At 55.0% G+C, this 128,355-nt stretch overlaps 12 protein-coding genes and 1 long non-coding RNA gene across 24 annotated transcripts; 4 read left to right on the forward strand and 9 right to left on the reverse strand.

The window, feature by feature from the left end:
• Positions 1-12,218: 12,218 nt before the first annotated feature.
• LOC141564488 (testis-expressed protein 101-like) lies at positions 12,219-14,446 on the forward strand. The gene is made up of 5 exons (XM_074307021.1): positions 12,219-12,303; positions 12,388-12,540; positions 12,838-13,011; positions 13,706-13,858; positions 13,944-14,446. Exons 1-5 carry the CDS (start codon positions 12,219-12,221, stop codon positions 14,186-14,188), a joined length of 810 nt encoding a protein of 269 aa, XP_074163122.1. The 3' UTR covers positions 14,189-14,446.
• A 6,541-nt stretch (positions 14,447-20,987) lies between these two features.
• On the forward strand, positions 20,988-28,193 carry TEX101 (testis expressed 101). 2 transcript variants are annotated; one of them, XM_074307022.1, is made up of 6 exons: positions 20,988-21,202; positions 21,458-21,577; positions 21,672-21,809; positions 25,830-26,012; positions 26,882-27,013; positions 27,159-28,193. In XM_074307022.1, exons 2-6 carry the CDS (start codon positions 21,511-21,513, stop codon positions 27,365-27,367), a joined length of 729 nt encoding a protein of 242 aa, XP_074163123.1. In that variant the 5' UTR covers positions 20,988-21,202; positions 21,458-21,510; the 3' UTR covers positions 27,368-28,193. The 2 variants fall into 2 exon arrangements, with proteins under 2 accessions (XP_074163123.1, XP_074163124.1); XM_074307023.1 differs by having other exon boundaries at positions 21,049-21,129.
• Positions 28,194-29,555: 1,362 nt separating this feature from the next.
• LOC141564491 (testis-expressed protein 101-like) lies at positions 29,556-34,685 on the reverse strand. 2 transcript variants are annotated; one of them, XM_074307025.1, is made up of 6 exons: positions 34,630-34,685; positions 33,986-34,075; positions 32,837-33,019; positions 31,574-31,756; positions 30,566-30,700; positions 29,556-29,954 (listed from the first exon to the last, which is right to left on the reverse strand). In XM_074307025.1, exons 2-6 carry the CDS (start codon positions 34,044-34,046, stop codon positions 29,752-29,754), a joined length of 765 nt encoding a protein of 254 aa, XP_074163126.1. In that variant the 5' UTR covers positions 34,047-34,075; positions 34,630-34,685; the 3' UTR covers positions 29,556-29,751. The 2 variants fall into 2 exon arrangements, with proteins under 2 accessions (XP_074163126.1, XP_074163127.1); XM_074307026.1 differs by lacking the exon at positions 34,630-34,685 and having other exon boundaries at positions 33,986-34,189.
• Positions 34,686-37,684: 2,999 nt separating this feature from the next.
• On the reverse strand, positions 37,685-42,811 carry LYPD3 (LY6/PLAUR domain containing 3). Its single transcript, XM_074307011.1, has 5 exons — positions 42,663-42,811; positions 41,860-41,991; positions 40,879-41,049; positions 38,858-39,019; positions 37,685-38,375 (listed from the first exon to the last, which is right to left on the reverse strand). Exons 1-5 carry the CDS (start codon positions 42,727-42,729, stop codon positions 37,861-37,863), a joined length of 1,047 nt encoding a protein of 348 aa, XP_074163112.1. The 5' UTR covers positions 42,730-42,811; the 3' UTR covers positions 37,685-37,860.
• Positions 42,812-44,864: 2,053 nt separating this feature from the next.
• PHLDB3 (pleckstrin homology like domain family B member 3) lies at positions 44,865-52,497 on the reverse strand. Its single transcript, XM_074307027.1, has 16 exons — positions 52,372-52,497; positions 51,291-51,525; positions 50,776-50,931; positions 50,397-50,534; positions 49,560-49,688; positions 49,289-49,447; positions 48,857-48,967; positions 48,541-48,630; positions 48,356-48,466; positions 48,090-48,189; positions 47,883-47,973; positions 47,701-47,788; positions 47,400-47,450; positions 46,930-47,149; positions 46,440-46,525; positions 44,865-45,963 (listed from the first exon to the last, which is right to left on the reverse strand). The coding sequence occupies exons 2-16, from the start codon at positions 51,483-51,485 to the stop codon at positions 45,829-45,831; spliced, it is 1,860 nt and encodes a 619-aa protein (XP_074163128.1). The 5' UTR covers positions 51,486-51,525; positions 52,372-52,497; the 3' UTR covers positions 44,865-45,828.
• Positions 52,498-53,559: 1,062 nt separating this feature from the next.
• Positions 53,560-60,201, reverse strand: ETHE1 (ETHE1 persulfide dioxygenase). Of its 3 annotated transcripts, none has more exons than XM_074307033.1 (7): positions 59,314-60,201; positions 58,104-58,248; positions 57,672-57,820; positions 55,166-55,295; positions 54,681-54,770; positions 53,864-53,980; positions 53,560-53,718 (listed from the first exon to the last, which is right to left on the reverse strand). In XM_074307033.1, exons 3-7 carry the CDS (start codon positions 57,765-57,767, stop codon positions 53,666-53,668), a joined length of 486 nt encoding a protein of 161 aa, XP_074163134.1. In that variant the 5' UTR covers positions 57,768-57,820; positions 58,104-58,248; positions 59,314-60,201; the 3' UTR covers positions 53,560-53,665. The 3 variants fall into 3 exon arrangements, with proteins under 3 accessions (XP_074163134.1, XP_074163135.1, XP_074163132.1); XM_074307034.1 differs by lacking the exon at positions 59,314-60,201 and adding an exon at positions 58,639-58,774; XM_074307031.1 differs by lacking the exon at positions 59,314-60,201 and adding an exon at positions 58,345-58,503.
• An 87-nt stretch (positions 60,202-60,288) lies between these two features.
• Positions 60,289-62,031, forward strand: ZNF575 (zinc finger protein 575). Of its 2 annotated transcripts, none has more exons than XM_074307035.1 (4): positions 60,289-60,457; positions 60,595-60,704; positions 60,976-61,073; positions 61,294-62,031. In XM_074307035.1, exons 3-4 carry the CDS (start codon positions 60,995-60,997, stop codon positions 61,980-61,982), a joined length of 768 nt encoding a protein of 255 aa, XP_074163136.1. In that variant the 5' UTR covers positions 60,289-60,457; positions 60,595-60,704; positions 60,976-60,994; the 3' UTR covers positions 61,983-62,031. The 2 variants fall into 2 exon arrangements, with proteins under 2 accessions (XP_074163136.1, XP_074163137.1); XM_074307036.1 differs by having other exon boundaries at positions 60,289-60,451.
• Positions 62,032-62,243: 212 nt separating this feature from the next.
• On the reverse strand, positions 62,244-69,112 carry XRCC1 (X-ray repair cross complementing 1). Of its 3 annotated transcripts, none has more exons than XM_074307028.1 (17): positions 68,876-69,112; positions 65,903-65,995; positions 65,594-65,704; positions 65,273-65,431; positions 65,105-65,182; positions 64,925-65,030; positions 64,593-64,720; positions 64,397-64,511; positions 64,087-64,318; positions 63,891-64,007; positions 63,741-63,804; positions 63,327-63,456; positions 63,185-63,239; positions 62,971-63,107; positions 62,734-62,824; positions 62,513-62,588; positions 62,244-62,419 (listed from the first exon to the last, which is right to left on the reverse strand). In XM_074307028.1, exons 1-17 carry the CDS (start codon positions 68,924-68,926, stop codon positions 62,306-62,308), a joined length of 1,857 nt encoding a protein of 618 aa, XP_074163129.1. In that variant the 5' UTR covers positions 68,927-69,112; the 3' UTR covers positions 62,244-62,305. The 3 variants fall into 3 exon arrangements, with proteins under 3 accessions (XP_074163129.1, XP_074163130.1, XP_074163131.1); XM_074307029.1 differs by having other exon boundaries at positions 64,925-65,027; positions 68,876-69,107; XM_074307030.1 differs by lacking the exon at positions 68,876-69,112 and adding an exon at positions 68,754-68,781.
• Positions 69,113-72,110: 2,998 nt separating this feature from the next.
• Positions 72,111-74,145, reverse strand: LOC141564498 (uncharacterized). The gene is made up of 2 exons (XR_012488635.1): positions 74,027-74,145; positions 72,111-73,768 (listed from the first exon to the last, which is right to left on the reverse strand). It is a non-coding gene; the product is annotated as an uncharacterized LOC141564498 (long non-coding RNA).
• PINLYP (phospholipase A2 inhibitor and LY6/PLAUR domain containing) lies at positions 73,250-76,463 on the forward strand. 2 transcript variants are annotated; one of them, XM_074307038.1, is made up of 6 exons: positions 73,250-73,396; positions 73,496-73,576; positions 74,393-74,509; positions 75,168-75,320; positions 75,704-75,847; positions 76,105-76,463. In XM_074307038.1, exons 2-6 carry the CDS (start codon positions 73,510-73,512, stop codon positions 76,281-76,283), a joined length of 660 nt encoding a protein of 219 aa, XP_074163139.1. In that variant the 5' UTR covers positions 73,250-73,396; positions 73,496-73,509; the 3' UTR covers positions 76,284-76,463. The 2 variants fall into 2 exon arrangements, with proteins under 2 accessions (XP_074163139.1, XP_074163140.1); XM_074307039.1 differs by lacking the exons at positions 73,250-73,396; positions 73,496-73,576 and adding an exon at positions 73,762-74,078.
• Positions 76,464-82,139: 5,676 nt separating this feature from the next.
• Positions 82,140-86,392, reverse strand: IRGQ (immunity related GTPase Q). Its single transcript, XM_074307012.1, has 3 exons — positions 85,826-86,392; positions 84,430-84,979; positions 82,140-84,154 (listed from the first exon to the last, which is right to left on the reverse strand). The coding sequence occupies exons 2-3, from the start codon at positions 84,969-84,971 to the stop codon at positions 82,936-82,938; spliced, it is 1,761 nt and encodes a 586-aa protein (XP_074163113.1). The 5' UTR covers positions 84,972-84,979; positions 85,826-86,392; the 3' UTR covers positions 82,140-82,935.
• Positions 86,393-97,893: 11,501 nt separating this feature from the next.
• Positions 97,894-99,948, reverse strand: ZNF428 (zinc finger protein 428). Of its 4 annotated transcripts, none has more exons than XM_074307016.1 (3): positions 99,753-99,948; positions 98,603-98,876; positions 97,894-98,515 (listed from the first exon to the last, which is right to left on the reverse strand). In XM_074307016.1, exons 2-3 carry the CDS (start codon positions 98,676-98,678, stop codon positions 98,016-98,018), a joined length of 576 nt encoding a protein of 191 aa, XP_074163117.1. In that variant the 5' UTR covers positions 98,679-98,876; positions 99,753-99,948; the 3' UTR covers positions 97,894-98,015. The 4 variants fall into 4 exon arrangements, with proteins under 4 accessions (XP_074163117.1, XP_074163118.1, XP_074163116.1 ...); XM_074307017.1 differs by having other exon boundaries at positions 98,603-98,898; XM_074307015.1 differs by having other exon boundaries at positions 98,603-98,757; positions 99,753-99,947.
• Positions 99,949-101,006: 1,058 nt separating this feature from the next.
• Positions 101,007-113,744, reverse strand: CADM4 (cell adhesion molecule 4). The gene is made up of 9 exons (XM_074307013.1): positions 113,663-113,744; positions 107,380-107,526; positions 106,920-107,072; positions 104,462-104,596; positions 104,120-104,284; positions 103,008-103,098; positions 102,531-102,703; positions 102,244-102,372; positions 101,007-101,938 (listed from the first exon to the last, which is right to left on the reverse strand). The coding sequence occupies exons 1-9, from the start codon at positions 113,724-113,726 to the stop codon at positions 101,829-101,831; spliced, it is 1,167 nt and encodes a 388-aa protein (XP_074163114.1). The 5' UTR covers positions 113,727-113,744; the 3' UTR covers positions 101,007-101,828.
• Between the last annotated feature and the right edge of the window lie 14,611 nt (positions 113,745-128,355).

Genomic DNA, 128,355 nt, shown 5'->3' on the forward strand with positions numbered 1-128,355 from the left:
TGTTTGCTTGCATTTTGTTTTCCTTCTCAGGTTTTTTTTTCTTCCTTCTTGATCTGATTTTTCTTGTGCAGCAAGATAACTGTATAAATATATATATATATATATATATATATATATATATATATATATATATATTGGATTTAACATATATTTTAACATATTTAACATATATTGGACCACCTGCTATCTAGAGGAGAGTATGGGGGTAGGAGGGGAAAATTTGGAAAAGTTTTGCAAGAGTTAATGTTGAAAAATTACCCATGCATATGCTTTGTAAATAAAAAGTTTTATTTAAAAAAGATATCTCAGGTCAAACAAGATTGAATCCCAGATGCCACCCAAGCAGAAAATTCCCAAAAGTGTCTATGGTGGCTTTTCCCCCTTGGGGACTTCTTATCTCAAGAGAATCTGAAATGTCTTTTCTAACTGGAATTCATGTCTTCTCTCTCAAAGCTCGAAGCCAGACAATCCAGAATTTCTCTTCTTCCAAGTTCAAGCCAACTAAGCTCCTTATGAAAGCTTAGAGCACAATCAATCTCCACCATGAGGAGAGTCTTATGAAATTGTTATATTAACAAGGAGAAAATTCACCCAGCCCCACAAGAGTTGGAGTACTGTGGCCACTCCTTTATTCTCATGGGCCCTATTTTGTGTAATAGTCCTGGGGACTATTTCCACTCTTTGAACCTCAGGCCTCCAGATTTTTTAGACTCAGGTAGTAATGTCCAAACTTGGTTTGTCCACTTCAAAGCAAATATTTAATAATATACACAAGAGCTAAAAAGGTGACCTCTTTTCCTTCCTCTGGTTGGCTGGTTCCTCTAAGAACTTCCCATTAAAAATTCCCATTCCTCTCTCAGCTGAACTTCTAATTCTCTTCCCAGACTTTCTCAACAATGGTGCCCCCATTAGAAATAATTCAGAATTTTAGCAAAGTCGCAGGATACAAAATAAATCCACATAAATCCTCAGGATTTTTATACATTACCAACACAATCCAACAGCAAGAGATACAAAGAGAAATTCCATTCAAAATAACAGTCGATAGTATAAAATATTTGGGAATATATCTACCAAAGGAGAGTCAGGAATTATATGAGCAAAATTACAAAACACTTGCCACAAAAATAAAGTCAGATTTAAATAATTGGAAAGACATTCAGTGCTCTTGGATAGGCCGAGCAAATATAATAAAGATGACAATACTCCCCAAACTAATCTATTTATTTAGTGCTATGCCAATCAGACTCCCAAGAAACTATTTTAATGACCTAGAAAAAATAACAACAAAATTCATATGGAAGAATAAAAGGTCGAGAATTGCAAGGGAACTAATGAAAAAAAAGTCAGAGGAAGGTGGTCTAAGTGTACCTGATTTAAAGCTATATTATAAAGCAACAGTCACCAAAACCATTTGGTATTGGCTAAGAAATAGACTAGTTGATCAGTGGCATAGGTTAGGTTCACAGGGCAAGATAGTGAATAAAAATAGCAATCTAATCTTTGACAAACCCAAAGATCCCAAATCTTGGGATAAGAATTCATTATTTGACAAAAACTGCTGGGAAAACTGGAAATTAGTATGGCAGAAACTAGGCATGGACCCACATTTAACACCACATACTAAGATTAGATCAAAATGGATCCAAGATTTAGACATAAAGAACGAAATCATAAATAAATTGGAGGAACATGGGATGGTTTACCTCTCAGACTTGTGGAGGAGGAAGGAGTTTGTGTCCAAGGGAGAACTAGAGACCATTATTGATCACAAAATAGAACATTTTGATTACACCAAATTAAAAAGTTTCTGCACAAACAAAACGAATGCAAACAAGATTAGAAGGGAAGTAACAAATTGGGAAAAAATTTTTACAGTTAAAGGTTCTGATAAAGGCCTCATCTCCAAAATATACAGAGAATTGACTTTAATTTATAAGAAATAAAGCCATTCTCCAATTAATAAATGGTCAAAGGATATGGACAATTTTCAGATGATGAAATTAAAACTATTTCCACTCATATGAAAGAGTGTTCCAAATCACTATTGATCAGAGAAATGCAAATTAAGACAACTCTGAGGTATCATTACACACCTGTCAGATTGGCTAAGATGACAGGAACAAATAACGATGAATGTTGGAGGGGCTGTGGGAAAACTGGGACACTGATGCATTGTTGGTGGAGTTGTGAAAGAATCCAACCATTCTGGAGAGCAATCTGGAATTATGCCCAAAAAGTTATCAAAATGTGCATACCCTTTGACCCAGCCATACTACTACTGGGCTTATACCCCAAGGAAATACTAAAGAAGGGAAAGGGACCAGTATGTGCCAAAATGTTTGTGGCAGCCCTTTTCATAGTGGCTAGAAGCTGGAAGATGAATGGATGTCCATCAGTTGGAGAATGGTTGGGTAAACTATGGTATATGAATGTTATGGAATATTATTGTTCTATAAGAAATGACCAACAGGAGAAATACAGAGAGGCTTGGAGAGACTTACGTCAATTGATGCTGAGTGAAACGAGCAGAACCAGAAGATCATTATATACTTCAACAATGATACTGTACAAGGATGTATGCTGATGGAAGTGGATTTCTTCAACATAGAGAAGAGCTAATCCAATTCCAATTGATTAATGAAGGACAGAATCAGCTACATCCAGAAAAGGAACACTGGGAAATGAATGTAAACTGTTATTTTTACCTTCTGAATCCAATTCTTCCTGTGCAACAAGAAATTCGGTTCTACACACATATATTGTATCTAAAATATACTGTAATATATTTAACATATATAAGACTGCTTGCCATCTGGGGGAGGGGGTTGGGGGAGGAAGGGAAAAAATCTGAATAGAAGTAAGTGCAAGGGATAATGTTGTAAAAAATTACCCATGCATATGTACTGTCAAAAAAATGTTATAATTATAAAATAAAATTAAAATTAAAAAACAAAACAACAACAAAAAAAAAAAACAATGGTGCCCCCATATCTTCTCCCTTAACCCCTCTCTTTCCAACCTTCTTCTGTGTTGACTTACCCTCTTATAATGTAAGTTTCTTAAGTTCAGGGACTATCTCTATGGCTCTTATCTCGATAAAAACAATGAGTCAAATTCTCTCCTCTACTTTTCTTTCTGACTCCTTCGTCTTCTCAATATTCAAGAACTTTAAAATATAGATTTGGAAGCAAAAATAATATGACTCCTAATACCTTATTTCCCTGTCAGTCACCACCCTGGAACCCATGAAAAGTGAAGGAACATTAGAAATTAAGGATGGGATGTTTCCTGGAAAGCCAAGTCAACAAGCATTTATTAAGCATCTACCATGTACTAGTCACTGTGCTAAGTGCCAAGGATATAAAAAAAAGCAAAAGACTGACCTTTTCCTCAAGGAACTTAAGAATCTAATGAGGAAAACAATATGAAAACACCATGTATACATAGGAGAAAGAGAAGGGAAGGTGCTAGCACTAAAGAGAATCAAGTTTCAAAGTTGGGTCTTCAGGGAAGCTTGGTATAAAATGTGTGGAGCTATGTTTGGGGTTACTACATCTCCACTCCAATCTGGAAGCAGCCTTGGAAGATCACAGTATCCCAAATGTTTCAAGTCAGTTGTAAAGAATTTTATTTAAATGTACATGAACTGAGTGAAGTGAGGAGAACCAGAACACTATACACAGCAACAAGAAGATTATGTTATGATCAATTCTGATGGATGGGCTCTTTTCAACAGCAAGGTGATTCAGGACAATTCCAAGAGTCTTGTGATGGAAAAAGCCATCTGCAACTGCAGAAGGGACTGTGGAGATTAAGTGTGGATCGTAACATAGTATTTTCAATTTTGTTGTTGTTGTTGTTGTTTGCTTGCTTCTTATTTTCTTTCTCATTTTTTTTTCTTTTTGATCTGATTTTTCTTGTGCATCATGATTGCGGAAATATGTATAGAAGAATTGCACATGTTTACCATATATTGGATTACTCTCTGTCTAGGGGAGGGATGAGGGAAGAGAAGGAGAAAAAAATCAGGAACACAAAGTTTTACAAGGGTAAATGTTGAAAACTATCTACCCATGTTTTGAAAATAAAAAGCTTTATTATTTAAGAAATTTTTATTTAATATATTTTGCTTGGACAATATGTATTGAGGATGAACTTTTTGCCTTCCCTGGTATGGATACTCATTTGTCTCAAAATGATTAATGTGGAGAAGATTTTGGTGAAAAATATAGGAATGGAAACTGTAAGGGTAAAAAAGCCTCTAGAAGCAAGGAATGCAGTTCAAGGCATGTGGGAGGACTTGAGGTTTGAGAGGTTCTGAGGCTCAGGCGAGTCCTACATGGAGGTGGGGCATAGCCCCAAGAGGCTGTGTCTGATTCCAGGTACCATGCCTCCCTCCTTAGTGCTCTCAAAGCCTAGCATGCCTCCCTCCTTCTTCTCGGGCCAATCCCATTATGCCAGGTTCCTAGAGGACTTCCCCCTTCCCCCATATCATCAGTGGGGTATAAATATGTGCTATCTCAGAATAAAGTTCTCTTTCACTTCACCCCTACTAATGGTGGTCTGTCTCTATGGGATCCGGGTTGGTGCCCGAAGACAGGTTAAGTGTAGCCTAGCCATGCCGTCGACGGACGGGCATTAAGAGTAGCTCTAAGGGGAGCTACCAGGTTAGAGTAGTCCTAGGAGTGTAACAGAAACAGGCAGGACACTAACTCCTAGGACTCAACCAGGTAGTTCTCATTCAAATTATTCCAACAAGCCACATTAATTCAGGTGTTCCATGTATGATGGCCACATGGTTAAAAAAAAAAAAAAAAAAAAAAAAAAGGAACCGCATTGGAATATTCTTCTCTAAAATGTAGTGTTTTCTGAGAGCAGGTTTCTTGAGGGACTTCTGGAGCAGCCTTTCTTTCAGTTCAATGTAATAATCACCTCAAACACAGCCAGGGAGTTAAAGTCCAGATCCTTTATTTTCTCTTTCCAAGTATTGTCTCTTTCCTTGGGCCTGGTTAGCTTACTTAGAGGCCTATTTCTCTCCTTGGTTCCCAGAGCTCTTGCAGCTAGTCCTTTGCCTCTGCCTCTAACTCTCTCTGAATCCAAAGCCTCCAGCCAGCACAAAGGTGGAAAATGGAATGAATCTGTCTCTGCCTCTGAGAGTGGGCTTGTGGGTCTGGTCCTGAGAGCTTTTTGCTTATATGCTGTACATCACATCACTAGGAAACCATTATTTGTTGTAGGATTAAATCAATGCTAAATTAGATTTAACCATTGTCTCCTCAATTCCACTTAGTACTTTGTTTCAAGTTCTGGCCCATAACATTTCCTTGTAGGATCAGATCAATCATACTGAACCATGCTAAATTAGATAATTATTGTCTCTATCAATTCCACTGTCTTAGTACCTTGTAAGAATCATATCATTTCCCACTTTCTTTTGATTTAGAATATAGGTGGTCATGACTTTCCTGATTTCTCAAGGAGATGAGAACCCAAAAAAAGATGTTCACACCTTCCCTGACTGTTCAGAAAAGGAGTGAAAACATCATAAAAACAAGTGATCACACCCTTCCTGACATCTCAGGAAGGGAGATGAAAACACAAAAGGAGATGGGAAATCAAATCAGATTAGCAGGTTTCTGAAGGGGCTCACTCATAAAACAGGTATACATAAATCCATTAATATGGGAGGTATTACACATATGCAATTTATGTACATAAGCACATAGTAACATAACACAGGCTAGTAGTGATGTAACAAATAACCTGAATCAACATGAGGAATTATACATGTCCATAAGTCCTAGAATAGTCCAAAAGGAATCCATTGTCCATTAGTTCATGTGCCAGGAATCCAATAATTCTTGCAAGTTTTCAAGTTCTGCAACAGTCTTTATCAACAATTTCTCATCTCAAGTAATCCAATGGTTCCTGCTGGTTTTCAAGTCCTGCAACAGTCTTTATCAACAATTTTTCATCTCAAGGAATCCAATGATTCCTGCTGGTTTTCAAGTCCTGCAACAGTCTTTATCAACAATTTTTCATCTCAAGGAATCCGATGATTCCTCCTGGTTTTCAAATCCTGCAACAGTCTTATCTTGTGTTAGAGAATCCAATGATTCCTGCTGGTTTCCAAGTCCTGCAACAGTCTTATCTTGTATTAGGGAATCCAGTGATTCCTGACGGTTTTCAAGTCCTGCAACAGTCTTTATCAACAATTTCTCATCTCAAGGAACCCAATGATTCCTCCTGGTTTTCAAATCCTGCAACAGTCTTATCTTGTGTTAGAGAATCCAATGATTCCTGCTGGTTTCCAAGTCCTGCAACAGTCTTATCTTGTATTAGGGAATCCAGTGATTCCTGACGGTTTTCAAGTCCTGCAACAGTCTTTATCAACAATTTCTCATCTCAAGGAATCCAATGATTCCTGCTGGTTTTCAAGTCTGGCAACAGTCTTATCTTGTGTTAGGAAATCCAATGATTCCTGCTGGTTTTCAAGTCCTGCAACAGTCTTATCTTGTATTAGGAAATCCAATGAATCCTGTAGATTTTCAAGTCCTGTAACAGTCTTATTTTGTGTTAGGGAATCCAATGAATCCTGCAGATTTTGTTCTTAGATCTTCTCCTTTGTTTCCAGATTTTTCTTTTTTTATGTTCTCTCCAGGTGCTTGTGCCACCCATCTGTTTCCTTTTCAAACAAGCAAACCCTTTCTCTTAATCAGTTAACCTATCTAATTCTCTTCTATTTACCACTTTCTAGATCTCTCCTCATCACTTGGAAATTGCATTGGAGCTGTTTACACTGGACACTGCCCTGTTGGTTTAAAAAGCCTGTATTCTCTCCAATTGTAATTCCTTTCTGTTATCTGATTGCTTTTCTGTTGGTTGATCATGTAATCCCTTTCTCCTATCTGATTGCATTTTTGGCTGATAGATCACATCAGAGTCCTGAACTTCTAAAGACTCTCTGGGTGTAAACTCAGCTGCCATCTTGCCCCACCTGTCTTTTGTATGATATCTTGGAGCTGGGCCCTGCCTCTCATTTCCCTGGGTCAATGTACATTCTGAAGCCCAGTGGAAGCCCTTGTGGCATTTCGGCCGTAGGGTTTTAGGTCTTCTCTCACCTTGTCTTTTCATTCTATCTCTTTGCCTGCACTGGGCTCTTAGATGTCCAACTTTTCCACATTGAAAGCATCGACGAGTTTCTCTAGAAGTCCCTTGCCAAGAAGGACTCTGTCTTCCCACGTTTATCATAGTCTGTGTATAATAAGCACTTGTGCCCACTGTGGCACAGTGTCTTATGAGCTCCTCTAAAGGAACATCTTTGTGTAGTTCCCATATGATTCTTTTGCAAATCTCATTAGCATTTTCCTTAGCCAGATGTCTGGTCATTATTTCTGTAGCTGCATTTTCTCCAATGGTTCTTGTGACAGTTGTTTGCAGATGTCCCACAAAATCAGCAAAAGGTTCATTGGGACCTTGCTCTATTTTTGTGAAGGCTTCTCATCAATCTTTTCCTGGAAGGGTACCCCAAGCTATAAAAGCAGCAGTTGCAATCTGCTCATCAATCTGTTCTGAATTCTCTCCATACTGACCTTCACCTGCTATTTGGTCATAAGTGATTTTTATATTAACTCCTGTTTGCCTATTGCTTATGGCTTGAATCCTATATAATTCATGATATTCCGAAAGCCACAAGTTTTGTCCAGATTTTAAACATGGCCTTGCTATGGATTTTCAATCACTGGGGGTTAGGATTTCATAAGCCAAATTATCTAATAACATCTTAACATAAGATGATGTAGTCCCATAAAGAGTGCGACCTTTTTTCAAATCTTTAACTTTTTCCAAATCAAAAGGAGTGTATCTTCTCATTTTTTGACCTGAAGAGTCAAGCGCTTCAATCACAGGGTATGCATTTATTTTAAAATCAAATATATCCTGTCCTTCTCTCTTGACCAATGCCTTTTGTAATCTTGTCATAGGCTGCTTAATAGGTGATTCTGTTTGTGTCACTGCCTCTCCCCCTCCTCCTTCTCCCTCAACTCATGAAGGGTTAATTGAGGGAGGGAGGTCAGGGGATTGGAAATGCTCCTGCTGTGAAGTGCCACACTCAGAATTGTACTGAACTCCATTCTTATCTGATGGTTCATTCTTTTCACCAAGTTTATTTGGCACCTGTCCCTCTTGTTCTTTCTCCTTTTCCTTATTCTATAACTTATATAATTTCCTAAAGCCAGTTGCATTAAATTATATGTATTAAGTGTGTCTTTGGAAATTGAGTCAGGTCCATTTTTATTGTAGAATTGACATAGTTGTTCTCCTACTAATTTCCACTCCTCTAGATCCAATTCTTTTTCCTTAGAGAACCAAGGAGATGTGTACTGTACAGTTTCTAAAAGTTCAGTCATCTGCTCCCAAATTATAATTAAACCTCGGCTTTTCATGACCCTGACAATGCTCTCTACACATTTTCTTTGAAGAGAAAAAAAGGTTGTTTTCCAAACATCTGTCCCATTTTAGCTGAAATACTATTTTAGCCCTTTAACAAAGTTTCCTTCTTGTACTCACCCTAATTTCTGAGTCACAGATGAAGGCGCCAAAATGTAATGTTCTTCTCTAAAATTTAGTGTTTTCTGAGAGCAGGTTTCTTGGGAGACTTCTGGAGCAGCCTTCCTTTCAGTTCAATGTAATAATCACCTCAAACACAGCCAGGGAGTTAAAGTCCAGATCCTTTATTTTCTCTTTCCAAGTATTGTCTCTTTCCTTGGGCCTGGTTAGCTTTCTTAGAGGCCTATCTCTCTCCTTGGTTCCCAGAGCTCTTGCTGCTAGTCTTTTGCCTCTGCCAGCTTCTGCCTCTAGCTCCCTCTAAATCCAAAGCCTCCATCCAGCACAAAGGTGGAAAATGGAATGTATCTGTCTCTGCCTATGAGAGTGGGCTTGTGAGTCTGGCCCTGAGAGCTTCTTGTTATATGCTATACACTGAGTACCCACCAATCATTACATCAGTAAAAAACCATTATTTATTGTAGGATTAAATCAATGCTAAATTAACCCATTGTCTCCTCACTTCCACTTAGTACCTTGTTTCAAGTTATGGTCCATAACAATATCTTCTTGTAGGATCAGATCAATCATACTAAACCATGCTAAATTAGATAATTATTGTCTCTATCAATTCCACTGTCTTAGTACCTTGTAAAAATCATAGCACAGCATGAGTGCTTATACATATTGAAGCTGTCTGCCTAGTCTTTTTTCATAACTCTTCCCAGTTATCCTCCCCGTGCTTTGATGCTGTCAGATTATAAAGATTATAAAGAAAAAAATGGGAGGAGTATGTGTTTGAGACCCCCAAACTAGACCTTGACATATAAATGAAAAAAAAAGTGAGCAATTGTTTTCTCCATCTCTGCCTACGGCTAATAGTCTCTAATACTCAGGATCTCTTTGCACTCTGGTTCCCACTCCTGCTGTTCCATTTAGGTCATCCCCACAATACTGATCTTGGTCTTGATTTCAGCATTCCCTCTTTGTGGCTTGGTCACCGAGGTAGGCCAAAGCCAGTGCTTTCCAATCCCAAAGTCTTAATTCACTTTCTGGGACTCCCCATTCTCAGTCTCACATGGAATACAAACAGTCCAACTCCCTAAGTCAGTTGCCACTTGCTCAAATGAAAGCTTGTCCACAGCTGTTTTCTGCTCTCTGAGATTTGTATGATATATGGGAGGCCTTTCTCAAGGGCAAAACAATTTTTAAAATCCTTAGGCTTAACCCACCTGTACATGGGTCTTGTGATTTCCCAGCATCTCATTCCTTTCTTTGACTTGACTTGATTACTGTCTATCTGTATTACAGCTTTCTCCTTTATAACATGATAGGAGCCCTCTCTGGGGTAAATATTGGACCCCTTGCATTGGGAGAACCCTGCAGAGACAGTTTCTATCTGAGATTCTCTTTAGTGAATACCCAAGTTTTGAAGATGTACTAGAAACAAATTAGTATTTTTCTCTTTTGTTTAAGACTGTAAGTAGTCTGTTTTTCTTACAAGTCAAACCAGTTTCTTTGTGACAACTTTTCCAGTTTCTTTGTGACAACTTTTCCTCCTTTGAATGCTTCCATCCCTATAGCTGTTGCATTTCTGTACCAGCTGAATTATGAGGCTAGGGAGGCAAGAAGCATCCCTGCTCCACTCATGCCTGGCACTATCTCTAGAGCCAGTTCAAAAATGTTCATTATTTCTCTTGTTCCCTTCAGACAATCTAGACTCTTTGCCTTGATTGTGAATCCAGACAGCTTGCTTGGAGATCCTTATGGGCTGAAAGTCCTGCTGGCCTAGAAACCCCACGAGCTCAATCCCTCATGTCCAGATGCTCTTGACCATTCCTGATGCTTCCCCTATTCTGTCCTCTTAAAATGACCTAGTTATCCAATCGTGGGATGAGTTCAGAACCCTGTTGCATTGTCCCTGAGGAGGCTGGGACCCACTGGGGAAATTTCATATGCTCTTTGGTATTAGGTGCAGCAGATTTGCCTGGATCTCCCTTTGGGTAGGGCCTATTTGCTACTAATGGGAGGGGGGACACAAACAGAAAGACAGAGACAGAGAGAACCCGACACAGAGAAACAGAGAGAGGGATGGAGACACAGACGGAGAAAGAGACAGACAGACAAGCAGAGAGACTGAGAGGGGAAAACCTCTACCCTACTCTTGCCATACTCCAAACTGAAAGAAAACTACATATCACTGGGGCCATCTCACCCTCTGGAAATGACCCATTTTTGTTTGGTGTGTGGGAGCTTCTTTACCCCTTGTTGTTGGGCGGTTTAGGGGGCTCCAAGCAACCGGGCTGTGGGAGCAAAAACCTCTGGGATAGACAAGGAGGGGGGTGATCTTAGTCTTCTCAGGGGGTACATTGGGGAGGGCCTGGCCATACAAGTCTCCTGTGCCCCTCTGAGACTCCACAGAGCCACTGGCCAGGGAGGGGCAAGGTCAAGTTGCTGGGGAAGGCGAGGCCTGAGCCCTTGGGCCCCAAGGCATTGTTTCTGTGTCTGAGTCTCTTTGTCTGTGACTGTGTCTCTCTCTGTGTCTCTGTGCCCGTTTCTGTGTCAGTCTCTCTGCTTGTCTGTCTGTCTCTTTCTCCGTCTGTGTCTCCATCCCTCTGTCTGTTTCTCTGTGTCGGGTTCTCTCTGTCTCTGTCTTTCTGTTTGTGTCTGTGTCTTCATCCCTCTCTCTGTGTCTCTGTGTCCATTTTTCTGTGTCTCTGTCTCTTTCCCTCCGGGTGTCTCTTCTCCGCCTCTGTCTTTGTTCCCCCTCCCCCCCTCTGGCTCCCCCTCCCACACCAGATTTCCCATCCCACCCGCCAAATTGCCCGTGCCCCTGTGCCCAGCTGAATCATCCATTTTTGGAAACTCCCTTGCCCTCCCAGAGCTTCTCTTTCCCCACCCCCGCACTTTTCTTTCCCATTTTGTGACCAATGGTTCTGTCCTACTCCTAGCAATCCCAAAGAAAGTGCCTTCCAAACCAGGAGAAAGGAAGGAAATAAGCATTTATGTAGCACCTGCTGTGTACCAGGCCCTGTGGTACGCATTATGCAATTATTTTCTCACTTGATCCTTACGGCACCTCAGAGACCTCTAGGTGGCGCCGTGTAGCGCATGAAGCGCATGGGTGGGAGGCCGGGAGTTGCAGACTCACTCTGGACAAGTTTCTTAATTACCTCATCTGCAGCACGGGTCTAACATCAGCGCTCGCCTCCGGGTCACTGTGAGGCTAAAATGAGGTGGCTGAGCGTGTCCCAATATGAATACCGGCTGCTTTTAATCCTCCGCACCTTAAGAAGCCATCCTGCCTCCAGACTGACTTCCCGGCCTCCCGTGCGGCCCCAGACTTGCTTCACCCACACCCACAGCCCCTCCCTTTCTCTCCTCAGCCGCCTCAGCCTCTGCTTAGCCCAGAAGCCTTAGCAAAGGGGTAAAGGACAGGAAGAATCGAACCAATGGGTGGGGAGGAGGAAAGCGGAGAGGCGGTGCTTTCACTTAGAGGTCCCGCCCCCTTTCCTTTCCTCCAATGACGCCTCGAGCTTGCTTCGCGGTGGTGACCAATAGGCGCCAAGGTGCATGCCACTTTGCACCCTCGGGTAGCTCCACCAATGGGTGAGGTCATTCTTTCCCGCTTCAGTGGAGCCGCCCAATAGAACGTCGCCCCCTCTGGCACCATGGGTCAGAGCGCTGCTGCAGAGACCATGGCGGGGAAGCTGCGTCTGGGGGCTGCGCTCTGCCACTTGTGGTTCTGCCTCAGCAGTGCGTGAGCCGGGCCCAGCCGGACGTGGGGGAGGGTGGGGGGGGGGGGCGCCTCGCAGGCTGACCGAGTCTCCCCCCCCACAGGCACAGCGGAGCTTCGCTGCCACCAGCTGCCGCTCACCCAGCTCGGCCCGGCCCCCGGCCCCAGCCCCGGCCCCGGCCCCGGCCCGGCCTCGGCTGTGCAGGAGTGCGAGAAGCTGGAAGTGTGCCAGCACACGCTGCTGCGGGTGTCCACCGGTGAGGCTGGGCCCCGCCCCCCAGGCACCCCCCCCCCCAGCCCCAGCCCCTCCCCCTCCTTCCCTGCAACTCCCCCCTCCCCCCTCCCCCACAGCCCCGCCAGCAGTCCCTAGGCCAGAATCACCAGTTCCCTCCCCTCAGACTCCTTTTCTGAGCCTCCTATCCCCCACAATCCCCCTCATCCTCTTCCTCCTCCCCAACACCCCACCCTCTCCTAGGCTCCACAGAAGCCCCTCTCCCCCCCAGCAGCCCCTCCCTTGCCCCTCCCCCAGCGCCGCCCCTCTCCCCTCCCCCCAGGCCCCGTGGTCGCCTCCTTCCGCAGTAAGGGCTGCATCCTGCCGGGGCTGCAGACCACCGGGGTGTCCCAGTACCGCCAGCCCCCCGAAGTGAGCATCACCCTCTACGTGCACATGTGCCCCACGGACCTGTGCAACGACGACAGCACCTCGGCCTCCGTCTGGAATGTGTCTGGTAACTGGTCCCCTCCCCCCAGGAGCGGGCCAGGGCGAGAGCATTTATGCAGCGCCTCCTGTGTCCCCAGCAGGAGCATTTATGCAGCGCTCCTGTGTCCCCAGCGGGAGCATTTATGCAGCGCCTCCTGTGTCCCCAGTGGGAGCATTTATGCAGCGCCTCCTGTGTCCCCAGGAGCATTTATGCAGCGCTCCTGTGTCCCCACCAGGAGCATTTATGCAGCGCTCCTGTGTCCCCAGCAGGAGCATTTATGCAGCACCTCCTGTGTCCCCAGCAGGAGCATTTATGCAGCACCTCCTGTGTCCCCAGCAGGAGCATTTATGCAGCGCTCCTGTGTCCCCAGCAGGAGCATTTATGCAGCGCCTCCTGTGTCCCTAGCCGGAGCATTTATGCAGCGCTCCTGTGTCCCCAGCGGGAGCATTTATGCTGTGCCTCCTGTGTCCCCAGCGGGAACATTTATGCAACACCTCCTGTGTCCCCAGTGGGAGAATTTATGCAGCACCTCCTGTGTCCCCAGTGGGAGATTCTGGCAGGAGCCCTGCTGTCAGAGAGGGAGGAAATGGCCCCAGGTTTGGACCGGGCCTTCCCCACCCTGGGGCCCCCTGGCCTCCGCTCCCCCTCCTCTGATCTGGGCGCTTCCAGGCTGTGAAAACTGTTCGGGGCCCTGAGAGTCCCCATCTCTGCCCCTCCCCAGCTGGCTCCAGAAACCCCAACAGCAGCACCTCTGTGCCCGGCGGCCCCCGGTGCCAGGCCTGCGCCGCCCTGGAATCCTGCCCCAAGGACTCACCCTCGGTCTCCTGCCCCCCGAGCAGCCGCTGCTACCGAGGGGTCCTCAAGCTCATGACCAGTAAGGCCTGGGCCGGGTCGGGGGACTTGGGGCCCGGCTCTGTGGGGGCCTGTCCGGCCCATCCTCACCTCTTCTTGTCCCTCAGACAACGTCTCCCTGCCCCTGGCCCTGTGGGGCTGCGGGTCCTGGTCCAACTGCAGTCTGCTGGACGGCTTCTGGACACCCGGGCCCATTGCCTTGAGTGAGGCTTGTGAGGACGAGGAGGAAAAGAGGAACTTACTGGGCCGCTGGGCCGAGAAAAATCAAGGGGTTTCACTGGACCTGGGACCACGGCAGGTGAGACTGGGGTCCCTGCTGGCCCTCGGGGGACGCCTCCTTACCCGGCTCTGAGCCCCTGGACCCTGGTCTCTGACCCTGACCCTTCACATGGAGATGAGGCCCGTCTGCACCACGCCTCCACCTCCCGCCATCCCATATTCCGAGCTGGATTCCAGCCAATGGCTGCTGCCTGTTCCTTTCCTGAGGAGCCCCCAGGCCCTGGGCTTTCCTAAGGCTCTCAGCCCTCTCACCCCTCCTGCCTCCACCCGAGGGACTCTGCTTTGGACGACAGACATTACCCGAGTCTCCACAATAAAGCTGCTTCCTCTGCCCTGGTGTGTGAGTCTTTGGGGTGCCCCCAGGCTGCAGGAGCCCTGCCACTCCGACCTTGTGCTTCCTTCCCCCAGACCCACTGGACAGGACCTGGGACCCTTCCTTTCAGCTTAGGCTTCACTTTTTCTGAGCTTCAGTGCTCCAAGGAGATGTGTGTCATGTCCCCTGTGCGCTGGTGGTCTCTGCATGTGACCTTTGTTCAGTCATTCAATTATGTCCCACTCTTCCTGAGCTCTTTTGGATTGTTGGTTTTCTTCTCCAGCTCATTTTACAGATAAGCAAACTGAGGCAAGCAGGGTTAAATGACTGGCCGAGGGTAGCATTTGAACTCAGAGCTTCCTGCCTCCAAGCCTGGCGTTCTATCCCTGCGCCACCTCCTTGCCCTCCCTTCCGTAACTTTAGATGAGCTACCTCCTGGGGCCTTAATTGTCTCATTTACAAAAAACGATCATAAAGCAAAGGATTCATATGAACCTGACACTTTATTCCTGGATCAGGATGTCTCCTGTTTTTTTGTTTTGTTTGTTTTTTATAGTCCCTCCAGCAACTCTTCTTTTTTGTTATCTGCCGGGTGTCAGTACAACTTCAGGTTTGCTGTAGTTTGCATTTAATTAGGATTTGAGCATTTTTTTTTAAATATGGTTTTGCAGAGCCTGGCATTTTTTTTCTGCTTCTCCATATTTTGTGACCATTTATCATTTGAGAAATGGCTTTTATTCTTAACAATTTTAGTCAGGTTCTTACACAACTTTCGTACAAAACTTTGGTTAGAGAAATTCCTGCAAAGATTTTGCCAGTTACGTTTTTCTTTTAGCTGTATTGATTTTGTTTATGTGAAAAAGCCTAAAACTCTAAATAACTATGTTGTAAGCCTCTTCTACACCTTGACATCCCCTGTTCCAAGGTCCCTTCCAACTCTGACATCCCCTAAGGAAGTGATGTGAACTCAAATAGAAATAGAGTCATTGATCTGTAAGAAGGATCTGTACATAAGGATCTCTATGGGCAGCATACTATCTTAGTTTTAAAATGTAATGTTACTTAATACATTCTTGTATTTTTTATTGATTTTGTTAAATATTCCCCAATGACATTATAATTTGGTTCTGGAGTGTTTGGGGCCACATGTTTGATACCCATTCTAAGGCCTCTCCAGCAAAGATGGTTTGTCTTGTAAAGGTCTTCCCACCATTGACTTCAGCCTGGACCCTGTTCTCAGTGATCCGCCCTATTCCTGTCCTTGCTTCTCCATACCAGCAGCCGTATTCTCCAGTTTGCACCGGATCCCTTCCCAATCTCTTATTCTCCAGCCTACACACAGAAATCCACAAGCTAGATCTCAAGAAGAGTGTTTTCTAGGATTTCTTAAAGAAAATAACAGGTAGAATGCTGTTCAGTGTCACTGTGCATTGTGTAGCTGGCCCTGCAGGACTGGATCCTTTTCTTCTGCCTTTCTCCTTGCAGTAAGACAAAATTGGTCCTTCCCAGGCAATGCGCCTCTCCTCCCAGAGGGACGATGTTATCCATTCTGACACAGCCCTAACCTCAATACCCTTCTTTTTCCCCTGCTTGAAGTTACACCCTATTACAATTATTGATTTTTTTATCCTGGGGCAGTATGATGACCTTCAAGTGCACATGAGGGCTCTGCCACTTTGTCAGCCTGAAAATCAGTAGAACAATCACACTAGCTAAGAGCCCCAATTGGGAAGATTCTTAGGGCTCAGGAAAAGGGTTGGCTCTCTGTAAATTTAATTTTGTGCTGATTTCCAACTAACTCATGGTCCCTTTGAGGCAGAATTTAGGATATAGAAAATATTTAGGTAAAAGGAACAAAAGAGTGTCTGATAGACATGAAGAGGGGAATTTGGAGAAAGAGCAGAGTTTTTTGGTTTTCCCCCAAAATTCCCTAAGTCCTTGAGGACAACTGTTAGCTTCCCTTCAGTTTTTCTGCCCCAGTGCCTGTAGAAGCCATCTTCTGCAGCACAACTGGCAGGGCTCCAGCTTGAAGGCCTCACTCCTTCCTCTCAGTCTTGCACATCCATTTATGAATTCTTCTAACTTGTCATACATTTGAAAAATTAGTTCAAAATCATTTCCAAAACTGAAAGAGGAAGTGATTGACCCTTTGAACTAGAAATCCCAGAATGTTGGTCAGTTTTCAATTTCCTATTGCACAAAAAGGGGTTTCACATCTTCCTACCATTATCAAGACCTATGATCCTCACCCTTCCAGCCTCATTACCACCTTCTATCAAAAGGTGTATTGAAAAGGACTAACATACCTGAGGCTGGAGGCCACTGTGGCCCTCTGTTCCCCTGGTGACCTCTCTGAGAAGTAATTTCCTCAGCACTGAAGGAGGCTTTTCTCATAGCAGCCATGAAAAAAGTGTTCAGTAAATCCTCCAGCATCCCAGCCATGATCAACAGGAAACAGTATTTGTCTAAGTCCCAAGTCTGCCATAGCCAACTGGATTTTAGGCAAGTTCCTGTCCCTGGATGAATCTCAGTTTCCTTGAATTACAAGATGAAATAGTTAATCTGAATATTCTCTGAGGGTCCTTTCAACTCTCCTAATCACAACAATAACCAAGTCTCAGATTTAGAAGGGATTCAGAGGTCTCCCAGGGCACTTTGTAAATGAACTTGGATTCTCTGAACACTCAACAGGGGCTCATTCACTCTTGGCTAGAACACTTCCAATGAAGGAGAACCCATGACTTCCCTTTTTGAATTTTGCCGGAGAAGTTTGCCTTTACATGATTCTTAGAATTTCCATCTTTGGCTCCTCTGAGACCAAATTTTAAAAGTTCCAATTTCTCTTTCCAAACAATATGTCTTCAGATGCTAGAAGAAGCCCATCATATTCCCTTCAGCCTTCTCCCAGATAAACATTCCCAAGGTGTCTGACTGTTGATTCCCAATTACTTAACCTGTTTTCTCAACCTGTCTAGTGTGGTTTGGGTGAAAAACTCTAAACTTGGGGTCAGAGAACCCAGGTTAAAGTCCTAGCTTGACAATTTCATACCTATAGCCTCCCATTTCCTCATCTGTAAGATAATATCGAGGTAGATAATTTCCAAAATCCTTTCCCATTTTAATCACCAATCAATGCCATTAGAATCTTGGGTCCTATCAAATGTGCTGGCCTGAATAGGTCCTATCAAATATGCTGGCCTGAATAGGTCCTATCAAATGTGTTGGCCTGAATATCTTAGATTGGAGCTAAATTTGGAGGTTCCCAAAGTGAAAGATCTTTTGTCTGTCTCATGACAACACATGAACCACGTGAAATTATGATGAGTCACCCATGATAGAATACAGCATCATGTAAAGGAGAAAGGGCACTATATTTGGAGTCAGAAGACCAGTGTCACTAATTAATTACCTGTGTGACCTCGATCAAGTCACCTGAATGCTTATCAGTAAAATGAAAGTTATACAAGATGGCCTCCAAAATGCCTTCCTAACTCTCCTGGTCCATGAAATATGCACAGGGAGTCTAAATAAATCAAAAGTCCCTAAGGAGCCTGCATACAAATCCCTTGAAATTTTCTCCTGATGTCTCCTTATGGGTAAAAGAAAGTGTGACCTTGTCCTTGGAGTCCAAGCTCTGGGAATGCAATAGGCATGGGCAAATCAATTCATTATAGGTTGCTGAATGTAGAGATGCTCACCCTCAAAAGTTGCTCCCCCAGGGAGTATTGCTTGGTGGCCACAGTTAATTGTGAAGAGCTTTCTACTAAACCCATGGAGGTTAACTGCCATCCTGATGAAATTATAGATTCTTTGAGGGATCAAAGAGAAGTTGTATGACATTGATGGTATGTCAAAAAGTCAATGAGTATTTGAGTGCATACCATGTGAGGAATGTGCTAAGTGCTGGGGACACAAAGAAAGACAAAAAATCAGACCCTGATCCCAAGATGCTCACCATCTAGTAGGGCAGACAGCATGCTCACAGGTATGTACAAATAAGATATAGATAGGATAGTATAGTGGCTTCTCTCTATTCACTATTTCTAATTTATCCTAATATGTAGCAGTGTGAAAGGAGAGATGTTATGAAGGTAAAATTGACAAGCTTTGGCAAGAGATTCAAAGGGGGAGTGGGTATCAAAGCAAAGAGTCAAGGATGACAACTAGGCTTCAAGATTGTCTGACTAGAAAGATAATGATAGCCTTGATGGAAAAGAGAAGTTAGAAAAATAGGGGGGGGGGGTTAGAAATAATAATGGATTCTGTTTTCCATATGTTGACATCCAGTTTGAGATGTCCAGTAGGCAGGTGGAAATGTGAAGGTTAGGAGACAAGGGCTAGATAATTATATCTGAGAGTCAACAGAGATGATTAATGAATCCATGGAAGCTAATGAGATCACCAAAGAAACAGTATGCAGTAAGAAAAGACGAGGACTCGGGACAGAGTCCTGTGGGACACTTCTCATTAGCAACTTGGATGAAGATCCAGCAAAGGAGACTAAGAACGAACTGACAGAACCAGAGATAATCTGGAGAAAAGCCAGGAGCAAGAAAGAGGGAGCAATACAGAGTGTTAATGGCTCCAGAGAAGTCAAGGGTGAAGACTTTTAAAAAACACCATTAGATTTGGCAATAAAGAGAGCATTTGCAACTTTGGAGGAGGCAGTTTTAGTTAAATCATGAGGTAAAAAGCCAGACTGTAGAATTAAGAAGAGAGTAAAAGGAAAGGTAATGGAAGTACTGAGTGTAGATGGCTTTTTCAAAATGTTTACCTACAAAAGGGAAGAGAGATGGACAGATCAAGTGAAGGTTTTTTTAAGGGTGAGGAAGACCTGGGCATGTTTGTAAGCAGTAGGAAAGTAGCTCTTAGACTGGGAAAGTTTGAAGATAAGTAATAGAGTGAAGATGAAAGTGAAAGAGATTTGCTGTTCCTTGAACATATTGTAGCAAGTGATAACCTTGGTGATGAAAAGAGCCACTTCTATAAGTGAAAGAGTAGTGAAGGAGAAGATATTGGCAGAATGTACAGCATATTCCTCCTAAGCCTTACTGACTACTGGTGATCTACCTGATCTTTCACCCAAGTTTTCAAGGCCTAGCTTGACCACCATGACTGTGGTCATTGGACAGATCACTTAATTTGGAATTAGAAAGACTTGGTGTGATAGCTAAGGAACATCTTTGTTGCAGAAGCAAGTACAACATGAATGTGGCTTTTTGCCCAACTTTTGAATACTGACTCATTGCCTTACCAAGATTTCTCTCCTCTCAGAAGCCTTTTCACTCCTGTTTGACCAGAATTGACCAGATTAATTATTGATTAATAAAAAAAATACAAATATGAAATCATAGATGATAAGCTGGAATGGACCTTAGAAGCCACCTAGATCAACACCCCCCCCACAGATAAGGAAACTGAGGCTCATGTGGGATAGGTAATTCTTCCAGAATCACAAAGTGTTAACCAAAAACAATATCACAAGTCCATGAGACATTTAATAAGTAAAAGTAGATGTGAACTTATCTTCTGACTCCAAAACTGACTCTACTGCCTTCCATGCATTCCCCACCTTCCTCGTGATTTTACTAAGCTATTTTCCCCAGTTAATTCCCAGAAATCATTAGAAATTATTACAGTAGGGTAATATTGACTCTGAAATTTACTAAAATGAGGTAATATATGTAAATTGTTGGGCAAATCTTAAAATTCAATCATAGTTCAACTCTTCTACATTAGGCATTGAATTCCCCTTGCCCTTTAAACTGATAGGTAAATAGTCACATAAAATTTCAGTATCATTTCTTCAAGTTCATCCCCAAAGTTTACAAAATAAAAGCTATTTCTTATGCCTCTTTACCCCAGCATATATCCCCCTCTCACTCTCTCACCTTCCCAAGAACTAGTCAGTTCTAGGCTAGGCTTTGCCCCTAACATGTGACCTGGGTAATGTACTTGACTCCTGTAGACTTCAAACTCAAGGTCAAGAGGGACCTTGAGCCCACATCAGAGCTGAGAAGGATATTAGAACAGGGAGTGTCCAATTGGAGGGTGGGAAGTTAGAACAGGGGGTGTCAGAACTGGGGGAGGGATTAGAACAGGAAATGTCAGGAGGAGGGGCCTTAGAACTGGGGATGTCTGAGAGGGAACTTAGAACAGGGGGTGTCAGCTGAGGGGGAAGGGGCTTAGAACAGGGGGTGTCAACTTAGTGGGGGAGGGGATTTAGAACAGGAAAGGTCTGGGAGGGACCTTAGAATAGGGAAGGTCAGAGCTGGGGAGGCCTTGGTGCAGTCAAGGTCAGGCCATGGAAGTGATTAGAACATAAAATCTAACCATTCCTCCTCCCTCTTTTTCCGGATCTTCTGAATGTGGTCCTTCAGGAACTCTAGCTCTGTTCTTACCGCCCTTTCTCTCAACTGGCCAATAAACAAGCGAAGCCTTCTCTGGAGACCACCCCCTTCAAATTAAACCAATAGAGAAGGACCGTCAGGCAACCAATGGGGCGTCGACCTTCTCAGACCAGAAGGAGACTAGTCCCGCCCACAACGCCTAAATCCCAGGGCAGAAGAATAAGGGAAGAGAGGAAGACCCTTGGCCCAGCTTCCGGCAGTTTGGGGCGGGGCCTATCGCTGCTCCTCCATTAGCCTGAAGGAGTCTGGGGCAGAGGGGAGGAGACTCCAGCTGAGGCCTCGCCTCCTAAAGTGGGGCTGGAGGCCTGAGGCAACAAAGGGGTTGGGACCCCGGAGTCCCCCCCCAGGAGGGGACTGACAGGAGGTCGAAGGGAAACTTCTTGGTCCCCGGGGGAGGGGATGACCCGAGAGTTACGTAGGGGAAGGGGCACCTGCATCCCACGGGACAAGTGATGATCCCAGGGTCCCGTGGGGGAGGGGATGGTCCCAGGGTCCCGTGGGGGAGGGGATGATCCCAGGGTCCTGCGGGGGAGGGGATGATCCCAGGGTCCCGTGAGGGAGCGGATGCCTGCAGCCTTCTATCAGACCACAAGCATCTTCCCCCTTTTCTCCCCTTCAGCACCCGTCCCTTTCCTGAGCCCACCTCCTGCCGCAGGCCCAGGATCCCGGACCATGGCCCCCGGGGGGACGAGGCTCCCGCTGCGCCTCTTTCTCCTGGGAGCTGCCCTGGCCCTCACGGGTGGGTGTTTGGGCGAGGCTCCCGCTGGGGCCCTGGGTGGGGGCTGGTCCCCCGGGGGCAGGGCCAGCATCTCCTCCCTGCGCTGTCTCCCCAGGAGCCCTCTTCTGTCACCGGGGCATCCTGATCCGCCTCGGGAAAATTCCCACCCAATTCCTGGCCAACTGGACGCTATCAAAGGAGCAATGTGATGAGGACGACATGTGTCAGGACACTATCCTGATCTTGGAGACAGGTAGCCCAGAGGAGGGGATGACAGGCCCCGCCCCTCCCCCCTTCCTTTAAGCCTCTCTGCCGCTGAAAATCCCAGTCTTAGAGGGGGAGGGATAAACGTCTGTGGTCAGCCTTTTCCTGAGCCCCTGCCAGCCCTGACTTTCCCTGGTCCAGGTTTGTTCCCAGCTCTGACATTCTCTGTAATAGATTTGTTCCTAGCTCTGACCTTCCCTGTTCCAGATTTGTTCCCAGCTCTGATATTCCTGTTCCAGATTTGTTCCTAGCTCTGATATTCCCTGTTCCAGATTTGTTCCTAGCTCTGATATTCCCTGTTCCAGATTTGTTCCTAGCTCTGATATTCCCTGTTCTAGATTTGTTCCTAGCTCTGATATTCCCTGTTCTAGATTTGTTTCTAGCTTGATATTCCTGTTCCAGATTTGTTCCTCGCTCTGATATTCCTGTTCCAGATTTGTTCCTAGCTCTGATATTCCCTGTTCTAGATTTGTTCCTAGCTCCGACATTCTCTGTAATAGATTTGTTCCTCACTGACACTCCCTGTTCCAGATTTGTTCCTAGCTCTGATATTCCCTGTTCCAGATTTGTTCCTAGCTCTGATATTCCCTGTTCCAGATTTGTTCCTAGCTCTGATATTCCCTGTTCTAGATTTGTTCCTAGCTCTGATATTCCCTGTTCTAGATTTGTTCCTAGCTCTGACATTCTCTGTAATAGATTTGTTCCTCATTGACATTCCCTGTTCCAGATTTGTTCCTAGCTCTGATATTCCCTGTTCCAGATTTGTTCCTAGCTCTGATATTCCCTGTTCTAGATTTGTTCCTAGCTCTGATATTCCCTGTCCTAGATTTGTTCCTAGCTCTGATATTCCCTGTTCCAGATTTGTTCCTCACTGACATTCCCTGTTCCAGATTTGTTCCTAGCTCTGATATTCCCTGTTCCAGATTTGTTCCTAGCTCTGATATTCCCTGTTCCAGATTTGTTCCTCGCTCTGATATTCCCTGTTCCAGATTTGTTCCTCACTGACATTCCCTGTTCCAGATTTGTTCCTAGCTCTGATATTCCCTGTTCCAGATTTGTTCCTAGCTCTGATATTCCCTGTTCTAGATTTGTTCCTAGCTCTGACCTTCCCTGTTCCAGATTTGTTCCTAGCTCTGATATTCCCTGTTCCAGATTTGTTCCTCGCTCTGATATTCCCTGTTCCAGATTTGTTCCTAGCTCTGATATTCCCTGTTCTAGATTTGCTCGCAGTTCTGGCGTTCCATGCTCTAAGATCCTCCCAACTTTGCCATGCCCATTGAAGGTAACAGTTGGGAGGATTGTTAGGCGATGGTCAAGCTGTCTGGTTTTACTCCTGACATGGAAACACAACTTGCTACAGCGGAGGTGGCCCAGCTCCCTTGGGGCGGCTCTAATTGGCAGGACATTTTATTTGAAATCTGCTTCCTGTGACCCCCATTGTTCCCATTTTGAACCCAATACATTTTGTTAACAGCCTGTCCTGCATGACACTGTGAGGCCCTCATGGTGGGAAAAGTAGGTCTTTCATGAGAAAGCACCTGCCTAAGGCAGCTTTCATCTTGGGGGGAATCTGCCCCAGAAAGTCTACCACCAGGAAGGGGGCCAGTCCACCCACAGGCTCTAGGAAAGTGTGACAAGGAAGAGCCCTGAGCTGGGAGGGATTGAGAAAAGCTTGGGGGCAGGGGGCCACCAAATTGAGCTTTGAGAGAGGAGCATTCTGGGAGGAGGAAACAGACTGCTGACAGAGCTGAGCTGCATGGGCTGTGGAGATCAACGGTCAAGTCTTGTCCTTGGGCCCAAAAATCAGCTTTGCAGTATGAGGTAGGGCCAGTTCAACTAGTGAGGAGTCAGGGATGTGCAATAAGCCCGGAAAGGCAAATTGGAGCCAAACTGCGAAGAGCCTGCAATACCAGGCTGAGAAAGGGAGATCTTAAGAGCAGTAGGGAGCCACTGAATGTTTGGGAGCAGGGTGTGATGTGGTCAGACTTTGTATGTCAAAGCTGGATCACTTCGGAGTGCACAAAGGAAGCTGGCCTGGAGATGCTGGAGGTGGGGATCTGTTGGGAGGCTGTATTGACTACCTAGGTGATGAGTGATGAGGGACTCAACCATGAGAGGGGGCTGCTGTATGAGGAGGGAGAAAGAGGAGGGAGCTGAGAAAGGGGAAGTGTCTGGATGTCCTGTGGCTATCGGAGGCCTCAACAGAAACAAGGCAGTTGGAAGGAAGGACCAGTTTTGTGGCCTTTTGCCCCATTCAATTCTCATCCCATTCCACTTTGCGTTCTAGAACAGTTGTATCGATTTACAGCTCCACCAACAATGTACTGATTTGTTATAGAAGGTTTTATAAGATTCTACCAAAGGGGAGAGAGCAAGAGTGAGAAGAGACAGGCAGAGACAGAGAGAGACAAAGACTGAGAGACAGAAAGAGAGAGAAAAAACTGGAGGGAGGGAGGGAAAGGGGGGGGAAGAGAAAATGAGGGAGGGAGGAAAGGAGAGAAGGGAGAGAGGAGAGGGAGACAGTTTAAGGGGATGACAGGATCAAGGCAAGTTTTTTCTCTTGCTTTTTTTTGGGTGGTTTGGTGGGCTTTGCTTTTGTTTTTTTAGGATAGAGGAAACCTGGATATATTTTAAGCCGCAGTGAACAGGCCATGAGAACAGGACGTGGAAGACATGAAGACACGACGAATGAACAAGGTCCTGAAGGAACTGGGAGGACAGAAACACAAAGACCAACAGAAGAGCACGTCTTGAGGAGAAGGGCACCTCATCCTCAGAGGCTGGAGAGCAGGAGAGGAGGACGGATAGAGCTGGAGCTGAATGACGGCAGTGGAGACGGAGCAGCTGCTGTGGGGGGTCCGGCAGCGACCACTGCGAAGAGTGCCTGGCAGTGGGGAGGGCCCGGTCCCGGAACAGTCCGAGGTCTCCTACAGGAGCCAACCATAGTCTATGGCTTCCTCCGGCCTTTTGTTTTCCTTTGTTTGGAAGCAGAAGCAGAAAGAGTGGAGGGGAGCAGATGTGAACAGCAGAGAAGGTGGATGGAAGAACTCGGGGGTCAGGATGGTGGCAAGCGGTTGGCCGGAGCATAATGAAGATGGAAGGAGGTGCCTGGTGTACGCCAAGCACTTCACAACTGTGATCGCAGCCCTGGCCGACAGCGGCTGTTGTTAGCCTCATCTCCCACACAAGAAAAGTAACAAACGGGTTAAGGGCCCAGAGCTACTCTGGAAGGAAGTGTCCAAGGCAGGATTTGAACTTGGGTTTTCCCAGGTTCAGGTGCCTCCTAAGTGGCCTCTCCCAACATTGTGAAGAGGTCAGTATGGAGGTGCTGGATCCAGGAAAGAGGGAAGGATGAAGGAGCCAGAGGCGGGGGAGCAGAAAGAGCAAGTGTAAGAGGAGGCAGGTTCAGGGAGAGACAGGAGAAAGGATGAAACTGAGATTGGAGCTGGAACCCTGGAGATCACCTAGACCACGGGCTTCACTCAGCTGGCGAGGAAATCGAGGTCCAGAGAACTTTAGTCAATTGCCCAGAATCACAGGGTCAGAGTTCAGGAAGGGTCTTGGGATGCAAGAGGGTGGGGCCACCCCCAGGTGCTCTAGGGTAGAGGAAATGGGGGGGGGGAAACCAAAGGCCTGGGGGTCAGTTGTCCTTGGCGTGAATATAGAGGGGCCAGGCTGGGCCCTACACTCCTCTAGGAAGGGAGGCCCTGGAGAGGAGGCTTCCAAAGGGGGTCCTGGGCTGGGGACTCATGCCTGGAGAGGCTCCGAAGGCCTGGAGTTTCTCTCCTTCCCCCCCCCCCCCCGCCCAGGCATGAGGTGGAAAAAGCCTAGAAGAGGAGGACGGGGAGCCCTAGAACAGGGACCAGCGGTGGGAGGCCCCTCGGGAGCCAGGTCCCTTCCCACTCCAGACCTGTGGCGCAGCCCGTGTTCAGACCAGGGCAGGATTTGAAGCCGGGCCTTCCCGCCAGTCGGGACTACAGCTCCCGACCTGAGGAGCTCTGTCTTTCAGAACTGCAGGGCATTATCATTGCCACCAAAGGGTGCTTCCGCGAGACCCTGCAGGAGCCCACCGTTGTCAAGTACACGCAGCCCCCGGGCGTGGCAGCCACGTCCTACACGCACTTCTGCTCCACCGACTTCTGTAACAATTACACTGACCCAAAGCCGCTGACGAAGCCCCCGAGAGGGGCAGGTGAGAATGAGAATGGGTGGGGGGCCAGGGACTCAGCCTTGGAGGAGCATCTCTGACCCTGCTGTGCGCTCAAGCAGGGCCTTCCGCTCCAGGCCTCAGTCTGCCCCTCTGCAAAGTGGGCCCGTCCCAGATAAGGTTCCATGGAGCTTTATGGTTCTATGGACTAGACGGGCCCTAAATCCTGCAGTGACCCTGATGTTCAGTCACAGCCCAACCCTTGGGACCCACCTGGGGTTTTCGTGGCAAATGTATCAGAAGGGTTTGCCATTTCCTTCCAGATGAGGAAACTGAGGCAATTGCCCAGGATTCTAGGGTCAGACAGCTAGTAAGTACCAGAGGCTGGACTTGTACTTGGGTCCTCCTGAGTCTGAACCCAGGGAGCTCTCTGCTGTGCTACCCAGCTGGCCACTCTGATGAGCCGGACAAGGTTGAATGGGAAACAGCTGGATTATTGCAGACCTTGGAGGAGAGTCCCTATGGATCAATATGGAAGGAAATGGCTGATGGATTCAAGCAGGGAGGGATGGGAAGGACCCCCGGGGGTGGGAACGCTCCCTGGATTTGGAGCCAGTGGGTCTGGGCGATCCTGGGGTCTCAGTGGCCTGAACTGAAGGATCCGACCTCCAGGGTCCCCTCCTGCTCTGCCAGACTGAGCCAGGCCTCAGACCCATGGATGTGGCAGTGGGGTGGCAGGGCCCCCAGTCAAAAGTTGGCAGTCCGGGTCAGTTACAGCAGAGGGCCTTGGCTGCAGCCCTGCAGAGCTTGGACTTTGCCTCCCCCCCCCCTCCCGGTTCTAGGCGCTGGGGCCTCTTGCTTGTGAGAGCTCAGGGACACCGTCCCCACTGATGGCCTTTCTCCCCCCCTTCCAGTCAGCCCCCACCGAGAGGGCCTCATGTGCCCCACCTGCGTCTCCCTGGGGCCCTGCGTCCCCGGCTCCCCGGTCATGCACTGCCCCAAGCTCACCCTCTCCTGTTACAGCGGGACCATCATGATCAAGGGAGGTGAGTGGCCAGATGGGCGGGGAAGGGGCTGCCCCATCGGGAAGGTCCGGCTCTCAGAGGACACCGGGGTCCCCCAGGGCTGTGGGGCGCACCCCTGGGCGGTGCCTGGAGACCGGAGAGCCCTGCTGAGCACCCTCCCCCACAGGAGGCATCTGGACTCCAGTGGACCTGGAGGGCTGCATGGGCGAGATCAGCTGCCGCCTGCTGAACAAAACGCACACCATTGGGCCCCTGGAAGTGAACGAGCTGTGTGACCGCAGCAGCTTGTTCGAAAACTTCAGGATGGACGGGGCCAGCTGCCTGCTCCCCGCCTTTGGGTGGGCTCTGGGCCTGGGCTTCCTGCTGCTCCTGTAGCCCGGAGGGGAGGGTAAGGGCCTGGCTAGGACCCCACGCCCCCACTGAAGTCTGCTTCTGCCCCCTGCTGCTCCCTCCTGCCCCCTCCCTTCTCCCTCCTGCCCCCTGCTCCTGCTGCCTCATTCTGTTCCCTCCTGCCTCCTGCCCCAGATACCTCCCTACCCCTTCCTTTCTCCCTTTTGCCCCCTGCCTCCTCCTCCTCCTCCCTTTTACCATCCCCTTCCTCATCTTTCCTTTCCCCTTCCTCCTCCCTTTTCCCTTTTGGCCCCATCTCTTCCCTTCTCTCTCTTGCTTCCTCCATCCTGCCCCCTGCTCCCTCCCTGCCATCCACTGTCCCCTGCCTCCTGGCCCCTGCTCAGACTCTCTCAGCTCACGGCCAAGGAAGTCTGAAGACCAGACTTAGAATCATTCCATGAAGTCCCAGCTCCAAAAGCCCAGGTGGGCGATGCTCCAGCCATCACTACTGTTAGTTATAGAGACAAGTGCCAGTAGTACCTTCACATACACGGTTTTCACTCCGTCGCTTTCGAATTTGCATTTTGCCCAGTCTCGTCCCTGTGGTGTCTATCTAGAACCAGCTGAAGCCTGGCACATCTGATCCTCCTGTGGTCTTACAGTCACTGTGCCAGGCGGCTTTCCATAGACTGGGCTGCATTTCCTAATCCATTGGGTGACCTTTTCTTTTGATAGAGGAATTCAGCCCATTTACATTTAGGGTTGTTTGGTTTGATTATGTTTTACATTTATTAAATTATTTTGTCAAAAAAATTTACTGGCACTAAATCTCACATACATGCAGCCTTAAACACCTGTTTCTGACTATGAACCCCCTAGTTTTTGGTGACTCCCTCTTTCTTCCCCCTCCCTCCAGCCTCAGCCCCGACTCTCTCATCATGATAATGGCTGCTGACATTTACCCAGTGCTGGGCTCGCCCTTTTCACAGATTCCTTCCGATCCCTGGGAGGTAGATCCTGTTCTCATTTCATAATTACAGAAATTGAAGCAGATGCGAAGTGACCTTCTAGGAGTCATGCAGTAAGGCTGGATTTGAACTTGGGGCTGTCTGCTTTTCCTGCCCCCCCCCACTTTAGCTATGATTCATGTGATTTAGAATTCTAGTTTCCAGTTTAGCCCAAACTTATTTTTTCCCTGAGAAAGCATAGCCCAAAGGGGTCAAATGACCCTGCCAGGGTGCCAGGGCAGGGCGAGATCAGTCCCAGGGCCTCTCCCCATTCCAAACTCTTCCACCTCTCCCCCCAGCAGCAACAAGCCTCCCCTGGGCTTCTTGCTGCTGCTGGGAGTGCATGAACTCCTAAAGGATGCTCGGGTCCTGGGTCCCGGTTAGCTGAGATGCTCCTGTTGGAGGAAGGCCTTTCTTCGTCTCAAGGCTCCAGGCCAGAATCTCCCTGGATCTCCCACTTGGCCTTTCCAGGAGGTGGCCTGGCGGCATGTGCAGGAGGAACGGGCAGCAGTCTCATTATGAACAGCACTAATTGTTTGAGGCTTTTTACTTCTCCCTCGGTGCCCGGAGCTAGTTGGGCCCCAGGCCCAAACCCTGGTTCTTTGAGCCACATCCTGCCCTCCTCCACGCCATCTCCCCCGAGGTGACATCTATGGTGACCAGAGACTGCTAAGCAAGTCCAGGGTCCCCCTGCCCCACCTCCAGCCTAGGAACCGGGAGGCCCCTGGAAAGCTGCTGCGGATGCACACAGAGCAAACCCATTTGGGCAGTGGTGAAGCCGGGCTGAAAGCCGTCGTCCCGGTGCCTGGCTGTGTGAGCAGACCTCTTCCACTCAGGCCTCTGGGAGCCTCCAGCAGGAGGCCAGGAGTGGGCTTGGTCAGTCTGCAGGCCCTCCAGGCATGTCCCGGCCTTCCTCTGGAAGGACCACCTACACAAACTCGTGCACAGGGACTGCAGACACTACATGGATCCTGAGGCCCGGGCGCAAATACTGAGGGCCTTGATTTGAATCTGGGACTTCTACTCCCAAGTTTGAGGCCCAAGGGCCGGCAAGAGTGGAGCACTTATCAGCCTCCTAGAAACAGGGGCCATGTTAGTGGCTGGGGAGGGAGGAGGTCCCACCTAAAGGAAGCGGGTAACTATTAGGAGCTCCCAGAGAAGGGGACTGGCTTCTGATACTGGCGATCCGTGCTAAGGGCTGGCGGCAGATAGGGGGCACAGAATAGTCCGTTTAAATCTTTATTTGATACCTGTGTGGTAGGCATCCCTGGGCTAGGGCTGCTGCACTTTGGGCACACCTCCTACCCCTGGGATCCCAGGGCCGCCGCCTCTGCCAGCCCCTAGGCAGCCCACCGTGTAGGGGGCTCCCTCTGCCCGGCTTCTGGGAGACTGGCGGGACGTCCAGGTCGAGGACACCTCGGCCTACAGAGTGATGAGCAGTCCCAGCATGAGGGTCCAGAGCCAACCGGGTCGAGGCACGCTCTGGCTCCTGGGCCACAGGAGGCTGTGGTGGTCCACACACTTCTCGCTCAGCGTGAAGGAGCCCACCGTCTCCATGCCGAGGAACAGCTCACAGGTGGGCACGGTGGAGCAGCCGAGCAAACCCAGCACGTAGGAGGTGCTTTCTGTGGAGGAGGAAGAGGGCCGGTGGGTGCCCTGGGGCCCAGGGCCACAAAGGCCCTGCTTCTGCCACCAACTGGGGCCTCCGGTGCCCATAAAATGACTTAGATGGCCTCGAGGGGCCCAGACCCTCAGCTAGGAACCAAGGCCCTGGGCCAGAGGATCGAGGTGGTGTAGAGCCTCATACAGCCGAGAACCTCTGTGGCCCAGAGCCTCCTGTGGCAGAAAGCCTATGATGGAGGGCCTCCTGCGGTGGAGGCCCCAAATTTTGCATTCTAGCAGCTCACCTGGCCGGGGGGGGGGGGGGGGGAGAGGGCCTAGCTGCATGAACTCTTCTGGGCTCACAACCACCTCTGCGGCTGAGGGAGCGGCCCGGGGCCTTTCCAAGCCCAGCGTTCCCTCTGACACTCGAGCTGGGCAGGAGGCGCCTCAGGCCCAACTCTGTCCAGCCGGTGGCCCAGAGATCACACAGATAGAGGCAGCACCAGGGCTCAATGCCCGTTCTTGCCCCCCCATGCCCATGGCCATGGAAACCAGGAACCTGGCTCCAGAGGATGGCTCTGCCCCTCCCGTGGGCCAGGGAACCGCTCCCCACTGCCGCCGGGCCAGCACTCACCTCCCTTGATAATAATGGTTCCGTTGTAACACCTGAGGGTCTTCTCGCCGCACCGACGGAAGCGGACCTTTGTGGGGCAGGAGTACAAGGCCAAGCAGGTTGGGCATCGCAAGGCCTGGTCTGGGTTTTTGATGACTGGAGGAAGGGAAGGGGCATGGCTGCGGCCTGTGGGCACTGAGGAGGAGTGCCCAGGAGAGGGGGGCCTGGGGTCCCAGGGAGGCCCTTCTCTGTGGGCAGCCTCTGCCCAACGGTCTCTCCTTCAAGCCATCTTTCACTCCAGCCCCCCAGTATTCTAGCAGGCCCCGTCTTGTGGATGTGGGCCTTCTGCCTGCCCCCATGACACTGACTATCCCCCCCCAGCCCCCTCCCTCCCTGCACTGCCAGGGCTGAGCCCCGCTGCCCATCAGTTAGCCCGGGCCCTGGCTGTAGGCCAGCCCCCATGATACTGACTGCCCCCCCACTGGTCCCTTCCCTCCCTGCACTGCCAGGGCAGAGCCCCGCTGCCCATCAGTTAGCCCCGGGCCCAGCCACAGGCCCGCCTATCCCCTGCCCGGCATCCTGCACTTCCCGGGGGCCTCCTGCTCCCACTTTGCCGCCACACTGAGCTGCAGATGGGCCCCGGGGCTCACCGGGTCTACAGCAGCCAAGGCAGGCTCTACTCTGGCTGAGAAGCTGGGAACAAACCCCAGCTGCCTGAGCCCGGTTCCCAGGACCCCCCAGGGGTGCCAGGCTTAGGTTGTGACGAGTTCTTTGGGAAAACTGAGCGTCACACAGGGTGACCAGCTGGGAATCCACCCAAGGAGCATGGGGACGCGCCACAGCGAGGCAGGCTTGGGAAATACAGTGAAAAGGGAGAGTGGGGCAGAGGCTTAGTGGAAGAGACTGGAGATTGGGAGGGGGAGAAGTTAGTAGGAGACCAGGAGCTTTGGGCAAAGGGAGAGGGTCGAGGAGCTCTGGCCACTGGGGGGGGGCACGGAAAGCAGGGGGCGAGCCCCGGCCCCGGGCTACCTAGGTGAGCCTTGGGCCTCAGCACCGGGGCCGTGCTGCTTGAGTTGTTACAGTAGTTGACATTGCAGAAGCGGACGTAGGAAGTGATAATAATTCCTGGTGGGCCCAAGTGCTCCGTGACCCCCGACATCCGGTTCCCTGCTGGAGTGCAGCCCTTACTGCCCATTATCAGTGACTGGGGCCCTAGGAGAGGAGCAGGAGGTTGGCAGAGGCTGGCACCCCCGCGGGGGGCAGAGGCGCTGGGCCCAAGCTTCGGGTCAGTTAAAAGAGCATAAAGGCCTCTGGACTTCGGTTTCAACCCCCATCCCCCTCTCTACCCGCTGAGTAACATCCCCACCGGGATCAGCCCCTTTCTACATGTTGGCACAAGCCGGACGGCTACCCTAAGTGAGGCAAGAATCCAGGGCAGCGGGGGGAGGGGAGGGAGGCCTTGCTGCCTTCCCCTGGCTTTTAAGATTGGCCAGGAAGGAAACTGAGGACAGAGCCAGGTATCTCATCCAAGAGCTTCTGGAGAGGGGGTGGACAGGGTCCTTGACATCCCGGACTAAATGGGACTTCCTCCCCATAGCGTCTGGGTGATGGACGGAGGCACCCGTGGACGGTGGTGGGCACGTTGGGCGAGGGCGTTCTGCGGCTCGGGGCCGCTCCTGGCTGGGAAGTGGGGGTCAAGCCCTGCACCCCGAGAACCGCCGGCCAGCTTGGCCGGGAAGGTGCTTTTTGAGCAGCGCCCCCCAGCAGGGGGTCCCAGCAGGGCGGGGCACAGCCAGGGCGCAGGGGGAAGCCAGCCCATGGCAGAGGGCACACTGGCAGGGTCGGGGCCCCCCCCTACTCCCACATCACCGGGTCCTCCACACACGTGGCACCAATATCCGCGTAACCGCTTTTCCATCTTTTGTGCCGTGCAATAACCTGTCCGGGCATCCCAGGGCACAGGGCCTTTAATTGTCGCCTTTTCTATGGCATTTGAGACCCATCTTTGGTTTTGACCCAGTGGCCTCTGGCTGGCGCGTCCCGGTAATTACACCATGAGTTTTAATGGGCGCTGACCCCCAGGGGAGAGCGGCCATGTCAGGGATGACCCCAGAGGGCACGTATAGAAGAGAAGCCTGGGGTTCAGAGAGGGCCCGTGAATCATAAATCGCAGATTATAACAATTGGGACACTTCTGGCAATCAATAGTGACCCTTCTTCATATTCTCGACAAGTACCCGGCCTCGAGAACTCTAAAGCAGCCCGATTCAAAGCCGCTGACCCCCAGTTTACCTGTCTCCAGCATCAGCAGGGTCTCCTGGCACACCTCCCAGTTCTCGCAGCGCCGGGAGTGCCGCAGGCTGGAGCTCCAAAGCTCGGGCTCCGAGTTCAGCATCCGCCCCAGGTACAGCATCTCCGTGTGGTAGCAGGTGATGGGGGGCAGCAGTGGGAAGATGGGGTGTAAGGGGCGGCCCCCTGCAAAGAGAGGGAGGCCCGTCAACCCGCGACCCACACAGTCCGGCCCCCTCCCTGGGGACCCCCATATAACCTGGGCCCCCTCCCCTGACCCTCCCCACATGGTCCCAGCCCCCCACCCTGACCCTCCCTACTCGGACCCGGCCCCCTCCCTGGGGACCCCATATAACCTGGGCCCCCTCCCCTGACCCTCCCCCCTGCCAGGGGACTCTGCATGGTCCCGGCCCCCCACCCTGACCCTCCCCGCTCTCTCCCTGGGGACCCCCATACAACCTGGGCCCCCTCCCCTGACCCTCCCCCCTGCCAGGGGACTCTGCATGGTCCTGGCCCCCCACCCTGACCCTCCCCCCTGCCAGGGGACTCTGCATGGTCCTGGCCCCCCACCCTGACCCTCCCTGCATGGTCCGGGCCCCCTCCCCTGACCCTCCCCCCTGCCAGGGGACTCTGCATGGTCCTGGCCCCCCCACCCTGACCCTCCCCCCTGCCAGGGGACTCTGCATGGTCCCGGCCCCCCCACCCTGACCCTCCCCGCTCTCTCCCTGGGGACCCCCATACAACCTGGGCCTCCTCCCCTGACCCTCCCCCCTGCCAGGGGACTCTGCATGGTCCCAGCCCCCCCACCCTGACCCTCCCCACACAGTCCCAGCCCCCCCACCCTGACCCTCCCTGCATGGTCCCAGCCCCCTCCCCTGACCCTCCCCGCTCGGACCCGGCCCTCTCCCTGGGGACCCCCATACAACCTGGGCCTCCTCCCCTGACCCTCCCCACACAGTCCCAGCCCCCCACCCTGACCCTCCCCGCTCTCTCCCTGGGGACCCCCATACAACCTGGGCCTCCTCCCCTGACCCTCCCCGCACGGTCCCAGCCCCCCACCCCGACCCTCCCCGCTCGGACCGGGCCCCCACCCCGACCCTCCCCGCTCGGACCGGGCCCCTCCCCGGGGACCCCCCACGGACGCCCACACACCAGGCTGGGCCAGGGAGGCTCCCACGAGTCCGAGCAGCAGCGGGAAGGCCGGACAGCCCATGGTGCGGGGTCTGCAGTTGTCCCTGGCCCCTGGGACCCAGGAAGAGAGCAGGGCAATGAAGGGCACCCTTGCTAGGACGCTCCTGTCCGCTCCTCCCCCAGACCCCGCTCCGGGGTCTTCTGGGCCAGCAGACCCCGCATCCGCCCCATGTCAGGCCCCTCCCATCACCGCTCCCACCCCCAGGACGCTCGGTGCCCCCCAACCCCACAACTGGTCTTTAGGTCCCAGAGAGAGGAGCCTCCTAGGGGTGTTCAGAGAAGCCTCCTCCCCATCCCTCCTCCATCCGGAGCCCCACAACCCCTGCTTCCTTCCTTCCCAATCAACGAGCATTTATGTGCCCACGCCAAGACCCCCCCCCAGTCTCCTCTCTCTCCAACACAGAAAGCTCCTCCCCTCCAACTCTTAAGCCCCGCCCCACCCACAAGCCCCGCCTTAATCCCCAAACGAGCCCCGCCCCCACCCTCCCCATAAAACAAGCCTGGCCCATCCAATCCTACGTCCCTCCCCTAACCCACAAGCCCTGCCCTTCCCCTCCCCCACAGTACAAGTCCCGCCTCTTTCCCTCTCCCACATCAGGGCCCACCCCCAAAGGCCCATCCCCTTCTCAGGCCTCGCCTCTCCCTCCCCGCCCCCTCAGTCAAGCCCCGCCTCCCTTCCTCCAACGGCCCCTCCCTCGAGCCTGTAGACAGGGGGCGGGGCCAGTCTGCCCCATTCCCACCCTTCCCCTAATGTGAAGAGATTGGGGGGAGAAGACTCCTTGCCCCATTGGTCAGACAGACTTTACGTCCCTCACCATCCCCATCCCATCCCCCACTGTGCTCCATTGGCCAAAGTCTTGCAAAAGAGTGAATTCCTATTGGCTATTTTAAGGGAGGGACGAAGCATTCTTCGGCATTGGCAGAGGGATTGGCTCCTGGGAGGGGCTTCTCTCCCCATTGGCCGGTGGGGCACGTGATTGACATGGTTCCCACGTGCACTCCTCTTCGCACCTTTCCCTCCAACCGAGCACCAATAGGAGAGTCCCTTACAAAAATGGGCCAGAAAAGTCCAAGCCGAGCAGACCCCACAAACTTGAGAGGTGGACAAAACAACAAAGCTGTAGTTTAGCTCCCCTGTTTTCTGCTTCCCCGTCTCTTTCTGTGGTATCTCCCAAAATGCCTGGGAGGTTCAGAGAGTGGGAGATACTACGATGGAGAGATGGGGGGAGAAATCTGCCCCCACATGGAAGGCTCAGATGTTACTAAGGGGATTCAAATCCTGCCCCGCACATCCAGCCCCCTTTCCAGGGTATCCAGGGGGTCCTAACGGCTGCAGCTGGCTCGTCAGTATCTCTGCAAAGTTTGCTATCTTCTCCATCGGGTGTCTGAGAGGGAGAGTTGGAGTGCTGTTAGCAACCCCATTATGCAGAGGAGCAAACTGAGGTTTCCCAAGGTCACACTGCTTTTAAAGGTCAGAGGCAGCATCTCATCCCGAGCATACTCTTGGTCCCACACCCCGCCCACTACACCATCCTGCCTGCCTGCCTCAGAACAGACCACAGGGGTTCCTTCCAGGTCTGAATGTGTATTTCACGTTGCCATGGTTCTGGTAATAACATTGTCTCATTTTATCCTCACAACAACAAGAGTAGCAGATGCTGTTATTATTCCCATTTTGTGGCTGTTTCCTTGGCAGAGTGGAGCGACTTGCCAGTTTTCTTCTTCAGCTCATTTTACAGATGAGGGAAACTGAGGCTCCCATAGATTCGATCCTTTTTTCCAGCCCTAACCTCTCTCCTGATTTCCAGTCTCATCTCTCCAACTACTGGTTACCCACTTCATACTGAGTGTCTTGTAAACTCCTAAACTCACACATCCAAAATTCACCTTTTCCTCTCCAAAGAGCTTTTCTTCCTAACTTCCTTTTTACTTCTGAGGGCACGACCAGCTTCCCAGCTACCTTAGGTATCATCCTCCAATCCTTACTTTCTCTCCTTGCAGCCCCCCACCCCTCCCTCATTGTTTACCATATCTGCTCCATCTCTATCTCTCCCTCCTTCTTCTTTGCTCTGACCTGAATCAGGTAAAGACCCCCCTGACCCCTGGATTCCTTAATAGCCCTGGTTGGTGTCCCAGCTGACCCTTTCTGCTGTCCATCAGGGCTTCCTAAAGTGCCATCTGACCATGTCACCATCCTGTCAGAAAGCTCCCTGTTGCCTCCAAGATCAAATACAAAATCCTCAGTTGGATGTTTAAAGACCTCTCTGACCTTTCCAGTTCTCCTACACTCCCTCACTCCACCCTTCCAAGGACCCAGTGATTCACTGGCTGCTCCTTGAACAAAAATACACCGATCTCTCCTCCCTCATGTGGCCTCTTGGCTAAAATCTCACCTACACAAAGCCTTGCCCGGCCCTTCTCCATAGCATCCATGTCTACCTCTTGAGATTATCTGATTTATCCTGTATGAATCTTGTTTATGCTCAATGGTTTCCATGTGATCTCTTAGGAAACCAGGAGTTCTCTTCAAAATAGGAACCATTTTTTGCTTTTCTTTTTATCTCCAGTGCTCACTACATACCTGACAAAGTGTGTGCTTTAAAAGATACTTGCTAAAAACAAACAAATAAACAAACAAACAAACAAATGAATGAATGAATGAATGAATTAATAAATAAATAAATAAAAAAGTGGTACTTGTTGAATGGCAATACAGAAATAATGTTTTGAAGACTGTACAACTTCCAACTATCAAATTTCTTGCTTTTCAAGGAGGAGGAAGGAGACAAAAGGTGGGAAAGAATCCGGAACTCAATTGTTTTTTAAAAAGGTTTAAAAGGATTTTTACACGTAATTGGATTTTTTTTTTTTTTTAATTTAAGTGCAGGTGGACTTCCAAACACTAATGGGATCCTTCCATTTCATAGGATTTCCCAATGTTTTTCTCCATCTGTCACCTGCTACTCCCACTACTTTCCCCTCTCGCACTAATCATTTCAGACTCCCCTGTTTCTCTTCTCCCCAGTATCTCCCTAATGGAAAGTCTGTAACCCCACAGCGGAGCTCTGGCCCTGGAGCTGACACGGGGAGTGCCTTCGAGGGGCCCCGACAGGAGAAGCAGGTTGGTTCTCGGGAACAGGCCTGGGCATATCTGCTGAAGCTCGATGATGGGGATGAGTGACTCATGAGAACAGAGCCCAGGACCACTTTCAGGATGGTGAGGAGCCCTGGAAGCTTCCTCCTCTGGGCTGAGGGCCGCTTCTCTTTCTGAGGCGGGGAGGCATTTCTGGAGCCCAGAGAGCCGGGCAGCTGGCCCCCCAACCTGGCAGGGCCTCCCAGTTGCTATCCACAGAGGGGGCTGAGATAAGGGGGGGGGGCCTTAGCCATTCAGAGAGCAGGAAAGGGTCTAAGGGAGGAGGTCTAGGCTAGGGAGTTATTCCCACCTATTCCACAGTCTGGGTCAGGTGACAAAGTGGCCCACTGATGTCACAAGTGCTTCCCTTCCCGGGAACCTCCCAGTGCATTCTGCCCCAATTCTGCCGCCTCTCGCTGATCCCCAAAGGGGCCACTTCCCTATGACCCTCCCCCACCACTTACATCCCGCTTCCGACCCTCCCTGGAGCCCTCCCCTCTCCAGGAATAAACAACTTGGGCGAGGACTTAAATACACGGTCGTTTTATTTTCTAGACAGATGAGACCTGCTCAGCCTGGTGGGGCGGGACGAGGAGCCACTCTGGCTCGGGGTGGGACCGGCCCAGCCCAGGGAAGAGAAGGGAATCTGTGTTCCGGGAAGGGTGCCCAGGGCCTCGAGGAGGGGAGGGGGAGGGGCGGGGGCTCACAGGAGGGTCCGGGCAGCGGTGGCTGCCAGGAGCGCGGCCAGCGGAAGGGCCAGGGGGGTCCTGGGGCTCCCACTGGTGGGGTGCTGGGAGCCGCCCTTAGGGGGCAGCTGCCCCATGTTGCTTCGATCGCTGTGCCCCGCGGCCCCCCTGCCGGCCCCGCCCTCCTCGCTGAGAGTCGCCACAGATGTCCCGGAGTGAGCGGGCGCCTCGGTGGCGGGGGCCCGGAGCGTGGTGGCCGGGGGCCGGCTGCTGGGGGCGGCCGGGGCCGCGGTGGAAGCGGGGGCGGGGGCCTTTGTGGCTGTGGAATTGGGGCGGGCGGTGGTGGGCGCGGGCAGCACCACGAGGGGAGGGATGCCAGGGGCAAAGTAGGTCTTGTTGCGGAGGTCGGCGTTGCAGCGGGAGCCCTCGCAGCAGGAGCCGCTCAGGGAGAAGCCGGGGCCGGTCACCCCGTCTCTGGTGCAGTCCTCGTCCTGGACGCAGCCTCGGACTGGCAGGGACACGGTCACGTTGGCTGAGGGAGACCAAGGGGCGGGGCAGTGGTTAGAGCCCCGCGGCGGGAGGGGTCGGGGAGGGGCTCGGGAAGCCCCCGACCCCCCTCAGCTCTCCCCCTCATGCACCGAACACCCCTGAGGGAATCCCTCGCCCTCTCCGGCCTCAGTTTCCAAATCTGTATAAAGGTCCCCGATTCCGCTCTGGGGGTTTTCGGGTGACCGACGGATTCTCCGAGGGGGCTGGGCCGCGATGGAGGGGGAGGGGTCCTCTGCCGGGGGACTCTCCGCGAGCATCTGCAGCCCTTCTCTCCCCGCTGCGGCTCTTCTCTCTCCTCCAATCACCTTCCACGTATCACCTGGGTACACGACGCGTCCCCCTCCCCTCCCCCGTAAGTCGCCTGAGGGCAGGGACCGTTTCTTTGGGGGGTGGGGGGTGCCCTTGGGCGCTGTTTCCCAGGAGGCGGGGCGGCGCCCCATCCCCCACCCCTGCCGTCCCCCTCACCTGCGGTCAGGGTGACGTTCCCGTCAAAGCAGCCCTTGTGCAGGCGGTCCCTCGCGTTGTAGCACTGCGCCAGGGGGGGCTTCGAGCCCGCGCACGCCTCCCGGCTCAGCCCCGCGCAGCTGTAGCACTGGACTCCGTTGGGCTCGTGCGCACTCTCGTTCCCTGGGGGCGACGGAAGGGGGCCGCGGGTGAGATGTTCCGCGGGCTTCCCCGAGTCTCCGCGCCCCCCCCCGCCCCCTTCTCAGTCTGCTCCCGGTCCCCCTGCGCCCCTAGAAAGCGCACACGGAATCCATTCACACCCAGGGACGCGGGCTTTCGGGGAAACCGAGGCAGGCTCTGACTGCTGGACAGCCTCCTTCCCCGGGGCCCGGCTTAGGTCCGGTGGCTCCTCCCGAGAAATACTTTACAAATCGTATTTTCCCCAGTTACTTGGAATGACAGTTCTCTCATATTTTAAAATAAGGTTCGAGTTCAAAGTCTTCTCCCTCTCCCCTCCCTAAGACTGTAAGCAACTTGCATAATTATACATGCACAAACATGCAAAATAGCTTCCAAATATTAAAAAAAATCCCATGCACCCCACGCAGTCCTTTCTTCTCCTGGGCCCCGCCCATTTCTGCAGGTGATGCTCATGGGCTTCCTTGGCGAGAATGAGGGCTCCTTCCTCCGGACCGCCCCCAGCTTCTCACTGACCTTGGCAAAAGGAAGAGCCCAGCCTGAGTCCAACCTTCCTTCTGGGGCCACCCAAGGCAGCGGAGGCCGGGCCGGGCCCATCCCAGACACCGAACGTGCCTTTCTGAATGCACTAAGATCAAATCAGCTTTCTGGGGTTTTTTGATCTCTATTAAACTTGTGGTCCACTAACATTCGCAGATCTTTTTCTGCTCCCTCCATTTTGTACTTGAGAAGTTAGTTTTGTTTTTCCTTTTCATTGAAATGTAGAAGCTTACATTTAGTAAGTCATTTTTGGCCAGCTAGGTGACTGAGTCTGGAGTCAGGAAGCCTCATCTTTGGGAGCTCAAATCTGGCCTCTGACACTTAACCCTTCCTGGCTGTGTGACCCTGGGCAAGTCGCTTAACCCCAAATGCCCCAGCCAAAAAAAAAAAAAAAGTTATCTTAATGTTTTTTAATGAAGCATTTTGCAAAAATTAAAATGCTATATAAATGTAGGGTAATATTAAGTTTTATTTTCTACTTGTTTCTCAATTGGGACAAAATAGGAGGGAGGGATTAATTAAATTAATTTAATCAAAAAATTAATTTAATTAATAATTAAGTTAGTTATTTTAAATTAAAATTCATTTTTGATATTTTATATCTATTGTTTGGCATGTGTATAGACAGCTGTATAAAACAAAGATGAGGAAATAAAATTTGTTTTTACAAAGATTATCTATGTACACATTTACATATATATCTAAAGCAAGGATTGTTTTAAAAATAAAAATTAAAAATGTCATCTTATTGGAACTGACCCAAGATCCCATCATGCTGCAGTCTTTTGGAATCCAGACAGTTATCCAGAGTCTTGGAATCACTGCCCCGCCCCGCCTCTTGTGACATTTGTCATGAGCTTACTACCTCTAGCCCAGGTCCAAGCAGAGGTTCCCTCCTCTAGAGCCTTCCTAGGGAGACCAAGCCTTAATGGCAGCTCCTTGAGTCTGTCTGTTTCACCAGTTCTGCCCCGCTTGAGGACATCCTCCATTTTGGCCAAGAAAAAAACCGTATGAGATCCTTGGTCATAGGCTTGGCAAAAATGCCCATCAACGCTACCAGGCCCAGTGCAGCAACCTGGCAAAAATGGAGCTAAGCTCCCTAATAAAGGTGGGGTTTAGAGTTGCATCCTGGGAATCATCTAGTCCCATCTCTTCATTTTACGAAGGGGGACCCCAGGTAGAAGTGGCTACGTCACATGACCAGAGAACGGCAGAAACAGAATTTAAATCCAGAGGCTCTGGTTCCCAATGAAGAGAACCGGGCCCCTGCGCCCCCTCCCTGGAAGCCGGGGCCCTTGGCTCACCGCTGGGGTTCAGGTGGTGTGAGGTCAGGTTGAGCTGGTTGTTACATAGGTCCTTGTCACACTGCTGCAGCTGGAGGAAGGCCATGATCCCGTGCAGGTCCAGCCCCCGGTCGTTCTTTCCCGAAAGTCCGGATCCACAGCCTCGGATAGCCATCGAGAACTGCCCGTGAACTGCAGGGAAGACCCGGGGTGTGGGGTGGGGTGAGAAGAGAAGGGTCAGACCAGGGAGGAGTTAAGGAGGACCAGGAGAGGGAGGACTCAGAGGGAGACTCCAGAGGAGGAGGACTTGGAAGTGGAGAAGTGAGAGAAGGAAGACTCAGAGGGAGGACTAAGAGGGAGGATCCAGAGAGAAGGATCCAAAAGGGAAAGATCCAGAGGGAAGGATGCTGAGACTGGGTGGGTGGGAGAAGTCAGAGAGAGGTTTGAGAGGAAAGAGATCTTGAAGAGCTCATAATGGAGTGAACATTCAAAGCTGGGGAGCAGAGCTCAAAGGGAAGACTCAGAGAGGGAGACTCCAGAGGGGGAGGACTCAGAAGTGGAGAACTGAGAGGAGGAGGACTCAGACAGAGGGACAACTCAGAGAGGGGAGCAGCCACATGGGGAGTCTCTGAGTCAAAGGTGGAAGAGGAGATCTGGAGCGAATGGGGGCCCGGGGTTCCATGTGATAAAGCTTCAAGGTCCTGTGGTCTCATCCATAGACGAGCCTGGACCCTCAGGGAAAGGGTGAGTCTGATGGGGAGAGGGCTGACTCAGAAACCGCTCCCCTCAACTTCCTGGGGCTCCCTCCATCTCCAAATCTTATGACTTCAAGCTCCCCGGACCCCTGGGCACTTGCTTAACTCCATTGCCAAGGAGACCCCAGGCCGACCCCTTCCCCCCCAGGAGATGGGCCGACCCAGGGGCTTTGTAAGTCTGGATTTACCCCATGAAGTCATTCCACACGATGGGCCCCCGACCCTCCTCCCAGGGACTCTTACTCACTGGTCTCCACAGCCCCCACAGCCTCTGTGCAGATCGTTAAGTCCGCAGGGCAGGTAACCGTCTTCATCTTCCCGGGGGAACATCCTTCATCGGCTTTCTGGATGCAGCTGTAGCATTTAAGAGCCGAGGCACCTGGGACAGAGTCGAACCACGTCAAGCGCCTTCTTCCCCTCCCAGATTTCTTGGCCCATTCTAGAGGAGCCCTCTCCCGGGGAAGCCCTCTCCCAAGCCTTCTGCCGGCAGCTCCAAGTCCGGCTGAGAGTGGAGCCCTCCGGGGACCTCCTGAAGAGGGAAGGCCTTCTCCTCCACATCTCCCCCTCACACGAGGGGAGCCCCCTTTCCTGTGGCCTCAATCTCTGTGGGGACACGAGGTCCCTCTGCAGCTTTTTGAACTGAGTTGTAGCGTTTAAGACCCTCTCCCCAGCCTGGGCCAATCTTCCTGTGTCCTGTTTTCTAGATGGGAGAGCCAGGTGTGTGGGGGGGCCACACGCTCCTCTCTGTCCAGAGGGGAGACTCCTTTGCCTTGTAAGCATGGGAAGCCCCCCGTCCTACTCTCCCCAGGGCCAGGGAGCCGAACTCCTCCAGTTAGCTCCTTCTGAGGCCCCCTTGCCCACAGCCCCTCTCCCTGCAGTGGAGAATCTCCCGTCCCTGTGATCCCCCCTCCTGGCCATAAGGATTATCTCCCCTGCCCCCCGATCGCCTTCTTTCCTGCCCTTCCACTCTTCTGGGCAGGGGGACCTTTCTGGGCTCCTCTGCCTGGGATGCAGAAGCATCTCCTCCTGCCCAGAGCAACAGTGGCTCACCTGGGCCAAGCAAGGACAAGAGCAGGACGGTGGCCCCGAGGATCCCTGGGCTGCATTTTTTCTCCATGGCTGCTCCTGTCCTGCTTCTTCCGAGGTCCCCCAGGGTGTGTCTGCTCTGTGCCCCAGCCGGGCCCTCTTACCTGAACCCTAAGATGAGTAATTGCCCCCAGGCCCTCACTCTCTCCTCCCCCAGCCCAGCCCAGCCCAGCGTTCACTCTGGGGTGGGTCCCCATTTCCTTGCGTCACATCCCAGGGAGCATCAGCGCTGGCTCCTGACTGCATCTCAGAGGGATGGGGGATCCAGGCCCAGACAACAGAGCCCTGCCCTGGGGCAGCTGGTTCTGGGAAGTGACTGGGTGGGGTGGAAGGGGCAGGAGCCCAAGGAGAGCCCAAGCCCATCTCCATCCAGAGTATGGATCCAGGGCTCTGCAGGGGGCATCTGGGCCAAGCCCCTCTTTTGGCAGACAGGGAAACGGAGGCAGAAGTGATTTGTCTGAGCAGTTCTCTCAGCCTCAGTTTCCTTTTCTGTAAAATGGGGACAACAACACCTGCCTCATAAAGTTGTTATGGGGATTAAATGAGATAATCCAAGTGAAACCATTTTGGAAACCTGAAAGTGTTGGGAAACCACGGCTTCTTATTTTCCAGAAGGAAAATTGCACGAGCCCAGAGTCCTGCCTCTCTAGGGATCCCTGGGCCTAGAAGGGGCCTCCCAGGAGCCCAACATGGACTTTTTGCGGGGGCCAGCGGGGCCTACAAGTTCAGGCTCTCCATTCTCCGATGCAGTAGTGCGGGGCTGTCTCCCCAGACCCTGGCGGGAAGCCACAGGAGAGCGGGGCTTCCAGGCCAGAGAGCTGAGGGTGGGCGGGCCATGGCTGCGGGGTCCTGAATGCCATCTCCCCCTGCCCCACAGTGTGGAAGTTCAGGGGCCTCGGCCGCAGGAGGGGGAGCGTGGGAGCCAGAGTTTCGAGGGCGGGCCCCAATGCGGAGCTCCCTCCCCAAACTGGCTGGACCGGAGAGACAGGCATCTGGGGAGCAGGGCTGCTGAGGGGCGGCCTCTGCCTGGGCCTGCAGGACCCCTCCGGTGCCTCCCTAACCCACGGAGAGACCTTCTTCTGAGCGCATCAATTTATAGGGGTTTGGGAACCGAGGCCGGAGAGAGGAAGGGATTCGGGGCAAGTTTGCTGTTACTTCAGTCTAGTCCCTTTCCTCCTTAAGAAATGCCAGATTTGGGCTGGCGTAGGGTTCTCCCTGGGGTCCCCGGGCCGCCTCTCATCTCCCTGTTCTAAGGTCGCCCCACCAATGGTGTCTCGGTGCTCCGGAGCCCAGCGGGTCTAATCCCAGGCCTCCAAGACCGGGACCCTTCTTCGGAGAATAGAGAACCTTCAGAAGGGAGCGAGGACCAGGGGACAGCTCAGACAGTCGCTTGTAGCGTTTATTATGTTTCCAAAGTACAAAGCAGAGATGCGGGGTCTCAGAAAACTGCGTTCTACTTTGTGATGGAGAAATTCTCTTTTTTAAATGTTATTTTGTGTTTAAGTTTAAAAAAAAAAAGTCGGAGATGGGCCGGAGATGGATACTTTCTCTCTGGGAGGCACCCCATCCAGGATGGGAGAAAACACACCTTTCCCTCAAGGTTCCTGCTCTCTTCGGTCATCCTACAGCTGTGGTTTTGAAAAACACTCCCGGCTTAGGCGGCCCCTGCCCTTTGACCCCTTCGGGCCAGTCCTTGTGCTCTCCAGCTCGGGTTTTGGATGGAATGAAAGGATGAGGGCTCTGGGGGAGGAGGGCCGTGGGGAGGACGGAGCAGCCGCGGAATGAACGCCCAGGGAGGGTCCGCGCTTCCTTCCAAGGGTGGGGCTCGAGCTCCAGCGGGTCATGGGAGGAGAAGGGGACCTAAGGCTCCCTGACTCAGACTCGCTTGGGAGTCCCAGCCCCCTCCCCAAGCTCACAGGATGTATCTGCCCGTCATTCTCCCCGAGCGCCTCGAAAAAAGAGGGGCTGGGAGCGCCAGGGCGGTGCTGTCCGAGTCGTGAAAAAGGGTCCCTAGGGAGCGAGAAATGGCGCTGGGGTCCCTGGATGGACACGGGGGGGGGGGGCCCGGGGAGGCGGAGGGGGGCTTAGTGCTCCCTGACAGAAGAGGGCGTCCCCAGAGGAGAAGCAGCTCGTCCGGGTCGGGGGCGAACAACTACAGGCTCGACGGTTTTTCCAGTGTTTAATGTAACCCCACGTGCGCACCAATAAATAAACCTCCCGCCCCCGCGCGCCCCGGTGCCCGGAGAGTCCGCGGGGCGAAGCCGAGCTCGGAACCGGCCGAGCGGAGGAGAGCGCTTCCGGGCCTGGGGGAGGGAGCAGCGGGGCTGATGTTCGGGATAGTTCTGGAAATAGGAAAGCTGCCGCGAAAGTGGCTAACAATGGAACGTTATGGGTAAGAAAGATGGGCCGAGGGCGGGGTCTCCCGGGAAAGTTACAAGCAATGGAACACGGGGGGGGGGGGGGGGGAGGGGAGGGGAGAGGGGAGACCTCCCGGGAAAATTACCAGCAATTGGACATCGGGGGTACTAATACTCAAGAGAGGGCGGGGCCTCCCGCGAAAATGACAATAGAACATTAGAGGTAAGAACGTTCGGCCGAGGGCGGGGCCTCCCGGGAAAGTTACAAGCAATAGGACACCGGGGGTACGAACACTCGGGAGGGGGCGGGGCCTCCCGGGAAAGTTACCAGCAATTGGACACCGGGGGTACTAATACTCAAGAGAGGGCGGGGCCTCCCGCGAAAATTACGAACAATAGAATTTTAGGAGTAAGAATGTTCGGCCGAGGGCGGGGTCTCCCGGGAAAGTTACAAGCTGTAGAACACTGGGGGTAGGAACGTTCGGCCAGGGGGCGGGGCCCCGAGAAAGTTGCCAGCAATTGGACACCGGGGGTACGAACGTTCGGCGAGGGCGGGGCCTCCTGACTGGCATGCCCGAGCTATAAACATTGGCGTCTTTAAACGCTGGGGGCAAATTCATAGCATCTGGGACCGAGCAGGAAGGACCGAGCTAATCTGGCCCCATTTTACAGAAGGGGACACTGAGGTCCAGGCTAACAGAGCCTGGGCGGCGTTCGTAGGAGGCAGTGGGCGGAGGCAGTCGGGGGCTTCTGGGGAGGCGGAGCCGGGCTGCTCAGGGGGCGTGGTTCTCATCGGCCGCGGTCACGATGACGTCGATCCAGATGCGCATGGCCTCCGGGCTGGGGGCCACCATGTAGAAGAGCCGCTCGTAGGTCTTGACGCAGAACGTCAGGCGGGGACTGGGGCTCTGCGGAGGAAGGGGCGTGAACTCGGGGGTCCTTCTCCCGGGCCCCAGGCAGCTGAGCCCCCCGCCCTGAGCCGCACGTTATCTGGGCCGGAGCCCCCTTTGCCCCCGGCTCAGCCCCGCCCCCCTCACCCAAGATGGTTCGGGGTGCGTATGTAGAGGGAGTGGGGGTCATGACGTGGCCCCCCTACAAAATCAGCTGGGAGGCGATACTTTGGGAGACTGAGATCCCGGAAGAAAGAAGTGCCACAGAAATACCCATGGCAGAAAGCTCAGATTCAAAATCCGGGGCTTTGAACTAGAGCCCACAGAATGTCGGGACGGAAGGAAGAACTACGGGAGAAATGGGAGGTGGGCAGGGGCAGCCGGGGCCCAAAGGGGCAGGGTCTCCTCCCCCCAGGAGCCCTCACGGGGGGGGGGGGGGGGGGGAGGGGCCCAGCCCGTGTATTTTTCCTGCAGGATTGGGGAAAGGAGCTCACCTTGAAGGCGCACCGCAGGTGGTCATAGTAGACCTCTTCGATGGCTTGGAAGTAGATCACGCCCTTCAGTTTGGTCTCCTCCTTGTCTGGGAGTGGAGAGAAGGGGAGGGGCTTGGCTTGGGTTTGGGGGGTGAGAGGGAGGGAGGCCTGCAGCCTTTCCAGCAGGTGACCCCAGGGGACAGGGTGGTGGGCGGGGACAAGCCCAACAGCTGGCGCTAAGGTCAGGGTCCAAACTGGAGGCCTGAGGTCAAAGATCCTCGAGATTGCAGAGTCAGTGGGAGAGTCCCCCCCCCGTCATCCAGGCCTGGAATTCAGAGCCTGCAGGGACTGCTTCCCCCAAGCCTGCAATTTAGGGACCTTGGAGATAATTTTTCAGAGGAGGAAACTCAGGCAGAGCCAGGCTATAGAACCCCCCATTTAAGGGGAGAGCAGCTCAGGTCCCAGGCCTTAACCCTGAAGGAGATGAGGCGGGGGAAGGGTGGCCCCTCACCTGCGTAGTAGGCCAGGCGACGAGCGTGGCGGTCAAAGCAGAACCAGCGCTTCCTCCAGGTCTTGATCCGGCCCCCCACCTTCACCAGAGGGCCCCGGCAGCAGCCGCTGGTCACTCGCACGTGAGGGCAGCTTTCGGGGCTGTGGCCCCAGCGTTCCAAGTGCTGGTACAAGTCCAGGACCCGGGGGCCCGGAGGCCGGGGCGGGGGCGGCGGTGGGGCCTGAGGGAGGGGACAAGGGCAGGGTGCTGTGGCCTGAGCAGGGGCTGGAGCTTATTAGGCAGGTGTGGCCTGTAGGTCAGGGACTGTCTCTGCTTCACAAAGGAGGGAACGCTCGGAAAGGTGGAGCCATTGTGGCTCCAGAGGATTTAAAGTTGGGGGGATGAGAGGGCCGGGTGCTGGGGAGGGTCCCTGCGGGCTGTGAGAGAATGGGGAGAGAGAACGGCCCTGGGGAACCAGGGCTCTCACTGACCATGATGGCTGGAACAGGTCTGGCTTCCTCCTTGCTCCTCTTCGTCCCCTCCTGGGGGTCAGAATGGAAAGGAGATAAGGGGGGACCCAAGACCCCCAAACCTGAGCTCTTGGGACCAGCAACAGCAAAAGCAGGGATGGGACCAGTGGGAGGAGGGCGATGGGGAATGGAATCGGTACATTCGGCTCTCTAAGGAGATTAGGGCCAGAGCATCCGGACATCTGGGTCCCTGAGAGCGTGGGGGCAGAGAAGGGGCCGGGAGATGGACACCAGGTCTGGGTCCCCAGAAGCCCTGGCTCACCCGGGCCTGGAGCAGCCGCTCCCGCTCTGCCACGGCCTGCTGCAGCAGCTTCTCCATTCGGATGATATCGGGATGGGGGATCCCACAGCTGGAAGGCAGGAAAGGCCGGGAGTACCAATCCTGACCCTTGATGCCCTTCCCTCCTTTCCATCCCAATCCTGCTTCCACTCTTTCCTTCTCACCTGGCTCCAGGGCCACAGTTCAGCAGGTGGTACAGAGGGTGTCTCTGGGGGTCCCCTGCAGGGGGAGACAGGGCAGAGGCCTCCAGGGGCCCTAAAAGGGAGGGAAGACGCTTAGAGAAGACATCTCCTCCCCTCGCCTTCACCCCAACTTGCTCCGTCTCCATCTCTGCTCCCATAATCCTCTTTGACAGGACAGAAGACACCCACCGCTGCAGTGCAGGGACAGGGGTCTTGCAGATCCCCTCGGTCGGGTCCGGTCCCCCTTTCTCCGAGGCAAACTCCCCGTCCTCTGAAGCCCAAAGGAGCCCTGGGGAAGATGGAGGGAGAGGAGAAAGGCAGGATTGAAGAGGAGGTACGGGAAGGGAAAAGAGGGAAATGGGAGTGGGAGTGAGGGATTAGGGGGCCACTCCCCTCCCTCCCCCAACCTTGGGCGCACAGCTCCAGGTCTCCCCCGTTCTCCATGTCTGGCCCACCTGGAGGGAGCTGTGTACTGAGAAGAGGCAGGAGGAGGCAGTACTGGATGCTGGGGCCAAGGAGTCCTGGAGGACCAGGAGCTGGCGATCCGTCTTCTGGGTGAACAGGAGCTGCACAGAGAATGAGGATCAGCCCGGGGGAGGCAGTGCCGGGGGGCCTGGTGGGTCTGGGGGCTTCTGGGTACCTTGGTTAGGGCCTGGCTCTGCTCCGGGAAACTGCCCTCTCCAGCCTGAGTCCCCTGCAGGTGGTTGAGTTCCAAAAGCCGGCTCCGCTCCTAGGGAACGGCAGGGAGGTCAAGTGGGGAGTTCCAGCTCTCAGAACAACCCTTCCATCACGGTATGGACAGTATTTAAGGCCCATTTTACAGCCTAGAACAATGAGACCCCACAGGAGGTGGCAAGCACAGCCCCATAACCCGGGGGCTCCTGTAGAGGCTTCTTCGAGCCCGTCCCATTGGACCTGATAGGACTGAGGGCCTGGGCCGGGGCCGTCGGGGTCACCTGGCTCAGGGCCTGCAACGCCTCCTCCTTCTTCCGGCTCAGGCCGCGGCTCTCGGCTGCCATCTGCTCCCCGAGGGACCCCAGCTGCTCCTCTAGGACCTGGATTCGGCGCTGAGAAGACCGCCCGGAGTCACCGAGAGCCCTGAGCCCCCACCTGGTGTGAGGGCTCAGACTGGCTTAGCTGCCCCCCCAGCACAGCACAAAGAGGGGAACTGGACGAAGGCCCGGTGGGCTCCAGGCTGAAGGAGGCAGCCTCATCAGTGGCTGCTAGCCTCTGCATGAAGACTTCCGGGGTGGACAGGGAGCCCCCCACCTTGCAGGCAGGTGCCCACTGGGAGACGAGACAGACAGAGAGACTGAGGAGAGAAGAAATGACCCATGTGGGTCCCATATAGGGGGAAGGGAGAGGGAGGCTATTTCTCTAGGGCTCACCCTGTGCTGGGCCAGGCTCTCCTGGAGCTCTCGGATCTTGGGGCCCAGCCCCTGGCTCCCCAACCCGTCCACCTCCTCTTCACGGCTGCTCTCCTTCTCCAGCTGCTGGAACTCCAGGTCCTCATAGGCCCTCTGAGCAACATCCAACTGTTCGGACACCTGGGGAGGCGCGAGGGGAGGCGGTAAGGGCTGAGATGCATGGGTCCCTGAAGAAACCCGGAGGCTGGGTCGTTAAGGGGAACCGGGGTCCTGGGGGGCAGTGTTCACTCACCTCCTGGACCCCCCTCCTCAGGTCCTCCTGGTCACCCTCAGGCTTCGAGTCCAGCTTGTCCTGAGCCTCCTCCAGCTTCAGACGGAGAGCCTCCACGCGGGTCCTTGCCTCCTGGAGCCGCTGCTGCTCCTGGCAGGACAGACCCCGAGAGGCGGGAAGCCTTAGGGCTCCTCCAGACCCCTTGGCAGCAAGGGCATGCCGTTCCACAGCTGGGCAAGGCCCAGAGACAGCAGGATGCATTGGGGGGGGGGGGGCCTAGTCAGTGACTCCCTGCCCCTCCCACCCCCGCCCACCACAGGGGAAGATGGGACTGGAGCGGGGCAGGGTCTCAGGCAGATGGGAGAGCCCCTGCCAAGGAGCGGAGGGAAGTGGCTGCAACAGAGACGCCCGGATCCTGTTCCAGCCCCACTCTTGCAGGCCCCAGTTCCCTGTGGCTCAGGCACCCTTGGGAGGGGGGGCCCTCGTTCAGGGCCTGCCATCGGCCTCTGGCCTTCGGCCCAGCATCCCCTGGCAGAGCGGGGAGAGCACGGGCTCCAGGACTGGGGCAAGGGCTTCCTCTGAGCCCAAGTCCCCCCCAAGGCCCGAGTCACGTTCAGGCCCTCTGAACTCAGGCTTATAGCTCTGCCCTGCAGTGCCCAGGAGTAAGGACCAGGCCGGGGCAGGGATTTCCGCCCCAGGCTCCGCCTCTGCTCTGGCCCTGTGATTTTGGCCCCCTCCATCCCCGTGCCTCAGTTTTTCCATCTGTGCAATGGAAGAACGACGCCCTTCTGCAGACGCCAGATGGGAGGCAGGGAGTCTCACCACCCACCCCCTCCGGCCTCGGGCCCCTTCACACACCTGCTCCCGCTGCTCCCCTGCCTTCTGCTCAGCTGTCTCCTGCTGCCTCTGAAGCTCCCGCAGCTGCTCCTCCTCTTTCCGGGCCGCCAGGCGCTCCCCAGTCAGCTCCCCTCGGAGCAGAGCCACCTCTACCTCCATCTGGGGGCGGGGGGACATGGAGCTGAGGCCCAGATCTCCGGGTGCCCGAGGGGGGACGGGGGCGGCAGGGTCCTGGAGGGACTGAGAGGGGGCTGGGAGGACGGGAGGGGGGGGCCAAGATGCTGAGGGGGGGGCTGAGAGGTAGAGGAAGCCTGGGACCCCAAGGGGAGGGGGCTGAGAGGTCAGGAAGGTGGGGTCCTTGAGGGAGGGGCTGCGGGAAGCAGGACTCCTGGGTCCGCACCTCGATCCTCAGCTCCTTCCTCTGCTGCTGCAGCTCCTTAACCCGCTGCTCCATCAGGGCCACTCGGGTCAGCGCCTCCAGCTGCTGCCCCCGAAGCCGCCGGGCAGCCCCTCGGGGCCCCTCTGCGGGGGGCGGCGCGGGGGGCGGGGCTTCACCCTGCAGGGAAGGACCGGGATCAGGCCGGGAGTGGGGGCCTGGCCTCATGGTCTCTGTCTCTGGCTGTCTCTGTCACTGTCTCTGACTCGGAGTCTCTCAGTGCCTCTAAACCTCTGAGTCTCTGTGTATGGCTATCTCTTCTCTGTCTCTGGCTTCCTGTGCCCACGCCTCCCCGTATTTCTGTTACTTTGTATCACTCGTCTTCTGCCTCTGAGTTTCTGTCTCTGCTTATCTCTGTCTCACGCCGTCCCTGGCTCTCTGTGTCTGTCTCTCAGAGTTTCTCCGTGTCTTGTCTCTCACTCTCAGTATCTCTCCCTGTCTCTCAGTATCTCTCTGTCTCGGCTATCTCTGGCTCTCACCTGGTCCTGGCCGCTCTCCGTGCTGCTCCCCTCTCCCTCCTCCTCCTCCTCTTCCCCGCAGGCTGCGCGGGGGGCCCTGGACTCCCCAGGGGCCTCGGAGACGTCTTGCTTTCGGGGCTCGCTGCCTCCGGCTCGGCTCCGGGGCCGCTCGGCCTCCTCCAGGCTCCCATCCTCGGGACTCGTCGGGACCCTCATGTCCCTGGCTTCCCGGCCTCCTCCGGCCCAGGCAGGGGGACTGCGGGGGGGAGGGGCTGTGAGCAGAACTCCACAGCCGCTCCGGGGGCGGGGCCTGAGGGACTCGAACCGAGAGTCTGGGGGCTCCCAGCTGAAGGAGCAAGGGGGCTCCGGGATTGGGTGAGGGGCTCAAGGGGCGGGGCCTGTGGAGCGCCAAAGAGGAAGAGAGGAGGGGGAGTGGAGGAGCTCGGGGACCCGGACCCGCGATTGCCGAGGACGGGGCGCTCAGGGGGTGTGGCCTAAGAACCAGGGCAGGACTGGGGAGCCGGGGGCAGGACCTGGAGGGGCTCCGAGACTGGGTAAGGGTCTAAGGGGTGAGACCGAGGAGAGGCGCGAGGGGCTCGGGCGCTCGCTCGGAGGGGCTCCGGGATCGGGCAGCGGCTCGGGCGGGATCGGACGGACTCGGGGGCGGGATCGGACGCGCTCGGAGCAGAGCCGGGGGGCGGGCTCTGACCCGAGCTTGGGGCGGGGCCGAGAAGCCTCTGGGAGGGACGGAGGGGCTGGGGAGTGGGATCCGGAGGGGCTGGGGCCCGGCGCGCTCGGCTCGGGCCGCGGATCCCGGGGCGCGGAGTTCCCCTTTTTATCTCTCGCAGCCCTCGGCCTGGAGCAGCGCCCGGGAAGCCCCTTTCCCAGGAGCCGAGTCCGACCAGCCCTGACCCCGACCTTTCCCGACCCCGAGGTCGGAGTCCCCAGGGCCCTCCCCCGAGTCCGGGCGCTCGGCTTTACCCGGACAGACCCGCTCACGCGCCCTCGTCCTTCGGGACCCCGACCCTCCCCTCGCCCCCGGGGGGCTCGGCGTCCTGCTCCTCCCCCGCCCCCTCCGCGCTCCGGTGTCCAGCCCCCTCACCTGCTCCGGCTCCTCCGCAGGCCTCTCCCTGTTCCCGGAGCCCGGGCCTCTGCCCACGGGACAGGTGGCGGGGGAGGAGGGCGGGGCCGCCCCCAGCGGGAGCCCGGATGCGGGGCGGTGGGAAGTGGGAGGAGAAAAGGGAGGGAGAGAACAGGTCTGACAGCTCCGCAGGGAAGCAGGTATCTGGCCCTTCCAGTGCACACGCCCTGGGAACCAGGCGTCCTGGGGGGGGTGGGCAACACTTCAGACCCCACCCAAGAGGCCCGAGCCTCAGGACGCCCTCTTCAGGGAGCCAGGGGTCCTGCGCCCACGAGCCCAGGCAGGACTGGCCAGCCCCGGCCCCAAGGACAGAAGCAGCCAGTTTCCCACCTTCAAAGTTTCTTAGTCCCAACGCTCACTTCCGGCCCCCTGGGCCGTGGCTGCAGGTGGAGGGGTGGGGCTCTTCCCCTCTAATGACCCCTTTGAAGGGCTGGGACCCCACGGTGAGTGACGGGGAGAACCGGCGAGTCCCCACGGCACAAGGGGGTGGGGGCCCTGGCGGGAGGGGCTCAAGGTCATGCTGCCAGACCCTTCCTCTCCGGGCAAAAACAGGAAGCTCACATGAAACTTTCCAGCGCCCTCCTCCCCAAACAGGCCCACAAGGGCCCAGCAGGGCCAGGCTTCTGGTCTGCGTGCCCTTGGCCCATGGGCACCCGACTGGCAGACCACGGAGTCCCGAGTCCCCCGCGTGCTCCCCCTAGTGGCCCCGGTCCCCAAGAGCACCTCAGACCCAGCCTCCCAACCTCTGCCTGTCTTCAGATGGGAACCAGAGACAACAACATCACCCACATCCGGGGCTGTGAAGCTCAAAGGAGATAATAGTATCTGGAAACATCACAGAGACGAGCGGGCCCTCAGGCAAAGTCAGGCTCCAGGGGCCTTGCTGAGGCCCCACGGGGAGCACGAGCTGCAGGAGCCTCCGAACCAGCGCCCCCCCTTTGCACCATCCTGCCTCCTCCCCGGTACCCGAGCATTCGGCTTCGAAGCCAACCAGGCCCCGTCGCCGCCAAGCTCTCCATCCACACGGGACAGAGCTTTGTGACCACAACACTTCAGAGGGGCTTGGCAAAGTAAAGTGGGAGCCAAGGCGCCCGTGCGTGCAGACAGGAGCCACTGGGACGGCGCCTAACGAAGGAGGGCCAGGAACGGTTAAGCAATAACGTTTATTAACGGAATCTGGAGGGGGATGGGGTCCATCCTGTTTGAGCCCCATCCCAAGAACTGAGGTGCTGAGCTGTGGGCGGCCGAAGAGAAGTCAGCTGGGGACCTCCTGCACGCCGCAGCGCATGTTGGCGGGGACGGCGACATCTGGCGAGGGAGGAGGAGGGGAGATAAGGGGGAGCTCCCCCTGGTCGCCCCCAGGCATTCAGGCACCCCTTTCCCAAGGCCGGACCCCGGGCATCCCACCTTCCTCGTCAGGGGCCCCCAACAGCCGGACCTCCCGGCTTCTCACCGATCTGCTTGGGCTTGGGCAGGTTGAGGTTGTTCATGACCTTGACAAAGTCCTCGCAGCTCAGCGTCAGGCGAGGGTTGAAGGTCCGCTCCTCCTCCACTGTAGACACTGTGTGCCCTGTTTGCCAACAAGCATCGCCCCATGCGCCCGTTGGGTTCCCAGAGCAGCTCTGTCTGGCCCAGAAGCCCCCAAGTCACTCTCAGGCTTCCCCCCAACCCCAGGAGTAGGGACTTCCCCTCTGAGTCTTATCCCACTTCTCTGTGGTGCAACTGCCATATTGCACCCACACTAGACTACATATCCCATCGGCCCCTGGAGCGAATCTGGCTGAGCCCCAGTGCCTTTATGGGCAGTGGCAACAAGGCTGACTCCCATGCTCTCTGGTCTGTCCCATCTCTACTGAGAAGGATGAAGTCCTCATCCTGATGCTCTCTGAGAATTCTGCTCCCTCCATTCTTAAAACACGCGGCCTGAAAGCCTCTGGGAGCTGTAGTTCTGAGTTCCCAAAGGGCTCTGGGAACTGTGGTTCTGAGTTCTCAAGGGCCTCTGGGAACTGTAGTTCTGTTCCCATCTGAAAGACCTGTGGAAACTGCAGCTTACAAGGGCTTCTGGGAGTTGTGATTCTAAGTTTCCAAGGGCCTCTAGAAACCCTGATTCTGAGCATACCCCAAAGGCCTCTGGGAGTTGGGCCCCCAAGGAGCTTGGGGAGGTGTGGATCATCTGTGTATACTCCAAGGGCTTCTGGGAGTTGCAAGTTTCCTTATATCCACAATCTACTAACCAGTCTTCCCTCCCCCCAGGCAGGAAGCCCCCAAACCTTGGTAGTCATGAGCTGGGTAAACCAGGCAGTCTCCAGGAAGGGTGAAGATCTTCTCATGGACTGAATGGTACAAGGTCTTAGCACAGCCTGGAGGGAGAGGGAAGAGGAAAGGCGGTCTGCTGATGAGGGCGGGGCTGCCCTAGAACAAATAAGATAATACTGAACAGTAGGTGCCATATTAGTGCTTATTCCACCCAACCTCCCAGGGAGAACCAGAATCCAGCAGCAACCTCACCCACCTCCCTACCCAACATAGTGGGGCACAGAGGAAGACAAGGAAGGGAGGCTGGAGAGAAGGATGTGGCCGAAGAGGAAAATGTCTACTCCTGGGGGCCCTGCCAGCCTCACGGTGCCATCTCAGGGGAACACCTTGTCCTCTTTGGGCCTCCATCTGCAGAAGGACCCCAGCCTCAACCCAGCAAACCCTGGCTCCCCATCCGGCTCAGCATTCTTAGAGGGAACTGCAGAGGGAGGGCGCAGACCTTGCTGGAAGTCGGTGCGGCCGCATCCTCGGATAAGTAGGGCGTCCCCCGTGAAGGCTATGCTGTGGTCACTCAGTACAAAAGTCAGGCAGCCATCCGTGTGGCCTGGGCTGGCCCGCGTCTCCAGAGCCTGAGAGGGAAACCGAGATCAGAGCAGGCCCGTCTGCCCCCACCTCACCTGGGCTCGAGGGCCTGAAGTTAGGGAAATCCACCTTTGAAATCCAGCCTCAGTTTCCCCATCTGTAAAAACAAGTGGGTCAGACAGAGGTCCCTGCCACTGCTTCATTGGCATCTGACACTCTCTGGCTGCATGACCTCCGGAAAGAGGGAGTTCCACTGTGGCCCCACTTCCTTCCTAGAGAATTTCAAAAGAACTACTCACTTGCCAAGGGTGGCTTTTTCCTCTCCGCAGACTGCACGGAGCTGCCTGGAGGCCCTGGATTCTTTAAATTAAGTGACTTAAGAGTCACAAAGCCAGGATGGAGAATGGCATTTATCCATCAGTCACCTCAAGCGACCCCAAAATGGGGGATTTTACATGGAAAATCACGTGTGTGCGTACATATATGCGTACTTAAACACAGAATGTGGCGGAATCCTCGGTATCCCAGACGTGTGTGCGTGCACAAATACGGGTAGAGGTGACACACACATGTACAAATACACACACACATCAGAAGAGATGATGTAATAAACATCATCTCTATAAGGCCCGGGGTCCTGAGTGTATGTGTACACATGAACACGTACAGGACACATAAACACCCAACCTTATATGTGATGTAATAAACACATAATTTTTACAAAGTCCTGCGCGTTACTGATGTGTGTGTACCCAGACATAGATGTAGCACACATGTACAGGACACACAAACACCCATCCTTATACGTGACATAATAAACACCATCTCTACAAGGCCCAGGGCCCCATGTGCATAACCCATGGTCATACATGTAACACACACATACAGACATACAAGCACCCATCCTTATACTTGATGTAATGAACATCGTCTCTACAAGGCCCCGTGTGCATAACCCACGCACATACATGTAACACACACGTACAGACATACAAGCACCCATCCTTATACTTGATGTAATAAACATCGTCTCTACAAGGCCCCGTGTGCATAACCCACGGTCATACATGTAACACACACGTACAGACATACAAGCACCCATCCTTATACTTGATGTAATAAACATCGTCTCTACAAGGTCCCGTGTGCATAACCCACGGTCATACATGTAACACACATGTACAGACATACAAGCACCCATCCTTATACTTGATGTAATGAACATCGTCTCTACAAGGCCCCGTGTGCATAACCCACGCACATACATGTAACACACACGTACATACATACAAGCACCCATCCTTATACTTGATGTAATAAACATCGTCTCTACAAGGTCCCGTGTGCATAACCCACGCACATACATGTAACACACACGTACATACATACAAGCACCCATCCTTATACTTGATGTAATAAACATCGTCTCTACAAGGTCCCGTGTGCATAACCCACGGTCATACATGTAACACACATGTACAGACATACAAGCACCCATCCTTATACTTGATGTAATAAACATCGTCTCTACAAGGCCCCGTGTGCATAACCCACGGTCATACATGTAACACACATGTACAGACATACAAGCACCCATCCTTATACTTGATGTAATAAACATCGTCTCTACAAGGTCCCGTGTGCATAACCCACGCACATACATGTAACACACATGTACAGACATACAAGCACCCATCCTTATACTTGATGTAATGAACATCGTCTCTACAAGGCCCCGTGTGCATAACCCACGCACATACATGTAACACACACGTACAGACATACAAGCACCCATCCTTATACTTGATGTAATAAACATCGTCTCTACAAGGCCCCGTGTGCATAACCCACGGTCATACATGTAACACACACGTACAGACATACAAGCACCCATCCTTATACTTGATGTAATAAACATCGTCTCTACAAGGCCCCGTGTGCATAACCCACGCACATACATGTAACACACATGTACAGACATACAAGCACCCATCCTTATACTTGATGTAATGAACATCGTCTCTACAAGGCCCCGTGTGCATAACCCACGCACATACATGTAACACACACGTACAGACATACAAGCACCCATCCTTATACTTGATGTAATGAACATCATCTCTACAAGGCCCAGGGCCCCGTGTGCATAACCCACGCACATACATGTAACACGCCTCCTCACAGCTCCGTAGTACCGGCCTCATCTCCCAGTGTCCCTGCGCGCTGCAGACACTGGCTGCCACTTCCTCGGCCCTCCCCTCCCTCTCCGGGGCCAAGTCCAGGGCACTAGCCCAGGATCCCAGTGAGTCACTGCCCAGTCCCCGGCCACACCTGCCCTTCTCACCCACAGCCAAGGGTGTGTTTACGGCCCCTCCAGCCAAGCCCCGGGAGCCCGCCAGACCCCTGTGCCCTGGGCAACTCACAAATCGCCCAAAGGTGAGGATGTCGCCGTCCTCGAGGAACAGGTCGGCTTTGGCCCCGCTGAGGCGGGAGATGACCGATTTGCAGCCCGGAATCATGGACCGGAGGAGCCCGGTGCCCGTGACATGGTCCGCATGGCAGTGCGTGTTGACTGTAGGGGGAGGGGAGGAGGGGATGTCAGGGGGCACGGCGCTCCCCGTCCTCTAGCGCGCGCCCTCTGGCTGGAGAGCCCGCAGCTTCCCCTCCTCCGGGGCACGCTTTCTCCTCTCGCTGCCAGTGGGGCGAGGCGGATGGCCGCCTCCAGCCGGCCCTCCCCAGCAATCAGCGGGCCTCCCGGGGGTGGGGGAGGGAAGGGTAGCCGCTCTTCCTCCGGGTGCCCGGGGCACGCTCAGGCCCCCGCGGGGCCGCCCCCGCCGCCCCGGGCCCAGGCTCACCTGCGTACCGGAGGTGCAGGCCGAGCTCCCGGACGAGCCGAGCATCCCTGGCGGCCGTCTCCAGCACGGGGTCGATCAGCACAGCCTCCCCGGAGCTCCGGTCCCCCAGCAGATACGTGTACGTGCAACTGTTGGCTTCGAAGAGCTGCAAACGGGGGGCGGGGCGCGGGGTGAAGGGGGTCCTCGCTCCCTACGCCCCCTGGCCGCTGCCCCGCTCCCCCGCCCCCGCCCGGACCCGCACCTGGCGCAGCAGGAGGCCGTCCCCCCGCGAGCTGAGCGCCCTGGGAGCCGGCCCCCGGCGCGGCCCCGGGGCCCGCAGCAGCCGGCACACGCGCAGCAGCCGCCCCGGCCCCATCCTTGCTACAGTCAGGGCAGCAGGGACGGCCAAGGGAGCCGAGGCGGGGGAGGGGCCGAGCCCGCCCCGGGGCGGGGTCTAGACCCGCCGGGGAGGGAGGGGCCTTAAAGGGGCCGCGCATTCAAATCCCTTTTAGACTCGAGAGACTGGCGGGTTCGAATCCGGGCCTCTGGCTCTCACCCTGTCTGAGCTCAGTCCTCCAATCTGTAAGAAAGGTCTGCCAATTTCCTACGCAGGCCTAAGTGAGTTTGGGGAGCTCGAAGCGCCGAGGAAATGGGGAGAGGAGGAATTCACATGAGCGAAGCGCTGATCTCACACCAGTCCTGTAGAAAACCGAGGCTCCGAGTGGACCACGGAATAGCCCCGAGGCACGCCGGGAACCGCTGACTCTCGAGTCTCCGGCCGTTATTGGATACCCGGCCTTGTGCAGCAATTCTTCATAATCATAACTGCTCTTCTTGTCACCGGACTCCGGACACCCAGGTTCCAATCCCGCCTTTGGCAGGGACTCAATCCCTCTCCTCCCCCCCCCCCCCCCCAGTGCTCAAGGGATGTGGGGAGGCAGGGTTTAGTAATGGAGCCGCTCTCCCCCAAGTGCAGTTCCAAGGGACGCTGCCTGTGGGCGCCTTATCCCGAGGCAAGACTCCGGGACTCTTTTTTTTTTGCAGACTCGGACCTGAATTCAAGTCACCCGTGTGACCCTGGGCAAGTCCGTGGACCTCCCCAGTCCAGTCTCTCAGGAGGCCCAGAGGCTCGAGCAGAGGCACGCACAGATGCATGGAGGAATGGATGGATGCGGGATGCATGAACGGAGTGGGGTGGATGGATGCAAAATGAATGGGAGCTGAAATGTACCCGAAAGGCCGGCCAAGGAGAGCAGCGTGAGGCGCGATGCAGGGCTGGGAGGCAGGCCTTGGTCCTGGGGCTCAGCTGCCAGGCTCTCCCCCACCGCGCGGGGGCACTCTGCTCTAGGGGCCTCAGAGAAGACTTCCGGATCCCCGTGCTGACAGCAAGGCCTGAGGCCAGTCCTGGTTCCTGCTGCGACTGGGGGGGAGGGGGGAGCGAAGGCTGCGGAACTCTTCTTTATGGGAAGTTTAGAGAACTTGGGGGCGGGAGAAAAGTGCACAGTCACTATCCTGGGAAGGAAGCCAGAGAAGCCCCTCCTCTGCAGCCCAAAGGATACCCCTGGTTGCGGGACCCCCGCCCACATCCTCCAGTTCCGGGTCCCCGCCTCCTCAGTTCCCCCGCCCGCAAACTCCAGGACCCGCGCCCCTCATCTGCCAGCTCTCCTTAGGGCTCATGAGTTCGTGCAGCAGCTGGGCTCTCCTCTCCGCCTCCCCGGCCCCGGGCACCCCCAGCTCTGGCTCGGGGCTCCTTCGCGTGTCCATCTCGGTGTCTCGGGCTGACTCTGATCAGAAATAAAAGCTTGCAGGGACTCTCGGGAGTCTTTCGGGAGAACCCCGCCATTTTACAGATAGGCAAACTGAAGCACTGAGGAAGTGACTGCAGGCAGTATGTGTGGGCGGGCCCGGGACCTTGGGGGAGACTTTTCTCTTGGGCCTCAATCCCCGCTCTGGGAAAGGAAATCCAGACAAGAGCTGGGAGGGCTCCTGGCTAGCAAGGGAAAGCGAAGCTGTCTCATAAGACGATCTTGATCCAGGGCGGCCACTGTAGCTTCGCTCCCCCGTTATCCTTAGATTTTTTTTGCATCTGCACGGCTCTCTCCCGATCGCCTCCGTCGGCGCATGCGCCCGTTCTCCCCTAGCTTTAGAGCTGCGCGGGTACCCTGCGTTTTGTGCTCGCTCCCGTTTTCCTCTGTAGAAAAAGTAGTACGCAGGGCGCGTGCGCGCGGCTCCGTCCCCGCCCACTTCTCGGGCGCGCGCTCCGAGCTGCAAGCCCCCGCAGAGGCCGAGGAGCAGTGCAGCAGCAGCTGGCGGCGGCGGGGGCGGCAGGAGGGGCTGGAGCCCCGCCCCCAGGGAGGGGCCGCCCGGAGGTCTGGGTGAGGGTCCAGGTCCCGGACCCTGGACCCCAAGCAGGGTGGACGGGGCTGGGGCCCGACTCTGGGCTTGTCAAGGGGCCGAGGCCGGACGCCTGGGTCCTCCTCGCATCGTTTGCTCCAGCTGCTTCCCCTTCCAGGTCTCCTTGCGCCCTTCCCCGCCAGGCGCTGGCGATGAGACGCGACCACGGGCACGAAGGGGTTAACGAGCCCTCCATGGACCCGGAGCGAGCCTGAGCCCCGGAACCGGGTAACTCCGCCCCCAGGCTTCTCGGCCACGCCCCCAGAACTCTAGGCCAGTCCCCTGTCACCCACGACCTCGCCCCGCGGGAAAAACCACGCCTCCTACTCACAGTCAACTATGGCCCCGCCCCTGATCAGCCTCCCAGAGATGCTAGGCCCCGCCCCCATGCAGGTTTCCTGCTTCTGCCAGGGCAGCCGAGCCCCCTGCGGCGCCCCATCTTGTGCCCGCTGGGGCAGACATGGCTGGCCTTGCTGAGTACCCATCTGTCCCCTCCCAGCTCCAGCCCCCCTGGCATCATGCTGGAGCGAGGGGAGCAAGGGCCTGGGGGCAGAGGGAGGAGCCCTTCTGCCAAGGAGTCAGTGACCAACGGAGGGGGTGAGAACCAGGCACCTGCTGGGGGGGGGTCTCCACCCCGGGAAGAGGGCGGGGGATGCACACGGAGGGTTGGAGAATGGAGGCGTAAATCCCGCGGGCAGCCCCCTAGAAAAGGCATGGGAGGGAGGGGAGCCTCAGGAGACCCTGGGAGGGCATGGCAGCCCCAGGGGCCTCTGTGGCTGGGTGCCAGCCCTGGGGCGTTGTCTGATCCCCTCCCCAGCCTCCAGCAAAGCCTCAAAGCCGAAGCGGAGCCCCGCAGCTGTGGCCGAGCGCCCCGGTCCGTCCAGGGCCCGCCGGCCTCCACCCCTCCAGCGTCCACACCGCTGCCCGGACTGCGACAAGGCCTTCTCCTACCCCTCCAAGCTGGCTACCCACCGCCTGGCTCACGGTGGCGCCCGCCCGCACCCCTGCCCTGACTGCGACAAGGCCTTCTCCTACCCCTCCAAGCTGGCTGCCCACCGCCTCACCCATAGTGGCGCCCGCCCCTTCCCCTGTCCGGACTGCCCAAAGGCTTTTGGTCACCGATCCAAGCTGGCTGCCCACCGTTGGACCCACTCGCCGGCCCGCCCCTACCCCTGCCCAGACTGCCCCAAGTCTTTTTGCTACCCCTCCAAGCTGGCCGCCCACCGACACACCCATGCTGGTGGCACCCGCCCCTACCCCTGCCCACAGTGCCCCAAGTCCTTCTGCTACCCCTCCAAGCTGGCAGCCCACCAGCGGCGCCACACCCCCACTGCCCCGGGAGCCCCCATCCCGGCCGCCCCCACGCCTGCCGCCGCAGCAGACCCTCAGCACCGCTGCCCCAACTGTGGCCAAACCTTTGGCCAGCGCCGCCTCCTGGTCCTTCACCAGCGGAGCCACCGTGGAGATGGGAAGGCTGGGAAGGGAGGAAAGGGGGAGCGGGCCTAAACCCTGCCCCAGGCCCTCGCCTGCTGCCAATAAAGAGACGCTTTCTACACCCGGGTTCCTGTGCGAGCACTTGGGACCCTCTGCATTGCTGCCAGGGGTGGCCCGGAGGGAGCAGTATTACACGGAGTCCCCCCAAAAGGGGCTTCTCCACACCTTCCATGGCCCGAGGCGGGACAGCACCCCAGAGCCTGTTCCACCAAAGGAGAGAGTGCCAGGGATCCAGCCCCACTCAGGGGTCCCCAGAAAAGGGCAGGCAGGGGCTGCTCCAATAATGACTTTTATTAGAACTTGGGGTGAAAGGGGAAGCTCATTTGCATGTCCGGTCAGGCCTGGGGGACCACCCCATAGAGCTGATAGGGCAGCAACCTCTGCTGCTCGTTGCAGCTGTAAATCCAGCGGGGACGCACGAAGGCCAACGACGGGTTGTCCAGGAGGGCCTGGGGAGGACGGCACAGGCTGAGGCTGGGGCCATGTCCCAGCCCTGCCCCCCTCCCCCTTGCCCCCAGGGTGGAGCAGTGAGGGGCCCTCACCTCCTCGAAGCTGGGGTCCCACTCTTGGGCCGTGATCACAAACTGGACCTGATCATTCATGTAATCTTCTATCTCCCTGGGGGATTGTGGAGGCAACACATCAAAGGGGAGCCCCTGAACGCTCCCAATTGCCTCTCACTCCTCCCCCCAACTCTGCTGCTCTCACTCCTCCCCTCAGTACTCCCCTTACCCCCCTTTGGCACCCCCCCCAGGAGTCTGACCCGTTGAACGCAGTAACGTAGCGGACAAGCTGCCGTCGCTCCTCACCAGGAAACTCTCCATAGAAAAAGAAGTGTTTGCCCTGGAAAAAATCTGGGGGACAGGGATGGGGATGGGACGGGACAGTAAGGGACCTTGGAAGCACCGAGCTGGCAGGTGGTCCCAGGACAAGGGAGCTGGGAGGCAGGAAGCGCTCCCAGGGCATGCTGGGAGAGCCAGGGAGGGGGCGGGGACGCCACCTGGCAGCTCAGGGATGGGCTGGTCCGGGGGCTCGGGGCTCTCATCCTCTGTGTTTTCATCTGTGGAGCCGGCATAGGGGTCCTCTCCGTTCTCTCCTTGGTCTTGGGGCTGCTTCTGGTCCTTCGGCTTGACCACTCTGGAAAGGCACAGATCGGGTCCCAGTCAGTGCCGGGCCCTTGCCCGACCTGGCCAGGCCCGTCTCGGCTCACCCACCTCCTCAGCTCATCCTCCGTGTCCCCGGAGTCATCGGTCCCGTGGTCCTGAGCACCTGGGGGCAGAAAGCGCCAGCTTGGGCCCGGGCTCCAGGGGCCCCCCCCCCACCGCCTCACCCTCTCCTCCCAGCTCAGGGGCCCACCTGCCAGCTCCTCTTCTGGGTCTGGGGCTCCCTGGGGCCCTCTGTGAGCCGGGCCGGCCTCCTGGGGGGATGGAGTCCTGGAGCCTGATTTAGGCCCCGCTGGGGGAGCCTGATGGTTAGCCTTGGGATGCTAAGAGAGGGTCAGGGTCACAGCATCTCACTTTGGGGTGCTCCACCTGCCCCCCCTCCCTTCTTCCTTTCTCCTCTCTCCCTTCCCCTCCTCCTCCTTTCCCCCTCTTCCCCCTTCTCCATCCTCTCCCACTCCCTCCTTCCTGTTCCCTCTCTTTCCCCACCCACCTTCCATTCCTTTCTCCCTCAGACCCGGTGGCCGCCCCCCCCCCCCAGGCCCCTACATCTGCTCTGGCTTCCAATTGCTCTGGCCCCAGAGGTGCTGGCTGGGCCCCTCAGCCTTACCTTGGTGGTGGGAGGGGGCGGCGTCTCCTCATCGCTGCTGGAGTCCGGGCCTGCCATGAGGTAGCTGGGGAGGGGTGCAGGGGTAAAGGTTAGGCACGGAGTCAGTCAGAGATCAGAACCCCCCCCACCTCTCCCCTGAGGGGTGCTCACCGCCGACAGGGCAACCTCCGCCGCATGCGGTGGCAGTCCAGCACCCACTCCTTGCGCACGATGCGCCCGCCCCGGCTCAGGACCGCGCTGTACTTGGGCGTGTTGGCAAAGGCACAGCTGAGGGCAAAGGGCAGAGGTCAGGAAGATGCTTGGGGCCCCCTGGAATGAATAGGAAGGGAATGGGCGGGCAGCTTACATGAGGTGGGTGCTGTCCGAGGTCCAGTCTGGCCGGTACTTGGCGCCGAGCTCCAGGGCCTTGTCCCGAAGCTCTGAGCGGAAGGGGTTCTGGAAACCGCTCAGGACCACCACGACGCCCTCCAGGATCCTCCCCAGCTCCACAGGCCCAGGCCTGGGCCCGGCCCTAGCCTTCGGCCCTTTCTTTTCAGCTTGGGGAGGCCCCTGGGCCGGGGCTGGGCCCGTAGCAGGCCCTGAGAGAGGCAGAAAATTGTGACTCTGGGTCCTGGAGGTCTAAGGACCCCAGGCCCAGCCCCCTCTGGCTGCCTCACCTTTGGGCTTCTTGGGGGCTGGTAGCTTAGGGTGGGCCGGACGGGCCTGGGCTCTGTTTCCTGGTTCATCCTGGCTTAAGTCCAGTTTCCTCTTTCCCTTGGGAGACTCTTGGGGCTGGGGAAAGGAGGGGCGTATGGGGACACATCCGGCTATCTGGTCACCCCCCCAGGATCCCCACTTGCTGAGGGCACTCACCTTGCCGGGAGCTTTGCTTGCAGAGGGGGGCTGAGGGGACGACAAGGGAGGAGTCTGGGGGGTCACGCCCTCGGAGGCCTGCAGGGTGGCGGCTGCGTAGCTGGGGCCCGGCTGCTCTCTGGGGGGGGCTGGGAGGAGAGCCAGCTTCCAGGAGCTGCGCCAGAGCCTGGGGACCTGACTGGCGGCCAGCCCCGAAGTCTCTCCCACAGCCTTAGAGACCTCTTGATCCCCCCTCGCCCAGTCCCTGACTTCCCGTTCCTTGGGAACAGGAACCCCAACCTCCCGGCCTCAGAGGGAGCCAGGCCGACTCCTCGGGCCCAGTCCTACTTCACCTGGGGAAGCCTTGCTGGCCCGGCTGAAGAAGAGGGACCCGGGTCTCAGGGAGCTGCCGGTGCCATCGTCCTCCTTCACTCGGAAGGCTCCCAGCTTGGTCACCTTCTGTGAAGAAGCGGGGTCAGGGGAGGGGGCAGCCCCCGGCCAGAGGCAGCAGAGAGACAAGTGGGGACACTCACGGGGCAGGGGCTGCTCTCGGGCTCCTCCTTCTCCGGGGGGCTGTGCAGACGTATAAAACTCAGGCCGTAGGCAGAGTCCTGGAGGGCCAGAAAGGGGAGAGAGCTGCAAGGCTCGGGGAGCCCCTGGGCCCCCTCCCGGCCCCCCGGGGAGCCCGCCGCCGCCCCGACCTTGCTGTAGGGCTGGCTGCACACGATCTTGACGCGGTCCCAGCGCTTTTCCGCGGTGGCCCGGACCAGCTTGTCGGCAGCAAACAGGCGGACCCGGTTGGAGTTAGTCCCACTCCGGCTCTCAGACGGGGACATGAAAGACGAGGTCACGAGGAGGACCTGAGAACAGAACACACAGAGACAGAGATGCAGAGATGCAGCTCTAACCTCATGGCATCTTGTCCAAAAGCTCGCCCCAGTCCCGTCCCCGGGAAGCCCCCCAGGGCCCCGGGTCTGTCCCGCAGACTCCCCCCTTCCCCGTCTGGAGGCCCCTTTTCTCACCTCATAGTCATGCTCCCCGGCGCCCCCCGCGGAGCTGCCCGCCAGCACCTCGACGAAGGCAGAGCCCTCATTGCCGATGTCTATGCTGTGGATCTGCTCCTCCTTCTCCAACTGGGGGGGAGGGGGACAGTGCATCAGGCCCGGAGGACCCTGACCAGCAAGAGCTGCGGGTCAGCGGCCGCCCCCCAGATGACAGAGAAGGATCCCCACGCCCGCCCGGAGATGGGGTCCAGGGCGGGAGGGGCAGAGCCCAGAGAGCCTGGGGGGGAGGGGCTTCCTGCAGGGTGGGGGTGCAGATGCCTGGGTCACCTGCAGGATGACGGAGATCTGCTTCTCCCCAGCCTTGGCGGAGCGCCATTTCCGGTAGGTGTCGGCCTTCAGGAGGTTGTCTGCGCAGTGGGTCTGCCAGGGAACAGAGTTAACTAAACACCTCCCAGTGACATATGACCTGGTAGCCCTGGGAGGGAGGGGCTGCCCACGTCCCTCCCGTGGTGAACACCCAGGGGTGCTGCTAGCGAGGGGACTCCGGGGGACGCCTGCCCAGCCAGTCTCCGCAGCACCTGAAGTGTGGAAAGGGGGTGGAGGGAGGGGAGCCCAAAGCTCTGAAGGACCAGCCCCCCTCGGGCCCAGACCCCCTTAGTCCACTAGAGCCGGGTGGGCAGTGAGGTCACTCTCGGGCCCAGCCCCCAACACCCCTCACAGGCCAGCAAACTCCCAGAAGCCCTTCTGGCCACTCCTGGAATCACCCCCTCAACACTGCTCCTCAATGACAAACACCCAGGAAAACTGCCCCAGAGAAAGCTTTGGAAAGCCCCGCCCCCCCTTCCCCTCTTCCTGGGGAGAAGCTTGAGATGCTCCAGGACGCCACCTAGAGACAAGACAGTTTCCTAAACCTAAAGGCCCCCCCCAGGCCTCCTATAGAGACCCTCACAGACCCCCCCCAGGCACCTCCTATAGAGACCCTCACAGCCCCCCCAGGCACCTCCTATAGAGACCCTCACAGCCCCCCCAGGCACCTCCTATAGAGACCCTCACAGCCCCCCCAGGCACCTCCTATAGAGACCCTCACAGCCCCCCCAGGCACCTCCTATAGAGACCCTCACAGACCCCCCAGGCACCTCCTATAGAGACCCTCACGGCCCCCCCAGGCACCTCCTATAGAGACCCTCACAGCCCCCCCAGGCACCTCCTATAGAGACCCTCACAGCCCCCCCAGGCACCTCCTATGGAGACCCTCACAGACCCCCCCAGGCACCTCCTATGGAGACCCTCACAGCCCCCCCAGGCACCTCCTATGGAGACCCTCACAGACCCCCCCAGGCCTCCTATAGAGACCCTCACAGACCCCCCATATAGAGACCCTCACAGACCCCCCCAGGCACCTCCTATAGAGACCCTCACAGACCCCCCCAGGCACCTCCTATAGAGACCCTCACGGCCCCCCCAGGCCTCCTATAGAGACCCTCACAGACCCCCCCCAGGCCTCCTATAGAGACCCTCATAGACCCCCCCCTGGCACCTCCTATGGAGACCCTCACAGACCCCCCAGGCACCTCCTATAGAGACTCTCACAGCCCCCCCCAGGCACCTCCTATAGAGACCCTCACAGACCCCCCAGGCCTCCTATAGAGACCCTCACAGACCCCCCCCAGGCACCTCCTATAGAGACCCTCACAGACCCCCCAGGCCTCCTATAGAGACCCTCACAGACCCCCCCCAGGCACCTCCTATAGAGACCCTCACAGGCCCCCCCAGGCCTCCTATAGAGACTCTCACAGACCCCCCCCAGGCACCTCCTATAGAGACCCTCACAGACCCCCCCCAGGCACCTCCTATAGAGACCCTCACAGACCCCCCCCAGGCACCTCCTATAGAGACCCTCACGGCCCCCCCAGGCACCTCCTATAGAGACCCTCACGGCCCCCCCAGGCACCTCCTATAGAGACCCTCACGGACCCCCCCAGACACCTCCTATAGAGACCCTCACGGCCCCCCCAGGCACCTCCTATAGAGACCCTCACGGACCCCCCCAGACACCTCCTATAGAGACCCTCACAGACCCCCCCAGGCACCTCCTATAGAGACCCTCACAGACCCCCCCAGGCACCTCCTATAGAGACCCTCACGGACCCCCCCAGACACCTCCTATAGAGACCCTCACAGACCCCCCCAGGCACCTCCTATAGAGACCCTCACAGACCCCCCAGGCCTCCTATAGAGACCCTCACAGACCCCCCAGGCACCTCCTATAGAGACCCTCACAGACCCCCCCAGGCACCTCCTATAGAGACCCTCATAGACCCCCCCCTGGCACCTCCTATGGAGACCCTCACAGACCCCCCAGGCACCTCCTATAGAGACTCTCACAGCCCCCCCCAGGCACCTCCTATAGAGACCCTCACAGACCCCCCAGGCACCTCCTATAGAGACTCTCACAGACCCCCCCCAGGCACCTCCTATAGAGACCCTCACAGACCCCCCAGGCCTCCTATAGAGACCCTCACAGACCCCCCCCAGGCACCTCCTATAGAGACCCTCACAGACCCCCCAGGCCTCCTATAGAGACCCTCACAGACCCCCCCCAGGCACCTCCTATAGAGACCCTCACAGGCCCCCCAGGCCTCCTATAGAGACCCTCACAGACCCCCCCAGGCCTCCTATAGAGACCCTCACAGACCCCCCCCAGGCACCTCCTATAGAGACCCTCACAGACCCCCCAGGCCTCCTATAGAGACCCTCACAGACCCCCCCCAGGCACCTCCTATAGAGACCCTCACGGCCCCCCCAGGCACCTCCTATAGAGACCCTCACAGACCCCCCCAGGCACCTCCTATAGAGACCCTCACAGACCCCCCCAGACACCTCCTATAGAGACCCTCACAGACCCCCCCAGGCACCTCCTATAGAGACCCTCACAGACCCCCCCCCCGGAGCCTCTCATGGACTCCCTCACACACTCCTAATTTGTTTCCTAAAGACCCTCATAAGACGCCCACAGGTGTTTCCTACAGAGACCCTCAAAGACATCGCCGTTTCTTATAGACGCCCCCAGATGTTTCCCACAGACGCCCCTTATGTGTTTCTAGAGCCCCTCACAGACCCCCCAGTCGCCCCTCTCGGACACCCTCACAGACAGCTCCAGGGGCTCGTCTAGACACACCCCGGATCACCCAACACAGACACTCCTGGAACCTTAGAGTAACCGGAAGTCCCTCCCGCAGGGCTTCCCTAACCGGAAGTCTGCAGAAACCCGTGGCCCTCCCTCCCCTCGGGTTCCCTCACCGGATCCTGGCTGCTGCACGACACTACGTGGCGGAGGCGGATCTCAGGCATAGCGGGGCCAAGGGCCAGGCGGGATGACACCTTCAAGTCCGAGGCCTCTGGACCAGGCCAGCGCCTGGGAAGGAGGTGGCCGCTCTTTTAGGGCAGCACTAGTGCGCAGGCGCGCGGCCTCCCGGGACCTGTTTAAAGTCGAGCGCGCGCTCCCTGCTGCTGCGCAGGCGTACTGGCCCTCTCCCCAACTTCCCCTGGCTCCGCCTCCCATAACCACTCTAGCCTCTTCTCTCTATGATTCGTCCTGGCTCTAAGCCCGTCCCATGAGTCCGCCCTTCCTTGGTCTGTCCCTCCAATGGCAGCCTTTGTGGTCTCTCTGCCCTCTCTTCTCTCCTAGCCCCACCTCTCCCCCCCCTCCACTCTAGCCCCTTTTCTCTATGCCACATTCCCTTTGCTCCACCCCTTTTTCTAGCCCCTCTCTAGCCCTTCCTCTCGCTGACCCACCCTCAGGCGGGCACCGTGACATTTCCCGCCTCCCGGACTCCGGAGCCCATTTCCATTGGTGGCTGCGTCCCTGTTCTCCTTTTCCATTGGATGGCTTGGTCCGAGGGAACCTGCTCCTGGCTGCCCAAGTAGGAGTCCAGGGCTTTGCTGTACCCTAAATCAACCCAACTTGAGGGCGGGGGTGGGATGAGCCCCCGCAGACCCATTCGGGCCCCGATAAACCAGGCAGTCTGGGCAGCTGCTGAGCCCGCGTGGTCGGAGGCAGCCCAGAGGGGCCACTTCGGAGGCGTAACTAGAACCCAGGACCAGAAGTCGTCCCTCTGACTACAGACGGTTCAGTTAAGAGCGCTTCTACCCTCAGCTCCGGGTTCTCCCCCCATTCTGTCCTTAGGGAGGCTTTTTGTTTGGGGGGTGCCGCTTGAACAAAGACCAGCAAATACAAAGTAACGCCGGGGAAGGGCGACGGAAGGCTTCCTGGAGGAGGGGGTGCCCGATGGCCCCTCTGGGGGACAAATGTTGCCCGGCCGGGCTTCAATAGAGACAACTTTAATAATGCTGATCAAACTTGGTCTAAATCGGGTGGTCTACCCTTGTCTTTATACCTTGTAAATCCCTCCCCCGCCCCCGGAGCTCCCCTGTGTGGACACCGGAACGGCTCGGGTCATGGCCCGGTACCGGGCTTCACCACCGCTTTGGAGAACCCCCTTCTGGACTTGGACACTCATCTTCCCGATGGGGGTGTTCAAGTTCCTGAACCCCAGTTTTCTGAGGGAACCCCAAATACAAGAGCCCTGGAAGCAGCTCGAGGGGAGGAAGGTTTCAGTGGTGTGGGGAGCGCCGGGCCCCCATTGCAACGGGGGGGGGGGGGTGTGAATGGAGTTTATTCCCAGCCCCTCCGAGGCCCGTATCAGCACAGGTGTAAGGCGCGCCCCCAGTGGCGGCCGTTTGCGTTCACCTGGAGGGCCCCGCCCACCTCCGGGTCCCGGTCTGTGTCGGTGCCTGGAGGCGGGGCTTCAGACCCCCCACCGAGCTTCCGCTTTGAATGTTTGCTATCTGTTTTAAAAAAATAGACTTCCTCGGGGATTTTTTATACTTGGGGAGTGGAACGGGTTCACTGCCCCAAACCCGCAAACCACGTGGGATGGTCCCAGAATGCAGCCCGCAAGCCGACGTCGAGTGGGGGTGGGGCTTGCCTCGGGAGAGAGCTCAGCTTTCCGAAGGGGATCTGAGCCGGCAAGAGGCCCCCGGACCCGGGCTCCCGGAGTCGGGGTGACGGCCGCGGGGGGCGTGGCTAGTTGGCAGGCGTTAAAGAGGCGGGTCAGGGGGCGGGGCTTGCTTCCGGTGTGTGCTCTTCTCGGCCCTGCCAAGCTTCGGGCATCATCTGGGTCTCGGAAAAGTCGCCAGAACTTCGGGGCCTCCCCCGTGGGGCCCACCTGGGGCGGTCCCCTTGCTGGAGACGCCTCGGAGCTCGGGAGGGAGGCGCCCTCTGTGGCTTCACGTGCAGCGGCCGAGTGCTTAGAGCGCTTCAGTCAGCGCCGCCCGAGTGCACATCCTACCCCAGTCCCCGACTAGGTGCGTGACCCCGGTGAAATCACTTCAGTTTGTAGAGTTTTCCCATCTGTAAAATGGGGGCGATAATAGCATCTTTCTCCCAAGTTGTTGTGAGAATTAAATGAGATATTTGCAAAGTGTCTGGTTTACATTAATGTTGTAAATCATAATTATTACATTACATATAATACGGTAGGAAATGTATTTTGCATTATCTATGGAGTGCAACATGCCTCCTTTTTTTCCTCTTACCCTGTCAGGGTTCTGGTGCAGACCCTCAGCGCCTCACACCGGGAGGGTGGCCTCCTGCCTTTGAGACTCCATTCAGCCACTCAAACCCACATCTCACTACCTCCTCCCCCCTCAACGAATCCCAGCGGCTCCCTCTTGTCCGAGTTTGGATGCAAAATGCTCGGCCTCCCTCGTGACCCGGCCCTTCTTTTCCAGTGCTCTTCTGCTGTGGCCAGAACTTGAAACGAGGTGTAATGCTTTAAAGGAGTCCACACATTAGACATTAGAGAGCACGCGCCCACTACAGGACAAGGCCACTCTTGGACTTCTGGGAGACTCCCAAGTCAGAAGCCCACTCTGGGAGGAGTTCAGATTCATTCCAGCTCCCACCTTTGTTCGGGCTGGAGATGTTCGGAGAGAGCTCTCGGAACCAAGGAGAGAGCTGGGCCTCTAAGAAAGCTAATACCGGGCCCAGGAAAGGAGACAAGAATTAAAAGGAACAATAAAGGATTTGGACTCCTGGTTGCATTTGGGCTTATTACAATGAACTGAAACTAGGGCTGCTCCAGAAGCTCCCCAAGAAAGCTGCTCCCAGAGAACATTACAATCTAGAGAAGAGAACATTACCCTCTTAGCCCTTGCTCCTCCGCATGCACTCCGTAGATCCGAGACACTGGGTTCCTGTCCCCTCCTTGTGGTTGCCGTTAAGCCCCCCCTTTCTGTAACCCCCTCAATCTCACAGCCTCCCTGTGGATGACTTCCTCCTTCTCTATGTCCCTCACTTTGCAGATTTTCCATTAGATTTCAAACTCCTTTAGGGCGGGGGCGGGCGTTCCTTTACCTCTTCTTGTATCCCCAGAACTTAGGATAATGGCTGGCATGGAGTAGGCCGATTGACAGACTGAATGAAATAAAGGCTGCTTTGTGTCCCCTATAAATGTACTGTTACCTTGAGTCCTTGTAAAGGATCTGAGGGAACTAATTTTTTTTTTTTTTTTTTAACAACCAACCAGGAACCATAGCCAGAGATTTCCCAGAGTGAATCCTGGGTATGAGCAGGGGGTTAACCCAACTCTCCCCTCCCCCAGTCTCCACTCCCTGCCCCCCCAGCTCAAACCCAGACCCTCTCGTTATAAGGACCTAACTTCCTACTTCTGCCACTTTCTCAAGATGGAGGAACGACACTTGAGCCCCCAGAAGTCACGCCCCCATTTCTTGCCCGATGATTCACTTGAAAATCTGCTGCTGCTCCCAGTTCTGGCCAGCATGGAAACTGAGGCAGGGAGAATTGGTCCAGGTAGAGAATTCATATCCATTGACCGCAAATTGCCAGTGGAAGACTTTCAGGTGCTCTTCCATGCGTGAGTGGCCCCTTTCTCCAGTGGGTTACAGACCTCCTTTTCCCCTCCTAATTTTTTCAGACACTGGGAGGGGTGTTCTATGGGAAGCCCCCATTCTCTTAGGTCTCTCCAAGCTCCTTTCCTGAAACCGCTCTGTGAGGTAAGCATCAATGATCCCATTGTACAGGTACAGAAACTGAGGGGAGAGAATGTGATTTGCTCGGGGCAATGATAGGTGCGTGGGAAAGTCATCAGAAGGCCCAGTTCTCCAGGCCAGGTTCTCCTCTTGATTATGAGATCGTGGGTGTTGATCTGGTAGGAACTCGAGAATTCATCTATTCAGTGAATGGGAAAACAGGCCTGGAGACATGAAGGAATCCAGCGAGAGTGAGCTCCTTTTCCCCCCTAGAAAGCGAGGGGGTTAAAGCTCTGGGCGTCCTCCCAGCTCTGACGTGAGGGGTTTTCGTGCTCCGATAGTTTTCCAGGTATCGTCCGACTCTGGCCCTGGAGGATCTTACCCTGGGGATCCCTTCCCCGATCAGGGACGGGGCTTCTGCCCCCTCCCTGGGAGGGTCAGGTCCGAGGGCGGCAGGGGAAGGAGCCTTCACACAAAGGCAGGAGTGTGAGCAGGTCATGGGGGAGGAGGGCCCCAGACATCCTGTCCCCCTCAGCGACGTGTAGGAACAAGCTGGGCAAAGGCAAGCTGGGTGGAGAAGCTGGGCAGGCGGGCTGACTCATTGCAGGCAGCTGTCTTAAGAAAACTGGGCAGGAGAGGAGGGACTTGGGGCTTTGACCCCTCCCAACCCCTGTCTCTGCTCCCCAAGCTGTGGCATCCTGTTCGGCGGAGATGGACGAAGGAAGGGGAGGAGAGAGGGAGCGAGCCCTGGACTCTGAGATTATCCTGGTAACTGGAATGGGGCTGGGGGGGAGGCGGGGATTAGACTGGCCCTGCCCCCCCCACCCCGTCCCTGCCCTTCTATAAGGCCCGTGGGCCCCGATCTAGGAGCAGACTTCACGATGATCCCCAGGAGACCCCAGCTGGGCCTGCTGACCCTCACCCTGCTCTGTGCCCTCTTCTCCCTTGGTGAGTGTCCTCCCAGCATCCCTGGTCTGGGGGTCCTGGAATCCAGCATTGGGGGAGGGGCTGGCAACAAGGAAGGCTTCCAGGATCTCCCCAAATAACTTCACACCCTGTTTCTTTCCCCGGGACTTCCTTATTCCTTCCCTCAGGAAAGCCACTTGCTTTCTGGAATCTGGGCATCTGAGCCTCCAGAACCTGCAGGGAGACAAATGGTTGGGTCCTGCATTGCATCGGGGAGCTAGGAATCTGGGGGGATCCTCCTGGTACTGGGGCCCTGGAGACTGATGGTGAATGCCCCATTCCCTGGACCACCGCCTCCTCCCACCCCTGAGCTAACAAGATGGGGAGAGCCCCCACCCACCAAAGGAAGAATCCGCCCTCCAATTTCTAACAACATCAGCCTCCCGTTCCTGCCCCAATCCTGGACTCGGGCGTCCCCAGCCACATAATTACACAATGCAGCCTCGGACCGAGTGGCTTCCGGCTGCTCCAGGACAGTCTGGTTGTGAGTGTCCAGGGTCTCCCCGATAGTTCCATCTAGGTCACAGGATTTGGTCCTCACAGAAACTCAGCCATCCAGATCTCCAGCAGAGACCCAGGGGTCCCGACCCCTCATCCAGCCCTCTCAGTCACGCAGGGCTCTTAATCCTCAGAGATCCCTGTCTCTTGTTGTAATGCTACACCCTGAGAGACCCAGGGGTCCCGATCCCCCATCCAGGCCCTCTCAGTCCCCAGGACTCAATCCCTGATCCCTGTCTCTTGTTATGATGCTACACCCTGAGAGACCCAGGGGTCCTGATGCTCCAGTGTTTCCCCCAGCTCAGTCTCTGTCCTGTGAGGTGTGTAAGGACTCGGGGCCCTCCTGCACGGGCAAGCTGAAGCTCTGCGAGCCGGAGCAGGACGCCTGCGTGACTGTCGTGGGCTTGTCCATCACAGGTACGGGGAGAGGGGGTGATGACGAGGTGAGTCCATGTGGAGCGGGGGAAGGGGGGGGGAGGACGGCATCATTACAGATGACTGGAGACTAAACTTGGTGTGGAGGTCCACAAAGACAGCCTAATCCGGGGGTGAGGACAGAGAAAATGCTGACAGCTGTGGGGGGAGATGACCACCACAGGGTCATGCTGGGACCTCCAAGCTCCTTTCTTCTTTCATCCCTCCCCATTTTACAGGAGAGGAAAACTGAGGATCAGAAATTTCTCCAAAAGTTGTCTATTAATAAACACTTATTTTTTTCCTCTGAGGCAACTGGGGCTGTGACTTGCCCAGGATCACCCAGCTAGGGAAATGTTAAGTATCTCAGGCTTCATTTGAAGCCGGGTCCTCCTGACTTCGTGGCCGCTGCTCTATCCCCTGGGCCACCGGGCTGCCTCTCCCAAACACTTATTAAGCACCTACATAGACCCCAGAGGGCAGGGCTGACTTGAGGCCAGATTCTTGGAATAAGCCCAGCTCTTTTTCCTCCCCGCCCTGGGATGGGGAGAAGGACCCTAAGGGAGGATCGTCTCCGAGTCTGGGTCGAGGTCAGGGTCTCTATCCGTGTGGGTCCGGGCCCATGGTGAGTTCCGGCCGCTTTCCCGCCCTTCATCTCCAGGGAACAAGGAGTCCGTGGACACCTCCAAAAGCTGCATGAAGTACAAGGACTGTTACTCGGGCTTCATCTCCACCACCCTGGGGCCCGAGGACCACATGGTGTCCAACTCGTTCTGCTGCCAGGAGGACGGCTGTAACAGGGGCCGAATCCCGAGTACGCGCCCCTCCCCCCCCCCCCCCCCCCCCCCCGTCTCTCGGCTCGCCCCCGGCCCACGCCCTAGAGCCCTGATGCTCTCCACCCTCCGGTTCCTCCCTCTGCTCTTCCAAGTTACGGCTCCCCTCGTGCTCCCCCTTCGCGATCTTTGCGGAGCCTTGCTCGCTTCCAGACCCCAGGAGGGTGCCCTCCTCAGCCCGGGCCCCAGAGTCCCGCTCCCTCGCAGCCCACGCGCCCAGAATCCCCCGGAGTAGGCTCCCCTCAGTCCCTCCCCCCTCCCGCCAGCCGCCGGGCCGCTCTAACGGTGTCCCCCCCCCCTCCGCCCCCCCTCGGAGCCCACCCCCGGGCAGATGCAATCTCTCCCCCTCCTTCCTCCGCCCCAGCCCCGAAGAACAACAGCACGCTGAACGGACTCCGCTGCCCGGCCTGCAAGGCCGCCTTCCAGGAAACCTGCTCCGGGGACCAGGTGGTGCCGTGCGTGGGCCACGAGACCCAGTGCGTCTACTTCTCGGGGATCGTGCAGACAGGTGGAAAGCTGCGGGGACCTCCGGGGGCGGGTCCCGGAGCGGGGCGGGAGGGAGGAGGAGAAAGGCCGGGTCCCGGAGCGGGGCGGGAGGGAGGAGGAGAAAGGCCGGGTCCCGGAGCGGGGCGGGAGGGAGGAGGAGAAAGGCCGGGTCCCGGAGCGGGGCGGGAGGGAGGAGGAGAAAGGCCGGGTCCCGGAGCGGGGCGGGAGGGAGGAGCTCCGAGTGCCGGGTGCGAGGCTGACCCCGCCCTCCTCCCGCAGGCATCCTCAGCACCCGCTTTGCCACCCGCGGATGCGCCACCAGCAGCGCCTGCCACGCCCAGGTTGGCGCCCGGGTGCCCTCGGTGACTTACACCTACGAGCTTCGGAGGGCCGACTGCGTCCCTGCCCCCAGGCCGCCTGGCCGGGCGGAGAGAAGGTCCGCTGCCTGGGCCCCCTGAGGAGTCCGGCGGACAAACCCGGGCGCCCCCCGGCCAGCTCCGTGCGGCTTTCGGGAGTCCCGGCGGGCGGCGGAGGGGGGGCAGGGCTGGGGGGCAGGGCGCGCATGGTCTGCGTCTCTGAGCCTGAGGAGGCAGGAGGCCCAAGAATAAATCCCACTTCCCCCGGGAGGGGAGCCTGCGGCTGTTGCCTCAGTTTCGTTTCCCGAGAGAGCGCGCCCCAGCTTCCCCCGAGATCCCGCGCCGGCCACAAAGAATAAAAGCAAGCGGCACGTGTACGCACGCAGCCCCCCCCCCCCACCTCGCCCCCACCTCTGCAAAGGAGGATGGAGGTTTTTTTCTTTGAGGGGAGGGGGATGAGGCAGCTGGGGTTAAGGGTTAAGCCCAGGGTCACACAGCTAGGAAGTGTTAAAAGTGTCTCAGGTCACATTAGAACTCAAGTCCTCCTGACTTCTGCGCTGGTGCTCCACCCACTGCGCCACCTGGCGGCCCCAGGATGGAGTTTTCAGCTCTTCTTGGAGGCCCAGCGTGGTCACAATGATTAAACTGTATTGTACGTGGCTTTTGGGCTTATTGCTGTTAAATGGAGGAGGTCAATTGGAAAGGAAGGCCCTGACCCTCCCCCCCTCCCAAGGGTCAGCGGAGGAGCCCTACAAAGAGAGGCAGGGGTGGCCTCGGGCTCCGGAGAACGGCACCGCTAGGCGGGATGCAGCGCACGGACCGCCCAGCCTGGAGCAGAAGACTGACTCGGGATGAGTTCGAATCTGTCCCCGGACATTTACTGGCCGTGTGGGCCCGAGCACGTCCCTTCACCCCGTCTGCCTTAGCTCCTCATCTGTAAAATGGGTTGGAGAAGGAATGACAGACCCATCCCGTACCTCTAAAACCCGAATAGGGACACAAGTCAACGACAACAATGGGCCAGCCCACAACGAGCTAATACTCTCTCAGGGAGTGTGACGGAATCAGACAGACAAACGGGGGGGACCGGAGGGACGCTAGCAGCACCCGGGAAGAGCAGGAGAGACCCTCGGGAGGGGGAGGCTTTTGCAGTTCTAAGGTGAAGCTAGTTGTGGGTAGAAAGAAACTAATCATGAAAAGTTGTGGCTAGGTAGAAACTAGTTGTGGTTAGACAGAAACTAGTTGTGGCTAGATAGAAACTAATGATGAAAAGCTGTGGCTAGATAGAAACTAGTTGTGGTTAGACCGGAACTAGTTGTGGCTAGATAGAAACTAATGATGAAAAGCTGTGGCTAGGTAGAAACTAGTTGTGGCTAGATAGAAACTAATAATGAAAAGCTGTGGCTAGGTAGAAACTAGTTGTGGTTAGACAGAAACTAGTTGTGGCTAGATAGAAACTAATGATGAAAAGCTGTGGCTAGATAGAAGCTAATCATGCAAAGCTGTGGCTAGATAGAAACTAGTTTTGGTTAGACCGAAACTAGTTGTGGCTAGATAGAAACTAGTTGTGGCTAGATAGAAACTAATGATGAAAAGCTGTGGCTAGATAGAAACTAGTTGTGGTTAGACCGAAACTAGTTGTGGCTAGATAGAAACTAATGATGAAAAGCTGTGGCTAGATAGAAGCTTATCATGCAAAGCTGTGGCTAGATAGAAACTAGTTGTGGTTAGACAGAAACTAGTTGTGGTTAGATAGAAATTAGTTGTGGTTAGATAGAAACTAATGATGAAAAGCTGTGGCTAGATAGAAACTAGTTGTGGCTAGATAGAAACTAATCATGAAAAGCTGTGGCTAGAAACTAGTTGTGGTTAGATAGAAACTAATGATGAAAAGCTGTGGCTAGATAGAAACTAGTTGTGGCTAGATAGAAGCTAATGATGAAAAGCTGTGGCTAGATAGAAACTAATTATGAAAAGCTGTGGCTAGATAGAAACTAGTTGTGGTTAGACAGAAACTAGTTGTGGCTAGATAGAAACTAGTTGTGGCTAGATAGAAACTAATCATGAAAAGCTGTGGCTAGATAGAAACTAATCATGAAAAGCTGTGGCTAGGTAGAAACTAGTTGTAGTTAGACAGAAACTAGTGGCTAGATAGAAACTAGTTATGAAAACTGTGGCTAGACAGAAACTAGTTGTGGCTAGATAGAAACTAATTATGAAAAGTTGTGGCTAGATAGAAACTAGTTGTGGTTAGATAGAAACTAATAGTGAAAAGTTGTAGCTAAATAGAAACGAGTTGTGAATTGATAGTTGTGAGTAAATAGAAGAAATGGAAAGATTGTCAGGTCTGCAGTCAAGAAGGGCTGAGTTCAAATTCACCCTCAGATATTTACCAGCTGTGTGAATCTGGCAAGTCACTTAACCTGTTTCCCTCAGTTCCTGTTGGAATATATGGGAGCCACCTGCCAGTGGCTGCTGGAGATCCAACCTAGAATGGATCTCCTCTTGGGAGAGGATGATACAAGGAGACTAGAGGCAGTTGCTGTTCTCTGACCTCTGGCTGAGAGGCTATTGTGTTGTCTGACCTCTCTCCTCTTCCCTCTGACTCCAATGTATCTCACTCCCACTCCGAAACACCTGTGTCAGTCAAGGCTGCCCTGCAGCTCCTTCAGATGCTGTGATCTACAGCTGTGAGACTCTCGGAGAACTGACCTGGGTCTTAACAACTGTAAAATGGGGATACTAATAATACCTACCTTGAAGGTTGGTGGTGAGGATCAAATAAGAGAATAGGTATAAAAAAGCACTTAATAGAGTGGCTGGCACATAGTAGGCATTATATAAATGCCTTAATATTATAAGAGGCAAAGGGGAGGAAGGCAATGCATTCTAAGAACGAAGGATTCAGCTTGTTCAAAGAAAGAAGATGCAGTGGAATATGGGACAAAATATAATGGATTGTAGACAGTTTGAAGGGGAGTAACGTTTAAGTCTTGAAATGTAGACGGCAACCAGTTTGCAAAGTCTTTAAATACTTAATGGATTATATGACCCTAGAAGAAATAGGGAACTACTGCCGTTTATTGAGCAAGAGAGCACCCTGAATTTTGGGAATAAAACTTTGGCAGTTGTTTATTGGATAGCTGCCATCAGGAAGAAAGAAGGGTGAGGGGTGCAATAGTTCAAAACAGAGGTGTTATAAGTTCCTGAACTAGGGTCATGTGAGTGGAGAAGAAACCGGTTAGCCAGTTGTCACAAGAAAGCTACCCTAGAATGAGTGTCAGGAGAGAGTACTGTCACCCAAACCCAAGACTGGAGGAGGGCCATTGTTCAATTCAAGTCAATAAGCATTTCTTAAGCCCCTATTACAGGCCTGGTCCCTGTATCCCAAGCAGTGGGGATACTAAAAGAGGCAAAAATCTGTCTGCCCTCAAGGAGCTTCCTTTTAATGGAGATAACTTGCAAACAAATGTACTTACAAGGGATAAATGGGAGATAATTAAAAAGGGAAAGTACTGAATTTTAGATGGGACTTAAAGGAAGACAGGGAGGCCGGAAGGCAGAATGGAGGAGGGACATCCTTCCAGGGATGGGGGACCGAGAAAACGCCTAGAGCAGAGGAAGGGAAAAAACCAGGAGGCCAGGGCCACTTGGATGGAAGAGGATGTTTTGGGGAGTGTAAGGAGACTAGAAAGTCAGGAAGGGCTTTGAATGCCAAATAGCATTTTGTGTTTGATCCTGAAGGCCATAGGGGACCTCTGGAGTTGAGTGTGTGTGTGTGGGGGGGGGGGTATATGTATGTAAAATGTAATTTTAAGTCACTCTGATGGCTTAATATTGGACAGACTATAGTGGGAATCAGCTTGAGACCGGCAAGCCCCCCTGGCAGCTGTTAACAGAAGTAGTCTAGATACAAGGTGATGAGGGTCTGCACCAGCAGGGAGCGTTAGGAGATGAGGAGGTGTATGTGAGAGATACTGCAGATCCCCAGGTTATTTGGGGGGATGGAGGGGGGAGGGAAAGTGAGAAGCCAGGATGACTCCAAGATCAGGAGCCCGAGGGTGGGAGGATGGCGTTGCCCTTCCCAGTAATAAGAGGTAGGGGTGAGGAGGGCTTGGGGGAAAGCCCAGTTCTGTTTTGGATATACAGAGTTTAAGATGGAAATTGTGGGTCAGCAGAAATTGGGGCAGGAAGGGTAGATTTAAGAATCCCTAACATAGAGAGGGGAATTAAATCCGAGAAGATGAAGAGATGGTGGAGGAGGGAGAAGGGAAAAGGCCATTCACAGAGAGCTCCATCTTCTCCCCTCCAGGCTGAGAAGGCTGGCTTTCTGGGGATGTGCCTAAAGTCTTCCCACCCTGTAGGGAAAGTTTTCCACAAATCCTCTCAATTCTAAAACTTTCCCTTTTAATCCCTCTTAATCTTTTTTCCCTCTTAATCCTATCTACTGCTAGCTTTGTTTGGACTTTTGTTTGCACAGCATCTCCCCCATTACACTAAGCTCCCCGAGGGCAGGCTTTGTCTCCCTCCTTTTTGCATCCCTTCAGGCTGAGCACTGGGGGTGCCCCTGGTTAGGCACTAGATGTTTATTGAGTTAAATTCAGCCTCTCTCCCACAGGAGACCTAGAACAGTACCAAGGTCAGCGGCTGTGACCTGGAAGTAAGGAGACTAGGGGGATGGGCTCATTTTGGGGAGAACCAGAAAGGAACCTCCAAAAGGAGAGAGTGATCCCTAATGTCAAGGGGGGCAGAGGTCAAGGAGAAGGAAGATGGAGAAAAGGCTGTTTGATTTGGCCCGGAGATCAGTGGGAAGAGGGCAGCATCAGTAGCATGATGGGTAGGGCCGAAAGCTGGATTGTGAGGGAAAACGGATCTGCTGAGCCCGCCTCAGTATAGCAGCAGAGGGCAGAAGGGTGGATCTCTGGGAGACAGGATGGACTGGGATCATCTGGGCAGCAGAGGGGGGACCTTGCTAAGGAGTAAGGCACGGGACATGAGAGAGAAGGTGGAGCTCGTGGTGAGTGACCTCCATTTTATCTATGAGAGAGGGAGGGCAGGGGGGCCACAGGAAGTTTGAGAAGAGGTCTTCCAAGAGCTGAGAGACTGCTACATTGGGCAATTAATTTATATATATATATATATATATATATATATATATATATATATATATATATATATATATATATATATATATTATCCACTGAATAAGAGGACTAGGGCAAGTATTCAGTCTCATAAAAATCAAGGACCCAGGTACAAGCAAGGATGACTCTTTGGAAAGCCACCATGTTTAGGACTGGGGAAGTGATGGTCCCAGGGCATCGGGTATATTTACATTCAGTTTAAGAAGGATATCGATAAGCATATTAATGTCTGGCAGAGGGAAAACAAGGCAGCAATGGTCCTAAAGATCCTACCAGATGATCAAGCTGTACAAAAGTCACGAGACATCTTCATCAATCCCTTTTAGACTTGAACATGGTTCCCCTGGGCAGAACAGGGAGAAACCGGGTGGCAATTGTGCCCAAGGTAAAGGAAAACTTTCCAATCTGGAAAGCTGGGGCTTCTCCACCCTTTGTGTCCTGGACCCCGAGGCAGTCTGGTGAGAATGGTAGGAGCCAGGTGTGAGGTGACCTAAGTATGGCGCCAGCTTGACATAAACACCAGAAGAGTCTTGAACTTGAACAGGGGATACCCTGGGAGATGGACTTGCCCCTGTGCCCTCCCTGGCAATTTGTCTTTCTTCTGTTTCTGCTGGAGATCTTAGTGCCCTGCTGCCGGCACCCAGGCTGAGTAAACTCGCTCAACTAACACAATAAAGCCCTAATAGCTCCATACACCAGCACTGCCCACCGCACTCCCAGTCCTCTTGGAGGGTCTACCCCCCCCCCAATTAGCAAAACCAGGGAAGGGCACTTCAACCCGTTTTCGGCTTGTCTGTAAAAGCCTACACATATATTCTCTTGAAATGTTACCAAAATATTTATTAAAAACGCAACAAATTCCTGGTCAAGATCCCCTGCTCCCCAAGATCACTCTGGGCTGGCGCCGTTGGGAATGAGCTCTCCCACGGAAAGACGGGTTTTATGTAGAGATCCGGGTACTTGGTCGCTTCGGTCCCCGACTTTGACAATCTAAAAGCCTGAAGCTGGCGATCTCTTAGTGGCCAGGGTATCTGTGGGGGTCGGGTGGCTTTTCAAGGTCGCCATCCTTGGAGATGTTGCTCATTTCTTCCCTTTTCCAGTGGAAGACACAATCGTAATGGAGCCACCTTGATAGGATTCCCCCTCCCCAACTCACCACTGAGGTGGGGTGCGGGGAGATGGGATGAAAGGGGATAAAAGCGTAAAAAAAGGCAACTTCTGGTCCACAGCTCTTTCCACCTAGCGGATTCGCCCTACAATACACTGCAGATCTAAGAACAACAAATGAGGGGGAGGCAGTCCGCAGCTGAGAGCACCCCCGGCAGGCTGGATGCGTCCCCTGTCTCCCAACGCTGTCCCTCCGTGGGCTGCCGCTGGGTCTCCCCATCCCGGGGCCGGGCAGCCTCGTTTCCCCCAGTCCCATCTTCCTTCCCGGCCCTAGGTGCAGGCCGGCCCTCCGAACCCCACTCCCTCCCACTTCCAAGCCCCAGACGTGCAGATCGCCCAGCCAGTGTCCCATCAGCCCCGGGATGCAAGCTCCTGGACCGTGCAGGCGTCCTCCTCCCGCAGCAAACTCCCGGCATTTCTGGCCCAGCAAAGAGGGGCAGCCTTTATTCGGGGTCGGGGCCCGGGCCCAGCACGGCCTCGGCGTCGGCCTGCAGCTCGTCGATGGCCGCCAGGAGCACGCCGTGGGCCGCGCGGTAGCCGAGGCCCCCGGTGGCCGCCGCTCCGCCCGCCGGCCACAGGAAGGAGAGCGCGCCCAGGGCCGCGCCCCCCGCGGTGCCCTCGCCGGCCCAGAGCCGCAAGCGCATCTCCACCTCGCCACGGGCCACTCCTCTCATGGCCAGGAGCGAGCGCTGGCGCGCCAACAGGGTCCCGGGCTCCAGGCCCATGGCGAGCTCCCGGCGCGCCACGGCGGCCGCCTCGAGCCCCATCGCGCGCCGATAGCCGGCCAGCTGACCCCGCAGCAGCGCCACGTCGCACGCGTGGCCCAGTCCCGGGGCCGGGGACGCAGCGGCGGCCACGCTGGCCAGCAGCGCCGCGCGCCACGCTCCGGCCCGCAGCGCGTCCGCCTTGGCGCGCGCCTCCCGAACGGACGCGGGGGGCAGCGCCAGCAGCAGCGCGGTCGCCTGGGTGGGGGTCAGGGCTCGGCGCAGCGCCGCCGTCAGGCCCGGCAGGCCCCCAGGCCGCAGGGGGAAGACCGGCGGGGGGGCGTCCTCTGCCTCCTCGGCGCTCAGCACTTCCCAGTCCTCCCCATCCCCCCCACCCGACTTCGTGGGCTGCTCCCCAGCGCCGCTGCCCGCGGCCTTCCCGCCGCCACAGTTCTCTGCGTCCTCCCCACCCCCTCCGCCAGATTTCTCTTCGTCCTCTTCTGGCTCGGGGTCCTCGCCCTCGCCGTCAGTCCTCACGAAGAAGAGGGGCGTGTCGGGGCCCGCCAGCGCCCTCCCCCTGGCTACCTCGGCCGGCTCCGGGGCTCCCGGAACCACCAGCACCACGGCATCGTAATGAGCCGGCCCGGAGCCAGGGCCGGGGGCAGCGTCGGCCGGCAGGGCCCAGAGGACCACATTGGGCCTCTCGGGGGCAGGGTGGGGGGCCGGCTCGGGGCAGGAGGGAGTGGGTTCAGGGTCCTCCGCGAGAAGGGAGCCTATGACCGTGGGGGCTTCTGCCCCGGCCACGCCCAGGTCCACCCGGGCGCTGCCCAGACGCTCGAGGCCCGAGCGCAGCCAGGTCATGGCGGCCTCCAGGCCGCCCGCCTCGAAAGCCTCGCGCACCGCCTCTAGCTCGGCCCCTCCTATGACCTCGAAGCCTTCCTGGGCAGGAGGCAGCAGCCTGCAAGGGAAGAGCATCGGCTAAGGATGGCGCGGGGGCCGCTGGGAAAGAACCCCCAATAGCCTGAGCCCTAGGTGGGGAATTTCCGGGCGCTTTCGGGGCCCCGTAACCTGCCCCCTCCCCTCGGCTATCACCCCCCTTAACCGCGGGTCGAGACTGTGTGATGGTCAGGAGTGGGGTCCTGAGGAGAGCCGCGGGAGAGGCAGGGAGCCCGCCCCGGAGACCCGCTGGGGCTCAGGAGAGGGAGGGGAGCGGGGTGGGGGCGTCTCACTCACCTCTCCAGCGCCGCCCCCCGGTCGCGCAGCGCCTCCCGGAGTCTGGTGAGGTCAGCGCCTCGGGGCCCGGGCCGGCTAAGCACGTAGAGCGGGGCCTCCCCGAGCCCGGCAGCGGCCAGCTGGGCGGCCGCCCGCACCCTTTCCTGCTCCAGGTCTTCAGGCTGCTCCGGGCTGCCGGGGTTGCCGCTCCCGGGGCCCCGGATCCACACGGCCAGCAGGGGTGCCCCCCGAGCCAGGGCTGCTCGCCCGGCTGCCCCCAGGCCTTCGGGCAGCGTCCCGTCCTCTTCCTCGTCTCCGCTCTGGCCGCGGGGCCCCCACACCAGCACCAGCACATCAGCCTCGGCGGCCCAGGGCTCGGGCGCTGCCGGGGGGCAGCTCAGCTCGCCCAGGAAGAGGCCGGGGCCGGCGGGGTAGAGCGCGGGGACGCGGGCGTCTTCGTGCCAAGCCTCCGGAGCCTCCCTGAGGGCGGCGATGAGCTCCGACTTCCCCGAACCCGGGGGGCCAAGGAATAGGGCGGTCACGTCCCCCTTCGTGGCAGGCATGGTGGCGTCTGCGGGGGGAGAGGCGGGAGGTCACGAGGCTTCCCCCCCCCCAGGACCCTGACCCCACTCCGCTAGCTTCCCAGAGACTTCCTATTCCAATCTTCAGCCTTCCATGGGGTCACTCAGCCCGGTGACTAGGGGGCCCAGCACTCAGCACCCACGTCCCCTTAAGCCCCCCCCATCCTTAGACTTTCTCCTGAATCCCCTCCTTTCTATGGCCCTCCCCTCCCCAGAACTCGGGAGATCCCCACAGGCCCTGGCACCCACGAGGGCTCAGAACTGTTTCCTTCACTCAGGCCGCACGGGCAGCACCCCGAGACCATCCCCGGGGCCGAAGCTCCCAGACTCCCCCCACCACCACGAGCCAAGCATCCCGCCTCGCTCCTGTTCGGGACCAAGGAACCTTCCTTCTCCCGCGACCACCCACACGCACTCAGCCGCATCCGGGCGTCAGCCACCCAGAGCCATTGGCCCCAAGGTCAAAACCCTCCCCCATCCTCCTCTTCCGTCCTCGGGACCCCTGCATCCTGGTCCCCGTCCTCTGGAAATGGCCACCTAGTCCTCCCCCCGTCTGCCACTCAGGCATCCTACCCCCCCACCCCAAACCTAGCAACGCCCTGGGCGTGCTCCCCCTTCCCCTCCTGAAAACTGGAAGGACGTCTGTGTCCCCTCCCCACACCTGCAGTGACTCAGGCATCTGTCCCCTCCGGCACAACTGGAGATGACAACAGGCGTCCCCTTCCCTGCGCCCCACAACCACCAGGCGTCCCGCTCCCCTCCCCGCACCGGACAAAGCCCCAGGCGTCCCGTCCCCCTCCCTCTCCCACAGCGGGAGTGCCAGGTTCGTTCCTCACCTGGCAAGGACTGCGGCTTACGCGCTAGTCACGCCGTCCTTCGGACTGGGGACCCGGACTCGCGGTAAATAAATAGCCGGCGTCCGGCGCAGTTCTGAGGGCGGTCAGCTCCCCGAGGTCCCGCCCCCCCCTTCGTAGGGCGGAGCTTAGGGACCAGAAGAAATCTAGGTGACGTCACGGCCCTTCAGTCATGACAATGACGTCACCGGAGGGGCCTCCCTAGGAAAGGCAGGAGTGGCGAACGCATCAGGTGACGCACGCCCAAACAAAGGCAGCAAAGACTCGGCGCCTGCGCAGACGCTCGACCCGCCCCATCTGGCGGAAGGGGAAGGGGCGCGGAGGCGTCGGGAGCACGCCGAGGAGGGAGGGGAAAGAGCCGGGTCAGAGATCAAGGGGCGGAACCCCTGGAGATTGGATGGGCCCCAGCGACTCGTGGATGGAATCACGTGGGATCAAAAAACAAGTGATGTCATCGCAAGATCAAAGGTGACTGTCACGTGGGGTCGAAAGTTAAGAATAAACCTAGTGAAGGTCAAAGGTCAGTCTTTGAGGATGCTTGTATGTGCTGGAAAGGGTCCTAGTGCTGTGGGATGAAGGGGCAGGTGTAGACCTGGTCAGAGATGGTAAGAGTAAACAAAGGTCAGTGTCAAAGGTCAAGGCAAGAAAGAGAATCCAATCCCTGCCGGGGTCCCTCCCTGCTCTGGGTCTGATATCATTCTCATTAAGCGTTCTTGGAATCAAACTGCGCCCATCCCCCCAAAAAAGAGAAAGTTGGTAGGATTTGGAGCAGGGGGAGCCCTGACCAAACTCTTGGGGCTCCCCCAGGCTCGGGCCCTTTGTCAGTGTGCCACAGCCCTCAGTGGCTCCTGGCATTGAATAAGGCCCGGGAATGCCCTTCGGTTTGTGGGCCTGGTGGTCCTCCTGTGCCCCAGGGCCAGCCTTGTGCCATCCGCCTCCCAGAAGGTGCTGGTGGGCGCTGGCTCAGAAGCTTAGGCCCTATTTGGTCCTCATTTCTGTGGAGCCCAGCTCCAGGCCCAGCGCTACACCCGTCTCCGGCCCGGCTGCCCTCGTCCGGCCCGGCTGCCCTCGTCCGGCCCGGCTGCCCTCGTCCGGCCCGGCTGCCCTCGTCCGGCCCGGCTGCCCTTCTCCGGCCCGGCTGCCCTCGTCCGGCCCGGCTGCCCTTCTCCGGCCCGGCTGCCCTCGTCCGGCCCGGCTGCCCGTCTCCGGCCCGGCTGCCCGTCTCCGGCCCGGCTGCCCTCGTCCGGCCCGGCTGCCCTCGTCCGGCCCGGCTGCCCTCGTCCGGCCCGGCTGCCCTTCTCCGGCCTGGCTGCCCTTCTCCGGCCCGGCTGCCCGTCTCCGGCCCGGCTGCCCTTCTCCGGCCCGGCTGCCCGTCTCCGGCCCGGCTGCCCGTCTCCGGCCCTGCCTCTGAGGATCATTGGCTGAAATCCTAAGGACTTGAACCATGTGTGGATTTTCAAGGGCTTGGCTCACAGCAGCGCAGCAAGGCCGATTTGTGCCATTTTACAGTTGGGGAAGCTGAGGCGCGGAGCTCGGGGGCTTTCTCCAGAAGCACCGCAGATCCCACAGAGGGCCTGGGAGAGGGGAAAGCGTTGTGGGCTTGAGGAGCCAGCATCTGTGTAGGCGCCAGTCTGGGCTTGTGGGGGACCTCGGACCAAACTCACTAGTACCCTCTGTAAAATGGGGTGTGCTGTTTTCCATGAGTCGCCTCCCCCTACCTCTGACCTGCCCCCCTCAGCCCTGAGGTCAAGCCCTGGGAATCCTCCCCTGAAGTAGTCTCCAGGCTTTCCTCCACAGTCTCTGGGTCCAGCGTCACAGGCCAGCTTGCAAGGTCACTGCAGAGGGCAGCAGCACCGAGCTGGCTGCCCAGGGCCCCCAGCCTTAGTCCTGCCAGGCTCCCGGGAGACCTCTGGGCACCGGGCCAAGTCCAACGCTGCCGGATGGCCTGGCGGTCCGTCTGGTCCCCAGCCCAGATCCCGTTCTGGTCAGCACTGAGTGCAGCAAGAATCTCTCTGACATTTATGAAGCACTGTATTAGCCGTGCCCGCTGGAAGGGCCCGCCGCCAGCTCGGGAAGGGAGAGAAAGCCCAGGCCGCGTGGGGGGCAAAGCCGGGTTGTGCTGCTCGCAGCTCTGCGGCCCCTCCCCTCCCGGCCTCCTCTGAACCCCAGACTGCCTTGGTTTGAACTGCTTCAGTCCCTTCTCCTTTGGTCTGGAAGAGAGGAGAGGCCCACAGCTGGCCAGTGAAACCCCTTCAGTACCAGGTTCTCGGCCATGTCTGACTCTGGCCCATGGGAGGCTTTCTGGGCAGACACTGCAGTGGTTTGCACTTCCTTCTCCAGATAAGGAGAGCCAGCAAGCTTGGTCAAGTGCCTGCTCAGGGTCCCACGGTTAAGTGTCTGAGTTGGCCCTGGACTCGGGTCTTCCCACCTCCAGACCCGGTGCTCTGTGCACTGCCCTTCGGTAAACAGCAGGGGTGTTTGGTCTCCATGGTTTGTCCGCTTTGTACTTCCAGTGCTTAAGCTCAGTGCCTGGCACACAGCAAGTGCCTAATAAATGCACCTTTGCAGCAGGGTGATGGAAACGCTCTGTAGACTTTTTAGAGATTTGTGGCAGGGAGAGGTGTTCTGGGCCAGATGCTCCCAAGGATGCTCCCAAGGAGCTAAGTCAGTGGGATGGAGAGACAATAGTTATCTGATTTAGCTCGGTCGGTGTGACTGATCTGACCCTACCAGGAGATGTTCTGGGCCTATAAGCGGGAGCCTCAGCCAGGAGTTAGTCGGGGAGGTTCAGAGGGCAGAGAAGGAGGCGGGAGCTCAAGCTCTCAGAACCAAGGACAGAAGAGGCCTCCGGAAAACTAGCCCGGCCCCAAGTGTGGGAGACAAAGGAGACGATGAAGGATTTGGACTTTAGCCCCTGCTGCTCATGGGGTGATCACTGAACTGAAAGGAAGGCTGCCCCAGAGATCCCCAGGAAACCAAACAGAGATTACAGTTTGGAGAGAGCATTACAGAGTCCTTCACGCGTGGGAGGCAGGGAGGCCCTTGGGGTGGACTTGGACGTTCACTTGTTGAGAATGACGCCGAGGGGACTCCTGTCCACGTACAGGGTGGCCCAGATGTCGGCTTTAACCCCGGCTGGAAGGATGGAGGGGGGAGTGGCAGGTGCGCGCTCTCTGATGGATGACGAGGTGCGCAGAGGGACGGACCCTGTGGTCCGCCCTCATTTCTGAAGACCCACGGCCCCGGAGCCCTGCCTGATTCCCACGGGTCAGCCCCAGCGGTGGGCCGAGCCACTGAGGGGATGGCGAGGGGCGGTCCTGGTGCCTCCATGTCCTTGGAATAACTTGTTCCCACCTGCTCGTTCCACCGGGGAGGTCGTTGGCGCAGACATCCCCACGCTTTCCAGCCCCCGGCCTGGCACCTGCCGCGGCTTCTTGGAGCCCCAGGCCGACACCAGCGGTGGATGAGCAGCCCCAGAAAGGGCCGGCGCCACACAGACCCTGGCCAGGGCGCCAGGCCTGCACTCAGGACACTCCCTCTGCTGCGTCCTAGCCGGGCGACCCTGCTCAAGTCCCTTCGCTCTGCCTCAGGTTCCTCATCTGTAAATGGAGCTGGAGGAGGGAGTGACAAGGCACTCCGGTATCTCTCCAAGAAAATCCCTAACGGGCAGAGGTTCCTAACATGGCAGCCTTACGCCTGGCATGCCCAGGCTCTCTGTCCACTGGAATCCTATTTCCGGTGCCCCTTTGTCTCTACCTTCACCTGTTACTAACCAGACTTTAACTTTATTTCCAAACCCCATAATAAACCCTCTTTTATCAATCTAGGTTTTCGGGTCTGTAAATTCCTTTACAGGGGACTCTGCACCACCACTAGGCCTCATTTAACTCTATATCCTTGTGCTGAATCCAAAGAGGTTGCAGGGGAGCGCTATTTGACTCTTGGTGCCCTGAACCTGCCACTAGACCTAATTTCATTTAGTTCAATATTAGGAAAATATATTTAAAAAAAAAAAAAAAAAGAAAGAAAGAAAAAAAAATCCCAAACGGGGTTATGAAGAATCACAACAGACATCATCCCCGTGGCCACGTGACCGCTGCTGGATGGGGTTGGGGCTGCAGTTGCCAGTGGAAGCTCCCTAAGGGGCCAGGTGCCCTTTCTGCCCCTCCCCTCCCCCCAGGTCACGAAGCTCCTCCCCTGCCAGCTCCTGCTGACCCTGGTCTCCTCATGATCCCCGGCCCCATTGTCTCATTCCCCCCGCCCCCCTTTAGTGCCCTGTCTTTGCCCATCAGACAGCAGGCTCCCCGAGGGCGGGGCCGCTTTCCTTCTATCCCTACTCCTAACCGAGCGCCTGGCATGGACTGGGTGCTTCGGAGGGTCCCTGTTGTTTGTTTGTTCTGAAGGGGAAGGTAACACAAAGGGGAGCTCCCCAGTGGGGGCTGGTGGGCCTGGGCCTGGGACCTGGGTGTGTGACCTGGGCCTGGGACCTGGGTGTGTGACCTGGGCCTGGGACCTGGGTGTGTGACCTGGGCCTGGGATCTGGGTGTGTGACCTGGGCCTGGGGCATGCTGTGCTCCCCAAGGGTTAACCTGAGACCTCCCCCCTCAGACCAGGAGCTCAGGCTCAGAGCCCAGGGCTCCTCCCAAAGGGCTACCGGCCCGGCGTGGCCACGACCCGCTGCCCCTCCTGGACAAGCCCCCGCTCTGCAGCGCTGAGCTGCTCCTGACTGCAGGAAGGAGGGACTGGAGCACAGGCTCTCCCAGGTCCCTTCCAGCTCGCCCGTGCTGCATTAGGACCAGCAGGGGAGCCGGCTGCCGGCTCTGCCCTGCCAAGGACACAGGCCCCAGGCCTGGAGGGCCAAGGTCGGGACCGGCCCCCCCAGCTCCCGTGCCTCGCTGCCTGCTCTTCGGTCGTGACCCTGGGCACCCAGGCACGCCGCACTGTTCTTGGCAGACTCTGGGGTCGTTCGCCATCCCTCCTGTGGGGGATTAAGGCAAACAGCTGAAGTGGCTTGTCCGGGGTCACCAGCTAGGAAGTGTCTGGGGTCAGATCCGAACCCCGGCCCGGGGCCCTAGCTCCTGAGCCACCTGCTGCCTCCGAATGAGCCTTGAGCAGCCCTTCCCTCCCTGGGCCTCCGTTCCCACCTGGCACGAGTGGGCCAGAGGAGCTCGGCTCCAAGAAGCGTCCCTGCCCCGGGCTCCTTTGTGCCACGAGCCCAGCCCCCCGCAGGGCCTCTTTCTCTGCCTGAAAGGTCATTAAACCCAGGGTCTGACTCCTTTCTTCCCCTTGATCCTTTATGACCCACAGAGGTCCTGGGGACTCAGGACTGCCAGGGGAGGAGGTGGCTTGGCCAGGAGCCCCCGAGTCGCCATGGGGCTGCCAGGTGCCCAAGGACTTGGGGCAGGAGCCTGGTGCGAGTCCCGGCTCTGGAGCTCCCCCCGGTGCCCTCTCATTGTCCCCTGCACAAAAAGGCCTCTGCATCTGCTCCTGCTCTCTGTGCTGGCAGGCGGCACTTGCTGCCCCCGTGGGTGCAGATGGGGCCTGGCAGAGGGAGGGACTCCCTCCGGAGAGCCGCCACCTGGCCAGAGGCCGGGAGCCAGAAGATCCTGGGAACCTGGGGAGCTGGCGGGGCCTCGAAGCCTGCCTGTCTCCTTCTCTGCTGTCAGCAAACCCCCTCCGCTCTGCCCCATCCTCCCTCCCTGCTTCTGCCCTTCCCGGACAAACACTGGGAAGAGTCCCGTGGGCCCTGCTACCTCTGCCCTCCTCCCTCCCCAGCAGCCATGGCCCTCCCCACACTCTCCCCTCCTCGGCAGCTCCCATGGCGGTGGGTCCCCTTCCCACCAGCAGCATCTAGCCTGTGCCCCAAAGGCTGGTGCTCTCCAGGACGCTGCTGCAGGTCTTTCTCTGCAGCTTCCCCAGCTTTCTGGCTCGAGGTGCTCTCTCCGCTGAGCTGGGTCCCCCATTATCCCACAGCCACTTCACAAACCCGCTCCTGTGGGCATCTCACAGCATGGTCACGTGTATCAGCTTCCTCATCCCTTTGAGGGCCCTGCCGGCCTCCCTCACCCCAGGCTGCCAGCCCAGACTGCCCAGTGGCCTTTGTTGCCCTTGGGGGGCCGGCCCCCATGTTGGCTCAGGCTCGGTGGGCTCTTGACATCCGCCGGGCTTCCAGCTTTCCCTTGGCCAGTCCACCCTTCATGGCGCTGGCTAGGGACCGCCACGACCGCGTCCTCTTGGGCATTCCACTGCTTCTCGGACAAATGGCAGACCCTTGGCCTGGTGCTTCGGGCCCTCCCAGGAGATCTGGCTCACGGGTTATCGCCGGCCGTGCCAGGCCCGAGCTGTCACTGCCTCCAGTCGGGCACCCGTGGGCGGCTCGGATTGAGCTTGGCCACCACAAACCCGCCCCGGCCCCGATTCCCCAGAACCAAGTAGCCACGGAGTCCCGTTCCATCGCCTCTTCTCCCCCCATCAGCTCTGTCTGGAACAGGTACACAAGGCTTCTTGGACTCCGACACCGGCCTTGCTACCAGGCCCTATCCCATCAGACTCTTTCCCACCAGGCCCCCTCCCACAGGGCCCTCTTCTACTCCATGCTTCTTTCAAGCCTTAGCCAGTGCTTCCTCCTCCATGAAGCTTTCCTTGGTCCATGCTCCTCTCCGATCTAGTGCCCTGTCCATTTTCCCTGGAATAAGCCTGCTGTGAATCGTGGGCCCCTCCCCCCAGAAGGACGGGGTCTCTGAGGCTCACTGCCCTGGAGCCGGGCTTGCTGAGCTGCATCCAGACCCTTCTGCCTTAAAACGAGATTGGAGGAGACAGACTCTAAGGGAGCTCCGTAGCCCTGGGTGTCGTCCTTCACCGCTCTGGGGGCAGGTTAACCATCCACATGGTGAGGGACAGGAAGGTCACTGGCCTGGTCCAGCCGTGCGCCTGTCCTCCCATTTCCCTAAGCCACAGCCCAGGAACATTGGCAGGGCACCGTCAAGGCCAACAGGGAACTTCCTGGCTGCCTCTGAGGGAACCCAGCTCTGGACTAACGCCGGGGCTGCAGATCACACATCGGCAAGGCCGGGTCCCTCAGCTGGGAAGCACACGGGGCCTGTGGGCATGAGGGCCCGGGATGAAGTCCTGTCTCTTTGGCCAAGGCAGGAACCCGTGGGCTTCCATTTCTCCATCTGTGAAACCAGAGGCTGGAACTGAGCAGTCTCCGACGGCCCTTCCGGACAGCAGCCTCTGCCCAGCAGACAGGCCAGAGAACCAGGAATGGGGACAGCCCTTGCTGTAGGGCTGTGGATCTCAGTAGGGGAGGGCTTTTCCTGGCAAAGGCCCTGAGGCCATTTCCTTCTCCAGTGGAATAAGGCCATGGGCCTTCCTGCCTCCAGGACCACTGGCTGCCTCTAGGGATAATAACAGCCATAATACAAGAGTATCAACATAATAGTAATCGCTGACACTTATACTGTATTTAATAAAAGCAATTCAATGGCTAGAAGGAGCTCTTGGTGAGGAGGAAAGCAGAAGGGTTTTGTCCAAATTTGTATTTCGCCTATTTGCGCTGGGCCAGTGAACACTTGGACTTGTTTCCCGCTGGTTTAGCTTATGATGATGGGGAAAGGGGGAAAAGGGGAAAGAGAGCAGGGCAGGATTTGGCATTCAGAGAGGGAGGTAATGGGGGATGGGGCAGTCATCTCCAAGTCCCGGGGGATTCAGGGGGTGAGGGGGTTCAGAGGCAATTAGTGAAAGGAGAGACCTCTGGGTCAGAGGAGTTAGTGGGGGGAGGCACTAGCATGAGGAGAGGTTGGGGAGGGCTTCCTGTACCAGGTGGGAGCGGGGAGGAAGAGCATCTCGGGCGGGATGACAGTCACAGAAAATGGAGCCCAAAGATGGGGACCTTATCCACAGTCAACCAGGAGGCCGGGGCCAACCAAGGTTGGGGGAGCAGGTGAGGAAGGGCTTTGAATGTCAAACAAAACATTTTGCATTTGCTCTTGAGGCAAGAGGCCGTGTGTGTGTGTGTGTGTGTGTGTGTGTGTGTGTGTGTAGGCTACAACATGAGCAGATCTGCATTTTAGGAAGACCAACTTAGTGAGACTCGAGTTAGGGGATCCACCAGCAGCTACTGCAGCAGTCCAGGTGGGAGGTGAGAGTCTACACAAGGGAGCAAGGTGGGGGGAGGGCTGTACATCAACTGCTCTTCAGTCATGTCCCATTCTTTGTCCTGGAGAGGCCGGCCTTGTCCTCCAGCTCATTTTACAGATGAGGAAACTGAGGCACACAGGGTGAAGGGGCTTGCCCAGGATCAATTAGGAAATGTCAGCCTGGGTTTGAACTCAGGAAGATGAGTCCACCTGACTTCAGGCCTAGTGCTCTATCCAGTGGGCTGTCTGGCTGCTGCTGACATGGATGGCTTTTGGCAACACCCTATGTAAGAGAGGGAGAGAGGGTGGGAGAGAAGGAGAGGCAGGAAAAGGGACAGAGAGAGAGGGAGAGAGAAAACAGAGGGAGAGAAAGAGGGAGGGGGGAAGAGAAAAAGACAGAAAAGGAAGAAGAGACAGATGAGAGAACAAAAGAGAGGGAGAGACAGAAAAAGAGCCAGAGAGAGACAGAGGGAGAGAGAACAAAAGAAAGAGAAAGAGGGAGAGAGAGACAGATGAGAGAGAAAAAAGGGAGAGAAAGAGGGAGGGGAGAGAGAAAAGAGGGAGAGAAAGAGAGATGGAGGGGGAGAGAGAAAAAGACAGAAAAGGAAGAAGAGACAGATGAGAGAAAAAAAGAGCAGGAGACAAAAAGAGAGAAGGGAGGGAGGGAGAGACAAAAAAAGAGCCAGAGAGAGACAGAGGGAGAGAGAAAAAAAGAAAGAGAAAGAGGGAGAGAGAGACAGATGAGAGAGAAAAAAGGGAGAGAAAGAGGGAGGGGAGAGAGAAAAAGACAGGGAGAGACAGATGAGAGAAAAAAAGAGGGAGAGGAAGGGAGGGAGGAAGAACAGACAAAAAGACAGGGAGAAAAAGTGGGCAGAGAGACAGATGAGAGAAGATGAGAAAAGACAGGAGGCAGAGAGAAACAAAGAGGGAGGGAAGAAGAGGGAGAGACAAGGAGGGAGGGGAAGAAAGAGAGGCTCTTAAAATGAAGATCTCCAGTTCTCTTACAGATTTACTTTCAGGTGTCTTTAAGTCACATGGTGATGAGACACTGGAGGTCAGCTGACAGCTGGGGGCAGGAAAGGCAGAGGTGAGAATCAAGTCCCTGGGGCTGATGAGATCACCACGTGCAGTCTGAGTTCCTAAACTTTTTTTCTGTGTCATCTATGGGCCTCTGTGTGTACTCTGTGGCCTCTGCAAAACTGCTTCCCAAATTCCCATCTAGCCCCCAATATCCTGAAACCAAGACAGGGCTCGCAGTGATGTGCAAAGGGTAGCTATAGTGTGGAGGGAGAAGAGGGCTCAGGATGGAGCCCTGAGAGACACCTGGGGTCAGAGGATGAGGAGGATCCTGTAAGGGAGGCACAGGAGGGGTCAGAGGGACAGCAGGGAACCAGCAAAGAGGGGCATCCTAAAGACCCAGAGAAGAAAGTCTCGAGGAGAGGGTGCTCCCCAGTATCCGAGGCTGCGAGAAAGGCCAAGGAGGATGAGGAACGGGGAAGGCCATTGGGTCGCTTTGGGAAGAACAGTTTTGGCGGGAAGATAAGGTCAGCAGCTGGCTCCAAGGGGTTAAGAGAGGAGAGAACGGGAGGCGCTGGGTTGTCTTCAGAGTGGTGGAGGGCGGGGGGAGGGATCAGGGGGCTTGTTGAGGTCCATCTTTCCTCTGGCTGCTCAGTCTGCGCTGGGCTTCTCAGAGACCCTTAATTGCCATGGTAGGTCCTTCACTCCCAAGAGGATCCGTGACATCATGAGGCGCTGTCTGGATTGTGGGGGGACTGCACAGAGTCCTCCGCTCACTCCCTCTCTGGTCATCCGAGTCCAGTGGCAGGAGCCCAGCGGGGATGACGGCCGATGGCCCAGGATGCAGGGCCCCTGGCCATTGTCCCAGTGGGCTTGGGGCCCCTCAGGCCTAGGCTAGTTCATCGGCCGCACGGGTCACCGGGGTGTGGCTCCCGGGCAGGGGGCAGCTTCTTGGAGCCGCAGTGAGAAGTGGGTGAGAAGCAGACACGCTTGTGGGGGGGCAGCCCTCAGCCTAGAGTGCTAGTGCTCCCGGGCGCCCCATACACACAGCCAGGTGTCTATTAGATGGCCTGAAGGAGCCACGGGCTTACCGAACCCCCCCCCCCAATCTCTCTGGCTGGCTGATGCTAGTTCTAGACTCTCTCAGGATGACCTTGTGGTGAAAGCATATGCACAAATCTTAATTTTCTTTACAAAGATCAAAAAATGCTGTTTTCCACTAAAGTCCTTTCCAGACTCCTGAGGGAAAGAAAGCTTTCCTTTAGGAACAGAATTATGGGATAAAGAGAAAGCCCAAAGAGTATCTCCCCACCAGTAGCATTTCCCCATTGCCCCCCAAGGCCCCTAGAATAATGACCATTCAAAGCCAATTCTTTCAGCCCCTTAAGAAATTAGGCTCTTCCACCCTAAAGAATGTCACCTTGGGGCAGCTAGGGGGCGCAGTGGATAGAGCACCAGCCCTGAATTCAGGAGGTCTCAGACACTTAACACTTCCTAGCTGTGTGACCCTGGGCAAGTCACTTAACCCCAGCCTCAGGGGGAAAGAAGAAGAGTGTCACCTTGTAGATGCAGAGTAAGACACAACCTCCAGGTCAACTCTTGTTATGGACATAGCTCTAGGGGAGAAGTCCAGTAGATGTGGGTTGTGCTCCCTCTAAGAAACTAATCCTTTCAGATGGATTTATTCCAGCCCCTCCTGGCTGATGCATTAGCAATTCCAGAAGCTAGGACCTTTGACTCACAAATCCAGTCAAAAGCAGCCCTTTGAATTCCAACAGGAGATCTGGGACAGGACGGCCCCCTCTGGATCTGAGCCAACCTGGGACACCACCCACGGGCCCCTTTAGCTAAAGCTCTCATTATAAAAGAGCCAAGCTGGAGCCCTCTTTGCAGAGGTTCCTAACACGGCAGCCTTACGCCTGGCACGCCCAGGATCTCTGCCCAGTGGAACCCTGGTTCCGGTGCCCTCTTGTCTCTACCTTTAACTTTACTAGACTTCACTTCCAAACCTCATAATAAATCTCTTTTATCAATCTAGATTTTTCCGGTCTGTAAATCCCTTTACAGGGGACTCTGCGCCGCCACTGGGACTCATTTAACTCCGTATCTTTGCGCAGAATTCCGAGGGGTTGCAGGGGAGCTCTATTTGACTCCCTGTGCCCCATAGTTTCATTTAGTTCCCCCAATTCTAGACCTCATGACGGTGACGCCTCCGGGTTCTAGCAGAGGGTCCCAGTGAGGAAGGGGCCAGAGACGTGCCTGTTTAATGCTGGGCCGTCTTTTCTTTGCTCACGATCCCCACAAACGGGACCTAAGATTGGGGGCCTTGGTTGCAGCCTGGACACTCCCCAAGTTAGAAATGGCTTTGGCGTTGGAGAGAATTGTTCCCGGCAGACTCAGGCGAATTCCAAGGTGCCAAATTAAAATGACATCTTCTCCAACAAAAGGACTCCCGGGGCCACGTTCTGGCTCAAGTCTCAGCACCAAGAAGCCACTTTTGCCCCAAGCCTCAGTCCTCCCAATCAGAAGACTTCCCGTGCTCTGCCACGCCCACGGAGCCCACGGGTTCCACCTCCAGAATGCCTCTCCCCTTTCCTTCGGCCCCCTCCCCCAGGCCTGACCCCAATCCCAACCCCTACAGCCCGTGCCCATAGCTGCCCAAACCGCTCCTGTTCAATGGAGGCCGCCGGGGGCCGCTGCCAAGAGGCAAGCTCTGGTTCTGAGTGGGGGGGGGTCAGGCCCTCGCTCTGCCAGCTTTGTGATCTTTGTCAAGGCAGCCTGGACCTCAGGGTCAAAAACAGGTGGCGGGTGGTGGGCTCCGGCCCCACAAGTCCTCGGCCGCCTGTGCCCCAGACCCATCCGTGCACAGGGAGGATCACGCCCGCACAGACGCCATCACACACAGAAATCTGGCTTTATTTGAACCTAACACAGCTACTGTCCAGAAGACACAGACGTGACCGTGGCTCCGCCCCCCTGACCCTTCTCTCAGCCCCGCCCCCCTGGGGGGGCCAGCCTCACACCTCCCCTCGGGCGTGCAGCATGAAGTGGCCGTGAAGCTCCCCCAGGTCGTCGAAGGAATCCTCGCACTCTGTGCAGTGGTAAGCGCCCCCCTCATCCCCAGGGGGCCCATCGCCTCCAGTGGAGGTGGCCCCCTCGTCCTCTTCCTCCTCCTCCCCCGCCTGGCGCTGAGCGGCCGTGCGGGCAGGGGGTGTCGCCTGGGCGGCGGCGGGGCGGCAGAGCCGACAGGGCGGGCCCCCCGGGGCTGTGGCCCCCTCCCCCGGGGGCGGGCGGCCACACAGGGCGCAGGGCTGGGGAGGGGGCCCTGGGGGTGGGGCAGCCCGAGGGGCCCTCCGCGAGGGTGCCCCGCGCCCCCCACCGAGACGCTGCTTCACCTTGTAGCCGGGGTCGTATTCGGGGTCATCTGTGGTTTCCTCCTCCTCCTCCTCCTCCTCTTCATCCTCATCGGAGTCGGGCTCCGAGAGGGTATAGTCCGAGTCGGAGGGGTGCTCTGGGCCTGCCGAGAGAGGGGTTCGATCTGGGGCTCCCCCGGGAGGAAGGCTGCTCCCGGCCCCCAGGGCCCGGCTCGGGCTCAGCACCTCACCTGGGGACAGCTCCTCCTCGTCCTCCTCCAGGCTGGCGTAGCCCCCGGTCTCCGCGCTCTCCCGGGTCTCCGTCATGGCCGGGGCGGCGACGGCAGGATGGGCTCCCCCAGCCCTCTTTCCACGCAGGGCCTCTTCTCTGCAGGGGCCCCGGCAGCTGGGACAGCGGAAAGACGGGTTCAGGAGCGGGCCGCCGGGGGAGGGAGAGAGGAGCACCCGAGGTCCGGACGGGCAGACGAGGCGGCGGCGCCTCCTGGAGGAGACGCTCCCGTGCCCCTGACGGGGGGCAGGAGACACCCTGTAACGTCCAACAGGCCTGTGTCCGCCCCCTCCCCACCCTCAGGGCCTGTGTACGAGCTGGTACTATACACTTTGCATTGGACTGAAAGCCCCTTGAGGGCAAGGCCCGCCTGCCCCGCTTTGTATCCCCTATGCTCAGCACAAGGCCTGGCACACAGCAGAAGCTTAATGTTTGCTGAATGGGGCACACAGTATGCGCTCGATAAATGTACTGAATGGATGCCTGCTTTCATGATTACAGAATGAATGAACGAATGAACGCCGGCTCCCAGGATGCACTGGAGTCCTGGATGGCAACGTGACCGAGACGTGTGGGCCCTACCGGAGACCAGGCGGCATCCCTGGGTACCGCGGGCCTCTGACCCGCTCCAAGCGCCCGCCCAGACATGGCGGGAGGAGGAGCCCCCACAAGGCGCCAGGCGCCTCGCTCCCACAATGCCCAGGTCGTGCGGCTCTGCTCCCACAAGATATTGAGGCGGGGGCCTGCGATGCCATGGGTCGGAGTGGCGCTGCTCTGAAAGCAAACCGGGGCAGTGTAGCCCGCTTCCCACCATTCACTGGGCACTGCGGCTCGACTTCCAGGATGCAGCTCCCAGAACACACTGCGGCACTGGGGCCCCTTTCCCACAATGCAGCGGGGCTGCCTGCTCCTAGATCCCAGGATGCCCTAGGGCGGTTTCTCTCCGCCACCGTGGCCCAGCGTGCTCCGGGACAATAAGCCCCGGGCGCCGCCATGCTCCCAGGACAGCGGGAGGGGCGGGGCCGGCGGGAGGGCGCGCGGAAGCGGCCCCGCGGGCTCCCGACATGCCTCGCGCGCGAGCGCCCCGCCCCTCCCCTCCCCCGGGCACTCACCACCCCTGGCGACCTCGCTCCGCTCGCTCCGGTCGGCGGCGGCAGCACGCAGGGCCCCGGCGCCTGCGCAGAACGAGCTTGAGCAGCGGCGGCGGGCGGGGGGCAAAGCGGAGCGGCTACTTGGCGGGCTCCAGAGCGCCTGCGCTATGGGCTGGACCATCCGGCCAAGGCACGGGGGAGGAGCGGCGCAGGAGCGGCTCATCAGAGACCCCCCCCCCCCGAGGGTCGCTCCTCCCCCGCTCTTCCTACGCTTGGTAGAGCTGGGGCGGGGCCTCAGGCTCGCAGCTAGGGGAGGGGGCTGCTTCGTAGCGGAAGGTCGGGCATGTCGCGTTCTTTTACTGGAGTGTGTCAGGGTCTGGGTCTGGGCGTGTCTAGGGTTCGAATGCTCCCTCTCGCGCGGTGTGATGTCCCCCCTCTCCCCCGCCCCTCTTCTCCCACCTTCCCAGTATGAAATGAAGGGGTTGGAGTTAGAAAGCAGCGCGATTCCCCGGTGCTTGCTGGGAGAGTGGCGCTGCCCACGCACGTGCCCGGGCCCCAGGGGAGGCCGGCTTGGTATGCCCCCGGGCTGGGCCGCGCAGGGGCGCAGCAATTTGCATTTCGGATCTGCAGAGCCCGGACGGGGTGGGGGGGGGGGAGGTCTGTAGCCCCGGCCAGAAAGCATGCGCACGAGGACTTGGGCGGAATTGGGGAGGGGGGCGTGCACTACCTAGGACTCCGCCTCGAGTTCGGGGGTGGTCCCTCCGTCTGACCCTTCTGGGGCGGAGTTTCTCTCTGGTTTGCCCGGAGCCTGGGCATCTCCCGCCTAGCTCCTGTCCCCAACTCTCCCCCTGGACCCCCATCCCAGGGTGTTGGAGTACTGCCCTCTGCCCCGATTCCATCGTCCTACGGTCGGGGGGCATTCCGGAACCCCGTCCGGAGTCCTAAACCCCCTGCCCCTCCCCCCTTCTTCGGGTCTCTCCCTGTGGCTTCTTTCACACTTTCTCCAGGCTTTTCCCACTTTTCTTCCGTCCTTCCCAGGGGGCATCATCCCGGCCCAGAATCCAGCTGCTCTACTTCCGGTCCCTCTCCCCCCAGACAGACAAACGAGCAGTCTTAATCTCTCCTTAGTTTAATGGTGGTTAGTGGGGCTGCCACCCCCTCCGTACCCCCCTCCCCCCCGTACAAAACGTGTTTTTACAAGAAAAAGGCCTGGAATGGGGGTGGATCGTGGTGGTGGTGGTGGGGGGTGAAATCTGATTTTTTTTTTAATACAGATTTTTCATTTTTTAATATATTATATATAAAACCACAGAGACGCACACGTGGACCCTGGGCCTCTCCCCCGGAGGCCTGGAGAAGGAGAGAAGGGATGGGGGCGAGCCCTGTGGGAGGCCTGGGGGGGTCGAGGGAGAAGGGATCCAGGGGAGGCATGTGGTGGGTGGGGGGAGCCCAAGCTGTGGGCAGGAGTGGGGCCTGGAGAGGGGGACAGGCCCCCCTCCCCCATTACGAGTTATGACAAAGACACAGAATCCCCATCCCTCCCCCCCAACCGTGCGAACATGGCTTTGCAAAGAGCAGTCCCCCACGTCTGTGGGGACTCTCACAATGGCTGGCACAGCGCCTAGGGAGGGATCCCGGAGAAGACAAGTCCCCTACCCCCACCCCAGGCTGCTCCCCAACCCTGCCACCCCCCCTCCCCCAGACTCTACCCCTATTCCCACCCCCTACCCCCACCCTGGACCCAAGTGTCCAGCCCCTGGCCCATCAGAGACCCAGGTCTCCAGATCTCCTCTTCCTTTTGGGGAACTCAAGTATTATCCTCCCCTTCTGGGGAACTCAAGACACCCTGATTCCCCACTCCCTGCCCCTTTGGGGTCCTGAGTCCCCATTCCCACCCCCTTAGGCATCTCGACATCCGGCCCCCAGTCCTAACCTCCCTCAGAAAGGCCCAGGTGCGGCCTCCCTGTCTCGTTGGATGTTAGGGGTGGGGAAAACTCCCAAATGGCCCTTAGCCCAGGTCAAAGTCTTTGCTGGTTCCGTCCTGGACTGGGGAGACCCCGCCGGGGCCAGGCCTGGGGCCGGGGACACGGGGAAGGGTCAGATGAAAAATTCCTCCTTGCGCTTGTGTCCATCGCCCCCGTTCAGAAAGGCCTCGCGGGCCTCCCCTTGCTCATCCAGTCCGCTGGCCTCGTGGGTGAGATAGGAGCCTGGAGAGGGTGGGGGAACGGGGGTGGGGGGGCACAGAGAAATGGAGAATGAGCCTCGGTCGGCAGAGATGGGGCGCAGAGAGAAGCAGAGCTAGTCCGGCTCAGAGAGGCAGGGCCGGACACAGGTTTCTGATGCTGAGACCGTGTCGGAGGCACAGAGCCGGGAAGGGCGGGGACGCCTCCGGGACCGGCCCAGGGGCACGCTCCCAGCGCGCACCTTTCCGGCCAAGCCCCGCCCCATCCGCTTTTCGCCAATCAGCGACCCCAGCCCCGCCCCTTGGCAGCCCGGCCCCGCCCCCGCTCACCCTTCTGCCGCACGGAGCACCAGACCATGCCCACCAAGACGCAGATGATGAGGAAGACGAGCAGCGCCAGGATGCCCCCCACGATAGCGTAGGGCACTGAGGTCTGGGCCTCCACCACCGCGCCGGGGTCTGCTCGGCGAAGGAAGGCACAGTTACCGGGGCGATTGCAGGGACGGGGGCGCGGAACCCCCTGCCCTCGCCGACCTTCCGAGCCCGCCCCCCAGCGAAAACGGGGCGTTCCGTCGGATCCCCGCCCCTTTCCTCGTGCCCCGCCCCCCGTGCCTCACCGTAGACCACCAGCACGTAGAGAGCTCGCGCTTGGCCGTGCTTGTTCCCGGCCTCACAAGTATAGGTGCCGTTGTCTAGGGAGGTGAGGCCAGGGAGTGTGAGCGTCTCTCCCACCGCCTCTGCCCGCTCGGGGAGCGACTCATTCCCCCGGCTCCACCGGATCTGCCCGGGCCTGCGAGGAGGGGCCAGAGAGCTCAAGGGCCCAGGCAGCCGGCCAGCCTAGTCTCCGCTCTCTGGGACCCCTCCTCCTCCCCCCGGACCGGTCACTGCAAGCCTCCCAGTCTCCCCAGTCTCCCTCCCTCCCTCCTCTGGGGACCCAGACACGCCGATCCCCGAGTGCACTTCGCCGCTGGGTGACCCAGGGGTCCCAATCCCGCCGACCTTCCTCCCCCAGGCAGTTCCCGGCCTCCAATCCTGGCTCCCTTCCCCGCCAGTCTTAACCTTCGAATCCCGTTCCGTCCATCCCACTCTCTGACCTGGGGTTCCCTGTGACAGCGCAAGTCAGCACCAGCGTGTCTCCCTCCCTCACCACGGCCTGGGAGGCGTGAATCCGGGCACTGGGGGAGTCTGTGAGCAGAGCGGGCGGGGAACGTCAAAGCTGGGAGGCCAAGGCCCGCTTCTCCCCTCCACAGGCCTGGCCCACCCCGGCCCCGCCCAGGATGGCCAACCCTGCTCTGCCCACTTTCCCAGGTGGCAGAGAACAGACCAGCCGTCCAGGAGCCCCGGGCCCCAAGCGTGGAGCCTGGCTGTTTCCTGAATTTGGGCAAGTCGCTTAATCTAGTTAAATAATCCAAGTTCCAAGAGGGTGGGCAGCCAGATGGCATGGATGAGGGAGGGGAAGGGCACTGGATTTGGTGCTGGGAGGACTGGGTTCTAATTCTGCCTTAGTTTTCTCAAGAGTAAAATGAGGATGTAGCACCTCCCTTCATAGGGCTGTTGTGAAGGTCACAGTAGATAACTTTATAATGCGAGGGATTATTTGTGCATTTTAGATTTCCATCGGAAAGGACCCTCAAAAGTCCCTAGTCCAGCTTCCTCGTTTTCAAATTGAAGACTGAGGTTTAGGGAAATGAAACAATGTGTCCAAAGTCACAAAGGCAAATAAGGAATGAAGTGGAATTCACACTCATGTCCCATAGTCCCCTGCTGCTGCCAAGGCCTGCACAGTTCTAGGGCTTAGGGCACCTCGGGAGCCGGATTTGGGAGGTGTATTAAAGACCAGACTTCTCTCCTAAACTGGACCAAACTGGATTCTGGAACTCTCTTAAGGACATTTGTCATTTCCAGTCTGGGATCTTCACTTAGTGAAGCCAAGATTGTGTTGCTCCTGAGGATGAGGTTGAACTACATTATGCCCAGGGGAGAGCTGGTTGTTTAACCATGGGAGAGTCATTTGAACTCTAGACCTTGGTTTCATAAATGTCTAGGGTAGGTTCCGGTATGTGAGATTTCCTCTCAGAAGCTCAGGGTCCCTGTCCATCAGAAGCAGGGATGGATGGGAATCATGACCAAAGCCCTTTCCGCCCAGGAACCCTCTGCTGCTGTTTTGGGGGTGTTGTGCCCTCTCCCCCAGAGCCTGGTCACTTACACTGGACATCCAGCACGTACTGAGTCTGCTTGCTGTGGCCTGGAGGGAGGGCAGCATTCTGAGCCTCACATGTCACGATGCCGCCGTCATCCTTCCGGTCCACTTGGAAGCGCACTGTGCTGGCCACGCTCCACACCTTCCCATTCTCTTGCCGGCTGTCCACACCTACCCAGAAAGATGAATTCTCTTCGCATCCCAGTTCCTGATCCATCCCCAGTGGTCCAGACCTCAAGGACCATGCCCTTTCTCCAGAGAAAAGGCCCGTTTCCAGGCTCCCCTCCCCTTCCCCAGCTCCCTCTTTCCCCCTCTCCCCATCCAGGCCCTCCCTCTAATTCCTCTGACCTCTAAGTTCTTTTTTGTCCCGGTACCATCGAAGCATGGCTGGCGGTCGGGATCGGGGCACGACGCAGCTCAATTCCACCTCGCCACCCTCTACAGCCTGCTCCCGGCCTTCCACTATGGGGTTCTCCGGGGCCACTGCAACAAACACGGAGGGGATCTCAACATCACAGAGAGATGAGTGGGGATGCAGGCAAAACACGCCACCGAGATTTGGAGTCAATTGAAATCCAGGCTTCTACTTTCATCAGTCAGCCAATAAACTTTCATTAAGCAACTATATATAGTTGCCAGGTGACTGGGCAGCTCACTTAATCTCTCGGGGACTCGGTTTCTTGATTGGAGAGAGGACTGATACTAGAAAACCTCCCCTTCTGCTGTTCCCCACACAAATCCTTCCATGTCTCCTCAAAGCCTTTGCACAGCCTATCCCCAAGTTTCCTAAGCGCTCACTTCACTTCCCTCAATAATTTTTCTGAGTTCATCAATTGTTAATGGCCTCTCACTCCCTGCAAGGTATATATTTTGAATTGATTCATTTCTACATGTTGTTTTCCCTTTCCACTATAAAAGGTAAACTCCATGAGGGCAGAGGCTGATTGTGTGTGTGTCTGGTATCACATGTAGCTTCTGTTCTTCATCCACTTTATGGCCATCATCCCAGTCCATTTGCCTTCCTGGCACACAGTGTTAGAAGTGCCATATCTGTGTCTTTGTGCCATCTCCCTCTCTACTTATTTAATAAATATGAACATTTATGTGCCAGGAACTGTGTTAAGCAATAGGAATACAACGAAAGAGCAAAGACAGTCCCTGTTCTCCAGGAGTTCACAGAGCAGAGAGTACAAACAGGATAAATTGGAGATGAGCAACAGAAAGAAGGCACTAGAATGAAAGGGGATCAGAAGAGACTTCTTGTGGAAAATAAGGTCTTTAGCTAAGACTTGGAGGCAGTCAGGAGGCAGAGGAAAAGAGGGAGAGTGTTGCAGACATAAGGGACAAGCAGAGAAAATGCCCGGAGCGGGAAGATGTCTTAGGAACAGCAAAGAAGCCAGCCACAGGACTTCCCAGACAGGGAGTTTAAGGTATAAGAATCCTGGAAAGGTGTGAATGTGTGAATGTGTATGTGTGTATGAGTGTGTGTGTGTGTGTGTGTGTGTAGCAGGTTACAAAGGGCTTTGAATGCCAATTGGACAATTTTATATTTGATACTGGAGGACAAAGAGAGTTACTGGAGTTGACTGAGTCGGGGGATAGTATGGTTACACCTATGTTTTTAGAAGATCCCTTTGGTGCCTGAGTGAAGGATGGACTAGTGCAGCAGTCCCGGTGGAAGGTGGTAAGGGTCTGCAGCAGGGAGGAGCAGTGTCAGAGCAGAAAAGGGGACCTGAAAGTCTTTCCCTCCTCATCTTTGCCTCTTGGGGCACTTAGTTTCTTTGACTCAAGTGTTCCTGCTGCCGGAAACCTCCCCTTGTCTCCTTAGTAGCTAGTGCCTTCTCCATCCAAGGTCACCTTGAGCCAGCTGGTTATGTCCTGTCTATCCATTGTTGTTTTCTTGTGACCCCATTTGGGGTTTTCTTGGCAGGGATACTGAAGTTGTTTGCCATTGCAATTTCCAGCTCGTTTTACAGAAGAAGAAACTAATTTGTCCGTGACCACACAGCTAGTAAGTGTCTGAGGCTGGATTTGAACTCATGAAGATGAGTCTATTCTATCTACTATGGCGCCACCTAGCTGTCTATCCATAGAGATGGACATTTAGGTTTCTTCTAATAGAATTCAAGCTTCTTTAGGATAAAGCCTGTTCTTTTTTCTTTTTTCCTTTTTCCTTTCCTTTTTCCTTTCCTCTCCTCTCCTCTCCTCTCCTCTCCTTTTTCCTTTTTCCTTTCTCCTTTCCTTTTTCCTTTCTCCTTTCCTTTTTCCTTTCTCCTTTCCTTTCTCCTTTCCTTTCTCCTTTCCTTTCCTTTCCTTTCCTTTCCTTTTTCCTTTCTCCTTTCCTTTCTCCTTTCCTTTCTCCTTTCTCCTTTCCTTTCTCCTTTCCTTTCCCCTTTCCTTTCCCCTTTCCTTTCCCCTTTCCTTTTTCCTTTCCTTTTTCCTTTCCTTTCTCCTTTCCTTTCTCCTTTCCTTTCCTTTCCTTTCTTTTCCTTTCCTTTCCTTTCCTTTCCTTTCCTTTCCTATCTTTTTTCTTTCTTAATATTTTCAAATGTTTATTGACAAATTGGATCCCAGCTACCCAGCACACAGACACTTCATAAACTCCAGGATAAATTAATTGGGAAATGAAAGCCTTCGTCTACAATAAGAGGACAGTTATAGGAATCAGAGCAATTCTGCCCAGAGATCAGACTGATAGGTGACAATTCTGAAAAATCCAAGGGAGCTTGGTCTGAGGTCACAGAGACATCAAGGTTTGCAGTGTCCCAAATTTCTCAGGCTTAAGAGAGGATTTGCGGAGCCTTACCAAGCACAGTGAGGGTGGCAATCTGGTGATGGGTGTCTTCTGTGTACAGCTGGCAGAAGTAGCCGCCCTCATCATCCAGCCGGGCATCTGAGAGCCTTATTCGGACCCTTCTGGGGGAGAACTCCTCCAGCTGGAAACGCTCGTCCTTTAGAGCTGGGCAGAGATCACAGAAGGGTGAGAGAAGACCCCCCTGCTCTTTCTAAAACCCTCCCCAACTCTCACCACTTTTCTACCACTGACTTCTTTCTCCCCTGACCCAACCCACACCTCCATCTCTGTTTGTCTCCCCACCCTGGACCACACTCTCCCTTTTAATCCTCTCACTGCCCCATCCTTCCCTCCCTAGTCTAGACCCTGAGGCTGGAGGCATCTGGGCTTGCAGGGACTTGTCCCAGGAGCACTTGCCACCCAGGGCCCCGGGCTTGCTCTGTCCTAGTCCCCCACCCCGAGAGAGCCTCACCTCTGGTGCCATTGAAGAAGAGTGTTTGCCGGGCTGGGTTCTGGAGGACCACGATGGACCCGTCGTACTGGTGCAGTCTGCAGGTGATCTCGGCCACCCCGCCCTCTGCCACAGTCACGTTCTCAGTCTGCACCCCCTGGGCCGACCCTGGTCACCAGAGACATGGAAATGCACGCTTTTCAGAGGCAGCCAGGACTCCTGGATCGTTTCTGGGCCTCTCCAGAGCTCCATCCTTCCGGGGGCTGAGCCAGAGCCACCCTCTTCCTCATCTCCATCCCCACCACCCCTGGCGTCTCTCTCCTAATCCAAACTATGCTTTCTCCACCCCAGAAACAAGCCTGGTCCGGAGTCCGTCCCCACCCCATTCCCAGCAGCATTTCCGCCCTGATTTTATTCTTTTTATTTATCCAGAGCCCGATTTCCCCAAACCCTCCCTGGGTTCCTTTCTCCCCCAGCACCCTATTCAAATGCTCCATCTCCTTTTCCATCCAGCCCCATCCTCATTTTCATGCGCATTTCCATATCTCCCTTCTCCCCTCCCCACCCCCCTCCTGTCCCTGGGGGGTCTCTTGTGTCTCCCTCCCAGCTCAGTAACAAGCTGGGCTCGTGGCAGGAATGTTAATGTCCCCAGAGCCTTTGTGTCCATTGGGAGTTGGGGGGGAGGGGTGAGCCTAAAAGCTCTAGGAGGAGGCTGGGCCTGGGGGCCGGAGGCTGGGCCAGAGGGCTCAGGCTCAGGGCGCGGGCCCTTTAAACCTAAGGTTGTGTTGACAGCGCCGGGGCATTGCCATAGAAATAGTGCCAGGAGCAGCGGGAGGAGGAGGGGAGCCAGAGCGAGGAGAAGGAAAGGGACAAGAGCCCGAGGCCCTTTCTTCCTCCCCGTCTTCCGCTCGGTCCAGAGTCCCAGGCGTCCTGATTCCCCAGCTCTTCTCCCCTCCCCTCATAGAACCGCTTAAGCTGATCCTCCCTAGCCTGGGCTCCACAGGGACTCAGGAGTCCTGACCTCCCCCCCCCCCCCCCCAGGCATCCGGGCCCCAGCTGTCACCAGGCGGGTTTCCGTGGTGATGGACCGATCCTAGGGAAGGGGGGAATCAGAAAGGAAGAGAAGGGGGGGGCGCCCCTCACGCTGAGTCAGCGAATCCCCGCGGGAGCTCAAGGTCGCTCAGCGGAGAAGGTCATTTCCCCCCCACCCCAGCTCCCAAGATTCTGAACAACCCCCCAGGTTTCCGGAGGTGGTACATTCCACGCCCCCCACCCCCCATCAATGGCCGAGTCCGGAGCATCCTTTGCACAAAGCCCCGATTATTCCAGCTCTGGGTGTAAAGGCGCCTGTATTCCAGGGACCCAAGCTCCCGACCGCCCTCCACCCCCAGGCTTCAAGACCCAGGCGCCAGATTCTCCTTCTCCTCCTCCTCCAACCTTAAGGACCCGACACCCAGAGCAACCTCTGTCTTAAGGGACCCAGGTGCCCCAAGCCCCCTTCACCCCACTTCAAGGATCCAAACGACTGAGTTCCTGGTGCATCCCCACCCCCAGGGACCCTCCCTGCCATTATCCAGGCACCTGAGCGCCCGCCTCCCCCTTCCTTTCAGAGATCCAGGTCCCTGGGCTCTCACTGTGCTGCAGCTGCCCAGCCCCCCCAGGCCTCCAGTTTGAGTTCCCAGAACCAGGGAGTTGGGCATCTAGGCTCCAGGGACCAGGGACCTGCCTTCTCAGTCCCCGAGGCCCCCAAGCAGCCAGGCTTTCTGATAGCCTTTCAAGGGCTCAGAGAGCCTAAGTCTAGGCTTCTGGGAAGTCAAGTGGAAGGGCGTGCAGGTAGTAGTGCTCTGGGTCACTGAGTCAGTCAGGCGTGGAGCTACCCTTCCCGGGACACCCAAATCTCAGCAGGCAGAGGGCCCCGGGGCCCAGCTCTTCGGGGCACCCAGAGTCTGACAGAGAATGTGGATGGGGGTGGGGAGGGTGAGTCAGCAGTTGGACTCACACAAAGCCCCCCTGTGGCCCCCGCATTCCTGGGATTCCCTGAGCTCCCAAGATGCTGGGCCGGAGCCCAAGCCGGGGGCGGGGATTCCTAGGAGGCTTCCCCAGAAGTGTCCCAATATACCCCTCAGGAAGCACCCTGACTAGCCTGGGCACCTGGTGGGGCTGGAGGGGAACAGAAGGTCGGGCTACCTGGGGCCTGGCAGGGCCGGACAGCAGAGTGCCTGGCTTCTTGAAGAGTGGGGACGAATGGAGACAAAAAGTTTACTGGTGCCATGAGGGGTTGGGAACTAAAGGTCTGTCTCTCTCCCTCCCTGGGGGAGAGAAAGCCTGCTTTGTCCTGGCGGGGACAGAGCTGCCTCGCACGGCATTAACCACCCCCAGCTCAGTCACCTCAGGGACCCGAGCATCCTCATCCCCTAGGCCTCACCAAGCCCATCAGGGACCCAGGGGGCCTTAGAATTGCAGAGCTGAAAGATTTGGACTCTCTCCTCCCCCCCCCGAACATTTCCCTCCCTTCCTCTCCCATGCCCACTCACATGCCCCCCTCACCCACACCCAGGGCATCCTCCTGTGGATGACTCAGAAGAGCCCCATTCAAAAAACCAGAATTCCATCTCCCCAGCAAGGCACGCAGCAGCCCGGAGGCCAGTCCTGGGGAGTGGGAGGCGGTGACCACTGGGCGCCTTTGTGTTTTAGTGTCTCTATTCCTGTTTCTTTGTTGTTTGTCTGTTTCCACACATCTCCTGATGTTTCTGTGTATCCTTTCCCTCTGGTACCTTTCAAATGTCCTTCCCAGTGGCAAGTAGGGGGGCTCTGGGTTGGGGGGAGCTAGAGGAAAGGTAGGGAGCCAGAGCAGCAGCTCCAGAGCAGTTCCCAGTAGCCTAGAGAATAAGTGTTTTCCTTAGTCACTCCTTCCCCCTTAGTCTCTAAAATCTGGAGACAAGGTCATAACATGTTCAAACTAGAAAGTCCTATAGACACACCATCAAGCCTAACCCTCTTGTTCTCCAGGTAGGGAAACTGAGGCCCTGAAGAACAGGAGGGATTCTCACACTAGAAAGAGCCATAGGCACACCATTAATCCCAATCCTCTTGTTTTCCAGGTAGGGAAACCGAGGCCCTGAAGAACAGGAGGGATTCTCAAACTAGAAAGACCCATAGACACACTATTAAGCCCAATCCTCTTGTTTTCCAGGTAGGGAAACTGAGGCCCTGAAGAATAGGAGAAATTCTCAAACTAGAAAGACCCATAGACACACTATTAAGCCCAATCCTCTTGTTTTCCAGGTAGGGAAACTGAGGCCCTGAAGAACAGGAGGGATTCTCACACTAAAAAGACCCATAGACACACCATTAAGCCCAATCCTCGTTTTCCAGGTAGGGAAACTGAGGCCTTGAAGAACAGGAGTGATTCTCAAACTAGAAAGACCCATAGACACACCATTAAGCCTAACCCTCTTGTTTTCCAGGTAGGGAAACTGAGGCCCAGAAGAGCGGGAGGGATTCCCCATGCCCACATGATGAATCTCTAGTGGAGAGTCAGTACTAGAATTCAGGGCTTCCGATTCCCAGAAGAGTCTATCTCTCCCATCACCGCTGGCCTTTCACTGTGTTCTTTTGGCAGAAAGTTTACTTATAAAATGAAGGCAATGCCCTGAAGGCATCCACCCTGGGAGCCAGAAGTTAGGAGACTTCTCTCTTCTCTGGGACTCTATGAGCCTTTCGTTCTGAGATCTAAGACTCTGTGTGAGCGATTCTAGAGCCCACAAGGTTCAGATTCTGGAGCTTATGGTCGCAGGCTTAAGAGTAATGGCCTTTCCATATCCCCAAAGCTGTGCTTGTCCAGCTCCCAGGCTTCAGATTTCAGAGCTCGTGATGAGAGGAGTTCTCATCTGTTCTCAGAGCCTCGTTCTCCAAGGTGGAGAGAGTTGATTCCCATCCTAGCCCAGACTTCACAGGAAGAAGCTAGAACTCGGTTATCTTTTCCGGTTCTGGAGCCTGAATGCAACTCTCTGCTTTGCAAGTCTGTGACTCGGAGGGCTTAAGTCTAAGACTCAAGGCTAGGCTCCTCAAGCTTTGATTTTTGTACAGTCGGTGACTGCCAGTGGCAGAACTCATGGTTCTGTGAAGATCTAAGTCCCGTGGACATTGTGACAGGCCGGCCAGCAGATGGGAGGAAACGATAGGGGTTTGCAAGACTGGAGAAGGAATGCGGAATTGCCGAGAAAAGCAGTGTGGGGTGTCTCTGGGACAGTCCTCAGAGACTTCTGCCAGAGACCTCGGGGCACTGGGTGCTTTGGACCTGTGCCTGGAGCCACCTGGGCCCTGAAAAGCAAGAGAACCTAGATTTGGAAGGGGGCCTGGAACCTGGATGTTTGAACTGGAAAGGATGATAGAACTCCTTAAGGGACCTTAGGATAGAATGCCAGAACGTAGGATGTTAAATAGAGTCTCAAAGAGAATTTGGACTATGAATTGTTAGAGCCAGCACGATGTCAGGAGGAGCGAGAACCCAGGATGTCAGAGCTGGGAAAGACAGGAGACTTCTCTTGGTCTGCTCAAGTTAGAGAGGGAAACTGGGGCCCAGACGGGATGAGGGACTTGGCAAGAACCTACCACGAGTCAGGGGCACAGGTGAGACTAGACAAATCCAGTTCTCCCGGCCAGCGACAGCTTAGGGCCCTTTCCATGGCAACAGATCTCATACCTAGAACACTCAACCCAGATGGATTTTAGGCTCAGCAAGTACATAGTAGGCACCTCTTCACTGGCCCCATCAGGAGACCCCCTCAGGGCCCCCTCCCCCACTAGTCTCCATGTCTTTGAAGGGCTATGGACCTGTCAGAGAGGAGGCTAAGGCACAGTGGAGATCCCCGAGGATGACAGAACCACAGGGTATCTGAGATGGAAGAGATCTTGGAACATGGAGTATCAATATGGAAGGGAGCTTAGAACATAGTGGAGGCATTTGTCAGAGGGCGAAACCTACACAATGGGGGAACTTGTGTCAGTGCCAGAGGACCAGAAGGGAAGGGACTTGTCCAAGGTCACCCAGGTAAGTGGGTACCGGAGCTGAGAGCTGATCCCTGCTCTCTAGCCTCCGAGTCTAGTGGTCTTTCGGCTCCTCCCCAGCTTCTTCCCAGTGTGGGAATGAGTGGCTCTGCTCGGTGCCTCTGGCGCTGACACAAGTTCCCCCTTTGTGCGTTCCCTCACATCCACCTTCATCCAACCCCAGCGTCTCGGGCTCGGACCCTGATCTGGGGGGGTGGGGGGGGACCAGGGGGGCAGGGGTCAAGGGAGGACACGCGTGAAGCAGGGGCCCCGAGGCCGGGGATGCAGAGGGTAGGGATGGGGAAGGCAGAGAGCAGAGATGGGGGACGGGAGAGATGGAGGGGGACAAAGGGGGGGAGAGGACGGGAAAGGAGAGGGGGAGAAGGCCGAGGCAGAGACCGGGATCTGACTCCCGGGAGGGAGGAGATGGAGAAGGATGAGGGGGACCGAGGGACGAGGGGACAGCGGGCCAGGGACAGTTCGGGAGGCAGGGTGGGCGACGGGGATGGGGAAGCCCGACAAAGACGGGCCTCTTTGTCCCGGGGCCTGCGTGGCGGTGCGGGGATGGTGCTGGGGGAGAGGGGGCTGCCGCATCCCTCCCTCCGGAACTCCGCTCCCCTTCTCCCTCCGGACCCCGAGCAGAGCCTCGGACCCCCGGAGCGGGACGCGCCGCCTCCCCCCCACCCGTCCTGCGGCTCCGGGCTCCGGCTCCTTCCTTTGTCGGGGGTGTGTGGCGGCGGGGGCGGGGAGAGGCGCGAGACTGGGGCGCAAGCGGGGAGGGCGCCCGAGATCCGAAGCGGAGCCGAGAGGGCTCGGGCGCAGCGCGGAGGGGAACGGGCAGGGATGCGAGCCCGGGGAGGGACGAGCGCCGCCGGGAGCACAGGAAATTCGGAAGGGGAGCGGGCGGGCGGGGGGACCGCGAGCCGGGAGGGACCGCGGAGGGGCTGGGGGGAGTGCGCCAGACGAGGGATGGAGGAAACGGGGGGCGCGAGACGGGGGTGCAGCGCGGAGCGGGCGCGGGGAACGGCAGTGGGGGGGAGGAGGGGACCGGAGCGGGGGGGGGGGGCAGGCCGGGACGCGGAAAGGGCAGAGCGGGGTCTGCGCGGCCGGGGATGCTCGCGGAGCTCGGGCCGCGGGGAGGGGGGGCGTGGGGGTCTGCGGATACATCGCATTGTTCTGGCCTTTGCAGCAGCGGTGACCGTCCTCCCTCCCGTCCGCCCTCTCCCCCCGCTCGGCGCCCCGAGCCGGCTCCTACCTGTCCCGGCCGCGGCCGCCCAGACCAGCAGCAGCGGCCACGGGAACGCGCGGGCCGGGCCCATGGTGCCGCCGCGCCGCCGCCGCCGTCCGCCGCTCGCTCCCGGCCCGCTCCTTCCCCTCCCTCCCTACCCTCCCTCCCTCCCCGCCGCTGGCTTGCTCCGGCCCCGCACCTGCACCGCCCGGCCCGGCCCGCCCCCTACCGCCTAATGAGAGCGCGGGCGGAGGCCTGGGAGCCCAGAAAGGGGGGGGGGAGGCCGGGGACAAAGTTGGGGGAGGAGGATCGGAGGATCACAGGGTTTACGGCTGGCGGGGAGTTCTGAGGTCACTTAGTCAGCCTCCTTCACTTTAGGGGAGTTTGCCTGAAAGGCACAGGGGAAAGTGACTTATCCAAGGTCACACAGCCCGTACGCTGCCGTCTCCATGGTCTTTCCCCCGTTGTTATTAGCGGAAGAGTCTCGAGCTGTCAGAGCTGGAGGAGTCCCCCGGACGCCGCGGGAGGTCCCTGAGACCACCGAAAGTCAAGGTCTCCGAGTCCACGACCGGGACCGCGGGGCACGGCCGGCCCGGACACGGCCGGGGAACTGCAGGGAGCGAGAGGAGGGCCGAGGGGGAGGGCAGCCTGGGAGATGGGGATGAAGGCACGCGGCGGGGCAGCGGCCGGAGCGGGGCCGCGGGGAGCGGGCCCCCGCGGGCGGACCGCAGCGCCGCCGGCTCGAGCCCCGGGGCCGGGAACCTCCTCCGGGAGGAAAACGGCGTCTCTAACCGCGCCGGGGATCGCGAGCCGCTCCTCCGCGGGGACGCTCTCCGGCCCGGGGCCTCTTTCCCTGCGGGGAACCCAAGGGCTCCGCGGCCCGGGGCCCCCCAGCACAGAGCACGCCGCCGGGGAGGACGCCCCCGGCGAGGAGGAGAGCACGCCGCGGGGGGGGACTCCCGCCCCGCCCCTGGCACTAGCGACCCCTGAGAAGGAAGGGGCAGCCCCGTCCCACCCCTGCCTTTAGAGGCAGACGCGTGTCCGCCCCGCAGGTGGGCGCCAGGGCCGTGCCCTCCCGCCCCTCTAACCCGGCGCATTGGTCCCTGCAGTGTGGCACACCTGTGCGCCCCGCCCCTCCGAGCCCGGATTCTGTCCGCTCTCCGCACTGACGAACCCAGGTGTTGTCATGGGAACGTTCACTTGGCCTTTTTTATTTTCCCCTTTACTATTTATTAATAGATGGCAGTGGACAAGAATTCCTAGTCTGGAGACAGGAAGACCCGAGTTCAAACACCTACTAGTATGAGCACGGCCAAGTTATTTAACCAATGTCTGCCTCGGTTTACTCAACTGTAAAATGGGGATAATAGTATGAGCATGGCCAAGTTACTTAACCAATTCTACCTCGGTTTACTCAATTGTAAATGGAGATAATAGTATGAGCATGGCCAAGTTATTTAACTAATTCTACCTCAGTTTACTCAACTGTAAAATAGGAATAATAGAATGAGCATGGCCAAGTTATTAACCAATATCTGCCTCAGTTTACTCAACTGTAAAATAGGAATAATAGAATGAGCATGTCCAAGTTATTAACCAATGTCTGCCTCAGTTTACTCAACTGTAAAATAGGAATAATAGAATGAGCATGTCCAAGTTATTAACCAGTGTCTTCCTCAGTTTACTCAACTGTAAAATGGGGATAATAGTATGAGCATGGTCAAGTTATTAACCAATGTCTGCCTCAGTTTACTCAATTGTAAATGGAGATAATAGTATGAGCATAGTCAAGTTATTAACTAATGTCTGCCTCAGTTTACTCCATTGTAAAATGGAGATAATAGTATGAGCATAGTCAAGTTATTAACCAATGTCTGCCTCAGTTTACTCCATTGTAAAATGGAGATTAAATAGTATAAGCATAGTCAAGTTATTAACCAATGTCTGCCTCAGTTTACTCAACTATAAAATGGAGATAATAATAGTATGTGCATGGTCAAGTTAACCAATGTCTGCTCAGTTTATTCAACTGTAAAATGGGGATAATAACAGTATGAGCATGGCCAAGCTACTTAACCAATGTCTGCTCAGTTTACTCAACTGTAAAATGGGGATAATAATATCGGGGTTGTTATGAGGATCAAATATTTGTAAAGTACTAGCACACAGTAGATGCTCACTACTAGTCCCCCCTCGGCTTTTCTCTTCCCTTAATTACATGGCTTTGCTATGAATTAGTTGTGTCTTGGGCTCCTTAATAAGGGGACTCATGAGCAAATGAGTACTCTCATTCACCTGGAATAGCTTGAGGGACCTTTGCAGGGATTCTCTCAACCATGAAAGGGACCTTAGTACTCAGAACACAGGATGTTATCTCTAGAATATGGCACTAAGGGACTCAGTGTGGAGGAAGGGTGGGAACTGACAAGTACACAGATAAGAACAATGTAAAATGGAATATAATGGGGACAAAGGAGAGATCCTGAAATAGACAAGGAAAAGTTGAAAAGAAAGAGAACTTTTACAATCTAAAGATATCAGGGAAAATGTCACAGGGGAAGTGAGTCTTGAAGAAAGGGAAGGATGCTGGTAAGTGGAAATGAAGTGTGAGCTAGACTTGGGGAACAGCGTATATAAAGCTCCAGAGCTGGGGCTGGACTTCAATGTGAAGCCACATAAGAGAAAAAAAAAATTACATGTCATATCATTTGGCTAGAACATGTGAAGAAGAGCAGAAGTTAAGATGGAAAAAATGAGTTGATGATAATGTGGAAGACCCAGAATGCCAGATTAAGGAAGTTGTTTTTTTTTATCCTAGAGGCAATAGGGAGCTACTGAAATTTTGGAACAGAAAGTGATATGGTCAGAATTATGCAGGTAAGAGGCTCTTTCAGTAGTCGAAAAGAGAGGGGATGAGGGACTGAACTAGGTGGTGATGAGGAAGGCATGGAGTAGAAGCCCCAAGAATTGGTATCTGATCAGCTATGGGAGGTGAGAAGAAGAGAAAGTCAAGGATGACCCGGAAGTCATCAACTTGGTGACTGGGAGGATGGGCTGCTCTGAATAGAAATAGGAAAATAAAACAATATTAGAGGTATAAGAAACCTAGTCCAATTCCCTCATTTTACACGTTGAAGAAGTGAGATCCAGAAATGAGAAAATGTCTTCTCCAAGGTCAACAGAGCCATGGTTTGATCTCAGGTCTTTTGGCCCAGGGTTTTTCCTTTATTTCATGATGGGAGACTCAAGGGTGAGTGTACAAGGACTGAAATATAAGAAGGAATCAATGGGAATTTTATAAGAAGTTTAATGTGATTAACAAGATCCTGGAGGAGGATTGAAGGAGAGATAGTAAATTTAAGGACTCATGGGCAAAAGGTTACAAAGGCAAGGCAGAGAGTTTGTCACAGATCAGTATGTAAAAGAGTGAGTGAGGAAAAAGGTAAAGACATGGGACAGTGTGAAGAGAGTGTTCTAAAGAATGTGAAAGGAGGGGCAGTTAGGTGGCGCAGTGGATAGAGCACCAGCCTTGAATTCAGGAGGACCTGAGTTCAAATGTGGTCTCAGACACTTAACATTTCCTAGCTGTGTGACCCTGAGCAAGTCACTTAACCCCAGCCTCAGGGGAAAAAAAAAGTGAAAGAGTCAGATGTGCATGGGGAAAAGTGGGTGAAATATGGAGTATGTCAGTGTGATGGAGCTAAGTGTGTGAGAGGGTAAGAGGGTGGTTCCAGACTGGGTGTATAAGTTGTAGCAATTGGATTATTTAAGGGTGGTGGTGAGTGAAAGCCTTGAATATGAAAGAAAAGAAATATTTGAGAGGTGACTGTGCAATTCTCTGTGAATTAGATTAATTGAATTAGAGAAACTAAGAATTAAAAGGGAATAGGGTGAAACTGAGAGGGACTGAATGGGTAAGGATTGCATGGCTGATTGTAGGAATAATTGTGAGAGTAAGGCAGTGATTGTCCCATGGGGGCTATTTCGAGTGTGAAAGTGAGAGGTAAGGGCTAAGGCTATCCCACTGTACTCACTGCCTTAGCTCAAGGTATCAAAGATCTAGTGGCACTTCCCTCCAAAATAGTCACCAGGGAAGATACCCTTGTCTCATCTGATCCCTGGCCCACCAAGAGGGATGAATCCTGGGGTACCAAGAAAGATTTAGATATAGCTTCCTTCTCCCCTAATTTTAGAAAGTCTAGTCTTGGCTTCCTCGGAGCACCATGGGAGATGTAGTTCTATCTTTTCAGGGCATTATAGGAGGTGTAGTCCAATTTACCATGGTCTCATGGGAAATGTAGTCTATGAGTATTCAAAAAACAAAACAATAACAAGCAAAAAACTTAGCTACTTATAATGCTTTCTAAGACCAACTAGACTCTTTTGTCTCGGGCTCTTTCTGCTCTGAACCTTGGGAGTGATGCTCTCTCTTCCTGCAATTTTCTGGAAATGTCCATAGCCCATGCTTGCACCACCTAGGTATAAGACCCTCCCCTATCAATACCCAGTGTCTTCCTAACTCTCCTGTAATGGATGAAAAATCCAAACCAGGGAACTTGACTGAGAATCTTTCCTTTCCTGTAAAGCCCATGAACTTTAACCAGCTGCTGCAGTGACCTTTAACAACTGCTCTGTCTTGAAATCTGTTCCATTTCAGTCCCAACCCAGAGGAATGATGAAGAATTTTGGAAGGTTGGTACCAATAGCAACATCTCTGAAGGAGACACCCATGAGAGGTCTGTGATCTGAAGGGACCAGTGACTAACCCCTGAGACACCAGTCTTCTAGGTATCTGTATTTTGGCCTCCGGGTTGTATCTCATGCATTTTCTGTGGTTGGTGAAATAAAAGTTGTCCCTTACACGATACCCATATTATACTGAGTACTTTTGCTTAAAGGACGTTTGCCCACATTTAACAAGTCTTAGACATGAGCCATGGCTAAGCTTTGTTTTTATAGCACTTGCTCTGAAATAATTATGCCAACGATTTGGTACCCAGCTGCAGGCATTCAATATCTCACTCTGGAGGGCTAAGAGATGCTTTCCTGATACCGTGGCTCGTGAACCTCAACCTCCCACCGGGATAATCAGTTGATATGAATTAGCCAGACAGATTCAGCTTTTAGGAAAGGATATTTACTAAGGTTTTGGTATTGCCACATCCCCCTCCCCAAAGCAGAGGTATCCTCTTCTACTGGTACATATGTAGTTTAAGAAAATGTAAGCTTAAGTTCAGAAGGTGTTAGGCAAAAGGAGTCACTCGAAGCTTCTGAATGTCCCTTTGCTGGGATATTCTCTGTCTACCTCTCTATTACAGGAGTCTTTAAAATGTTCCCCTGGGACATGGCAGGTATGGGATTTCCATTAGCTTCTTTGTAGAGCCTTGAATCAGAGTCCAGACTATTCTTTGCTCAAGATACACTCCAACTGACCATTCATCACCATTTTAACAGAGTCCCTACATCAATAGACTGGAAGCTCATGGGATATTCCTTGGTTAAAGAGGGGAGGAGAGACCGAGAGTCTGCTTTCTCAGACAGTTAGTGATCTTTTCTTTCCACTTCTGTGAATCTCTTGACTTTGGAACTACCTGGTTTTATATATACTCATGGAGTGGGGCCAAATATTCCCAGCCATTCTGACCCCTCTTCCTAGGGAATGAATGGCTTTGTCTAAAGCCTATGACTGATTGATTGAATGAGATTGAGATATCAGAGCTTCCCATTATATTGCTTATTTCAAGTGGGATATGGTGATTTGGTTGATTTCCCTAAACTTATACAGATATTTCCCTGGAGATTACTCTTGATTGGTAGCAACGAGCCAAAGCCAGGAACTGACTCTGTTAGAGATTGGGCCCTCAGGACCAAGCCTAGGTTAGTTATAGGCCCAGAGTCCTTGGGGAGGCCCTGACTCACAGAATATACAAGACAGTATTCTACCAGCCTCACCGCTCTTTGATCTCACATCACCAGCTGCTCAGTGGATACCTCCATTGGGTTGTCCCACAGGCATTTCAAACTCACCATATTGTAAAGTGACTCAATCTTTATCCCAAATCCAGCCTTCCTGGAAATTTCATTGTTTCTATTGTTTCAGCATTTGTTAAGGGGATACCACATCCAGGAAACTTTATTATAGGCTAAAAATAAAATAGAGCTGATCTTCAAGGAGCTTATATCCTACTTAGGGGAAAGAACATGTGAACAAAAGTTAAATTCAAATTATAAGATGAGGAAGATTGCAGTAGACTCAAGCTATTTTTCTTCCTATTTGTATTCCAAATTCTTAGTCCAGTGCCTGGCAGGTAGTAGGCGCTTAATAAATACTTATTGTATTTTATTATTGAAGATCAGAAAAGACTCCAAAGGGGAGGCAGCCCTTCAAATGAGACCTGAAGTGAAGAAATCATTCCATAAAGTAGATGTGAAAGAGGAGAGCACAACAGAGGAACAAAGTTGATAGTCAATAAACATTTATTAAACTCCTACTAAGCCAGTGGATGGAAACAAAATATTATGTGTGACCAGGAAGCAGGCCAATGTAAATAGAATCTAGGGAGTGAGAAGGACTAATGTGACACATCAGACTGGAAAGACAAGTTGGAGTCAGATCACAAAAGGCTAAAGCCTTGTCAAAATGTCAAAATGGAGGAGTTTGTATTTAATTAAAATTTTTTCCACAATATTTTATTTACCCAATTATATGGAGAAACAATTTAAGCATTAGATTTTATAATATTTTATTTCCTCCCAATTACATGTTAAAATAAAAATTTAAGCTTTTAAATAAAGTTTTGAGTTCCAAATAATATCCATCCTTTCCTTCTTCCCTCCCCTCCCTCCTTTTGGAGGAGGTAAGCAATCATTATAGTTTACATACACACAATCATGTAAAACATTTCTGTGTTAGTCATTTTTATTTTTTAGTTGAGTTCCAAATTTATGTCTTCCCTCCCCTCAGCTGTCCTTGAAAGTTTAAGCAATCTGTTTGTATTTAATTATTGAGGCAATAGGGAGCCTTTGAAAGTTCCTGAGCAGAGGAATAACATGAACAGATTTTGATATTTGATATTTGATGTCTGGGTAGAGCATAGATTAGAAAAGAAAGAGACCTAAATAATCATTTTATTAAAAAGAAAATACAGCAAAAATTTCCACTTTTTTTTTTGTGGGTACTATGCTGTTTTCCGCCATTTATTGTCATAACTTTGGTATCATTTTTGACTCTTCCTTGTCCTTCACTCCTCATATCCCATCAGTTACCAGATCTTATCACTTCCATTTCTACAACAATTCTCACACTCTTGCCTAGCAATGGGGCCACCACTTTCCAATAACTGAGGTCCTTTTTTTTTCTTTTGCTTGGATGACTACCTTAGTTTCTTATTTTTTTTTTTTCTTTTTTTTTGCTGAGGCAATTGGGGTTAAGTGACTTGCCCAGGGTCACACAGTTAGGAAGTCTTAAGTGTCTGAGGTCAGATTTGAACTCAGGTCCTCCTGACTTCAGGGCTGGTGCTCTATCCACTGCGCCACCTAACCGCCCCGACTACCTTAGTTTCTTAATTGTTCTCCTGGTTCTGGTCTCTGCCTTTTCCATCCATTTTCCATACAACTGCCAACATTACCTTCTTAAGGCACAGATCTGACCAGGGCCAATTGAGACCAATTAGGAAATCTTAATTGGCTGCCCATTGCCTCTGGAATAAAATAGAAAGTGCTCAGCTTGGTATTTAAGGCCCTCCACCCACTTTTCTAAATTTCTTTATTCCCCCTTCTTGAAATCTGCTTTCCAGCTAACCACTATTTGCTGGACTCATGATTTCATCTACGTTCTGTGTCTTTACTCTAACTCCCTTCCCCCATTTAGAAACAATTCTATTTTAAAAACATCCATGAAAATCAGTCAATAAACATTTATTAAACACCTACTGTGTGCCAGGAAGAGAGAGGTTGCCTATGAAATTACAACTCTACATTATATGCAGATTGCTTTTATTTTTGTATATATAAAATTGCTTTTTCACTTTAGGTTTTAAATAAATTGCTTACTTTAAGTATGCATCAAATTCACCACATTCTTTTCAAAATACAGTGATTTCTCCTTTTCTTCTATGCATTTCAAATATAAGCCAGTAGGTGGCGCAGTGGATAGCACATTGGGTCCGGAGTCAGAAAAATCTGAATTCAAATATGACTTTGGCTATTTCCTGGCTTTGTGGATCTGGGCACATCACCTAATGCCCCTCAACCTCTATTTATTCATTTTAAAGTGGGGTACTAACAGCGCCCATCTCACATATATAAATTTATATTTATAGCATATATAAATTTAGTGCTTTGCTAACCTTAACATAGTATATAAATGCTAGCTGTTGTTATAATTAGTGGCCACTAGGTGGCGCCCACATTACTTCCAGGACCTGGAATTGGGAAGACTTGAGTTCAAATCCGAGCTCAGACACTTAGCCATGTACCCCTGGACAAGTCACTTCACCTTGTTTTCCTCGTCTCTTAGATGAGCTGGAGAAAGAGATGGCAAACCATTCCAGTATTTTTTTGCCAAGAAAATCTTAAACGGAGTCACGAGGAGTTGGATCTGACTGAAACAACTGAGGAGTAACGTTCCAGTTAAAAATGTTTTGGGTCTCTAAAATGTTATGGTCTCAGACTATTCCCCCATTCCTGGAATTGTCTTTCCCATTATTTCTTCCTTTTAACATTTCTATCCTCCTTGAAGAACTCAGTATGGACGCCTCCTCTGTGAAGCCTTCCCTGATCATCCACAACTGTGGGAGTAAGACCGGGAGGGTCCTATCCTGCCATGTATGCAGCAAGAATACATTTTCATTGAATCAATCATGGGGAAGAACAAGGCCTGGGCAATGAATGAATCAATCAAAAGACATTTCAACTAGGTCTGGTGGGATTTTTAGGGGACTTGGGCATACTTGGGAGAAAGAGGAGGAACTTTTATAAAAACAATGAGCTAGTATTCTGGTACTGACCTGCATAAAGTCCCCAAGGAAAGCTGTTCCAGCCAAGCCCCTGAGAAGGAATTGTTTGGTGCTTGGTTGGGGGAGAGGGGTAGGGAGTAGGAGCCTTGACCTTGGTCTCCTAGACTCCTAGTTTGGACAGATGCAGGGTCCTATAGGAGTCCTATAGTCCTAGCAGCATCTGTGGAATAACTGACCCAGTGTCTGCCTATGGAGCTGAAGATAAGCTAGATGCACTGAAAAAGTCAACTTTAAGACCCTACAGGAAGGGCAGCTAGGTGACGCAGTGGATAGAGCACCAGCCCTGAATTCAGGAGGACCCGAGTTCAAATCTGGTCCCAGACACTTAACACTTCCTAGCTATGTGACCCTGGGCAAGTCACTTAACCCCAGCTCAAAAAAACCAAACAAACAAAAAAACCAAAACAAAACAAAAAAAAGACTCTACAGGAAGGCCATCTAGGTGGCGCCATAGTGGATGGAGAGCTGGCCTGGAGTCAGGAAGACTCAACTTCCTGAGTTCAAGTGCGACTTCAGACACTTAGAAGCTGTGTAACCCTGGTCATGTCCCGCACTCCCCCATTACAAGAGCCCAGCAGAAAAGCTGCACCATGCCCAATGGGGCAGGTACATCCCAGCAGGAGGACTTTGCCATATGTGCTCTAGAAGCCTAAATCCCCTCTCTCTTGAACTCTATATATACCGGTGGAAAAACTTGTGGGGAGACATGTTTAATACCAACTGTCCAACTGTAGTAAACATTTGTTTCAAAAATCTAACCGTCTGACTGACTTAATGAATTTGACTCTTGGTGACCCCAATTTGGGAGTGATTTTCCTTTTCTTTGTCCAACTTATTTTACAGATGGGGAAACTGAGGCAGAGTTAAGGAATTTGCTTAGGATTACACAGCTGGTCAGTGTTTGAGTCTAGATTTGAACTCAGGAAAATGAGTCTTCCTGATTCCAAGACTGGCACTCTAGTGATTGTACCATCTAAGCACCATTTCAGAGCTAGAATCCAGAGGGAGAAATAATAGCATGTACGTGCAAGTTGGATTTTAGAAAAGAGTCCCAGATCATGGATGATTTATGTCTATCTATGGACATGTAAGCTCCCTGAGGGCAAGGGTTATTTTTTCATCTTAGTCTCTATTGCCTTATTCCAGTGCCTTGCACACAGTAGGCACATAGTAGCACAATAATATTTTTGTCTTGGAGACTGGATCCTTTTACAGCTTTAGTGTGTATAACCTTGGCCAAGTAGAAATGGAAGTCAATGCTTCTTCTCCACCTGTCTTGAAGCAATCAATCAACCAGGGCTCGAGCATTTATTATTAAATCTCTACTACGTGCCAGGAAAAAAAACAAAGTTGCCTTCAAATACCACAGGAGGTATAAAGGCCACGATTGAATGAATCTATCATTCATCCAGCCCACTTAAAGTAATTTTGTTAATTTGGTGAGAACATATCCATTGAATTAAGTTATCAGTGAGAAGTGGACTAGGTGAGAAGACTTCTTAATCAGTGTAGAGGGAGTGAAAGGCATTCCAGGAAATGAAATGATGCTAGAGAAGTGTAGTGGGCTCCACTGAGGAGATGTAGTCATGCTTGGTGGGGTTTGGCTAAAATGATGAGCTGATCTGGAGCCTAGAACAGAGAGTGGAGGATCAGCCCTGCAGGAGAGAACAGTTCCCTCCTCCCTGAAGGAATTTCTTGAGGGAAGCAGAGTTTCTTCCTCCTCCTCCTCCTCCTCCTCCTCCTCCTCCTCTTCTTCCTCCTCCTCCTCTTCTTCTTCCTCCTCCTCCTCCTCTTCCTCCTCCTTCTCTTCCTCCTCCTCCTCCATTTCCTCCTCCTCCTCCTCTTCCTCCTCCTCCTCCTCCACTTCCTCCTCCTTCTCTTCCTCCTCTTCCCCCTCCTCCTTTTCCTCCTCTTCCTCCTCTCCTTTTCCAACCAGAGGGTGACCTTGTGAACTTTGAAAGGAGAATTTAGAAAGATTTTGGAGTTCCCACTGGTCTCCTAACAATGTCCAGTAATAGTATGTGCATTGGGGAATGACAGCTTTAACCCTCTGAGGAAAGAAAGCTTCGGGTCTCCACAGAGAGCCTCGCAGGAAGGTTTTGAGGGACTTATGGTTGATCCTAAAGGCAATGGGAAGTTACTGAGGCTTATCAAGTAACATGATCAGTACAATCACTTTGGCAGTTCTTTGGGAACTGGAGGCGAGATATGTGGTGTTGGAGGGAGCTTTCCCTTGGCCTTATGGGCTTGAGAATATACATACACATATACATCTATATACATACCCATAATATATATATTTCTTTTTTTTCTAGCAAGCACACACTATATATGCATATATATATATACATACACATATATACATACACACACACGCACATATATATATATATATTTACATATATATTTATATATATATATATATATATTTACGTATATATTTATTTATTTATTATATCTTTTTATTGGCAAAACATATGCATGGGTAATTTTTCAACATTGACCCTTGTAAAAACTTCTGTTCCAACTTTTCCCCCACCCCTTTCCCTAAGATGGCAGATAGTCCCATACATGTTAAATATGTTAAAGTAACATATATGTATTTCTATCTGTCTATCCATCCATCCATCCTTTTAATTTTCTGCCTGATGCTAGAACTTGAAAAATGTCCCCATTCAATCTACTACTAGATGGCTTAGTAGATAGAACACCAGGCCTAGAGTCTTAATTTCAAATCCAGCTTCAGTGACTTATTAAGTTATTTAACCCTATTTACCTCAGTTTCCTCATCTGTAAAATGAGCTGGAGAAGGAAACCACTCTAGTATCTTTGCCAAAAAAAACCCCAAAAAAACAACCCCTCCAAATGGGCTCATGAAAAGTTGGAAACGACTGAACAACAATCCTATCTTATTTATTTGAACTCCTGAATTGGTAGAAGGTGGCCCTTTGAAACAATTCCTTTTGATACTTGTGAGAGGCAGCGACTGGCGGACTGGATCTCGGGAACCAGAGCTGAGAGGGATCGGGGGCGTCCAGGAGCAGCTCATCCCTGGGTCGCCTATCAGCATATTGAGTTCTGGGCAAGACAACCCCTGAAGATTGTGTGTGAGTTGGTTTTCTGTAGTTTTCGGTAAAAGGAGAGGAGTTGGACTCTATGAGCTTCACAGTTATCTCTAGACCTGAATCTGTGACCCTAAGACCACGGCCGAGAGATAATTCACACTACAAAATCACAGATACTCAAAGGATGAAGAATTTGCTTTAAACCACAAAATGCTTTGTAAATATGAGAGATTGTAAGGTTCAACCTTAGCTCCAGACTGAGCTTACTCTCTGGTCATGATTACCTCCCCATCCCTCTTTTCCATCATTGCTCTGGATTTTAGCTCATTTCTCTCAAGAATGGCCCTTTTCACCACCCCCAGTCTAGCACAAAGGACAATATAGAAACTCATAAATTCAGAGGAGGCAAAAATCCAAGAAATGAGTAACAAGCCCCATAACTTCAGACAGCTCTATACAATTTCCTAAGCATGAGAAACACACAAAATGAACCAGCGAACTTAAGAAAATGTGACCTAAGGAGGGAGAAATTGTATTCTGGGCTTGATCTTCAGCAATAAAGAGTTAACCTTTAGAGGGCTAAGGGAGAAAAGGAGATTTGTGATGAAATGTATATTAATCTATCTAAGAGTGTACTGAGTTTCAGATCCTGCGCTATAAGGGGCCAAAAGGGAGTCGACTAACATAGACTGAGTCACCTCTGTGGAAAAGTCGTGGTTACTTCCAGCACTGACCATGACAGATGAATATCATCAGTGGAGGGGGAAATCAGGAAATGAAACAGACAGAGTTTGCAGAGCTTTCCACAAAGCAGTTTTTTTGAGGGAATGACTAAAAAACAGAGTCTGGAAAATAGCACTGTTTAGGCGGATTTGAAACTAGCTGAATGGTCAGATCCAAAAGGAGTAGTCATAATTGAATGTTTCCATGTCAACTGGGAAGAATGTCTCAAAGAGGTAATATTAAGGGAGGTAATTCTACATAATTTAATATTTATAGTGTAATATAATCCTAATAATAAAAAAAGCCTATTAAAGTGTCTCATTTGGGGCAACCAGATGGCTCAGTGGATAGAGCACCAGCCCTGAAGTCAGGAGGACCTGAGTTCAAATTCACCCCTCAGACACTTAACACTTTCTAGCTGTGTGACCCTGCGCAAGTCACTGAACCCCAATTACCTCAGCAAAAATAAAATAAAATAAAATGGCTTTCTTATTCACAGTAGGTGCTTAATAAATGCTTATAATAAATGCTTATTCTCCTCTCCTCTCCCCAGTGGAATGGGGATATTCTAAGCAGCTCTGCTTGGCCTTGTGCTGGTGACTTGGACAAAGTCAGAGATAGGGTGTTTATCTAATGTGAAAATGAGAACAAGTTAAGAAGTGAATGATGAAATTAGAAAGACCTTGACAGACTGGGACACTGAGGTGGAATAAGACAGAATTTAATAGGGATATGTCTACACTTAGTCCCCAGGTATTTATTAAGTCCCTACAGGCACTAAGCTAAACTGAAAATTTAAAGTCAAGACAACAAGCATTTATTAAGCACCGACTAAGTTCCAGGTGCTGTGCTAAGTGCTGATGATATAAAGAAAGGTAAAAGACAATCCCTGGTGTCCAGAAGCTCACAATCAGGGAGATACTATGTAAACAATTATGTAAATAGAAGTACACAGTGTATCTTTATAGCGTAACTCTATCCATCTGTCACATTGTAAATGATATATAAGTATCATCACAGTACAAATGAAAGGTGATCTCAGATGAAAGGCAGAATGGGAAATGGGAATGGGAATGTCAGAAGGTAAGATTAAAGTTAACTATGGAAGGAAGTCAGGGGAAACTGAGGCAGAGGTGAGAATTCTAGGTATGGTGGAGGGCCAAGGAAAGGGGAGATGGAGTGTCATGTTTGAGGGACAGCAATGTCACTGTATTATTGAATATATATAGTGTAGTAAAGTATGAAGAAAATTGAAAAGGTAGGAAGGGGCAAGGATGTGAAATCAACCAACATTTATGACGCACTTACTAAAAACTTGGAGTCCTGTCCCCAGTGCCAGCAAAGGGACCTCTCTTGACCTCAGCCCACATGTCCAGTCTATATAATGTCTCTCCTACAACTCCTCTTCTCTCCACTCGCCCAGCTGCCACCTGATGCAGGTTCTCATCACAAGTCTTTAGCTGGCTGTCCCCACCTCAACTTTCTCTTCCTCTAGTCTATTCTCTACTCGTCCCCCATAGTGACCTGCTAAAGCCCAGGTCTGACTGTAGCACCTCCATCCACACCTGTAAGTCCCTAATCAAATATAAAATCTGCTGTTCGCCACTGAAGTCTCTTCACATCAAAGCATAAGCACCTGGAGGACAGATACTGTCTTTATGCTTGTTTTTAGTATTGCAACTACTTGGATCCAGGTTGCAGCCCTTACAATACCAGAACTTGTGACTGTCGGGAAATGTGGACCATGGTCATAGTCCTAGGATGGAAAAGAGTGCTTGTGGTCACTCATAGACCACAGGCCAAGGCCTCCTTAAATCATATCACCTTGGGGGGCAGCTAGGTGGCACAGTGGAGAGCACCATCCTTGAATTCAGGAGGACCCGAGTTCAAATCTGGTCTCAGACACTTAACACTT

This window comes from Sminthopsis crassicaudata, chromosome 3 (assembly GCF_048593235.1).
Source record: "Sminthopsis crassicaudata isolate SCR6 chromosome 3, ASM4859323v1, whole genome shotgun sequence".
In the NCBI taxonomy this organism is placed as follows: Eukaryota; Metazoa; Chordata; class Mammalia; order Dasyuromorphia; family Dasyuridae; genus Sminthopsis; species Sminthopsis crassicaudata.

Excerpts from the sequence above, each read along its gene's own strand:
- ZNF575 (XM_074307035.1), top strand. The coding sequence starts at position 60,995 with ATGCTGGAGCGAGGGGAGCAAGGGCCTGGGGGCAGAGGGAGGAGCCCT. Across the intron at positions 61,074-61,293 it reads GTCAGTGACCAACGGAGGGG|CCTCCAGCAAAGCCTCAAAG; the intron begins GTGAGAACCAGG and ends TCCCCTCCCCAG.
- TEX101 (XM_074307022.1), top strand. The coding sequence starts at position 21,511 with ATGGCCCCCGGGGGGACGAGGCTCCCGCTGCGCCTCTTTCTCCTGGGA. Across the intron at positions 21,578-21,671 it reads AGCTGCCCTGGCCCTCACGG|GAGCCCTCTTCTGTCACCGG; the intron begins GTGGGTGTTTGG and ends CTGTCTCCCCAG. Across the intron at positions 21,810-25,829 it reads TATCCTGATCTTGGAGACAG|AACTGCAGGGCATTATCATT; the intron begins GTAGCCCAGAGG and ends TCTGTCTTTCAG.
- XRCC1 (XM_074307028.1), bottom strand. The coding sequence starts at position 68,926 with ATGCCTGAGATCCGCCTCCGCCACGTAGTGTCGTGCAGCAGCCAGGAT. Across the intron at positions 63,457-63,740 it reads CGCCCCCTCCCACCACCAAG|CATCCCAAGGCTAACCATCA; the intron begins GTAAGGCTGAGG and ends ACCCTCTCTTAG. Across the intron at positions 62,420-62,512 it reads GGGACCCCAGCTTCGAGGAG|GCCCTCCTGGACAACCCGTC; the intron begins GTGAGGGCCCCT and ends CGTCCTCCCCAG.
- ZNF428 (XM_074307016.1), bottom strand. The coding sequence starts at position 98,678 with ATGACGGAGACCCGGGAGAGCGCGGAGACCGGGGGCTACGCCAGCCTG. Across the intron at positions 98,516-98,602 it reads CGAGGAGGAGCTGTCCCCAG|GCCCAGAGCACCCCTCCGAC; the intron begins GTGAGGTGCTGA and ends CTCTCTCGGCAG.
- LOC141564491 (XM_074307025.1), bottom strand. The coding sequence starts at position 34,046 with ATGGGCTGTCCGGCCTTCCCGCTGCTGCTCGGACTCGTGGGAGCCTCC. Across the intron at positions 33,020-33,985 it reads AGCCTCCCTGGCCCAGCCTG|GGGGCCGCCCCTTACACCCC; the intron begins GTGTGTGGGCGT and ends CTCTCTTTGCAG. Across the intron at positions 31,757-32,836 it reads CCTGCTGATGCTGGAGACAG|GGCCCCAGTCACTGATAATG; the intron begins GTAAACTGGGGG and ends CTCCTCTCCTAG.
- IRGQ (XM_074307012.1), bottom strand. The coding sequence starts at position 84,971 with ATGCCTGCCACGAAGGGGGACGTGACCGCCCTATTCCTTGGCCCCCCG. Across the intron at positions 84,155-84,429 it reads CGGGGGGCGGCGCTGGAGAG|GCTGCTGCCTCCTGCCCAGG; the intron begins GTGAGTGAGACG and ends CTTCCCTTGCAG.
- CADM4 (XM_074307013.1), bottom strand. The coding sequence starts at position 113,726 with ATGGGCCCGGCCCGCGCGTTCCCGTGGCCGCTGCTGCTGGTCTGGGCG. Across the intron at positions 107,527-113,662 it reads GGCGGCCGCGGCCGGGACAG|GGTCGGCCCAGGGGGTGCAG; the intron begins GTAGGAGCCGGC and ends TCTGGTGACCAG. Across the intron at positions 107,073-107,379 it reads CTTCTTCAATGGCACCAGAG|CTCTAAAGGACGAGCGTTTC; the intron begins GTGAGGCTCTCT and ends ATCTCTGCCCAG.
- ETHE1 (XM_074307031.1), bottom strand. The coding sequence starts at position 58,458 with ATGGGGCCGGGGCGGCTGCTGCGCGTGTGCCGGCTGCTGCGGGCCCCG. Across the intron at positions 55,296-57,671 it reads TCCTCACCTTTGGGCGATTT|GCTCTGGAGACGCGGGCCAG; the intron begins GTGAGTTGCCCA and ends TTTCCCTCTCAG. Across the intron at positions 54,771-55,165 it reads CCGCACCGACTTCCAGCAAG|GCTGTGCTAAGACCTTGTAC; the intron begins GTCTGCGCCCTC and ends CTCTCCCTCCAG.
- LOC141564488 (XM_074307021.1), top strand. The coding sequence starts at position 12,219 with ATGGGTCAGAGCGCTGCTGCAGAGACCATGGCGGGGAAGCTGCGTCTG. Across the intron at positions 12,304-12,387 it reads CTTGTGGTTCTGCCTCAGCA|GCACAGCGGAGCTTCGCTGC; the intron begins GTGCGTGAGCCG and ends CCCCCCCCACAG. Across the intron at positions 12,541-12,837 it reads GCTGCTGCGGGTGTCCACCG|GCCCCGTGGTCGCCTCCTTC; the intron begins GTGAGGCTGGGC and ends CCCTCCCCCCAG.
- PHLDB3 (XM_074307027.1), bottom strand. The coding sequence starts at position 51,485 with ATGAGGGTCCCGACGAGTCCCGAGGATGGGAGCCTGGAGGAGGCCGAG. Across the intron at positions 48,968-49,288 it reads AGAGCCTGGCCCAGCACAGG|CGCCGAATCCAGGTCCTAGA; the intron begins GTGAGCCCTAGA and ends CGGTCTTCTCAG. Across the intron at positions 47,451-47,700 it reads AGCGGCTGCTCCAGGCCCGG|GAGGGGACGAAGAGGAGCAA; the intron begins GTGAGCCAGGGC and ends TCTGACCCCCAG.
- LYPD3 (XM_074307011.1), bottom strand. The coding sequence starts at position 42,729 with ATGGAGAAAAAATGCAGCCCAGGGATCCTCGGGGCCACCGTCCTGCTC. Across the intron at positions 41,050-41,859 it reads TGTGGGGGCTGTGGAGACCA|TTCACGGGCAGTTCTCGATG; the intron begins GTGAGTAAGAGT and ends TCTTCCCTGCAG. Across the intron at positions 39,020-40,878 it reads ACACCACCTGAACCCCAGCG|GGAACGAGAGTGCGCACGAG; the intron begins GTGAGCCAAGGG and ends CGTCGCCCCCAG.
- PINLYP (XM_074307038.1), top strand. The coding sequence starts at position 73,510 with ATGATCCCCAGGAGACCCCAGCTGGGCCTGCTGACCCTCACCCTGCTC. Across the intron at positions 73,577-74,392 it reads CTGTGCCCTCTTCTCCCTTG|CTCAGTCTCTGTCCTGTGAG; the intron begins GTGAGTGTCCTC and ends TGTTTCCCCCAG. Across the intron at positions 74,510-75,167 it reads CGTGGGCTTGTCCATCACAG|GGAACAAGGAGTCCGTGGAC; the intron begins GTACGGGGAGAG and ends CTTCATCTCCAG.